Consider the following 144,179-nt stretch of genomic DNA (forward strand, 5'->3'; position numbering starts at 1 on the left):
ATTGGTAAGTCTAACCCTCCTAAAGTCTTTTCCTGCACCATCTAAGAGAAGGAATTTCCTGTTTGGCTTCCTTACAGATATTCCCACCCCCTGCGTGGCATGTATTTTAATACAAAGGTGGCGTATTAGTGACGTAATAGTGGGAATTAGGAGCCACCAACGTTAAACTGTTATGGTCTTGGTCACGACCAAAGCACCATTTTGGACCTTTGAAGAACTGTCTTGTTTTCAGAGTGCAGTCTGAGTGCAGAGGGCTGCTGGCTTCTCATAAACTGTGGAAAGACTAATGTGTCCTTGTGGGTTTGTGTGATTTGCAGGGCCGGGAGGCGAGGGAACGTTATTACAGTAAAAATAGAACAACAACGGCAGTAATAAGCTCTGTTTCTATGCATGTCTTCAAACTTGTGCCAAAAATAGAGTCAAATTTGGACTATGGCTGTATTATGTTGCAACACTGGATGTGTTACATTTTTCTGATTGGAACAACCAAATGTGTAACACGTGTATTATGTCTGTGTTAAAACAACAGCACAATCCTGTAAATGTAGCCAACACTTGACAACACTCTGTATATCCAGTCAGGTCTTTTGCACGGTAGACACACAACAGATAAAAAAAACTTATTTTAATCCTGCTCCTTTAAAAAATAATGCAAATAAAATAATGCAATAGCCTTTATCAGTTAATTATACAATACGCTGCATTACATATACTTAATGTAATACACGCATGTTAAGCCATGCTTTTCTGTCTGTGCTGTAAGAGCTTTGTTGGCATGACTGCATGTTTCACACATCCTATTAGAGGAGAGCTTACACTGTCTAACCCTGCTCAAGATTTCACTATTTTTACTTCCAAGCATTGCTGCCGAATCTATTCTTGATCCCTCATAATGCAAAAAGATAAATTGTATATTTCTACCCAAAAAATTGCTAAAATCCAGTAAAAAAAATCACCTTTTGGCAATTAATTTCTCTAATCATGCCATTTTAATGGGGTAATGCAATAAAAATGAGCATAACTGTTAGCCGGGCGGTGGCTCTTTGACTACTCTTGTACTTAGCTGCACTTGCAGGCTCACAAATTTAGCCTTAATTACATATTTCTTTCATTGCATGTCTTGGTCTTTCTCTTAAATGAGCTAAATATAAATCTGAAAACATGCATTGCCTGAATAGCATTTAATGTTTAATAATTAGTTTGAGGTGAAAACCTTTAAGGTGACTATTTCCCAGCAACATATAATTTCTTATTCATTTCCTAATAAAGTAATGAAGACATGTCGCCTTTTATAATCTATCCATTTGTTTATTCATTTTTATTTATTTCTTTGGTTTATTGTCATTTATAAAGTGTAAATCTGTATTATGGAACATAAACTGCGTAAAGGCCCACCACTCTAAAAATGCCGCCTCTCTCTCACACGCATCGACACTGTCTCTCGCTGCTGCCTTCTAAAGATGCTCACACAAATTTAGACTCCATTGCTGATTCCTCTTTGTCATCTTCCTCATGCATACTTGCGAACACACTGTTCACACTTTTTGTTATGTTTAGAAGATTACCCAAAGATTCTGCCTATATCCTCATTATGCTAATCTGTCCTCGTCAGCCCACGCAGCAGCTCTGGATGCTTCTGTGCTTCAGCCGCAGCTCAACACAATTTCTTAGTCTTATTCAAATCAGAGTTCACCCTGCACAGCTGCTCCGGAGGATTTGGTGAATTCAGGTCAAAGTAAAACAAAAATCTGCATGCTGGAAAGAGTGGGCTGAAAACATGCCCTGACACTTGCAGAGCTAATGGAATAAAGCATTAGCTCACTGTGTTGGAACATAATAACAAATATATATCATGCTGCACTTTCCTAAACGTTCCTCGTAATAGTCTCTTTAATTATACTGCAGGCCTATATAGTAGCAAAACGACTTTGGCACCATGGATAGCTTGAAATGCTGGGATATGATTCCTGCTGGCTGAGTTGTGGAGCTTTTTGATGAAAACAGCTGCCTGCTACAGCTGGAAATGAGCACTAAGACGTTCTGCAGAGCTGACGGGAAGTGCAGCATCAGGTGATAATTCTCTGCAAACCTTTTAGATGCCACATGCAATCCTTTATTATACTGCAAACGGAGATTAGAGCAATGTAGAGCATTAACAGCCGTCCAGATGTGTCTTACCTTCAACGCAACAAGTTCCATTTGCTTGCCTGAAAATGTTCCAAGGAGAAATAAATCCAAGAAGAAAAGAAGTAGAGCAGTAAAATAGTGCTTTATGTACTAAAAGAAGAGGCAGAGAGCATTTGGGCAAATTGCATTTTTATGTTGTTCACAAATGAAAAAAATAAACACCAGGGAGAGAAGGGAGCAGGACTTCTTTGCGTTCTGGTTCTGCCGCCACCCACAGCAACATCGGCTAGACACATCAAGCACTGCGTAGGTTTCCCTTTTGTGCCGTAGAAAAATGTATTTATTAAAGCATCGACTCCAGAACAAAAACAAAAGAAAACGAACAACAGCTGCAGGATTGCAGAACATATTAGGTACCATAAAATTGATAAAGCAATCACTGTACATACTACAGTGTTCTTTTTTTTAAGTCACAGCTTTTGTAATGCAGTTATGGTTGATGTAAATATTTTTTACACATATTATACATTCAATAAAACTGAAATATGTTTGAGAAAGAAATGTACATCTGAATTATAGCACTTATGATGGTGCTGTAGGAAAATAATATGGATTAAAGACGGTGACGAGCAATTTAAATTGATAAGCACTCTTTTTAACACAAAACTATAAATATATATTAATATCATTAGTGCAACAAGTTGAGTTACTTATGTTAGACATATGTTAGGTGTGTGTGTGTGAGGTCACTTGAAACACTTGATGAAGGCAGGAGAATGTGTTGTTCGGCTTACAGCTGCTGTAAGATTAGTTGCTTTTAGATGAAAGAGCAGACGGACTATCAGCTCATTTTCACTCCTAAATATTCTCCTTATGGTTCAGTGACTTTATGTGAGACAAATCTGCTGTATGTGGTTAAGATACTTTCATAATGCGAGATTTGAAGCTTTCCGTGTAAGTACAAAGCATTTTAGGTTCCAAAATTATTCAAGTTAATTTAAAATGAAGTCAGATTAGAAATCATATCTTTAATTATTAAACTTTTTATTACACTCTAAATTTCATATAAAATAGGTTGTATCAAAAACCTGCAAAGGGACTGCGCTGTTGTCTTCTTTATATCACTTAAAGGGTTTCCTTTCAAAAAGGTAAATGCTGATTTTTTAAATCTGTTATCTGTGAATCTGCTGGTGGTTGATATATTTTCATTTCTTATCAAAAGAAGAAAAAATTCTATAGTGAAACACTTTAAATAATTCAGCAGTCCACATCCCAAGGAAGGAAAAGTGAGAAGATAAAATTTGAGAGCACTGACAGATGAATCATTTCATGTTTCTGCTCCATCTTCAGCATTTCATTCGGGGGCGAAGCACATACACTGCCTCAAAGCCGCAATTTAGATTTAAGGTGATATTATTAAAGATCCAATAATGCCCGCAATTTTACCTACTGAATTACATTTTTCAGATCTGTTTTTTAATTTGCGTCATCCCCTCGAATTAAATATAGCCCTATGGAATGAAACCCTTTGAGCCAACCTCCCTCCTCACTGTGGATCCAGTTAAACGGTGTTGCTCAGAATGTGAATTGCAAAGGATTAAGTGATTGTGTATCTTTTAGATTCAAAACATCTGCTGCTTAGTTTGGCAAAGGCTCACATGCCCTCAGACTGGGATGGAAAGCAGGCAGCTGGAGGGAGTGGTGATTATTATTTGGTTGTTTGCTGTAATTTATTTTTAAGACAGTCATTGCTTCTCTGTAGGAACAGTGGTGCGGTCATCTCCATCTTCACCATGAAAAAGTAGAAGATTATAGGTTTAGTCCAAAAACCTTCTTTTCCCTAACCTGTGCTAATAAAAACAAAAATGCTGTATATTCACCCCCTTTAGGAACCATGGAAACTCTTTGGGATCGATTGCCTTACTTATTTATAACAGCTACTAAAAGTTAACAGTTTCAGTGGGGTGTGGATATGTCACAGCTTAATGCCTATGGTTGTATGTAAACATGGTCAGGTCAGGGAGAAAGAGCACAGAGAGGCATCCAGTACCGAATCCAACACTATAAATAATTTGCTGTAATACTCTAAATATTTGCATGGCCCTTTATGCCTTCCTGAATTGTGAAACTAAAGGATGCATCTGTGGGTTGTTTTTTTTATTAATGCTGTGAAGATGCACTGCCAGCACCGGGGCAGTGTAGTGTGATTCTGCTTGTTGCTTACTTTGGTTTAGTTCAGATATCTACATCTGCAGATGGACAACTTAGACATTTGGCACAGACCTACTTACAAAATGTGATCATATGAACCTCCATCTAATCCTCAGAGATAAGGCAAAAACAAAAAACAAGAGCTGCAACCCAAGGCTCGTAAAAGCTGAGCATTGTTGCAGAAATATACACTCCATGAGGAAAGAAATGTTGCAGTAAGCGAGCACATGCGATTTATCTTCATCCCTACTTCCACCAAACCTCACTGGAACAAGTTGGACATTCCTGTGAAAACTCCTTTGGGGTTCAGTGGGATCTATTCTTAGAGTTCAGATGAATGAGGGAGCGTGTAAAGCAGTGAAAGGAACACATGAAGAAGGAGGAAAATCAATATGCAGCTTCTAAGAGGAAAGGTGAGCTAATAGCAATCGTAGGTGCTTTGTTAAAACTGACAAAGATGGATGGCAAGCTAGCACTGGCTACAATTAGATAAAGAGTTACAATTAAGAATCAGAGGAATTTCCTGGGAAAGATGCTTCATTTCATAGTTTATTAAATTACTTTTAAGGTCTGTGGTGGTATTTAAACTCTGGATTTTCAACTTATTTATAATTGCTTGATTGGTTGACAGAAAATCGCAGCTGCATGAACAACACCTGAGCAGCCTCATTTCAATGAAGTCGGTGATCTATGTGTTAGCACCAGGCTTAGTTTATTAACCTAGCTTCATCGCAAGGTCCTCTATAGAAAAGCAGGGCAGTGGTGACTGAAACACTGAAAAATGACATGCCATATAAAAGCAACTACACTTCCAGTTTGGATTAGTTTAAAAATGTCTTTCATAATAATGTTGTTTATGTATTATGTGGCTAAAATAATCGTCAGAAGACATTTCTCAAGCTTTCAAATGAAATGCTTAACTGACAGCATGAAGTTTCAACAGAAACGAGTTTTTAACTGTATATTTTAATGCAGGTTGTAGCAGTGATGTGAGGGGATTTATTGCTTTCTTTGTCTTTATTCTTCTACAGAGCTGTGACTTTGAAAATGTACTGTCTCTGCAGAGGAAGAACCAAGCTTTAATCACTCCCTGCACAATGCACAGGACCTTGGAAAAATGAAACTACTATATATATTTATAAACCATGTGTTCCTAGCTATACACAGGTAGAGAGTTTGCATTCATCTTCTTACACAAAATTATCCTTTAACCTCTCTCAAGCCACTAATCCACTTACCTTCTGTCTCCTCAAAGCACTCTGTGGTTCTGACACAACCTACAGCACCTTTGGGAGCTGATCTAAGGCACAGTGTAATTCATCTTAAAACTGGAGTACATCCCAGTGGTCAATTTTCAAGCCATTGTACAGATGAGGAGAAAGGACGAGAACACATTCAAAGTAACTGTCAGAAAGATGTTGTTTTGTTTCTAAAAGCATCTGAGTGAATATGTTTTGTCACAAAAATGTTTATTGGAGGAAGAAGTGCCCTGGAGCCAGAAATAATCCTTTCTGTTAAGTAAGAGAAGCCAAACAGTGGAGGCTATTTCGTGTTAACTATGAAGCCAAATGCCACCTTTTATTGATATATTGTGAATATATTATAAATGACAACAGCATGGAAAGATATTGGGGGTGGTAACTATTTGAATCAACATTTAGCTCATTGAGCCATAATCAAACAAGTTTTGCTTTGAAGTAAAAGCAAAAACCTTACCTGATTAAAATTTGGCCTCTTCCACTAGTATGAGATTATTATCCTGAGAGCTGGCACCATTTGCATTGCTGCATTCAAAAGTCCCAACAGCAAGGCAAAGCATCCCTGTATATACTGTCTTGGGTTCATATGTTGGATTTTCATGCTGCTGTTCAGCACAAAAAAATAGACTTGTGTGAGTATTTGTTCTTAATGGCTCAACAAGGTTTCACTGCAAAATGCCAAAGGGTTGTTCAGTGACAGTGGTAATTCAATTCAAACCCCAATCACAGAGGCCTAGAGACCAGTTAACATGGGGAAAATGTATATCTGCTAATGGGTTGGCAAAGCGATGAAGGGCCCAAGACTGACAGGCACACTACAAATCAGTGAAACCTGGTATTCTCCCCCAAGATCCTTGAAGTCTGCAGACCAAATGCGCTTGGTTGTCCCAAGGTCCAGATTAATACACAGAAGAGACCGGGCCATGACTGCTCCTAAATTATGGAACACATTGCCCCTGCATATGAGGATCTTCCCAACACTGGATACTTTTAAAACCCGTCTAAAGACCCACTTTTATTCTCTGGCCTTTAAATCAAAATGTGTCTGTTACTATTGTTCTTTCTGTGATTCTATTTTCTCTTAATTTACATTCTATGTTATTTGATAAGTCTTCTGATTTGACTATTTTATTGCAGAGTACTTTGGTCAACAGTTGTTGTTTTTAAAAGTGCTATATAAATAAATAAACTTGAAATAAACTTAAACTTGAAACAGTTAATTAGTCTTTTTTTTAAATGAAAATAATGAACCTATCACCATAAAATAATGTTTACTTAACAGGTACTTTTAGCTCCTAGTTGACACTGAGCGGTACAGATGTAAGACGATGGGGTGGTTAAAATCAAAGTCTGGGTCTCAAACCAGAAAAGAGGGACAGCTGGAAATTAAACTCATAGTGAATTCAGAATTAAAGATGCTGCTTGCCTCTCCAAGTGTAACCAAGTGTTGGTTAGCGCACTTCATTTCTAAGAGACAATAATGTGTTTGTGGTTTTTGGTTTAGCCAACATGAAATCTCTGCAGGCAGACCATCTGTACATATACCGACCTGCTGACAGACCAAACACACCTGGATCAGGCCAACCCCACCTCCCCATACCCACACTCCTAACACTGAACCTACCACCCTGATATCTGAAGAAGCAGGTCGGTTCTCGCATGTCTGATTACAGGATGCCTGCTGGGAAATGTATTTTTTCCTACATACTATTTATCTTGTAATAATAATACATTATCATTATAACCCAAATAAAACCCAAATGAAAAGAGCATTTTGAAGAAGTGCGTATTGCTCTGGACAGAGAGCTATGTTAGTTGGCTATACTTTGAAAATTAATATGCAAGAGAGTATTTAAGTTATATTTGTCAATACTTTATATTATAAATCAAATGTTTAAGCACATTTACATACAAAAAGCATTTGCATGTGGTGTATCAATGTAAAATAAATAAAGAACACTATCATTAAAACTATTAATTTTTGAAACAATGGCTTCCACTTTGGGGGCACAAAGTGATATATTATTTTCCTGGGCCCTAAATCCCTGGATCCACCCCTGCTGGTAATCACTGTAAAATAAATTGCTCATGCCCCGTTCATTTAGGCTTTAAATCTGATCATTGACACCCCGTCACCTGCTGGTTGCTAGGGAAATTCATGTATTCCAAGACTGACTTGTAAGTGGTTCGTAATGTGAAAGATGGTAGTTGGAAACAGGTTGCAAATACGGATACGATACTGCACCAGAACCTCCTAGCAGTTGCTTTGGTTGCTGGCAGGTTGCTGCGGTCACCAGAGGTTCGCATGGAAGTTGTCTGCAAACAACAGCAAACTACTCATCAAGTGGTAGTGAAACATTGTAATGTGTGATGAAAACCAGAAATAGAGATTTTTCAAAGTAAAGGTTTCAGCCTTTGAAAACGGTTCGTTCCAGCAATAAGGCTTTTACTTTGAAAGCAAACCATCACCATTTCTGGTGTGTGACTCAATTTTTCAAGTTTCACTGCAGGCATACTGCAGGTATTTGCAGGCAAGTCAGCGTCTTTCATACAAACTACAAGCAAACGTGGCACTCAGTCTGCCCGCAACCAAAAGAATCACATTACGGTTTTTCCTGCACGCTGTTTGTGACCAGTTATACCTGGTGACAGGGAGGTGGTGTCTAGGTCTCTGTGACTGATGCTTTTGTCAGTAAGTTCAGTTTGAACTGATTTGTCGGAGAGCCTGGCACGCATATTTGTGGTATTTGGTCATAATAGTCAGAAATAATGTTATAATATAGTGATCAATTTGGTTGAGTTGCATCATTTAGAATTAATTAAGTCAAATGTATTTTTTATATGTCACATCCTGCGCAGGAAATGCCGTTAAGAAGATGCTGTTAGCTGTACAGACAGTTAAGTCATGTACTTCTAAAGGAGTTTTGACTTGTTTGTATCTACAGCTTCATTTTAGAGCCACATCAGGTCAGGTCGAGTTCTATAGTAGTGCAACAGTGTGATTGGACCCTAAAGTTAATAGTTTAAACCCTGAATATCGGTTGTAATTTTTTATATGACCGGTAAATCACTGTACTTGAGGTATAGTTTCTGAAATGTGCCCTATTATTTTGAGCCTGTGACTGAACTTTTTTGCCAACCCCACTGTTTTTCAGCGTTTCCACGTTTGAGGTTAAAGTCTACCAATAAAGTAGTCGCTGCTCCAACAGCACTTCTAGCTTCATAAACAACAAAAAAAGTAAAGTTTCACATAGCATTTATAGTGCAAAGTGTAGCGATGAACATCTCAGTGGTTAGATCTTAATACTGAATGTATTATGTAAGAATTGACTGTAAAAAGTCACTTTTACCCATTTTTTCCATATTGTATTTTTAGCTGCCCGGAAAGCCCGTATATGTTCTTGTTTGTGGCGACCTAACCCATCAGGAACAAAATGGCATGACCTTCTCGCTGGAAGCCGGAGGAACTTCTTTAGTGGCGTATGGAGAAAGGTGTGTGGGAGGAGAGTGACAAGAGGTTGGTCAGACCATGCTGTGAATTGTTTGTGACTCCATTTCCCAGGAGGCTTTGCAACAACAGCTCAAAAAGCCACTAGCCACTTAGCCGATGGCATGGAGAGGGCTGAGACGATTTGGCCAGAGGTCACAGGAGCTGACATGGTGGATGCGGGGGTGCAGGTGTTTGTTGATCGGATGACTCTGGTGCACAGGAGGATTGTGGGTAGATGGATATGTCAGAGAGTTGAAGCTCACCCCTTCTTGATTGTGATGCCTGTCGTAGGGAGGATGGTGATGTGTGGAAGTGGATCGAACCCTGATTTTCTTTCGTTCTTGACCCTCTCTAACACTTTGACACAACTACATCGAGCCCTCCGAGTGTTTGAATGGAAGCACATCACCAGCTTTAACTGTTGAAACTTACCTCGACTGCATTATCCAAAGTACCTTTCTCGGCACTGACTTTACAAATAAACGTGTGAGGGCTTACTCCTTAAGACTAAAGATGTTAATTTGCTTCAATGGTTTATTTTACCCATAACCATGTACAAATAAACAAAACCTTTACAGCTTTGTATGGTCACACATTTAGCATTCATTGGTCCATAAGCACTCCTCACGGCGACATGAAAACACTTAGTAGACACCGGCTGACTTCTAGCGTCGGTGTCTGAACGTTGCACTGACGTCACAAATGTACCATCCATTCTAACAGTTTCATTGCAAATAAAAATAGTCACATGCAATGACTGAAAAAAATTACATTACCTCATGTCACATAGAAAGTAAGCGAAAAGTTCCATCATTTAGAAATAAGTACTCTTCAGAGATTTGTCTCTCTTTTTTTCTTTTTTTTCCCTTTTTTTTTAAGTCCTAGACATTCTTTCAACAGCGTTGTTGGTCTCATTTGGGTTGTAAACATTAGTTACAGTGCTGAGCTCCTTTCAGCTCAAGCTCTCAAGAGAATTGGTCAATCAATACTATCAATCAACTGATGGAGAGGAATTAGTCAGTAGTCAATCAAACAAGGACTTTATCAGAGGAGGACATGATCGTCTTTGGGCTCAGTTAGGGGCAACAGGACACCAGTGAGAGACTGGAGAACAGACTAAACAGTAGATCTATATAAGACACCCTGAGAATCACAACTACATCTCTTTCATCTGTCATCCCTTCTTCCTATCCTCTCTCTTCCTCTATCTCTTCTTCTACGGAGCGATCATAGTCAGGTGGGCGTGGCCTCATCAGTTGAGAAAGATGGCTGGTTGGTAGGTTGTTTTGTTGTGGCGGAAGCCGGTTGCCATGCAACTGGCTCCTCTGTGGTTGGCATGGAGACAGGTTAAGGTGGATTCTGACCTGGTAAGGTAGTATGCAGCACGTACAGTAGTATGAACAGTAGAAATGTAATATGCAGTTCTGGGGAAAACAAACTAAATTTCATTAAATGACGCTGAAGAAATTAAACAGAACAAGTCCACCTCAGGCTGATTAACGGGTCAGTTCATCCAAGCTATCCAAGAAATAGTTTCTTACTTAGAGGTACAGTTCTTCTCAAAATCAAATTGACATTTTGGGCCATAGAGTTATTTATCCATCTCGATTTATTTGGTGTAAGCTGCCCAATTTTGGAGATACCAGCTTTTCGGTGTAATAAAACTATGCGGGACCCGGGCTGTGGTGATCAAGGAACCAAAAAACATGATTGGATGACACCACAGCAGTAACTACTGAAGCCTGTTTAAGTTGCTGATTTATTTATTTTTGTAAGGCTGGGTTATCATCTCAACATTTCAAGTTATGTACCTCAAAATTTCAATGTTATAAATCCAAATTTGTACTTGTCGAGTGCTATTTTCTTAGAGTTTGAAAAGATTACTAAAAAACAAACAAAAAATTATCTTTATTATCTTTGATGTAATTTTTATTTCGCTTCTATGGAACTATATCTGCCACTTAAAGGAAACATGTAGCTAACCATCATCACAGCTCAGCTGTCTTGTCACAGGTAGATGCACGTTTCCTTCCACAGTTAGCAGGTGTAGTTTGGCAGAGAGAAAATACTTTCTACATAAAATTATTCACAAGGAGTTTCTTATATAACAGAGAAGGGCATTGCTGTTATTTGGTAAATGTAGCCTATCTCCTTCATTATTATTTAAGAGAAATCTGACTTCTGTACAGCTAAAATCTCCCAAACTGTTCAAGTCACATTCAAATTTTTTTAGATGGTTAGACAGCACCTGTCTTTTTGACTCACGTGGTGTTTTGACTTATCAGTCCCAGAAACTACAGCAAAGCTGTTTGCAGCGAGGGCTGTGGTTTCCTCAGAAATATATGCACACAAATGTGAATTAAATTTACATATGCATTTTTAATGCTGTGAGCACCACCACGGACTTAACTCCATTCACCTCCAGCGTTTTGGAGCATAAATTATTGACAGATATTGCACTTGTTGGGAAAACATTAAATATGGGTGAACTGATCCTTTAAAAGTCAAACAACCTGAGGGACACTTGCCTTGATTTAAGGAGCGCTTAGTAATAATCTCAAAGGTGAAAACACCTCGAATGAACGAAAGCAAGCGTATTTATCCCCAGATCTGTCAGCATGTAACAGTAGATTGTGACAGTAGTATGTTATCAATGGAGAACATCACATGGGGCTGACGTGGTGTGCAGCAAAGGATGGCGCAGGGGGAAGGCGGTAGTGGTGGACAGTGATTGGTTGATTTGGTTGGTCAGGTGACTGAAGGGGTTATGGACAGTCGAGTTGAGTCAGATCACATGATGAGGGTTTGCAGCTATAACGTCAGGAGGTTCCATCAGGAAGTATGGAAGCCTGACAAGTTTTAGCTTTTGGTGGACACTGGACACAACACCCACCCCGAACCCCCCCTCACAGACCCAACAATCGCACACACACACACATCCACGCAGACGCACGCAGATTCGCACGTGTGAGCAGACAGACACGCAAGATACAAGCACATGTGCACCATATTTTGCATAGACACACAAATAAACACAGGTTCGTTAACTAACGCACATTCACGACACACGCTGCTCACACACACCCTCGCGCGCGCACCTCGATTCGCCCAAACACACATTCGGTCCCCACCCTCAGACTTGCGATGTGTTACTGTGATGATGCAGAGTGTGGTGGAAGGTGAAGAATAAGACAACGGAAGACAGGTGATGCTAAAATGAACATTTATAATGACTGCTGTTGCTGTCGCAAAATAAGAATCCTTAAAAAAAGACCTCATATATATTAGCACTAGATTGCCCACTTCACTGGTAATCCACAAGTCAAGAAACACAACTCACTAGGTTTTTTTCTCTTTACAAACACAATGCTACAATTACATTAAATATTCAGTAATCTTTAAGTCAGTTAATGAATGTTGTTAAAAGCAACCACTAAATACTAAAAATAAAAACAAAACAATTATAATATTAATTCACCTTTTTCCAGTCGTTCCCTTTTTCTCGTTGTGTTGTTATTTATTAATAGTATAATAATAGTCTGAGAAATAAATAGCTCATGTGGTGTTCTCAAGGCAATGGGGCAGGCAGCATAAATCAAGAGTGGAGCTCAGAGCAATGCAATGAAATGGTGGAGTCTAATCTCACACAGTCACTTTAATAGTTTCAACATGTCTTTGATGTGGAGGCGAAATATGGAGATATGATACAAGTTTGGTTCTGCAGGCAGCGGAGTGGTTGAGCGGCACCTGCAGAGGTTAATCATCTCTAAACTATCCTTCTATGTTATGTAAACTAGGACTGTATTGCACAAAAGTTAGCAGCTCATCTTCCTCATTTTGTAGCCCGGGAGAAGCTTAATTTCTTCTTCTTTTGTTTTTCAATTTTCCGCCTCCGCCTCCCTGTTTTTGTTTTTCTTTCTCCGACTTGGAGGAGCTGAGTCGAGCCGTCTTCCACGATGATATGTCTCTAACATGACCAAGCGTTTTCAATCACTATGGCTTGATGATTAAAAAGATACTAGTGCCACTACAACTCACTGTTAAGAAACATCAACAAATGTACAAAAGCAAGCCTACGTTGAGAATGGCTCGGACTATTTCTCAAGATTAGTATTATTATTTGATGAGCACACTTATCTAAAAAGTTGGCTAGCCGACATGAACGCTAAACAGCGAATACAGTAGGTAAATCAACACTAATAACAACAGCACAGGTTAACACAGTAGAACTAGCATAGCCGATTATACAGGCAGACCTAAGTATCGGATACAGAGGATGAAAAGTGTTACGATCGTCTACCGCGTCCACTAGTTTCTCTTTATGCTGCCCGCCCCTTTCTGCTCAACACTTCTCTCTTTACACCTCGGCAAAAAATCTGACAAAAATATTTACAATGAGAGAGAAAAAAAATTGAAATTGTGGAGAAACAATTGTTTAGTGTTTTATCCTTTTTTTGTTTGTCTGCATTTTTTAAAATATTTTTTTCTTCCTTTCATATGTTTTTTTTTGTTCTTTTTTGACTTATAGCTCCGAGAACTGTCCCCAATGGTGAGCAACAAACAAACAAACAAAAAAATCCAATCATATCAGCTAGCATTGCACAGTCTCAGAGAGGTTTTGGGGATGGAATGGAGAGTTATCGTCCAAACAGTTGGATGAACACAGAAGGGGGGTAGGAGGAGGAGGAAGAAGGTCAATAAAGTTCATGAGGGGGTGAAAGTTCAAAAAGTTCAAGAAGACAGAGGATGGCTGCGCAGCTGACGGTGCGTAAACACTCCCCACACCACTGCACTGGGGGCGGTGCATGTGTCGGCGTGCGTGGTTTGGATGTTAAACAACAACAAAAAAAATCATCATTAGAAAATGGAGGTTTTTTTTTAATCTTTCCCATCGAGAAAAATCAAATGGAGCGAGAGCGAGAGGGGTTATAGAGAGAGAGAGAGAGAGAAAGGTGGGGTGGGGGTATAGAAAGAAGGGGGAGGTGAGGAGAGTGAAAGGTGCCCCCAACACTATGGCACACAATCAATGAAGTCCCACAGGCTGAAGAAATGACAGAATTAGGAAAGCAGCTGGCATGAGCGGTAGGGCTTTTTTTTTAAGGTAGGTTGAGAGGCAGGACAGTAGGTAGGTAGCCAACCTGCAGAAGGGTTAATCCTTGTCGGGTTTAGCTCTGTGGGGGTGGTGAGGAGGAGGAGGAGGAGGAGGAGGAGGTGGTGGTGGTGGGGGGCAAGGTGCTGTTCAGTTGAGGCGTCATGAGCGACATCATGTTATGAGGGCGGAGCATGCTGGCTTCATGGGTGCTTCCAGGATGGATGTCCGACACACAAGAACAACTCAAAGAAACGCTTGGAATGGTAGTAGTAGTTGTTGTTGTTGTCTTTTTTTTTGTTTTGTTTTGCTTTTTTTCCCTCTCTGTTCTATTTTGGCACTCGAGAGAAGAGACTCGTGGGAGGCGGAGGAGGAAAGTGTGTGTATGTTTGGGCGAGGAGGAGGAGTGGGCAGTGAAAGTGCAAAAAAAGAGGGCATGGAGGATATTGTGTTTGTGTGTGTGTGTGTGTGTGTGTAGGGGGGGTGGGGGGTGGAGTAGGGTAAACAGGCTACATACAGAAAATGGCATTTTGTTAAAACTGGTTTGGGTTAGAGCATACAGTACAAATCAAAACCAGGAAAAAAATAAACAGAGAAACGAGAGAAGGAACAGAAAAACAGTGATATGACAAATGCAGTCTACCGTTGCTGGTGCTTCGATGGGGCCCGAGTTGGGGGAGGAAGAAGGGTGGAAAAGGGGGTGGGGAGCGGGGTCCCAAAAGATGTCTTAGATGTTGTTTTGAAAAGGTGGTGGGTGTGGGTGAGAGTGGGTTTGTGGAGGTAGGCGTGGCGGTGGAGGGTAGGCGGGGGGCAGAGAACAAGAGCTGGGGACTATGTCGGAGAGCCACACACCCACTGAGAAGCAATGAGGTCACCTGGCGAGCAGGTTAGAATTGAGTTTGCATTCCTCTACACGTTACAGTAAAAACAAAAGCCAACAAAAATAAGACATGAATAAAACATGGCTAGCCAGCTACGCCGCAACACAGACACCACGGAGCGGGCCTAAAGCAGACAAACTCAGAGGGCGGGAGAGAGAGAGGAGCATGCACATCTAAATACAATGCTGAATGAACACCTACAGTAAGGCTACCATCTACAGTAGTCTCGCACACTGACCCCCACCTCAGCTCGGCGTGCCGTGCACTGTAACAGCAGAAGGTTTAGTGCAAACGTGTCACTGAGGAGCAATAATGGAAATCCCGATCGTTTCCCCATCTCAGTTAGTTTTGTGAACAGCGGGCCACTTCCCATGACAACATCTGTCAGTATACGAAGCATGACCGCACTGCAAATCCGGAGAGAGACTTTGGCAAAAAAACAAAAAAATTTGACACCGAAGCCAATAGCATCTAATTAAACTGAACTGGGAAACTTAGGACAGAGAGAGACAGAGAGAGAGGGGAGGAGGGGGATCAGGATTCAAAACCCACACTGGCAATGTTCAGTGCTGTTTTTTCTCTCTCTCCCCGAGATCAGAGCCTTGGATTGCATGTTAAGGGAGTGAAAACACAATCTGTCCCAAATTCTGCAGCGAGTCACCCAAGGGAGGCAGGCGGTGCAGCACACAGCATAGTGTGTCTGTGCGTTATTTTGGATTTAAAAGTAAGGGAGGGGATCTTTCACCTCTTTCTCACACACTGTCTCTCTTTACGAGTCACTTGTGACCACGAGGGGCGGGACCAGAGATGCTCCATGTCATATTTGAGGTCAATAAGGTGCAATTCAATGACAAGACAAGCCAGAGCTCAGAGCGTGGGGGCTCAAAGGACAGACAACATATTAATACTGAGAGCCTGACAGAGTGCGTCGAGGGGTTAGTAAGGTTAGATTACAGAGACACACTAAAACACATGTAAGCCTCTACTGCACGCCAGTGGTCAGAAGAGTGATATGCAAACTTATGGAGAGGTGAGTACATTCATGGACAATCTCAGTCTATTATTTGAAAATAAATCCAGATTTTTTTTTCTTCAAAAAATTGTTCGAAAGTTAAGTAGGAACTGAGAAGCGTTTAGTCCAAGCTCGCTCAACAAGTAGCAAAATAGTCTTAGGTTTGTTCGAGAGTTTTGTTCGTATCCCTCTGAGGAAGGTTAGACAGCTTAGCGACAAAATACTCACTCGGTCGTGACATCGAAATCAAACATCGTCTTCACCTGCAGCAGGTGGACCGGGACTTGACACGACTGCATCGAAAAACAACGAACATCTGAACGCGTGTAAAACAATACCAAAATGCTCTACCCTTATCGGCATGCAAAGATTTGTCTCCGAAAAATGAACAACACACACTTCCTAAATGGTTTTTCTTTTTTTGTTTCTTTGATTTTTTTTTTTTGTCCACGCTTCACTTTGATATCATGCAATATAGACGTGCAAAAAAGATAACATCTATTTCCACAAAATACATCTTCATCGTAACTATAAAAGGCTGTGTTTAAGAATGCTATCTAGTCACATTTTTTTTTTAGCATTATTATGCTAACCTATCACTATATTGATACTCTAGCCCCAGAGTCATAGTGCTGTTGCATCCTGGGAAGAGTAGTTCCCAGAGGACAGGCTAACACTTGGCTAACATGGCGGTCCCTCGTCTTGTGGCAGGAGTGAAGAGGGATTGAACAAACTGCTATACTGAAGCGCTTTGTCTGTTAGTGTACCTAGTTCTCAAAAACTGACCCCCTATGTATTGATTTATAAATATGGTTCATTTGGCACTTTTCACATTTTCTTAATATAAAAGTATGTCTCCTCTTACCTAATGTGATTTAAATCAACACATTTACAGTTCTGTTTTGGCACAGGTTTTACTTGTTCAGGTTAAAATTATGCTCTTATTAACTTATTGTCAGCTTATAACAGAGCGTGTATTACACTGCTTGCAACTAGCCTCTCCAGCTAAAGGACAGATTTCGATATGTTTTTACCTTGTATTTTTTTCTTGTTATTATTATTAAATAGCAGCATCTTCCACAAATTGAAAAAAAAATTACTCGTGTAAACCTATCCAACATCTACGGGTAAATCCAAAAGCTCCTACGGCACACAGAGGATAAGGGACGGGACGACACAACATGTATTGCTTCTAGTACTTGTCACATTTTATCTCAATCCCCTAACGTTATGATAACTAAAGAGATTAGCTGCTGTGTAAAAGACAGTCATCCTAAGGTTTAATTAATAAGATAAAAAAGAATTAAAGTATTAAATCAAATGGCACCTATATAAGAAATTTCAGTGCAGTTTTGCCACTGTAAACATACTGTGCTGCATGCACGCTTTCCAAAGCAGGGGGAGGAAACACGGCCACATGACTTTCAATTAATTAGCATTCAAAATCTTTAAATTACCTGAGTAATTATTGTTTCCGCTAAACAACTACATGTGACAAATTGCTTGTTTTGTCTGACCAACAAACCTAAAATTATTTTCCAAAATTGCTCAATAGATATTAAGTCCATAAATGAGTCTACCTGCAGAAAAAAGGCAAATCTTACTCTAAATGAAATGGAAATCAGCCTACTGAATGCATTCAGCACAGTATATTTCCATAGCAGAGCAAAAGCACACTGGCTTCCTGTGATCTTTTATGAGGTTTTGCAATAAAATCCAGTCAAACCCTATCAAAGAGAAATTATTCCCTCGAAATATGTGTGTGTTTGTGCAATGTTTTCCAAGCTAGTAATGTATCTCGTCACTGTTATGAAGTACAAACTACAAATAAGAGTGTTTATGCACTGTGCCCTGCCAGCTATGACTTCCTCTTCGGGCGTGGTTATTTTCTGATAGTGTCGCATTTGGTGGCCCGAGCCTCAGCTGCCCGAGGAGGCAAAGAGAGAAGAGGCTCAATCTGTGGCATTTGTCGGGGCAAGCAGCAGACATGCATTGATCGTAACACCAGACATAGTCACCCATGGAGCGATGTGGTAGGAGGAGAGGGGGTGTCAGGATGGGAGTGCACTGGAAAACTGAGGACGGGTGGGAGGGTGAGGAGAGTGTGGATGGTGTTAGATGGGAGTAAAGAAGCCTCCTTACCAAGCTGTGGAGATAAACCCTCACTGGCGCTCCAACAGAGAGTGACACATTCAAAAGCACAGTGGAGGATTTTGGGTCGGATTGGTTTCAAAAGAATCAAAAGGTCTGTTTGTTTAGTCTTAGAGGTGTTCCCTCCCCTCACCAGGCTTTTAGGTCAATAAATCAAATGCACCCCCTCCTCATTTTTGGCCTTTTACATTCCGTCATACTTCAGCTACTGTTAGAATTAAATCTCTGTCCAGGGACTTGCCTGTTGGATGTGCAGTACGTGAGAAAGACACAGCTGCGATAGGATATTGAATTTAGAATTTGTTCCAGTCTCTTTGATCTACTACTGGACACCTAACACTCCCCAACATCCTGCCCCCTAATTACGAAACACTTTTCCAAGATAACAGGTAAGTAGGATCTAATTGACCTCAATTGATTGATCCTCTTCATCGACCTAGTCTCTTTCACCTCCGTCAATATTCAGATATGATGTGCATTTCCGGTGAAGTTCTTCATATGCATTCTACATATATTTCATATATGTGTGTTTTTTTCCCTGCCATACAAAAAACCATCCAGTCAACGATGCCATCTATAGCACACATCCCTGACCTCATAGGTCGAGAGAAACTCTCCCTCGCTTCACAGTGCATTAAGACAAAAAAAATTCAGTGTACTCCGATTGTTAAAAAAAACAGACAAAAATAACACGACACAAACAAAAAAAACTCAACAACAGAAGAAACAACAGCATCTTCAGCAGCCTCCTGGGTCTACAGTGGGCAGTAAATCCGTTTCCGAGGGAGACCTACAGCTTGCCAGAGGCAGAAATGAGCTCAGCTCCCAGGACATATGTTAAAAATCTCTCATCTGCCCTTCATCTCATTGGCAGTTGGACGGATGCGTGATAAGAGCAAAGGTCAGTGAGCCTATTTATCTCCATTACTGATATGCACGCTGCCGTAAAAAAGCAAATCTACTAGCGAGGCTTGCAGATTCAGCAGTGGACCCCAGATAAACGACGTTCCTTTGTCACGTTTCAGTGTTACCTCCGACTAAATGTTTGCATTTCTCAGTAGTATCTTGTTAGTCTTAATTGCTCTCACTCTATCTAGTCTGTGGTTTGGGTTAATCCGAAGGGTTCGGGTGTCCACAGGCCGAGCAGCAGTTTATCCGAGAATTAGTTTCAGTTCAACTGGATTATTCATTTTAGTTACAACTTTACAATGCAGGCAAACTGCAACAGGGCATATAAACAGCAGTGATCTTTTGCAGCATGAGCTAGGAGCTAAGCATGATAACCAGGTAGGTTAATTCAGCTGCACTGCAGCCTGTGGTACGAGAGGTTTAGAGCTTTTCTTGCTAATCTAGAAGTCTTACTGCAGTCTGCATCATAGATATGGTGATTTCCCTTTTCTAGCACCAAATATGGCATCATAATGTTCTGTTTCAGTGTGAAAACGTGTGCGTGTCTGTGTGTGTTCCCTGTTCTTTTCTTTGACTGGATATATAAGGTGATCCTTCACTGTAATGATCCTAATGCCTGGGGTGGCTTTCTTACTGGACTTAAATAAGACATATATTACACTATGTGACATTACTATTCATCTTCAATCCACTTAAATTAAAACAAAAGAATCAAATCAAAAATAGTCTCATTTACATTCATGTCAACCTGAATTCACAGATTAAAAAAAAAAACACAACTGAGCCTTATATGGGTGAACTCATTAATAAATAATGACGAAGGTAATGATTCCTATATCGACAATATAGTTAATAGAATTATCACAGCAGACTGCAAAAAATGCCATAGATCCTGTGTGTTTGCCGCAGCCTGCGCTGTATCGCTCTTGTCGTTTATGGGTTTTTCACTATGTGAGGTCATCGGCGTGCGCTTCGCCTTTCTATCTGAGACGTTAGAGCCACACGTGGGGGTGGGCGTCACATGCTGTAACACCCCTGCAGCGCTGCACTGCTTGTGGGATACATCACAGGTATGGGAAGGTGTGCAAAAGAAAAAAAAGTGCCCGGTTGATTCTCTTTCCCCGCACCTCTGCCCAATTTCACCTCACCCTTCATCTCCCAGACGAGGGGACGAGGAGGGAGGTACGATCATATGCGGGTGAAGTAATAGAAGGTGTCGGCGGTGGGGGAGGAGTCAAGGGCATTTCTTCTCTCGCACACCAGGCTGAGGTTTGCAGTCTTGTTTGTTATAAAACCCTTGTAAAAGGGAGAGGGGCGGGTCAGGGGAGCAAAAAGTGAGAGGGGCATTCAAGGGAGGTGGGGCGAGGGGTTTGGGGTAAATCTCCTAGAAGAAAAAACAAAAACCCTACTGGAGGGTGATGGGTGTGGCCTGCAGGGGGAAGGAGGGCTAAGGGTTGTTTCCGTATTGGGTTCGGGGGCGGTGGAGGGCTGAACCCTGCAAAACCCCAACCCTCCGCCTTGCCGCACCCATGCCCTTCCCTCCATCCCCCCACTTCCTGTAGCCTCTCAGGCAGTCGGCCTGTCTACATGGCATTCAGCTCTGTCCACACAATACACAAACAAACAGACAGCTTAATTTACTAAACGAAACAAAACAATAAAACAATAAACAAAACAATAAAAAATCCCAAAAGGTCAAGACGTTAAGTAATAAAACCTTATTTACATTTTGCACATTTTTTTCTTGGTTTTTCAGCGTAATAACTCGCTCCTCTCCCTCCTCGTCTTCTCAGCACATTTTTGCTTTGCGTCAAAAAAATTTTTTTTAATAGAGAATACTGAAAACACGCAGAAGAAAACGGTGCGAACGATTCCTTCCGACATTCTTGCTCTCCTCTCCTTTTTCCATTCTCACTTTTTTTATACTCCTCCCCCAAGCCCCCACTCTTTTTTTTTCCTCTTTTCCTCCTCGTTTCTCATCGGCTGTCAGGTTTAGCCCACCTTCTGTGGGTTGGTGGCGCGTACCCCCTGCTCGTAGGTGATTCGCTGGCTGATCAGGTACTGTGCAGCCTGTGTGGCGGCCTGGGAACCTGTGATGGTCACCTTCCTGTTCCGAGTTCCAGGAATGAACTCGCCCTTCTTGGAGATCTGGATCCTGGCGCCGGTCAGCTCCTGGTACTCCACTAGCGTCTTCCCTCCTTTCCCCAGAATGGCTCCCACTAGGTTTTCTGGCACAGCGATCTCAACCACTTCCTTTGCTCCTTCTGCTAGCTTCTCTGTGGCCAGTAGAGATGATGCCACAAGTGGTGAAGCAGCGCTTAAGTAACCATTGGTGGCCCCTGTAGCAGCAGCTAGGGATCCCAGAGAGAAGCCTCCAAGACTGGCTGCAGGGTGAGCAGCGCTGGTGGATGCATCGCTGGCATAGGATGCTAACAAATTAGCTGCAGCAGCTGCTGCTGGATTTGCATTAGCCGCTACTGCGGCTAGAACCCCTGAAGCAGCAGCAGGGTTGAGCCCCAGGCCCAGAGAGTTGGTGTTGTAACCATAGCTGGCCAGAGTGTTGAGGGCAGAAGTGATGGCGAGCAAGTCGTTGCCTGATAGGCTGGACATAGTGGTTGGGAAGGCTCCAACCCCAGCCAGGCCTGCCTGGCCGAGCAGAGAAGAAGCCGTAGCCGCGGCAGCGGCTGCGGCAGCTGGCATGACCTCGGTTGAGTTGGCGTACGGTGAGCCGGTGGGGTTGGAGTTGGCGACTGGCCCTGTGATGTTGGAGTAGGAGATGTTGAGGCACGAGGAGCTCTGTGGGTCCTCCTGGATCTTCTGGACAATGATCTCCACTGCTTTCCGGTTCTGTTCGGGCTCGCCGCTGATGGTGACCACACGCTCCTGCAGGTTGATACCTTCTGGCTTCTGGGATAGCTGGACCCACGCCCCAGACTGTTCCATCACTGCCTTGACTGTAGCTCCGCCTTTACCAATGATCAATCCTGCTGTACTGTTGGGGACGATCAGCTTGGCCTGGTGGGAGGTTGGGCAAAAAAAGAGATAGGTTATTACTTAGTTATCGACGTTTTAAAGTACATTTACCCAGCAGAAATATAAGTGATAGATTTGTTTCTTTATTGATCAGGCAATTAATTCCACTACAATCCCAAAGAGAAGTATAAAGTCAGTCTTTCTACACAAATGTGTTTATCAGTGTTACAGAGAGATGTTCCTGATGTTTTACACTGTTCATGTTCAGCAGAGAGGGAAACGAGGCGATGTCTCACCTGTGAAGTTACGATTACACATGCATGATAACATCTCATCTTGAATTCAGTGGAATTATAAAATGAAGACGACATTATACAACGGACGATGAAGGCTCCTGTTTGCGAGATGCAAAACAGTGGGAGCTGTCTTTAGAGGTGTCCTTATAAAGGACGGGAGACAAAGAGATCCAAAGAAGAGATGAACTGAGACTGAACGATGTCTGAATACAGAGAGGAAGAAGGAGAGTTTCTGATGCGCTGTGTTTGTGCGTGAATGTGTGTCAACAGTGTAAAGATGTCCTGAAAGGAGAAAGAGCTGACACAGCCACTGAATAAAATGGACTGTGCAGGAGCAGATAATGAGTAAAGAGTGTTTTTTTTCTTTATTACTTTGGTACACAATAGCAAAAGAAGAGAGAGACGCAATGCGAGTTGGTGAGAGAACAGGAGATGAAGAGTGGGAGGGAAGGATGGATGAGAGAGAGGGAGAGAGAGAGAGGGATTGCAAAGAGGCTACTTGTGTGGAAAAAAAATAACATTGACTCCCAGGGGTCAGCGTTGCCATGGAAACACAGCTCCAGCATTCAAAGGGTAGTGAAAGGGAGTGAGACACACATATGTACACACTCTCCTCACACCCAAACACGGCGCAGCATATTTAACTTATATGCATACAGAAATGAACAGAACAGTAATGCTCGCCAGTCGATGAATGAACTTAACGCACTTCATTTAGCCTTTCACAGTTAAAAGAGAATTGATTCACAGTGCATTTCTTAACAGCTGGAGACCATTTCAGCCAGGACCACTATAGCCAAAAGATGATTGATTATTTTCATCTGCAGTACTTCATATCTGGCATTACGGCTTTGCTCTGGGACCTCCCTGTGTGTCCACAATCATAAAAAGAGAGCCAGAGGAGGAAAAAGCAGCAGCAAACCCCTTACTCACAGGCTGGAGCAGGAGTTAGTGATGACAGACACCACACTGAAGTGGGTTTCAAAGCAGCATGCAGGGTGCAATAACTGTAGGCTAACTAAAGTAATTTAATAGCCGCCTTGCATGTGAGAGTTGCAAACTGGAAGCAAAATATCAGCTGAAGCCACCAGCTGATATGGGCCATCATTGAGATCTGTTGATCTGCTGGAATTGCATCTTCCCTCTTCTTCATGTTTTGCTGAATGAACAGATTAAAATAGTCGTAGGTGTTAATGTGAAATTTACGGGAGGCGCAGTCGTGGCAATTGCTCCACCCCTTCCACAAAAAACATTTAACTATGTGGCTGAAAGTTAGAACTGGTGGCAATTCTAACACCTATTCTTTATCTTCGTAAACATGTAGCTAATTGTATCTGATTTGGAATGGAACTTGTTCAAGTGCTCTGCTGGGAGGAGCCAGAGACGCTGAACATGTGGACAGTGCAGACTGAGCCACTAATGAAGCCGTTAATGCCTTATAGAGTTGAACAGCTGTAATAGGAGTCTAGCTTGCTGGGAGAAATCTGTTTTTAAATGTTATTTTGAGACAAAAGCAACACATTCTTTTTTTTAAGTTTCTATCTGCTGATTCGCTGCATAGTTTTTTTTTCTAGCTTTTTTATGCCGCTCTCTTGATATTACAGGTATGACCTTTTAAGTTGGACATAGAGATTTAGTCTTGTAAACCTAAAATAACTCTCTTATGGTGTTACAGAGAAGCTTGCCAAGTAGTCAGACTAAAAGTGAACACATTTCACTGAATTTGCCCTCTGTGATTTCTCTGGGTTTGCTCTAAGGTTAAATTCTGTTTATGGCAAGGACATTATGCAGTTAGCTATAAAGTTTGCCGTTTCCACTTTTCAGGGACAGGTGATTGAAGTGATTCATGTTCATTTTGTAAAACAAGCTTACTTGTTCTGCTTTATATACACTGTTGGTTGTTCATATCGGTGGTAAGTGCAAAATGACATTAACCCTCAAAAAGATAAAATTATCAATTTGTTTTTGCCCTCAGTTTACTGGTGGATAATCTACAATAACCCTTTTGTATGAAAAGGTTTACACGAGGGCTGTCTGCCACAAACAGATCTGATGTCTGCAGGGAGCTAAAGTCTGAATGAACTGCGTATATGAAGGGTTCACTGCTGCTCCACTGACGCAGGCAGTGAGTGACGCATCCCACTCTGCCGCAGCGCTGACCTCCGTGCACAATAAAAGCGTCACTTTGCTGACTGAGAACAGACCAGAGGAAAGTGTGAGACTCGTGCCAGCATTCAACAGCAATAATGGAAAAAGCCCTCTGCTGCAACTTGTTGCAATATGTGATCCTTTTCTCTTTTTGTGCACACAAGACAACAGAAATAGAAACAAACAACCTGCAGCAGATGTTGTGGACTTCTGCTGCACATCAGCCACCTAGCAAATAAATGAATGCCCTGCCTGGACTGCTATCTGTGGTCTGTCTGAGTGAGAAAAATGCTTATTAAGTGCAGAAAGAGAGACGTTAGGTCGGAGAAATGGGAGGACAGCGAGCGGAAAACATCACTGAGTTGGCATTGATGAAGACAGGGGAGTAAAATAGGAGAAAGAGATGGTGGAAGGGGATTATTGATTCAACAATCTGAGATAAAACATGAGCAGAGCCACAATTTTTTTGTTTTCTGGCTTTCCATGTAGAGCACGATGGGAAAAAAAGAGCAGGAAGACAAGGTAAAGAAGAATGTAAAGGCCATTTCATTATTTTCCCTGTCTGACACTTCTCCTTTAACCCCCAGCCCCCATTTGCTGCAGTTTTAAGCCGTGCAACATTGTGTGGAGGCAGCCTCGATTACAGAGGCTTGCTGCCACGCCGAATCCCGTGTGCTCTGCACTGCAGCTTTCTGTCAGGCGGGAGATGAATTTACATAGAAATAGAAAATTAGTGAGAAGCATGAAGGAGGGAGCGGATAACAAGAGCAAATTCAAACCTGCAGACGGCGTCACATTTTTGCTTCTCACTGCTTCAATTTGAATATTAGCAAATTATCTTTTGCCTGACCGTGTTTGTTTGTGAGACGTTTCTTTGGGATTAACAGGTTTTTTTTTTTCTTTTGTCGGTTCGTCATTCCTCTCAGACAGAATGGAAATTTGTAGCTAGTTTCTATTGATTAGCAAGCTGTTACGGCGAGGCACAACACAGCGATGCTCCTTCAACATGTCTCTTAGCGTCCTGCTGCTAACGGAGGCTTCGCTACAATCTGCCGTCCTGTGTAGATTCAGGAGAAGAGCAAAGTGCTAACAAAGTGTGAACACTGCTGAGGCAGAGCGATTTTAAGGATTCCTTCCTAACACAATATAGTTTTAATACTATAAAGCACTGAAAGAGAATGGGGGTGAAATCATTCATGAAATATTTTCCTTTATTGATTTGAATAATATTACAGTGAAGTCACAATAAATGTGCTGTGCTAACATAGCGTTTTATGTGCTTTATGTTGTTGTTGCATCATCCACCCACTCACACCCACATCACTGGTGACTGAGCTGCAATATAAGGTGCTGGCCTGCCATTTGGAGCGTCAGCGTCTTCCCTGTGGACACTTCAACATGTGGCGCGTCTGGGGACAGAACTGCCACATTTAGTAGAAAACCTGCTCTACCACCTGAGCCACAGCAGCCCGTGATATAAAATAATCAACCTGATCTGTAGTACAGCGCACCCAACTGTTCTACATTTAATAACTCACGCACCTCATTCATTTGGAGAGAAGTTAAGTGCTTTGGTTATGTCACAACAGATAATCTACAAACTCTCAGAGGTCACACAAATGTGTGCAATTTTCAGTATTTGTTATTTTTTAATGACTGAAAGTGTTTTGAAATTATAATGTGTCATAATTCAGTCCAGATGTGTGTGTGATGGGAAATGATGAAAGTTTGAAAATCATTAGAAAGACTAAACATGCAGGGATACTGTGCACAACTCATGAAGACCTCACAAATCTTGAACATGAATTTGAATCTTTTTTTGTTTTGTTTTTGTTTACCAATAACTGATTGTAATTGACTATCAAGGCCTTTCTAAATGTCTCTTAAATGAGCCCTTGGGCAATCTTTTCACATGCGTTTAGACATTATGTTTAACAGTATTTACTTGGCTGCCGTTTGGTCAAACTGTTTATGGTAACCTTGATTTAAAATGTTCCTTTAGTCTAATCCAGGGATGTCAAACTCATTTTAGTTCATTAACCACATCCGGCCCAATTTGATATAAAAGGGAGCTCGACAAAATGCAAACCATAACATAATAAGCTATTGCAAGTACATTCTGAGCATGAAAGAAATAAGTTTAAGGAATCACCCATTTACGAAACTGATGATTCACAGCCTGCAAAATCTTGAGAAAAACAAGCACAATTTTAACAATATGCCTAAGTTTTTCCACACTGACTCAGTTCACTGTCATTACACAGAAATGCTACTGTTGTAAATCAAAGAAGCACCCTGGCGCTGCGCCTTGGCTACGCCATCCTCCTTCGGTGTGGTGTGGCAGGCCGTGGGTAATGTCTTTTTCAGTAAGACGGCTGTTAGAGATGATTCTGCAGCCTCTGGTTAGGGTGAGATTAGCAAACGCACTCGTGATCTGATCCTTTCTTAACACGATGCAGGAAAAATCTTCATGGTGTAAAATACTGTCAAAACTCTGCAAACACTCATTCTAATCTGAACAGATGATTATGCTAATATCTACTGCTAATAAGTTAAGTAACAGTCAAATTTTGGATGTAAACATTTGTACAGATATCCTCTAAGCTGCCAGATTTGTGAAAAATTTGAAAAAATAAAATAAGATACCACTATTTGGCACTGCCTTAGATTTCATACAGCGGTCTAACCGTACATCCAAAATTCTGTTCAGGGGCAACGTTCTCCGGATGGTTGCTTTGCAGTGAGCAGATGAACCGGGTGGGGGTGAAAGTAAAGATGAGGGATAAAATAATGAAGCGACAACCAGCAGGAGAACTGCAGAGAGGAAGGAGCTGAAAAGATTTTACTCATGAGCCTTTTCATCCTCTGCACTCTGCACTGTAACATTCACACACACATCCACAGAGTGTCGGTGTAGAAGTGGGAGGATAAACAGTGGTGTACAGTGATGTCTGCATCCCTCCTGGTGCTACCGATCACATCTACCATCTTTATAGCCGACTGATTCTCTGCTAATGAGGTTCTAGATTTGTCTCCGCTCCTCCTCCGCTTGCTTCACTTTCTTTTCTCGCATTTATTTCTTTCCATATTGTTGATGCTTTTTCCTTTTTAAGGTTTCATAAACGTTAAAACATCTGTCAGTCCCTTAAAGCTGTGTAGCTGTGTACTCTTTGCGTCTTTCCTTATGCTGTGCTGTACTGTTGTAATTTTCCACTGTTCATTTCTTTCAATTTTCTGTGTTCAGTAAAGCAAAGCTCTTCTTGCAAGGTCAAACACAACTCACTCCCACTCCCACACACACACAAACACACACAGTTTTAATATGAAATCATCAACTTCATCCTGCTTTTATTTAGCTGACGCTGTTGCTTTGACTCGCTCCAATGACCGACTCAGCCAGGCAGCTCCTACCTACCCACAATCCCATGCTCCCAGCACCTTTCTGCAGAGCTGCCACAAAGAAGATTATGTGACAGTTGGCAGCACGCAGGCAATCTCTCCTACAGTGACAACTCTTTCATTATTCCCCCCCGTTAGCTGCTCAGGTTTAAAGCTTTTTGTTAAGGTTTCAGTTTTTTCTACGTTTTCTGATCTCAGGTGTCTCCTGTTTTCATTTGATTTTTTTCCCCTTCTCTTTGAAGAGTTTTATATCTGCTGGGAGAAACTTTCTTCCACAGAGCAGAGGAAGGTCTGGCTTCTATCCAGCTGCTGACAAGAACGCCCTACGGCTGCAGCTGCTGGGCTGAGGTCAAAGGTCAAAACCAATCTCCTGCTCGTGAATACACTCATGCAAATAGTTTGAAGGAGCAGGGATGTGAAGTGTTGACTTCAGCAGGGATGCCAGCTTAACAGATAAGTCCAAATCGATATTGGGATGATTGGATTCAGGAACAACTTGGAGCGTGTTCAGGGTCTGACTGTTGGGACTCTCAAATAAAAAGTTCAATTACCACAGTTCAAAACAACAACACGTGAGATGTTTGGGTATTTTTCTGGAACTGATTAGTTTGTCACACTGGGTCAAATCCTAACTCGACAAGTCATAGACATTAATTTCTCTCATTAATCTCCTTCCACCAGTTCATGCTTTTAAGCAATAAACTCCAATAAACCTTATACATTACTCACTGGATGTTCAATGGATATCTGTTACAGGAAATAAGTCTCCAACCTAATGTACAAATAACCAAATAACTGTACAATTAAAAATAAATTATAAAGTAGAAGACATAGAAGAAAACACTAAACTGAATCCTTCAGTATTTTGTATCTGCTGATGGTGCTGCAGAAAACATCAGCGGTGAATGACACTGAATGAAGAGCTCGCAAACATTTGCCATTTAATATATGGACAAATAATTACTAAGATCTGTCATAAAACATATTATATTACTGTGATCCAGAAGGAACCTTTGTAGCTACTAGGTGCTTTAATAAATTTGTTAAAATGTAGAAGATTAATGAAACGTTGACAGACTATAATTAAACGCCCTAAAAAGATGTTCTTGCTTGCTGCGATATGGTCCACTTGTCTCCACGTCCTTGTGTTTAAGCAGGCAGGCTGAAGGAGACAAACGCTTTGCTCTGCTTCATCAATCAAAACGTGTCACTTCACTTTGTGTATCAACAAATGTGTGTACGTATTTGTTTTTTGTCTCGCATAGACAAGTCAAAGTGATAAGCTAACAGGGGTGCCGGGATCACCGAAGCGTAACGATCCAAGAGAGCGATGCTTCATTTCACGAGCAACCTTAACGACTAGCGCAGACACATGTACGCTCACAGACACTGCACGTTGCAGTAGCTTGTTAGGGCTTGACCTTGATGTGCAGACATATTAACACGCAGCTTTTACGGCCAGCTGCCTTTCTCGAGTCATTCCCTCCTGTGTGTGTTCAAATTTCATGAAACACCAAATCTGCAAAATGGTTTCTCTGGAATCTCCTGAGGTGTAAGAGGCTCCTGTTCCCATTCTGATTAGCCGAAAACAAAGTCTGTGCAAGTTTATTTAGAAAAATCAGGGTTGTATTGTTTATTTGAGACTTTTACTTGAGCACCAACACAACTCGGGGAACAAAAAAATCAACTGAGGATTAAGAAACATCTAATAGCACGCCTGCTTTTCACATGTACATTTATCCAAATCCCTGCAAGAATTCACTTGCATTTATCCTTTCTGTTTACTTCTGACTGAAAATATCCAAATGGCATTTATGAATGCAACACAACCTCTACCTGATTTTAGCACGCTGTTCCTTATTAAAATTTAGGATTGTCATGATGTAATGATGACATTGTGTTACAAACGTTGTGTTGCAATCCATCCAGGTCACAAGGCCATTTGTCAGTGTCATCAGTGGATGCTAACATGAACACACACACACACACGGCTGCTCACACACATCATCATGCACCGATTCACAGTTTCATCCATATCCATGTGAGAAAAACAAGGACAGGCAAGCACACACAAACAAAACAAAACACGCATGTTCTCGGCGATCTCCCATGAGCGCACGCGCACAAACATGCAATGTGAGCGGACGGCGAACAACTGTTGAGGCTGCTGCAGTTTGAACTTTGAAGTCTTAAGCAGGGGACTTTAGTTTAATCTGCCTCCTACTGATCCACAGGCTTAGTCACCTCTCTCTCCCTGTGTCATCCCTCTTTTTCCACCGCTCTCACCGGCTTTCTTCTTTCATTCTCTGGCTCGCCCAAAAGCACAGAAACCCCCTTAGAGGTTAAAAATACCAGAATGACAGAAGAGCTGGGCTACAATGACCAACAGCAAGAGAACATGATGTTAACTTGGACGCATATACAGAACAGACTCCTATACATACCCACGCACATGAATTTATAGCTCGTATACCACATCATCTAACTTTCAAAGACCTCAGGTCTTGTTCTTGGTCCATGATGAGGGTTTCTCTCCCGAGAAACTGCCGTCACAAGTGCAAGCGCAGAGGGAATATGTGCGCAACGTAAAATTACATTACATTTCCTTGCTTTTAGAAAAATAAAGCTGCTTCAAGGACATTAAGCGTTTTTGGGGGTTAGTTTTAAGCATCATTTTTTCTTTATTCGCCTAAACCCCCTGCATGTTAGGTCACCAAATTGAAAATATTTCCATTTGCTTACATTTAAATGCAACGCGTTAAAAAACGTAGATACAAAATGTACAGATGTGGTCTTTTTAATTTGTTTTTAAGCTTTTCGGGTGGGTGTCATGACAAGGGAGCTTTTGACTTATTTCAGGGGATTTAAAGGGAGTGTCTGAGCAGCAGGAGGATTATTCCTGGCTGTCATCCTGTCCTTCAAAACAGGTATAATGCAGAATTACTGATGTGCAGTTTTTCATATATTTCAAAATGTTTTATTTAATTCTAGCACATGAGTTTGCAATATGCTCTCCACCTGTGTTATTTTTTCCAAGAGTATGATATTTCTAAAGTTCATGTTGGAGAATTAAAGCCTCTTGTTTACATTTTGCATGCGTCTTGATCACAGATGAACAATAAAAACACCAACCTGATCATAATAAAGATTTGGCAGCAGTCATCTATCGCTGAACAGAAAGTGAGCTAAACCTAACTGAACAGAATCTGAATAAGATGGTGTTATGCATTCAGGAATCATTAGACATGAGGAATGGTAAGTTTGCAAATATTCATTAAATCCCCCTCAGAAGCATTACAAGACCATACCCAGAGATAGGTTTTTTCTTCCTCCACACCAGCTTCAGTCTGCTGTTATATGAACCGCTTCTTGGCTGGGGGAATATTAACTCAGAAGCATATACACTCAGAGACGCCGTTAGCTTGCTACACTGGAGATGAAGACGAAGGATTAACTGCAACTACTTACAGATAATGTAGAAAATTAAAAACATTGTTTTAAATGGGGAGAAACCATAAGTCTGTTTGTGTGCGGACCAATCAGATGGCAAAACATGAGACGGGGAGATCAAACTCATTACGAAGCCTCCTTCTCTTCTTTTCTCCATGTGTGAGATATTTCCTTTGCAAGCACATCACACCTATTAAAAAGCTTCATCTTTCTTTTTTTAATCAATTCACACACATATGTCTGAGGAATGAATGAGATCACACCCTAACTTGATAATTCTCTGCGTGTGTGCGTGGTCTACACCCTGAAGTACAATGTGAATTTCGGGCTGAGATAATAAAACGCAGACAATCATCTGTCTTTGGAGCAGATAAGCGAGACAGAAAAATAGAGAGTGCGCCTGTAATCGCACTGACTCGGCAACGAGGCAGACGTTGCAGATTACAGGACTGACGGGAGAAAAAAAATGGATAAAATGTTATGTAAGAAAGCAAATCGCAGAGTGTAAAATCCTGCGTAAAACATCTGCACCTTGAATTTTGACTGAATTTAGCCCTAAACTAAAGCAATGACAGATATTTTTTATATATTAACAGCTTACATGAATACATCGACTGCCTCTTATCTGGAACACCTACATCGATCCCGATCTTACTGCAGTGGAGGGTTTTGGGAGCCTGGATTTAAACATCTCTGAAATGAAACCTAGGAACCAACTCACCTCGCCAAGTGGTTTGTTCCTGACATCTGAAGTAACCGATGAAAAAGTCTGTTTAACACGAGCAACTTTTAACCATAAATCTTGAATTTGCTTCTCTTTGTTTTCTCTTTTTGTCTTTGTTTAAGCACAAAGTCATAGTTTGGTTAAAAATAGAACCTTTTACAATGTTAAACACATCTAAATGTAATGGAAGCAGCACATATTTATATGCACTTATTCACACAGCCACTACAGGCTGCTTAACTTTGAAATGCACCTATAAACAGTAACAGCAGCTTGCACAAATTATTTTCAGGGGTGGGGCAGTTACTGATAACCATGAGGAAAAGGCTGATGACGTAAATCACGTCCTCCAAGGTACAAAATACTGGGTTGGGTTCCACCAACTGGTCGAGTTGAGCTAAACAATTCCTGTAGAAGTACACAAAAAGGAAACCATTTGGTTTGTTACCAGAGGAATTAACAATAGATTCAGGCAAAACCTTAAGGGCTAAAAATGAATCTTATAAAAAGTTAATTGATAAAATAAGAATGTGATCTTGTGGAGCAGGAGTCTGTTTACACCACTTTATGATCACAATGCTTTTGTCATTCATGGTAGCCAACAGAGGTCAGCTTTTTGTGATGAAATGATCAGCCGATCCTATAATGCCAAAATCCCGGGTGCATTCATTCACTGATCAGCAGCAACAACACAGAACTTTTCCTAACTGTTGGTGTGTTTGACTCATCGTTTGGCTGAAGCTGACTTATTCCTTTCTTGCCAACTAAGCTGCGAGTCTTACACTCCACCTCTATCATCTGACTCAAAGTGAGCCAGGGGCCTTCCATGTTTTCCTCGCATTCACGGCACACTTCCTGTGCAGGCCTGCAATAACAGGAAGTAGGAAACAGGTGTTTGCAAAGGAGGTGAGAGATCACAGGAAATGACCAAACAAAGTGGCTGCTTGGAAATACTGGAGCTGATACGAGTAGAGGCATGTGCGTGTGTGTCTGTTCACTCTTTAGCGCTGCTGTTATTACAGCATAACAATGTTAAAAGGCTACTGCTGTTTTCAGTCTGAATAAAGGCCAGCTTGGTCTGAAAATAGCCCCAGAAAAATACCACAACAAAACCACAGACCATTTGCAGATGATCTCACAGGGGACACAGCTCCGAAACGGCTGCTTATATCTAAACAGCATAATGCAACAGTAACAGGGGAGAGGGCATGCTTTACTGGCCATATGAAGTAGGTGGTGCTTTACTACATCGCCCACAAACGCAGTCTGGGGAGTCTCCAGGGTGCTTTGCCTTTAAACAATCACTGATGTTTACATTCGTCTGCATAGGAAGGCTTTTGTGTGAAGAGTGAATCAATAATGCACATAAAAAGAGGAGGTAACTGCTGGTAATCTAAAACGTCATCTCCCACAAGTTATAATTTTAGCAAAACGACAGAATGTGAGAGACTGTTAGAACCACATAGTGAGAGGAGCAAATAGCACAAAAACACCCGAGCTGTGTTGCCACCTTCACAAATCTACCTGCCTAAAAGTGACCAACATGTGTAAATGGGGATGGCAATAGTGATTCTTTTAAATGGGTCATAAATAAAGTATTTATCATGGCTTGCTTCAACTCTTAACTGGATATGTGATTAAGAAAATGGATGGATGGGTGGGTGGATGGGTAAAGTCTAATCCCTTGCAGACTCCACAGACCTGTAGTTGTTATGATATTACTTTCTACTCTGCTTGGAGGGCACATTACATAAATGCTCAGTGGATCTCAGCGTTTATATAATGCTTGGATCGTATTTTCCTTCTGGGCAATATCCCTCCACAGATTATCACACACTGTCCTTATGATCTTTCACAGATGAACTGTCCTTGTAGCAGCGAGAGGACACATGCATATGGCCTTTCATTTAGATCACTGTGATCTAAGCCCATCCATCTTACAGCTGTAAGTCTAACACTAAAGTTACAGTTGCATAAAACAGAAGATTATGCATTTCGATACAAAAGAATGATTAAATTAATCAAGTGGATAAATTAAGCTACCTAACCAGTACTGTGTCTCAGTTCAGATACTTCAATTAATACTCTTCCATGTGGTAGACTATATACAATATACCTACTTGGTAGTGTGGTGGGTGAATTTTGACAGAGTAATGATGTTTTAAATCTAAGACAGTAAACTGTGTTTACTAGTAATGACCACTGCAGCATTCGACTGTAGCTGTGATGCTAGCTAGCTACTTTAGTTTCACAACATGACAACTTGTCGAGCGTCTGAGCAATTCATCTTCATTCAAAATATAAACATGAACACCAAACAGTCCTTCAACACTCTTACAGTAGATTTAATCCCTGATGTAATTCTGCCATCGTCACCAACGCGTGTCTAGCAGTGACAGAATGCTAGCTAAAAGCGTGGCTTCCTCCTACTAGCTTAAAAACTGATTGATGCTAACCCCCTTTGCACAGAAACCACACAGGGTGAGAAGTGTATAATTCACAAACACTTAACTGTTTGGGAATTATGTGCACACACATCTGGATGCACTTCATGTAGCTATACTTTTCACAGTTAGTGCACTTTATGCAATGAAAATAGCAAGTGGAAGTGTGGAAGTGTGATTGGAGATACAGCACATTAAGGCAGAGGAGCTAATCTCCTAACTGTGTTGTACTGGGAGGAAATAGTTGCTTATAACTTAAACTTTTGCTTTTAAAATAGGAGAAACTTCCTTTATTTTACTTAATGGATCAACGTAATCTATGTAATCTATGAAACTCCAACTTTATCTAATGAGATACATTTTCTAATGTAGGTTAAAGTTAAAGAAAAAAAAACTTGTTTAATATTTGTGCATCAACATATATGAGTGAATTTTGAGAGCACTCACAATCTATGACTATTTAAAGATGGATCAACACTGTCCATCGTAACATTAGCACGTGCCACAGTGTGAAGAGGGGCATGGTGGTGTTTTACAAGAGTGCAGTTGGAGGTGTAAACAAAGGCAAGCAATGAATAATAAAGGTAATGAAATCCTTCAATAAATTCTCTTCATCTGTACATCACTTCAGACCTCATTAAAAGAATTCACCCAGCTCATAAATCACTTCCTCCCCGGTCTGTCGTCCCGTTATGCGGCCTTGAAGTGCGGCGTGCTGTCTGTCGGTGTTCTTGTTGCTGTTTTTCTTTCTATCAGCAGCTGCTTATTCCACTGAAGCTCTCTGCCACTCTGCAGCTGTCGGCTAACAAGAGTTCAGATCTGCTTCCAGCTTTCAGTCACCCACTCGGCCAGTCAGGCTAGCACTTTTGGCTCTGTTTGTCTTCTCCCTTTCTCGATCTATCTTTATGTCATCTCCTTTCACACTTTTTTGTTTTCCCTCTTTGACCCAGTCTTTTGTTCCGACATTTTTCCTCCTTTCCTCCCACAGACACCCTTCGGATATCTCAAATTCTCACGCTGCTCCCCTCTTTTTTCTGTGCCAGCTAGTCCTATGGGGTCAAACACTAAATGCCAACAGCAAATGCTACAACAGCCGCGGCCTCGACAAGAAGAAGGAGGAGAGGACATTTTATCCAAAACCAGAATAGTCGACACAATCGGCAGCCGCACTACACGGGGCGCCAAGTCATCCTTCAGAGGCACATGTGTATGAGTGTGTTTGTAAATGAGATCCATTCAGCAGGTCAAAGTGAGTTTGTCTACAATGGGTCGGACAAGCGTTTGCACAATGACAGCCACGCTTTTAAAATGCTGTGAGGATCTACCAAGAGTTCTCATCTTACTAAGGACAACATTGCATTTGTGTGTATTTATGTATGGCTGTGTATTGTAGTGTGTTTGGTTACTCATCGCTGACAAACTATCTTCCATGTTACATTTATGAGTATTTTTCTTTGATTTTTTCAGTTTTAAAGACAGAAACTAAGATACACTGTTCAACTTTTGTTTGATGATTTTTACACCACATGTAATCCTCCCAATTATCTGGACTTAAGTGATACTACACTAGCTTGTGATCGTACCTGGAAGTCACGAAGTAGAACAAGAAACCTTTTGCTTGTTAGACAAATGTTTTTACGCTTACATTATAGAAACACATAATGTTTTAGATGACCTTGTGTGTCCTCTTCATTTTTATTATAGTGTTATAGGATAGCAACAAAAACATACCAGATATCCCTGAGGGGTTAATGTGAAAAATGTGCAAAATTACAATAGCGTAGGAGTTAGCGTGTTTGCCTAACACACAAAAGATCTCCAGTTTGCAGACAGGAGGAAACACAAACCCCAACATTGTGCCGTGGGGATCACAAGCTAGTGTAATCCCACTGCTGCTGCCAATCCTGGGTAAATGGGAGATTTGTGTCAGGAAGAGAGTCTGGTGAAAAAGGACTGTGCCAAAACAAAAGTTTTATTAACCTCACAGAAATATTGTAATTAGTTGAACAAGAAAATTGTAATTACCAGAACTAAATCGTAGTGCAAACAAAAGCAAAAGTTGAGAAAACTGAAACAGCCAATCAACCAAGTTGCTTACAAGTTATGAGTTTTCTCAACTTTTTCTTTATTTACAGTGAGTATCCGGCATGGCCGAAGAGGCTATTTTAGTGAGGGTGTTCTCCTTCTATGTGTGAGAACATGTCTTTTATCTGTGCATTGTCAAATGCTGCCCAAGTCCATTTGACTGCCTCTCTAACATGGTATAAATAGCCTAAAGAGCAACAGGGGATTCATCATCTATTATAAGTATCTAAATATCAACAGCTATTAGCCTGCCTGTCTCCCTTTGGCTGCTCGTATCATCCAAAATAGCATTATCCAGCTGTCGGTCAGCCTCCGGCTCAGGCTCATGATGCACAAGCGGCAAATTGGACATATACACTAACTGTATACGGAGGGAAAGAAGGACACTTGAGTTAAATAAATAATTCAGATTGGAAACTGGAAACAGCTAACCTTGGTCAGTCCAATAGTAACAAAACCGCCTACAATCTGTGCAAAAACTGAAGTGGAGAAATTATAATTTGCCATTTCTCACCCAATAACTTCCCTGGAGCCTGCAATGGTTGCCTGGCCACGGAAACCTGAGTTTGGTGTGGAAAAACTTAACAGGCCGTAAGACCATCTGTCAGTTTCCTGAACTGCTGCACCGACTACAAGCCAAGTCTTATCGGCCAGCTTCAGTGGCTCACTCACTTATGCTCTCTTAACTGAATGGGATGGAAGGAGATAGGTACCATGACCCATGGGTGTCGCATACTTTTCGACATATAATATGCCTTTCCAGTACTACATATATTAAAATGATGAAATTAACTTTTCAGACACAGGGAAACAAAACACCAGATGTGCTAATGCGCTTCAGCATCGTTATCTGCATGCAGCAGCTTTTAAAACGCAGCAGCCTTTTTGAACAATTTGCCCGTTTGAGTTCAACTCTGCTGGGTATGTGTGGGCTCGAGAATTCTCTGTATGAGTGTGTGTGTACCCAGAATTGATTAATTATGCATAAAACTCTCTTTATAACGGCACCTCAGAATTGTGCACTCTGCGAAAACACCGTCTCTGAGGGCTTTGTTGTGTGTCTGTGTGTATAAAAGTCTGATAACTGTAATTATTCAAAACTATAAAGGCGTAGCGCTCCTTCCCCTCCCCAGCCCCCAAATTCTGCTCATGACAGAGGATGAGAAATCGCAAACAACGAGGGAAAATGTACGCAACTCTAATGCAACACCCGGACTGAGAGCAGAAGAAGAAAAATAGAAAATTCTGGCATAAAAATAGTTTTTCACTCTGCAGCACACATAATACATTTAGATTATTTTTTTAAATGTGTGGTTGCTTTAACAGCCTTTTAAGTATAGTTTACACTTTTTAGTGTCTAGTGCATTGTGTGTGTGTGTGTGTGTGTGTGTGTGAGTGCCAACAGGCATGGCTGAATGCACTGACTGGCAAGCCTGAAGAGTCAATAGATGGAAACAATGCCAGACTTGACTAATCAATGAGACCAATCATGAAGAGAGAATGATGATAATCACTTAAACAGATTGGGATCATAATCAATGTGGCCACCCTAATTGTCCTCCATTACACAGCTGGTATTGGCACTCACATTTAGTTGTGCGATCAGCAGTGGACTGAGTCTGTGCGAAGCACTGAACTCAGAGTTTCTGGGCAAACAACAACTTAGTGAAATGGTGACACTTGTGCTGCTTCTGACTTTTGAGTGCTGCTCCAGACAATATAGTGTGGGGCGATAACAGCGGTGTATGTGCTAAAACCACAGTCCTGCTTTTAATGCACTAACCTAATAATCAGCCGCAATGTGTTTGATGAACACTGATGCACTGTGATCAAAAGTTATATTAGAAATGTCTTCTCATATCTGGATCTCGGTGGATGGACAGTTTCTTCCTAATGTCACAAATTAAGTTAAAGCCTTTGATGCATTCCTGTACCACCGAATGCAATATTTCTACCACTACCAAAGTCCAGGGGTTTAAAATCTGTATGGACAGAAACAGTGAGCTACCTACGCATTACACCTAGAGAAGCTGCTTGGTCATGGAAACCCACGAAGCTCCTGGCGCACAGTTTTTGTGCTGATGTTAATGCCAGAGGAGATTTGGAGCTCTGAGGTTGCAGATTCAGCAGAGCGCTGGTGACGTTTCTGCACTTGGTCAATCCACTCTGTAACCTTAAGTGGTTTACCGAGTTGCTGTGGCTCATATATGCTTCCACTTTGCAGTAACACCACATACAATAATCACAGAATATTTAGGTGGGAAGGAATTTCACACTGATTTCACACTGATTGCTTCAAGGTGGCTTCCTTTTAAATTGCCTGTTGTAAATTCAGTGAGCTCATTAGAATGACCCATTCTTTCACACATGTTCCTAAATGTAGAATGCATAGCTAGGTGCTTGGTTGTATATACCTGTGTCAAACTGGGAACATCTAGATTTAAAGATTGCACCCACTACTTTTTTTTCTTTTGCCAATTAATATTATGAAAATATAACAACACACACAGTTAGAGATAAGAACCCGAAATAACTCAGTAAGATTAGCTATAAGTCATGCCCACACTGTGTGTGTGTGTGTGTGTGTGTGTGTGTGTGTGTGTGTGTGTGTGTGTGTGTGTGTGTGCGTGTGAGTGAGAGAGAGAGAGAGAGAGAGAGAGAGAGAGAGAGAGAGAGAGAGAGAGAGAGAGAGTGATCTGGACACTTGCTCACACTTCCTCCCTTAGTGGGAAGTCATTTCCTGTTGGGATGATTATTTAGGGATTTGGCACAGTCAGCATGTGTGTGTGTGTGTGTGTGTGTGTGTGTGTGCGTGGTGGGCAGGCCTGCAGTTGATGTCACGTGTTCGTGTTCATGTCCCATAAACTGCAGCCTGTTTTATGTTCACATATTACAACGAATCTCATCTAATTCACTCTCTTTTTGATCTTTCCACCTTTTTATAAATATTTCCTTCTAATATTACTTTCTCTACTCCCTCGCTCTCTCTCGTCCTCCCTTGTGTGTGTACATATCTGTTTTGCCATCATTGTTTTCCCTCATGTTGTGCCTCATTCAACTTTACTCAGGCAGAAAATCATAGCCCATACACAGAAACAAGCACACACACAGTTCGCCATTCCAGAGAAAACCAAGGAAACCAGTTCGTCTCCTCCCTACCTTACACACCCAGCCGCCTCTCACACAAACACAGCTAATAAACAGTTATTTAAAAGAAAACAAGAATTCATGAACATTAGTATTTTATTGGCTTTCCTTGCATCCTATAATGAGACTGACCTGTTTGACTCGGTCCGGGTTGACGGTGGTCTGCGGCTGCAGGATGCTCACCGGCTCTGTCTTCTGGGTGCTCTGAGGCATCTCCCTCACCTTCTCAGCGATGAAGTCATGGACACCATTCAGTGCCTCCACAGTCCCCTGGATCAGACACACACGCTCTGTTGTGCCTACACAAACACACACAAACACACACACGGATGGGTCAGTGTGTGAGCTTAAACTGGTGGCTAGTGGTATCGTGATCATCATTTCAAGCAAAGATAAATAATAATCATCACTTGTCACGATATGAAACCATTCAGATGAGTACTTTTAATCTCTTGAGTACTTTTATGAATCAGCGTGCTGTGCAAGCCTGTAAAGCAGGGTGGCAGCAGCACACCACAGCTGAGCGCTACTGCAAGAAACATGCAGAAGAAGACGGCAATCCTTATAATTTAGTCAGCAGTTATTTCTATCAATGTGATTCCTATATTTACAAGATCTTTTTGAAATTATGACTGACTGTATCCCAGCTTTTTTCTCAGCATTTCAGAGAGGTTTCTGCAGCTTGGTGGGAAAGCACAGAGAGCAGGGAGAGGTTTGATGTAACGCAGCTCTCTCAGTTTAACTTGAACGTTCAGAATTTTCTGTTTTCATCTTCTTTATGCTGCTGAATAGAAATAAAACCAGCCATGGCACATGCTTCTATTCAAAAAATAACAACTGTGAGATAAGTAAAGATCGCAGGAAACTGTAATGATCCCCACTGGGAAATAACACTGCAGCAGCGGGAAATAGCAACAAAGAGAGAGAGGGGGTGAAAACACCAACTATCAAGAAATAGAACAAAAGATCGAAGTGGAGAAAAATGAACTTTGTATAGGTGCTGTTAAAAAACACAACAGAAAACCTAATTACAAACTTGTAATTACACAAATAACAAATGAAAGTATTGATTTAATACATCGTGCGTTTGTATATTTTCCAGGGAGAGAGAAAGCTGTTCGGAGTCAAAGCTAATTAGCCGCAGTGTCCACGAAAGCTAGTAAAACATGATATTCTTCACCTCACAGAAAGCATCAGGGTTCATATTTCCTCTCTCCTTCTTCTGAACATATCGGCATCGCTCAGTTTATGTCTGTTTCCAGGATTTCGTCCAATCAGGAAATTAATCCCCAGGGCACAAGAAAAAAAATCAAACATGCTGTAATAATTTCCAAGCTTCTGCTTCAGTGTGTACACCACATGTGTGTGTGTGCATTAAAACTGAGCATCGGCTCCAAATAAGCTGGACAAAGTACATCACGCAGAGCTGTGGATGCACGGGGGATTCGCCCTCCACTACTTCAGCAGGAGAAGAAAATCAAAATGCAGCTTTTAGCTTCAGTTTAATGACGTTTGCATCTGCTAAAGATTAGCTGCAGAAATTGTAATAATATACAAAAAAACCCACTTATATGGCTTTTGACAGAATCGCAAAGCACATCAGTTCAGGATTAATGTCATGGACATTATTACCGTAATGCAATTTTAAAGTGTAAATTAAATTGAAAAGCCTGTACTGAATTACCTCTTCACTGTATTGTTTCTTGATGTAATAAAAGAGGAGTCAATGCGTAAGATTATGATGATTAATAAGACCGGACAAAAAACACAAATTCTATATGACTTTTTCTTCTTTTTTGTAATGAAATCTGATAAAATAATGCAAGCAAAAACTTTTATTAAACTGGAACTCAAGCTCCACGGGGCACAAGATGACCTCATAGCAATGTGCTGGAGGAGCAGAACAATGAAAATCAGATAGGTTTCTGCCTAATGAAAATGCATACAATTGCTATAATACACGCTGTATGCAGAGAGAAGGGCAGACAGACACAGAGGAGAATCTAGGCCAATGCAAAGCCTCTCAGACCGGCTGCACTTTAACAACGCACTGAAACTAAATCTCTTTCTTTCTATCATTTACTATCACTCTCTCCTCTTTTTTCTACTTTTTTTGTCCTCACACACACTTTCTTCCTCACTCTCTTCCTCCATCCCTCACTATATCTCCCTTTCTCTATCCCTATTTCTTCACCCTCTCTCATCTCTCTCTTTCCCCCTCCCCCTTGAGTCCAGTACTTAGTAGGATCTGCTCTTATCTCGGCCCAGCAGCGTGTCATTTAGCTCTTCCTGTCCCTTGCCTCTCCCTGCATTGTTGGACCGTCTCGGTTTGGCCCAGCTTGGCCCTGTGTGGCAGCACTGGAGAGGAGGGATTGTGGGTTTTAAACTGCTATATTTGTGCAAGGGTGTTGGGAACTGATGACATATTGCAGAAGCCGAACAAGAGCTTCTTTAGCCAAGAGAGACTGTTTCAGTGCTTTTAGGATTTTGTTTGTAAAATTCTGCACAAGGAAACATTTCTAAAGGGTGAATATGTTAATTAGTGGACAGCCCTCAGATGAAGAGCTGCACATGCAGAATGAAGAGGTTGTGACAACTGACACTAAAAATAAAACACACAGCACATTACGCATTTGCAGAATTTGGCTACCTGGCCTTGCCGAACCTTTGCAATGCCTGTTAGCTTTACAGCGGTATTACTTCCCATTCCTATTTTTACAGTTTGGTGACAGCAGTGACAAACAGCCTCTGATGACAGCAGCTGAACGCTTCAGTTTGAGCGTGACGACAGGCCAACAAATCAAGCTAAACATTGGCAGTTCTCAGTTGTAGCCTCGCGCTACCGTTGTGTTGGTGAACATTTCTTTCTGCTTTTTAGTGAGTATCAGTGAGCGGAGCGGCATGACCATCGGAGTGTGTGTCTGTGTGTGTACGTGTGTGACGATACTGAGGAAACTGGGCCTCGTCTCTCCCTGACAGCTGGTGCCCTCTGGGTAATCTGGACCCGTCCAATCAGAAGCAAGGATTAGCAGGCCATTGTCTTGGCATGAGTGTGCGAGTGTGGGTTTGTCTTTATGTGTAGATTGTAAATATGGGTACATGCATGTGTGTGTGTGCGAGACTGTAGCAGAAAAGGCCATTCTGTCACTGGAGATCATATTGAAGCTGCCGTACAGCTGTGCTGCACCAACAAAGACCTGCTTAGTCCCATTACAAAAATATTCACACAGAGATCAGTGAATATGCATTTAATAAAAAACACATTGTGCTTTTCATTGCAGGCCAAGCGGATCCCAAAGCACTGCTATAATTTCTTGCACACCTTTTTTTCCCAGACTGGAATCAAGAAATAGTCCCCGAGTCATTTTTGTGTTAGCAAAATAAACTTTTTGGTTTTTGTGAGTAATTTCACATAATCAAGTGTGGCACTCTAATGTGTAACAGCACTCTAATCACCATCTTTGCCTAAACATTTTCTGGAAATGAAACTCACATTGATTTTCTTTCCTCACTTTCTAGCATATTGGATTTTAAGAAAAGGATATACGGATTTTTGACTTTTGAAGCAGTGAATCGAGCTGTGAAGCAAACAGGAAGTAGGCTCATATCTCAGCAACTGTTTCACGCATTGACATTAAACTTGGTGCATAATTTGAAGTAATGGGGTTCATTATCACTGTGACACATTACCACTCATGTAAAGTTATTAAATGTATGCATCCAACAGATATGGAAAAATTAGAGCATCCATTTGGAGTTGTGTTATTTGAACAGTTTTTAGTTTTCTTTCTCTTTGGTCTTCAGCTCCTGAGATAAATTTATGTCTTTGTCTTCTGGTTGTTCCACGTTCTTCTCCCAGCCAGTTAATAAATTAGACTGTCAGCAGGTAGTTTGTCTGATGAAAGACTGAGGAGAAACCAAAAGCCGTTCCCACACACTGCTACAGCCCTGAACCACTCTAGACATCACCAAGCAGACGCACATGAAGAAAGCGTACGTCCGACTCGATCAGATCAGAAATGAACCTGCCAGCTCCCTGCTACAAAGTCTGTATGCTATCCGATTAAGCGTGTGTGAGAATCAGCAGGTAATTGTCTGGTGAATTCACAGTGAGGGAACAGGCATCCTGCGTCCTGGCTCCAGCATGCGCTGCTCGGGCAGCTCCCTCGCCTAAACCAAATTGAGTATCTCCAATAGTGACAGTGTGTGAGAAGTGAACTGGCTCTCGCCTGCTGTGTGCTACATATGAACAAAGAACAAACATAAGAACAGAAAAGATGATAGAAAGATGATATCCTGACCTTATTTCTCCCAACATTAACCAAAGTTCATGTGCAGACTTTGTGTAATCTAAACTTATGGAGCTTTAAACTTTAAACTGTACACACAGATTTTACCATCTTATCTGGAAGTTGTTATCTCACAAAGCAGGAAGACTGAAAAAAATATATATATATTTAAAAAAATTTAATTTAGCTGCTAAATGAAGAGACACACGAAAAGGCTGCTGATTATGTTCATGTTTTAAGGGGCCGTTTGTGTTTTAATTATCATGCTCATTCTCGTGTCTCAATGTCTTATTTCCCTGCAGGAAAAGCGTAGACAGTGAGCAACATACAAATGCCAAAACAGCACCAACATAATAGAATTTATGCATCCCTCAGAGAGCGAGCTCTGTTGGCAGTCAGTTCTACGCCGGTGCAAAAACATCACTATGTGTTTGTGTGTGTGTCTTTGTATATGACTTGAGCATTTCCCCTTGTAAAACGAACTTCATCATTTGACATTTTAACGGCTGGAAGCTTTTTCCAGACTTGACATGCTGCAGCTGCTGAAGTAATATCTGTTCAATGTTGTTAAACCTTCTGTGTTTACATAATGTTTTAAGGGCATTTCTTAGACACAGAACACAGGGCAGGAAGAAAGACAATAAAGTCCTTATTTATAGCATTGCTATTCACGAGTGTGGACATAGTGAAGTTGTGCTTTCTTACTATGGTTTAAAAACTGCAGGTGCTTTCATGCGGTGTTGTCAGGCCTTGCTGGTAACGTTTTTCACATTGCTGCACGGATAATTGAAACAAGAGCAGTAAAAAGAAACACCAGTTACACTTACAGCAACAACAGCTAGGCAGCACCACTGAAATGCATTTCATAATGAGATAATGTCCCCAAGTTTTGGAAAACGTGAGTGCAAAGATGACAAAAATCAAACATTTATGATTTATGAACAGAGCACAAATAAATAGACTGGAGCAAACCACAAAGGAGCAAGCATTACAGCCTACGAAACACATCAGAGACACAAAGAACTAAGCTCCAAAGTTTCAGGTCAGGAGGTTGGTCAGTTCCTATCATGAAACACATGCAACAGTGCCAGCAACAGCTGAATGATGCCACCGAGTTCGAAATAGCAATGAAATCTATCCACTCGTGCTGCTGTGGGGCATTTCTATTAACTAACTGGCAATTGTTTTTCTGGATGCAATTTACTGCACAGGTTGCAGCTACTAGTCTGGTGTCGCACAGCACAAACCGGCAGCCATAAAACACAAAACCCCGACAAGGGTCATCCCCCGGAGCATTAACTTCTGGAAGAGGGTGACGGTGATTGGAAATGAAAAGTAAGAGGCTGTGAAATTCATAACAGACGTGAACTTCAGCTCGCAATTTCCACAGTGACCAAGTGACCCAACAGCATTTCGTTCAACACCAGAACACTCATCATCATCATCATCATCATCATGATCCAGGCTGTGGACTCTGGCAGTTGTTTTTATTAAAGTCTAACTAACATGACTCACTCCTTCCTCCACTGCTCTCTTCCTCCTCCTCCACCTCCTCCTCCTCCTCTCCCTGATGACCAGAGCGGCACCGTAGGAAGCAGACTGAAAGCACAGAGAGCTGCTTCTCCTCTGATTTCTGACTCACAGCAACATATGTATGCTCAGTATGGTGATGCATACTAAACTGTAAGATGACTGACACAAGAATGTCCCTCTGTGCTAAAAAAAAGAGAACAATAACAGCCACATTAACACGACAGAGATCAAAGAAACTATCCTGCAGTGGGAGGGGACACGCATGTCCTCTGCTACTGGAATACTGAAAACGGAAGAAGGAAGACGCTTAACGTTTGCTTTGTTTACAGTGAGAATACTTTGAACGAGGGTAATGAATATGAGATGAGGATAACCGTGCAGTAAGTATTGTGGGCTTGCACTGAGTACACTGATGTATTTGCAGTGCGTCTACTTAACAAAGATGTCTCTCTGTCTGTTAATTGAAACAGAGCGGTCAACCTACAACCGGCAGCCATGATTCATTCTGTCCACTCTTGTCCAGCTGGGGGTGGAGACACGGCCACTTTGGGGCTGCTGTAGCTGAAAGCACTTTGCACGGTGACTGAAATGTCACACTTGCTCCTGTGGCTTTAAAAGTCAAAGATGTTGAAAATGTGCTACCTCGGTAACATTAAAGCGAGAAAAATGACATTATCCTCTCTCCGATCCTATTAACTTGCATTCTCAGAAATGAGCTAATTTGATCTTAACGATGTAGTAAAGGCTGGGGTAGTTTTGCTATTTTTATTGTTTTGTAAAATGCCTCCTGCAAACTTCCAAATGTACAAAAACAGTAAAAATCTGGAGGCCAAGCAATTCATTTGCTCATTTTGGTGAATTTTCATTTTTTTTTTAGTATTTTTAGTATTTATTTATTTATTGTCATTGTCAAGAACAATGAAATTGCGTTTGGGGCTTCCATACAACCCCAAAAAAAGAAGAAAATAATAAATACCCCTTAAAACCCAAGTGTACATATTTAACCCAGTGTGACTCCAATGCAATAAGACAATCCTTAGCAATAATGTTCGTAGAAATTCAGACAAAGACCTGAGAAACATGACAAAATACAACAATGCAACCCATTCAATATTATTGTACTGTGAGATATGATATCAGATATGATAGTTATCTATTTAAGAAAGAGGGGGGGGGGGGGCAGGAGGGGGAAGAGAATAAAGATATGATGCACCAATGCAGACCAGTTCATTGCTATTAAGAAGTTGGATATGGTTATTGTCCGTGAGAGGGGGGCAGAGAGTTCAGGAGCCTCACAGCCTGTGGATACAGGCTGTTGGCCAGTCTGGATGTTCTGGCCTGTATAGACCTGTACCTTCTCCCTGAGGGCAGCAGATGGAAAAGGTGGCGCGCAGGGTGATGTTGGTCCCGCAGGATACTGTGCACCCTCCTCAGACAGCGAGTGGGGAAGATATTACTGATCTCTGGCAGACTTGTTCCAATAATTCTGCCAGCTTCTTTCACCACCCGCTGGAGTGCTTGCTGATCGGCTTTGGTGCAGCTGGGGAACCACACTAGAAATCCATACGTCAGAACGCTGCTGATGGCACAGTTGTAGAAGTTCAACATCAGAGATCTGGGAATGTGTGCGCTCCGCAGTCTCCTCAGGTAGTAGAGGCGCTGTTGGGCCTTCCGTGCAACTGAGGTGATATGGTTGCCCCAGGACAGGTCCTCGGTCACAGTTACCCCCAAGAATTTAAAACTGCTCACCCTCTCCACCGCCTCACTGCCAATGAAGAGAGGCAGATGGTTGTTATGACCCCTCTTCCGGAAATCTACAATGATCTCCTTGGTCTTTTTGGTGTTTAAGACCAAGTTATTGTCGTGGCACCATGACTCTAGTTGTTGCACCTCTGTCCTATAGTTTGTCTCATCATTGTTGGATATAATTCATATACAAATGTGTGGCTTTGTCTGCAACATTTTAATGTGGAGATGGTTTTATATAAACCAAAGTGCTAAAGTCAGGCACCCACTGGCAATTTAAACTATAATGGAACATAATGCAAGTCTTTCAAGCAATCTGCATTACGTTTGAATATTTGTTCCTCTAGTAGATCGATTTTTGTCATTTAACATTCCTCCTGCGTTGGCATGAAAACCGACATCCTTTCCTCTTTGTTTGGTAAAGTAAGCTCTTTAAATGTGCAGCTGTTCACTTCATCAATAAATATGTTCAGTTTCTAACAGTGGCCTTCAATTTATTTTTCAGTTAATTTATAACTCTTGACTGTATCAGTTCATTTCATTTTCAACAAATAACAAAAGTAGGCATTAAGTTAGCCAACTTGTAAACAAGAACAAGTCTTATGAGCAGGACCTATGCCCTGCATTTCCCTCAAAATCTAGGCCTATACAATTTAACTATAATTCTGTTCTGAATCTCTAATGAATAAAACAACAAATTAATAAATGATAAATGATAAGCAAAGCCTTAGTAAATCCGTATGAACTCAGTCAGTCCTCAGTGGATAAAATGTCCTGATCTAGTGAAGCAAATGTTAAATTAAGGCAGAGATTGGAGGAAGGTTTGACAAGATGAAGCTGCAAACTGTGTCTCTCAGGAATACTTTCTGTTAATAAATGTACAGATCATAATGTGAAAATTCTCCTTAAAAAGTGAGACAGCTGCCATGACCTGAAAAAACGTATTTCTTCTTGGTTTATTAATGTTGTTTTCCAGCTCTAGCAACCACTAAAGGCGTAAACAGTCTGGTTTCCACCACAGCTCGGCTGAAAACCGGCAGCAAGTGCGGTGAACGTGCGAAACAACTTGTCAAATATATTCTGGTAATTTCCTGCAAAGTGACTCATTTGAAAAAAAAAATCCCCCGAGAGCTCTCTAGATCCCCGAAGTTCCCTGTTTGGAGAAAGTTTTCAAACTTAAAAAAAAAAATAAAAAAAAAATATTTGGGAAACATCAGAAAGGAATAACAGAGACGAGATGTGACAGAAACGCCAGAGGTCCTGTGTTCACAGGTACACGATGTTCATCGCCTGCTGTGCCAAGATGTACAGCTTCTTTACTTCCAGCACCCCTCTGATGGAAAAAACATCAGTGGCAGAGAGAACGACAAATGATAGAAAGAGATACAGAGGTTCACACGACTTCTGTCACATCTAAAAAACATCAAGCGAAGAGGAGGGAGACGCAAAGGCAGAGAAATGGACAGAAACGCAGAGAGGGGGAGGCAGATCAGCACAGAGTCACGATGCCGATGTCAAAATGGAGTGACAACAGAGAAAGAGGGGGACAAACAGAGACGAGGAGGGAGAGAGACAGCCTGGGATGCAGAGAGGGAAACCTTTGTGAGACCTGTCATAACAAAGTAATGTCAGAAAAACAGAGACAAGGAGAGACCAAAGAAGCAGAGATTCTGCAAGATGTGCAGAGAAATGTTGGCTTTTGCTTTGAGCGTGACCTACATACGATTTATAATTTACCTGAACATCACTCGTTAAGTTTGTATTATCAGTTGATTAATAAAAAAACAAATATCTCTTGTGGTTACTTATTTGCCTTTTCTCTCCTTTTGTCTTTTCTTATTTTGTTGCTGATTTCTTTCATTCCTCTACAAAGACAAATTCACGCCACAAGCTAAAACTGAGAGGGAGACAGTTAGAGAGACACAGACAGGTGCAAAATGACCGAAAGCAGGTATAAAGAGACAAAAACTGAGGCGAGAAGACGGCCACAGTCTGAGCGGGAGAGAGAAAGTGAGTCTCCATCTCTTAATATAAATAACCTCTAAGGCTTCATTGGAGCCGATTGGAAGCACAGTGAGACGTGGCGCTGGTTTAATGTAAGCTCATTAAACGGATCTCCTTAGGCTGCGGATAAGCTCAGGTTAACTGGCTACCTTTGATCAGATCTGCTGGATTAGCCGTCTGTTAGGGGTGCAGTTTAACACCTTGTTGTTTTAAGGGTTTAAAGAGTATATAAAGTAGCTTAGGAAACTACAGTAGCCAATATAGAACAGCAGACAGGGAGAAGTTTGATGGGAAAAAGAATAAAGTTAAAGACATGAAGGTCACAAATTTAAAATTGAAGTTTGGTGCAGGAGGTGGTATCTGACCTCTAACTGGCCTCCTGGATTCAATCTTTCATCGAAGCTACTCTGACATTAAAAGTGAATATCTGACCAAGTCTCATTCAAATGCGGTTATTACATTTCTTTAGCACACCTTATTATGTGCCTGCTATTATTAAATCAATATCAGTCCATTATTAAAATCCAAAGATTCAAAGCAGCAGGAGTTTGGTGAGATACGTTTCAACTCTGTGAGCTTTGTTAACGTTTCAGCGCTCAGTGCTCATGTTTAGTCGTGCATATTGTCACATGTGTCTTAAAAGTATTGCTTTAAACTTTTAAACTTTGCAAACATACAGCTGAAGAGGCAGGCACTGGATTTTTCAGTAATTTACAACATTTTTCAGTTTTGATTAGTACAAATTCGGCATTTCTTCTAGCAATACAATTAAACTCCTTATCTTTATGATTTATTCAACATTTTACCCATTGATCTGTTTTTTAATAGTCAATCTTTCCAGTGTTATAAAGCAATAGAGTAACAGAGTAGCCTTCTTAATGTTGCCCAACAAGCCTGTTAACTGACTCTAATAGTTTTTCTTAAAATTAATGAACTGATAATTTATGTATGTATGTCTAATTTCCTCCTGTCCCACAGTAAGACCAGCACTTTGAAGGGATAAAAGGGCTGAAGCTGACCAGTAGGCCTCTGTCACAAGAGATGGATGGATTCATTGACTGAAACCTTAATAAGCCAATAGAAACGACTGCACTGACTTCCATATTGAGTTACAAAAGGTGTATGGGCCAAACAGCTGTTCCAGCTGTGGGGGCAAAAGCAGAGGCGTGGGACCATGCAGAGGAATAGAGGGATGGAGCGAGATAGAAGACTAGAAACTGTTGCAAAGTGTTGCATAACTCCTCGAAGTTTTGTTCGAGTTGGTCTTCACTGTTTGACTGATCCTGCTCTGTTACCTAGGCAACTAACAGTATCACCCCTCTGACCGTGCACACACAGAAACGCACACTGTTGTGCACATACACCAAACACACACTCTTTTATGCAGCTGGGCAGCTGCTGGTGATGTCATGAGTTGTTTTTCCAAAAAGAGTGTGTGTGTGTGTGTGTGTGTGTGTGTGTGTGTGTGTGTGTGTGTGTGTGTGTGTGTGTGTGTGTGTGTGTGTGTGAGTGAGTGAGAGAGAGAGAGACAGAGAGAGAGAGAGCATGACTGCATGTGCTGATGTAATCAGGGGCAGTAAGGAAACTTGGACCTGTTCTCTGCTGCAGCCAACCAAGTCTTCATTAAAATGAAGAGAGGACAGAAAGACAAGAAGAAGAGAGAGAAGAAAATGGAAGGAAGGAAGGAAGGAATTATGTAAAGAAGGAAAAAAGGAAAGAAGAGCTGACATATGGAATAAGAAAAGACAAGGAGAAGAAACCAAAGAGAAGGAAAAAGGTTCAAGGGGGAGTCGCAGAAAGAAAGCAAAAGAAATCAAAGATGAAAGGAAACCAGAAAAACAAAAAGTTCTAGAGAAACATTAAAGAAAAGACAAACATGAAAAGTGCATCCCAGCACTGTAGCTTACGTGGATGAAAATGTGATGGTTGCTTTGTAACAAGCTGGCACAGAATCATCTGGTCTCCCCGAGTGCCCACGGGCCTGTAACACACACTCTCCCAACAGCCCCCGCATTATTTACACCAGACAAAATCATGGTCAATTAGGAAAAACATATTAAATCCCGGAGTTACCGTGGACAACTAGCCTGGGGGCAAAGCTTCACTGGTCTTTATTGAGTTTTACTGGCTTTAAAACAGCAAAACAGGAAAAACTAAAGTTTTCATCAGGCTGAGGTGTGAATAGTCTCGACATAAAATGTTCTCTTTCCAGATTACGGCGTCCACTCGACCTGAATGCTAGTTTTTAATAATAAAATCCTTTTGTTCTCAGGCGTGCTCGCTGTGAATACTACCAATCAGCACTAACAAGCACCCAGCAGAACAAAGCACGACTAGAGGTACCACCTTAAGTACAATATCCAAAAACACACACAATAAGAGCAATCCAACAAGAATCTGAAGAGGTATTGTACAAAATCATTTAGAACCGAGAAAGACAGGATCATAAAAAACTATAAAAGCATCAGATGCTGCAGAGGAGAGAATGCAAGCAAATGAATCCATAAAAGGCCAACTTACACAATGATCTCAGTTTTATAAGTAGTTACTCAAATTATTGCACCTAATAATTATTCAGCATTACTATTTTTTTCATAATAAACTCTGGCTTGTGCAGCTCTCTTCTTTGTTGGAGGACCTACTCAGAGAGTTGTGCCGATCCTTTCATCCACGTTCTTTGTTTTTAAAGCAGCCCAAGGTACTGTAAAAACATGGTTTCCTGTCATCCTCTCTCCCCTTCTCTCCCTCACTGTTTCTGCTCACTCATTCTCCCCCATCTCCTTCCTCCCCCATCACCTCCGCCCTCCCCCCATCTTTTATCTGTCTAGAGGTCCGGCAGTGACAGAGCACTCGGCGAGAAGACTAAGGCAACTCTTTCTAAAGAGTAACAAAAGAAGCTGGAAGAAAAGGCAGGAATTCCTCTGCTCTGATGTAAGGCTTTTCACTTGGAGAGACCTGCTGCTCTCCGTCCAATCTCCACCTCCGTGTCCTTCACGCCTCCAGTCCACAAAGTCCCTTTCCGGTTATCTGCTGACTTCACGAACACTTCTTCCATCCATATTTTCAAGCAGCACAGCTCAGAGCTCTTTGAAAACATGGCTTTTAAAGTATTTCTAAAAATCTGTGATAAATGGGCAGCGGTACATTACTAACAGTAAGATAAATGAGGTTGCCACTGCTTGTTAAAAAATCCTTTAATAATAGAAAACCTTCAAAAGTTGTGATAACAGGAGCAGCCAGATGTTCGCTGCAGCAGGAATTTGAACTTTTGTGACCTTTATTTTTGCAGGAAACACTGTCACATTGCTCCAGCCTTTCTGTGCATATGCAGGCACCATTTACAACATAACTATAAGTTTAACTTAATTACAGGTAAAAACATGTTTTGTAGATTTTCAAATGGTTAATACTTACATTAACTAAATAAGTCTGTACATTTCTCAAGTTTCTTTTACTTATATTCACTTCTCTTTCATTTCTTTACTGTATTCTTATCACTCTCTTTTAAACCACAAAGTTTACACTGTTCTTGAATGAACCTTCATTAGCTCAAATCAAGACTTTTATTTTGAAGGCATCCTCCTCTCAGAACTGTCTGATATACTTCTGGTCTGTGAACCTTCCTCTTTATTTATTCTCAAGTTGATCAAATTCTAGCTCCTAAATCCTAAAACATCTGAATCATTGATGCTGTGCAGGATTCTTTTTTCCCCCAACTCATTAAATCAAAGCGGGAACGTTCAGTTTGTTCTCACAAAAACAGAAACAGCTTTTGCTCACAATTTGTTTTCAGCATCCACCCTTTCTACCTCTCCTCCCATTTCCAGTCATCCTACCCTCCTTTCCTCTCTCCCTCTCTTCTCTTGTCTTCCTTTCTTTGGCAGCGGTATCGGTGTTGCCCAAGTGACCCAGGCCAGGCCAAGCAAACAGCTGTAAACATGCCATGACTGCCTCCCTTCCCAAATTTTTCTCTCTTTTCTTTTTCCTCCTTTCGACCCGCTTTGCTTTTCTTTAGCCTTCGGCTATTCGCCCTTTTCTTTTTCCTCTACTCCTTTTCATTGCTGCCTCTTTCTATCCCCACTTTTGCTCCTCTCTCTCTGTCTCTCCATCACTTTGTTGTACCTGCTGTCACATTCATCTAAGAGCTGCCAGCGTGCTCTGAGCAACAAGTAGAAAACAGAGAGGAAAACACTGTTCGAATTAAACTGTGGTCTTCCAGGGAGGAGAGGTCTCTCTTCATGTACCAGTGTATGGGTTGGGCATAGCAAACATACAAAGTACAAACAGCAAATGTGTCCTTTTATTAAAATTTCTTTCACCTGTCTGACAGAGAAGAGAAGAGACAGTGTCTCTTTTAGTTGTCACCAAATATTACAAGGAAAAATAAATAAGATCTCCTTGAGATTTACGCCCGTTTCTTGTTTTGTTGCAAAAAGTGTTTTGCAACTACTTTCACTGGACAAAAATCAATCTCTGTGTCACACATCCTTCAGCCTATTACAAAAACATGTACTGTATCTGAAATAACGGGGAAACCTGCTTCACTACATGATAACACAGAAAAGCAGGGTTTCATTAATGACAGAAATTAGAAGACAGAGAGTATGAACTCAATTGGATCAGCAGGAGGTGCAATCGTGCAGTTAACACTACATGGACCAGTTGATGAAAATGTGATTACACCCAGGTGAACAGGTCTGAAAAGTGAAGCCTGTGTGCAAGTGCATTGGCACAGAAATGTAATGGCCAGCAGAGGGTGACTCCTCTGGCTGCAGAAAGAGCTGCAGCTGACTCTTGGTTTCCATGATGTCTTACCTTGGGACTTCATTTTTCAGGTTAAGGTCACCATTAGAGTCGAAAAGTAGCACACGAGCACTGTTTCTCGGCCAGATCAGCTCCTTGCTTGTCACATCTGGATACATTAATCTAAGATTTTGATGGTCAAAACTTCCAGGCAAGACTTCACTAACTAACGTGTGATTTCATGAAATGAACACCACCATTATTACACCTTTGTCACTTAATAATTTAACGTGACATTTTCGCAGCAGGGACGTGTCAGCATGAAAGTCTAGCGGCTGTTCACTGACATAAAGACGATCCTGAAGAAAGATTAAAAAAGCGAATGCATTACATGATAAACTTTACGGAGGATACAGGGATACTTGATCTGAGGACACAAAAATAATGTGGACTGATGTTGTAAAGTAGGGAGAAAAGGTAGTCAGGCACGCCCACTAAGGTTCATGTGACTCAGGAAAATTCCTTTGCTGTTTGGTGGAGATGTAAGAAAATAAAACTGCATCACGTAGCTGTTTTCTGGCTGTATGGTCAGCGATTTGCCTCCAACGGGTGAATGTAGAAATTCTATTAATGTCTTTCGATGAGCAGGTGAAACTAAATATCAAACAGGATACAGATCACACAGGAAGTGATGGCACTGGCATCGACGCAAGCAGCGGGACAGCTGTAGAAATGTGTTCCACTGGGTCTTCCCCATAGACCAAACAGACTCACGTATTCTTGTCCCTTGTCATTAAATAGTGACATTGCAGGAACCCTTCCGCACACTTACACACTTGTGGAAAGAACGCAGATACACACACACACTATATACAGTTAGCTCAGCTATCCAGCTCTCTAGAAAGTCACACCTCTCACTATGTAACCACAGACAACTATATATACACACCTAATCACTCGCATACTCATCTGTCTTTCACACACACACAGCTCGTTTGTGTCCTCGGAGGGCCTGCGCGGTAACTGGACCTCGTGTGAATTCTTGGTCCACCCAAACGAGTTCAACACTGTTCTGATTTTACTCACACCTCACACACACATGCACACACACACAGATGCAGACGCATAAGCAGAAATGCAGACATCTTTCTCAAACACACACACTAAGTGACCGTTGTTATAATGAAGTGTCATAACGAGAGAGCGAGAGGAGATTTTCCTTTCTCTCATTCTGAGCCTTTCGCTCTGAGTCAGTACGTTTTCTTTCTCTTGTCCTCTTCTTCTTTCATTCTTTGAGTCTGCTTTCTTCCTCTGTGTTGACCACATCAGGAGCTTAAACCTTTTGGGGTTTTTTTTTACCACATTTGCACCACAGATCCATTTTTGACATGTGAAAACACGTCACTCGCTGTGTTGATATCTTATCTGATCTGCTGTAACTAAATGACTTACCAAATCAAGTTGCTGAGAATGGAACAGTAGACATAAATGCAAAGTTCACGAGTTCCTAAAGATTTTTGATTTTTGATGACAATTCTCAGTAAAAAGAATATATGAATTTTTAAAAATCAACCTGCAATCAAGCTGATGCCTTGCTCATCAGCATGGATTTGTGTCGGCGTGAGTGGAGACGAAATCATTGCTCACCAGTTAACACACTGACCCTATGCACAGCTTGATGTTCATGTTTGCCCCTTTTTCTGGCATCATATTCATGATCTCTCTCTGCCTCTCTTTCCTCTCAAGCACACAGAGAGTTACACAGATGCACACTTCGCCTCTCTTTCTCCAACTTGTTGAGTGTTATCTCCACTGTTGGTATCTGGTGTCGCACAACTGCCTTGATAGAGCCACACCTGTCTCCCTTCCCAAAACACACACCCACACCCTCCTTCCACTCTTTTACCCATGCTGCCTTGTGTCCCAAGACCTCAAAGTTAACTAAACAGTCGACTGTAGCCTCTGTTCAAGTGTGCACGTGCTGGTGTGGCTGTTTGTTGTGTGTATGTGCACAGTGCATGTGTGTTTTCTTAATGTTTGGAGCCAGGCAGCATGCTCATTTTTTACTGTCATTATTTTGAGTGTGTGTGTGTGCATCTATCTGTGATGTGGACAGTGTCAGCTGGCCTAAGCCTCCTTGTCCCCACCCTTTTATAGCCTCAAATCCCCCCAAATCCATCTCTACTCCCCATGTGACTACAACTGCCCCATTACTTCGTCAGCTGCCCCAACTCTGCTGTCAACCTCTTTTTCTCCCTCTCTTTCTCACACACACACCCACACACACACACACACACACACACACACACACACACACACACACTAAAAACACTATCTCTCTCTCTGAGACCTCTCGCACACTAGAAGGATGATTTACAGATTCAACTATAGATCCTAAAAGCATTCCTCAGAGGCAAAATGAAACATGCTGGCAACGTTCTTAGTGCATACTGTACTAATTTCAAAAGTACTTTGAGCATTACCTTTGAAAAAAACCTGGAAGATCTTAAAGTCACAGCTTAAAAACAGAAGTAGACTGGTGATCCCATATCACCCCTTATCTCCTCTTCACTGCACTATATTTACTGTCCCTTTTACTTGAGTGTCCCAATCCTTGGAGGGTAAACTTAAACATAATGTGGTCAGAAAAGCTCTTATTGGAAGAAAAAAAAACAGAAGTCTATGACGTGTAATAATCTCACGATGCACTAACATAATATTTTATGAAATATCTAAAAATATTTTTCTCATCATGCCTTCATTCAGTCATTTGTTATCTTTAAAGACACAGCAGTAACTCAAAGTGAAACACAACCACTTTTTGATGTATATTTTTTACAGCTCTTGCTATATGAATCCAGCATATATACACTGTATTCCTCTCTCCTTTTCCCCTACATTCCTAATACTTCCTCTCATTTCCTTCCACTCTCTCTCAGTTGAACACACCCTTTGTCTTCTGACTCATGCTCCTTGGAAACACACACACATATGCACAGATAAAGTAGATGTCACTCAGAGTATCTTTGGAGCCAAGCTGAGACAAGCATTATGAGAATACTTGTCTCACTTTATCAGCATTTTCACAACTTTGCAGAGAATCAGGTGTTTGAATTCGAGCCTTCATACAATCCGCTCTCTCTTTAGCACCAAAGACCGATGTCTTGACATCACATTTGCCACGCAGTCAGCTAATGTAGCTCTGTAATGTTAGTGCCCTGCTCTGCTTATTAAGTTTTACCAAACGTTATAGTAATACTGAAAGAAAACCTTTTACTCTGGTGGCTAGACCTAAGAAACAAAATGATGAGTGGCACAATTTCCATACTTTATAAACACTATAATGCAGTTTTAGTCTTTAAGATATACCAAAAAGGTTTTAAGTATCTAAAAGGATCAATAAGTGAAAGACAGTGGATTTAACAAAAGCACATTGTTTTGTAGCAACAGCGCAAATTTGTAACAGTCTGATATGTTTCACCTTACATGACATGATGGCCACAAAAACATATTCGTCAAAAGATGGAATTTGGTTTGTGGACTCACATTTTTAGACTCACACAGATCCCTGATAATTAGTGCCATATAACTTAATATAGAATTTCAATGACCAAAACAGAACCGGAGCCTTTTTGACCTCTGTTTAGTACAATTAACCTCATAGCAAACCATTATTCTTCAGGTAACAGCATTAAAAATTCTTTAAAAAAAACACAAACATGGTTGAGAAGTTCATATAAGTGACTCAAGTTAGCTGAGATTGTGGTAGTACAGTCCTAGAGCTACTCCCTGCCCGATTTCTCTTAATGCAAACTTTGGAATTTAAAAAAACTCAGTTGCCTTATAAACAAAATGAATCTTTGTACAGTTACTGTGAAGGAGTACAAACAAAATTAACAAGACCAAAGCTGTTTTTTAACAAGGTTGTAAAAATTTTTATTTTTTGTGTAAAGGCCTATGAGTTTTACTAAAGGTTGCCTCAAGTGGCCATTTGAGGAACTGCAGTTTTGGCACTCAGGTATTGGCTTCATTTCTCAGCCCTGGAGGCTGCTGCTCGAGCCCATCATGAAAAGAGCAGAGGAAAGTTTTTTTGTTCAGAAGTGAAAAACACAAATCAAACGAGCTTCATTACGTAATCATCTTTGTGAAACATAAACAAGCATTAGCAAACACGAAATGAACAAATAGGTACAGTGAAGTAAACCTATTCTGTCAACCCACACATGCATGTTTCTGATTGACTGCAGCACCACATGATGAATCCTACAGGGAAACGACGAGAGCCGTTTAATAGCTCATGGCACGTGGACCAGGGTTTGACCCCCCCCCCCCCCCCCCCACACACACACACACACACACACTGAACATTTACTCAACAAAGCTCGTCAACCATGGAGACCAGCATGCCTGGTCTTTTACATCATCATCGTCATACACAATCTGGTCCCCATTTGTTACAGCTGGGACTTCAGGGTGTGAGAGCATGCGTGCATGCTTCTAAGTATGTCTTTGTGCGTCTGACATCATGTATGCCCGTGCATGAGTGTTTGTGAATGTGCGAGCTGGGACTTGGCTCTACACTGTGGACACGTAGCCTGAGAAAGTGAAAACTGTGCAAAAGTCTCACACACTAAAACATCCTCAACTATGCTTGAACTCTCTGCTCCAGCTCGTCCCTGCATGCACTGCTACTCAAACTGACGAGATTTTGCACTCAAATGCACGCTCCCCTTCCAACATGACATAAATCCACATTGGAAAAACAAATAAAACTCTCTGGCTCGGGAGGAGGGCTCGTACTGTAACTCTAACCCAGCTTTTACGCTTTGAGAAATTTGATCAACGTCTGAGCAGAAGTCAGGTTGCTTCCTTTGAGTGAGCAGAAGAAACGGAGCCAAAGTGTGGACCATCAGTGAGAGCGCTGGCCAAGAAAAATTGTTTCTTGACTTCTATCCCATGTCATCTCATATCACCAAGAATAGTGTTGATTGGCAAAAACACAATGGACTCCAGCCACTGAAAGCTCCTGCTAATTTAAGCTCCTTTCAATTTCAGTTTCTTCTGGTTTAATGAGGAGAAATAGAGAATAATAAGCGCTGTCACCTTTTCACAATGTCTGTCCAAAACAGTTATTGAGAACAGTTGGGAATAAGATTTTATTATGTCAGTAAGAGGAATTTTGCCTCATGTAGGGCAAACCATAAGGTTTTAGGCTGATGCAGATATGTAACACACGTAATATGTGATTATATGAACACTGGTTCAAATCTCCACTGGTCTGTACTGGTGCTTATTCATGTAGATGGCTTAAGAGAGATCTTCTGTAAAAATGTCACCCTTCTCTCAATTAAACTACACATTACCCATGATCCATAAGCAAAATCTATAATGTGAATACATACCAAACTTAGCACCACATGCTGTAAAGACAGATGTGTCATCAGTGGTTAGTATGACAAATGACATCTGGAGTCCTGACGCGTGTCAAGCTAATGTATTATTAGCATCTTAGTTGATTGTTGGAAGAAAAAGATGGAATAAGACTGGAACTGGTATCGGCAGACACACAGTATCAGTATCAGACATGGAAAAAGTGCTACAGAGCCATCCCTGTTGGACAGAGTTACAGTTAACCATAAACTTTTATGGGAATTAATGAGGTGAATAATTCTGAAACCTTGTTTCAGCTAAAAGTTTCAACTTAAAAGAAGAGGAGAGAAACGAGGGCGTACTCGATGAAGATAGGATGGACACGAGCAATTAGAAGTAAATGAACAAGTTTCTGATAGTAGCAGAAGTAAAAAAAAAACATCCCTCTGCTTCCTCTCTCTTCTTCTCCTTCACCGCGTTGTTCGTAAGTAGGCGGAAGAAAGTGGCAATTAGCAATCAGCTAAAACACTAATTAACTCCCTCTCTCCAGCTTTATAGGCCACCCTCTCTGCAGAGTATCGATGTGGCTGCGAGTGGCTGCGCACCCGTGAGCGTGCGCGCGAGTGTAACGAAATGTTGTTTGAGCTTCAGTGTGTGTGTGAGCGTGGAGGGTGAGGTCTGACTGGAAGTGTGACCTCATCTTTATTAATGACAACCATATGGAACACGGTTGTATGATTTACAACAACAGACGGCTAGAGGCTGGAGGCAGATGAAAGTAGGAGTTTTATAGAACGCAGCTCAAGTTTATTGATGAGAGGACACACGTGAAAGATTTGATAATTGCTGGGAAACACCGAGGCTGCGAATAAATACCATGATTGAAGGTAACAATTGTGCAGAAAAGAGGTCAAATTATTCTCTTTTGTTGCGCTCTTGTCATCAGTTGTGTTAAAATAATAAGCAACTGCTTGCCAAAGTACAGTTTGTTGTGCAATTGTTTTATCTTTTTTTCATTAACTGTCGAAAGAAACAAAGGTTGCATTCGAAGCAGCTTATTAGTTGACATTCATGTCAAAAAAGATGGCGAATTAAAAGGCAGAAACAAAAAAACAAAACAGAAAATATGTAAGAGACCATCAGATGGTGGACGGGGTAAACATCAACCTGTCGTCACTGCTGGGTCAAAGTTCATCAACCCCATCAACCAGTCACGTGCACACCACTGAACCCTGGTTGGTACGCGCTGGTTACTGGAGAGGCCTCATGTACCCGCACCATAATCAGGCTCAGGGGTTCGTAATTAAAGTGAGAGTCCAGCCAGTGTGTCAGAGAGACGATATGACAGCTGACGACTTTGTGAGACCTCAGAATGGGAGAGAGGGGTGGGGGGCTGTCGTGCGGGGCGAAGAGGGTGACGGTGGTGATGGGGGGTGTATGTGTGTCGTGTGAAAGCGAGGGGGTGGGGCTCGGGCGTTGGGAAAGGGGAAGAAATTGGGGGAGCTTTCACTGGGGGATTAAAAATAATGGAAGTGGGGAGGGATGGGGGACTCGAGGCAGCTGTGGAGCCAGCTCTTTTGTGAAGGAGAGGTGTGTGTGTGTGTGTGTGTGTGTGTGTGAGGGGTTAAGGGGTCCCAGAGGGCTACCTTTGTCCCTCTGCCAGAGATTGTAGGTCTGTAAAGAAAAAAAAAGCGATTTCACAACTGGTTCACTCTCTTACTCTCTCTGTCATCAATGAGGCTCTTTGTTTGCCACGCTCACCTTCCTCCTCCTTAAAGAAAATGCCACTCCTACACAAAACAACACTATAGTGAAGGAACCTGCTCCTTTAAGTGCACACACACACACACACACACATCTATGCACAGACACACACACATCTGTGTTGGTGAGAGTGCATGCGAGAGGTACTCAGAGACATTAGCAGATTTAGACCTTTTAGATCTGACCCCTTTGTGCAACTAGAGGGATGTTGCTATGGCTACCACCAACGCTAAGTGTCATTGTTGTGAAGAGCCAATCAGGAGAGAGAGAATTTGTCGCTGCGTGTTTTGTGAATATGTTTGATCTGCACGGCCTTTGAAATATTTCACTTACCGAATCAAAATGACATTTTTGGCGACTTTTTTTGTTTTCACCGTACGATCTCCGGATTGTCTCGTAGTTCTCTTAAATAAAAACATCTCACGAGGCCCCGTGAGCAGGTCGTCCAGAAAAGCTTTAGTCAATGTTCCGCCGCATACACAATTTATGATGTTATTAAAAGCTGACACACAAATTACACCCTGAACTTCCTACCGGCGAGCGCTGCTTATTTCAGCGACTCTCAAGGACAGAAGGCGAGAGGATCTGGAAGGCGACCAAGACGGGAAGAAAGACATCTCTCTGTCTCTCTCACTCTTACACCTGCTGGAGGAGCAGAGAGGGAGCGCGTGAAGGAGGGGTGCAGGAGGAGGAGGGGGTACTCCTCCTCTAGGAGAGCTGTCACTTTGATTCTCATCACCAAGGCAACGGGTGTGCAGACCCACAATCCTCTGCTTTGTCCAATGGGGGTGGGGGTGGGAGTGTGCGTGTGTGTGTGTGTGTGTGTGTGGTAGCTGGTGTGCTGCACCTCTGCAAACCTGCATCAAACAGACACACACCGAGGCCTGGTGCTATGCGTACAAACAGCGAAACACCATGGTGACACAGAGACAAATCTAGCTATGTCTGCTATTTATGGGGATAGAGAGAGTGAAAGAGGAGGCAATATTCTGCAGCCAAACGAGCTGAAATTGCAACGTGTTTGTGTGCATGCTGTCTCCCCACATGATAAAGATGTTTTATGAAGAGGCCCAAGTCATGTTGCTGAGCCAAGCTCCTCACACAGAAGGGTTTTTTCATAAGAACTGACAGACATGAGAAGCTGGGTGACAGGAAAGAGAAACACAGAGACATCCATCAGTTGAAGTCTGCTGACTTAAACTCAGCCGGAGGCTTTGTTTTTCAAAGTCTGGGTCACAAACCCACCAGAGGGTCATGGAATATTCTGAAGGGTTGTTATGGGTCACGTTAAAACCACTTAAACAACATCTGCCTGTCTTCCTTTCGGTTAAAAGAAAACAATTTCCCTCATGTAGCTTGAAAAGATAAGCGCAGCTGCTATTTTATTACAAGTCGTCATGGTATAATGCAGTAAAATAGTAATGACACTGTACTGTTAATCACAGTTAAAAACATATTTATGGAGTTATGCTGCAAATATGATGAGAAAAAGTCACAGTTTCTTACTGGAAAAATATACAACTAGTTTCCATCGTACTGTCATTTTAGTGTTCCTACAGTAATGTCCGTAAACAGTTTACTACTGTTAATTATAACAGCATGGGCTCACCCTGAATACAAGTTCCTCTTTTTTATTTTTTAACTATGACAAGACATCAACTTCTTTCATATTTTCCCTGCTCATTGCACCACAGAGTTCTGGGAATGCTGCTGTATTCATCATTTTACCCTGAAGACGAATGCTCTGCACTGGTTACACAAGCTCCAGAAACCACATCACAGATTCACAAGAATCAACGTCTAAATTTGAACTGTTTATCCAGTGTGGGGTCGCACAAAGGCTGGAGTATATCTCAACTGAGCATGTGCAAGCAGCTTTCATTAAATAAATAACTTAAAATTCAATATTTACATTCCTATGTTTATATGTCCATGCTAAAAAGAAAACGAAAAAAATACTGCATTAATCTGTAAAAACGTATAGCACAACAAAACTCAAGCTGACACTTCGTCTGTAACGTAGATGCATTCGCTTTCTGAAACACTGAAATGCAGAGAAGTGCCCAAAGACATGAAGAGAAATATGTAAATGCGCTACTCAAGCATACGCAGTTTTGTCCACACAGCGCAGAGTACAGATGTACACACTCTCTCCTCTGAGACAGATGGGGACACCCTCCCTCCTCCTCCTCACACTGTCGTCCACCCCCCCTGCGAGCTTGACCGGGGTCAAAGAGCCTATTGTCATACAGAGCGCCTTGCCTCCAACTATTGTCTGCGACAGTTGGAAACCCTCAGAGCTCATACAAACCTCTGCACACTGAACTGTTCCTCCTCCTTCTGCCCTCTCCTTTCTCTTTTTTAATTTCACTCTCTCTTTTGCCTCCACACCCCCTCTCACAGCCCCTTTCTCTTTGTGCGCTGACTGGGCTCTACAGTGTGTTGCACACACTGACACAGCTGGACCAGTGCAGACACACACGGGAAGGAAAGGAAAAATAAAAAAAACTACATAAGAAGTAGTGCTTCACATTCTTTCCCAAACAGATGCACATTTCTTACTGACGCCGCGTTCATTTAGTCTGATCATTAGATCGGATCACATCAATCATTGTTGTGAAATAAGAATTAGCCATTAAAGATAAGCTAGAAAAAGCTGCTCATGTTAAACCAAGTATGAAGATATTTATAAACAGGCTGAACTTAAATTTTTCACAAATATTTATTGTTTTCATTTAAACTATAGTCTGTCTATAATCAAATAAAATAGCAGTGATAATCTACAACAACAAGGAAATCCCTGTAAGAAACCTTTTATGACCTAAATATTTAGCTGTAATCAGATTATAGTTATTCTGATTATTAAACAACTGTAAGTAATTGCAATTTTACTGGTAAAAGTCCCTGCTAAACCAGATTAAGATTGACCTGCTGAAACAATATGTATGGAAAAATCTCTTTGAACTAGCTGTCAGGAGCCACTTTCTCCACATCTTAAACATACCTGGATGCGGATCAAGTGCATCACTGTAAAATGAATTTAACAGCTTCGACCAGAAGTCCTGCTGTCTACGGCCTCAGTGGAGCCTCAGAGCGGCGGTGGCTCCCTCACCCGGAGAGATGCACCTCAGCTGGGCACGACAGAAGCAGGAAGAGCCTTGAACAATGACGCTGCAGTTTGAGCGGCTGCAGGGCGCCATGATGCCGTGAGTAGCAGGTGGAATCGCTTTAACTCGTGCACATGCGCACAATGCTCAAGTCTCACTTCAGCCCTGCACAGGATATCTTCACATCCCCTCCCATTCCTCATCCTCCTCCTCCTCTCCATTTCATAAGCAAAAAAAAGTCATTTTACACTCCAAATTGCTGCACATCAGATCGTCGTCATATCACTTCAAGGTGTCTCCAGAACACAATCCCTGATGTTTCAGGCATTAGCATTCATGCCAAGCATTCCGAACAACACAAATCTAACAAACATTGTAATAATAATATCAGAAAAACTGATATTGTTTTGCTTGCAAAACTGGTGATTTGGGAATTCTTCATTTATTGTAAGTGAGGCCGTGAACAGCTGCCAAATACGAAAACAAACAAACAAACCCTTTAGTCCAGTGAAGTGTGAGCTTTTTTTGTCACATGAGGACAAAATAAAATTAGTTCCCCATTTTATTTAGGATTGTCTTGAAGAAAATAAATAATTGTTACTGTTTGGTTGCGAGCATGTGCCCTGAAGGTAGCCCAGAGCCCGTCTCTGTGTATCTAATATTAAAGTATGAGGCTTATAAATGTGAATCCAAGTGAATCCCATTCATCACAATGGCTCTCAAACAGAGGAGGGTGGGGGTGGGTGGGGGGTGGACTATGATTTATGGAGCGAGATGAAGAAATAGAGCCAATAAATTTGCTGGGTTTAATACAGCTAGAAGGAAAATACAATAAAAACATTTTAGAGTATAATTTGTAAGAAAAATTAACTATTTAGTAGCAGGACAAGTGCAACTGTTTTTCTAATAGTGCTCTGTTTGCCTGAAGAAGCTTTTGTAGCACGTGCCAGCACGGCAAATATCTTTAGCTTTTCAGATGCTTAAATCTGATTTCCTGCAGGTGGAAACTTGTCAATAACCATCTCAGCCCAACCTCCGCTTCTCATGAATTTCATCTCTTTATTCCAAATAAAATGGAGCTACAAAACTGTTACATCTAACTATGGATTAAACGTTTAAAAGTTATCATGACTGAGAAGGTAACTTTGCAAACCCTTTAAGTAGGGCTGTTCGATATAACAATATATATCGGATGACGATATAAAAACGTCTATGTTTCATTTTCGTGGTGTCGCAAAATAAACTGTTTACGGCAATATTTTTTCATCGTTCTGATGGTCACTGTAGTGGCTATATTAATTTCTTAAAGTTCTCTCTTTCTCTTATATTTAGTATAACCACACTACAGACAGACAAGCACCTGTTTTATGCATTGTGGTTAGCAACAACGACGGTAACAGCATCGCGTGTCCGCTTGTTTATGTTCCACATAAACCTTTCACAATAAAGCTCAAGATCCTGTTGAGACTTTTCAAAATAAACTGAATCACGTGAAAGAGCAGATTATTTACGGATGAGAATTAAAAAAAGAGCCGCCAGGTGCTAAAAAAAATAAACCTTAGACTCAAATGTTAGAACAGGCTTTTCCCCACAGCACGCCGTGTAATAAACACTCACAAAGAAAACAGCGGCTGTTACAACTTATGTCTAAAAATGTATAGTTTCATGCATCGGTTAAAACACTCGACTCCAGCTACATGACGCGCAGCTGGAAACACTTCACGCAAGTCGAGCTGCCCGAGATTCACAGAATTTACAGAAAATGTTGCATTTTTGTGATTTATATCGTTATCGGGACGATAAAATTCTTATATCGGGATATGAGATTTTGTTCATATCGCACAGCCCTACCTTTAAGAGAATTTTGGTTAGCTGATACTCAAGGCATGTCTCTGCACTGACCGTGTAAAGATAAATGAAATGAGATTCAGGCAAGTAAACACACACACACACACACACACACACACAGATCTGCAGTGGTGATCAATGGTGATTATCCCAAAGGCGGGTGTGTGCTTGTGAGTGTGTGTTCACTGTGCAGTGAAGTGAGGCATTGAAAGTGTTTGAGGGGGTTTACGACAGTCATATTTCACTGACAGAATGCATTATCCCATCGCTTCCCAAGGACGCACGCTCTCTCACTCCTCGTCACGCACGCACCGGTTGAAGAGCAGTCCCCACACTTACAGACAGTGTTGAGAGCTGAGAATCGTGCAGATACACATGCAAACACATGCACTCCCACTGCAGCATTGATCTGCGGGTAAAGCCGGCCATATTCCTGCTGTTCTATTTACAGTTGGCCTCGCTGGGACCCTCAACACTCCCTTATTAAAAGTCTAAACACAAAGACAGCAAATGGAGAGACGGAGAAAGCGCCGAGGTGAGGAAAAACCAATATCGATCAGCAGCTTCTTCATTTCTAATGATCAGTCACACTGATTTGAATCCTGCGAGCTATCACAGGCGGAGACAGAAATACAGAAAAGATAGGAAAGGAAAGGGAAAACAAATCTGAGAACAAAACAGGTCCACTGCAGGTGAGTTTACTCCGACACCCTGCCTCAGCCCTGTATGTGGCTGATGTGGTGCGCAGATTGATTAGCCATGCCTGTCTGCAGGCAGCAGTGTACTGACTGATGTGACTGCAGAGCTGCAGAGGTGCAGAGTCATTGGGTGAAGGAGGAGGGCTGTCAGTATGATTCAGGGTAACCGTACTCCATGTGACAATCACTCTACATGCTACAGTACGCCTGTCCTGTCTCATCTGTGTGTTACTGGGTCACATGTAAACATTTCAGGTCTCCTATCCATGACATTAGATTTACTCCCCGAAAGTCAAAGTCACGGGAAACGGGAAGAGAAACCTTCACCTTGAAAAATTATTATTAATGCTTCCTTCCTTTCTGGTTAATCACCAAGCCGCGTTGGACATAACATACGAAACAAGCGACATATGGAGGCGAAAACGCGGCCGCTGGCTTGATGTGGCTGACAGAGTGAGGTATTAGCGCCGCTCAGGTTTGACAGGTCGCATTCTGCATGACTTCATGTTCATTCTGCCAGAGTTCAGGGTTCAGCTCCCAGCAGAGCCTCCGAACACAGAAACACACTCAGAAAGGCACTTTGGAGGAGAGCAACAAGCTCCCACCACTTTTAATTTGACCCTTTCAACTGCGCAGCGTCTCAACTCCAAAGTATAGTAGAGAAATGGAATTCATCGAAATTCATTCATATTTCTAAAATGTAGCAGATAATCAAAAAATATACATAAATAGTTACTTAAAGGTTTTAGTGACATGCAGCAAGGTCAAAATTGACTCTACAAATCATTTCTCATTCATAAAAGTAAAAAATTAAATTAAGTTGCATGACGTGCAAAAAAGGAACAGACTGTAACTGTAAAAGATCATAAGACTAACATTATAGTAAGCTGATGGTTCAGTCACTGCATTTAAAGCAGATTATTATCTTGTTTTTTTACCTTCAAACATGCCTAAATAAGAAGTTAGTACCTACACTAAACTTAAATATCTCTGCCACTTATGGAAGTCAAACTTTCTGCGAGTTCTCCAATATGATCACGTGTCCGTCTGCCTGCACGGCACTGACTGGTACAGAAGCGTTACTCAGCCTGTGTGCCAGCTGACTGACGTCACGCACAAACAAACATGAAAAAAAAAAAAAGAAACGGTGCCGTCAGCTTTTTTACTTCATTCAATTCTTTATCACTATCCTCAGCTACAACTGAGCAGGATTCTTAATTATTTTTATTGCTTTGTCATGTTCTGCACCAACAAATTACTGTAAATATGTATTTATTCATATCTATTTATTGACATTTACAGATTAATACAATATGCAATACAATTCTGCAGGACTCATATTTTTTGAGTACTTGCTACTTTTCTACTTTGCACTTTTTTGAAAAGAAGTGGAAACTTTCAGCACGTGGCATCAGGGAGCTCTTCAAACTAAACCATAATTAAATTAAACAGAATACTGAACCAATACAAGCAGCCTGTAGCAATAACTCATTTAGCTAATGGTGAGATTATCTCCAATAACTGGTGTGATTATGATGTAAAAGTGCCAGTTCTTTTCTCCCAAATGGGTAGTTTTTGTCTGCAGTCGCTAGGTCTAGGATGTAAGTCCAGAAAGTAAAAAGCTGCTGTTATTTCTGAATGAAGACAGAACACAGACAGGTTTAAATTTAGGGCTGATTGGCTGCGAAGCTCGAGCTCAGACAGCCTGCAGACGCTTTAACTGGCGTCAATTTTCCTCAGTAATTTGACAAATTCTGATGGAACCAAAGTAGGAATCTAATTTGGTGGAAATCATCTCGTTATAACTGATAAGCAGAAGACATTTCTAATGAATAAGTCGCTTAATTAAGAAGGGAAATAGCCGACAAACAGGAAAATCAGTCATGTGCGTGTGTGTTTGTGTGTGTGATTTGTAATATTGCAGTTTTCCATCTCTCAGTCTGAGAGCTTAGAGCTGCATAAGAGGCTTTGAGTGCTGAAATCAGTAATGTTGATAAAGGCTGGATGCACCGTGTGTGTCAGTGTGTGTCTGTGTTAGGTGTTGTGTTAGCTCGTGTGGCCTTTTGCGACAGATGTGCGCCGGTTTTGTGTGAGTGTGCATGTTTGAGAGGGATATTAAATGCTGAAAATCACAATCTTACTGTGGGATTAAAGACGGCACTCTAAAATGGTGGCACGCTGAGGCAGAGGACAGACAGAGGAGACAGACAGTGGCAGAGACAGACTGCAGGGGGCAAAGGACCGAGAGAAAATGAGCAAGAAGGGCCACCGAGTTCGATGGATTGACAGTGACTGAAGACAAGTTTGAGATAAATCCAGATTTAGACATAAATCCAATTATTTGTTATGCTTTCCATTCTCACTCTGACAGAATATTCTGGAGTGTCAACATACTTGTGGCCGTAGCGTATAATCAGCTGGGGATCAGGGTCTATTCATTTTTACATGTGACATAATGTCGCTGCAGTGTTGTCTCAGCGCCTAATGAGAAACTAATCGGCTCGGTCGTCTCCTCTGCAGTTGTGTGAACGTGAGTCAAATCTAAACATGTGGTCCCCGTCCTTCGGGGCGTCTCATTAACAATCAGATTCGGTTTAGATCAGGCTCATTGAAGTGGGTTATACGTGGTAATGAAGTCACCACAGCAGGAATGTGTTCTGCTGTGGGAGGGGTACCACGCAAACAGATACGCAGTCAACAAACACACACAAACAGAAAAAAGGTCCACTTCCCTCTTGAAGTGGAAGTGTGTTTACACTCTCGAAGTCGCATTTCTCTGGTATAAATCAAAACTTTTGAAGCGTTTCTGTATCTGTTCTGATTAAATAGGTTCATGTTTCTAGTAAGACGTGAAATCTGAAAAGACAAATGAGCTCAGAACGGACACGTTTACTGGATGCTTTGGTGGTTTGTCATACACTGAGGTCAGCGACTTTGGCAGTCGAATCGTAAAACAAATGTGGTTCCAGTTCCCTTTAGCTCGGAAAGAACTGCATTAATAAGGCTCAGTCCTCTGTAGAAAAATCAAATCAAATTTGTTTAAAGTTAGTTTCATGTGCATGCAAAAAATATATTATCAATATTACTGAATCTTTTAAAACAAGCCTTGACGAACGGTTTGGCTCGCTTGAAAAAGGTTATTTATTGGTTAACTGTTCCAGATCATGTTCTCATTTTTTACCCTTCCAGCTCAGGCCAGTTCTGCAAGACACACAAACGTTGCAGAATATGATGCTCCAAAAATCATTAAAAAAACCTCTGGTTAATGTTCACATCGTGACTTCATCCTGTTGTAACACTGCGAGATGCTCAGACTGAAGGCTGTAAAACTGAACTACAGCACTAACACCGCAAAAGGACACAGGGATGCTTTGGATGCATCAATACTAACTCATTTCAACCTTTAAGTTTGTCTTCATAGCTTTGTCTCTGCGTCTGACCAGTCAATAGCTCAGTGCAGAGCAGAGAAGAAGGAACGAAGCGGGTCGATTCTAATTATAAAACAGGTGTTGTGAATGAATATTTTATGTAAAGCGGCCGCAGCTTTGTTTGTTCTCTGGACAAACCGATCCACCAACCAGCGGATGCTGCTGATGAACAAGTTTTATCTAAGGACCGACAGCACTTAGCAGTAGCAATGAAAGTTCCTCGTGCATCCACAACGCTGATATGTAACTAAACGATTATTAATGGGCTCGGTAACCCATCGTACAGTCTGCCAACATAACCACTGGTGTAGAAGACAGGGACCAAGATTCCCATTCCTATCTGCCAGTAACTGTTAACTAACACAGGAAAAAGTTCCTGCTCTACAACTGCTCCAGCTCTGGTATCAAAAGTCTTGTCTCTTTCCTACAGAATCTACAGCATATGAATCCACTTTTTTCTAAATGTTGAAAGCTGCTGCATATCATCTCTGTGAAATAAATTTCATCCTAGTTTCATGAAAGTCATTTTGAGTCCTCGTATAGATTTAAAGGTCTAGTAGAAGCACAAAGTCTTACTAAAACATATGTAAATGGAAAGAGCTGTTTTAAATCGCTCTCTTGCCGATTGCACTTGTGCAGATGCACAGTTAAATATTAAACAGTGTTGTGTCCTTCCGTTTTCAGTTAACTCAGGAAATAGAAAGAGAGAGAGGGTAACAAATAAAAAGAGCGAGCAAGACTGAGAGGAGCTATATTTGGAAGCGGCACTGCCTTGTACTGTATGGGTATGTAATAAATCTGTTGTGCCATCATAGTGAATGGTGTGTCGCATAGAGCTGTGTGTGTGTGTGTGTGCGGGCGTGTGTGCGAGGATGAATGGTGGCCTGTCTCGTCCTCCGGTACTGCTACTCCTCGCTAATTGGTCGTCGGCTTAAGTGCTGCTGCTGCATTATTCTCCAGATGGGATGAAGGGAGGGACGGAGGGAAGGAAGGGAAGAGGAAGGAGGGAGAGGAAGCAAAGAAAGCGAGATAGAGGGGAAGGGAGAAATGACTGATGGGTGAGATAAAGCTGGATCGAAGGATGCATGAATCAAAAGGGGGAATGGAGGGAGAGAAGGAGCTGGAGGACAGAAGGTGTAGGAATGTAGGCTGAGGAAAGGAGAGCAGAGTAAGATAAGGTCATGTGTTTGAGAACAGTTTTCTAATCTGAATGTTCTTAAGAAAATATACTTGAAGGAAGCTACATGTGCTTCAGTGCTTCCCCTAATTTGACCCACCTTTAATATAATTAAATAATATTGGAGTCACTCAGTTTTCTGCTTGCTTCATAAAAAGGCACACTATGGAGTGAAGAGGCAATCTGTGCAAAGTCTAACAACTACTTGTTTACTTCCTGTTAGGTTGATTTTTATTGTCACTGCTCATCGTGAGGTTTTCTATTTTTAGCCCAGTGCTGTTTTTTTCTTTTGAGTCTCAGTGCTGCATCTTCTCTTGTCACATTAGCTTTGGTGCCACAAATTCTGAATTTACCCCAAGGGGCAAATACGGCGTTTATTTAAAAAAAATGTACCCATTTACTGTGAAAATCTAATTTAGTTTTAAAGTTTTTATCTTAACTGCATCTTTCAGCAGTTCTAATCTGCACGGCCCTGCTTGAGATGTCTCCCAGTGCTCTCTGTAGTGCACAGGCTGCCAAACACTGTTATGGCTTTGCGATAAAAAAAAAAAAGAGCCTGAGGTAATTTATTTTAGTTCAAATTGATGATTTCATTTGGGAAAGAAACTCACATTTGTTTGTGTCTGCAGTTTTCTCGTTTCTGGATCAAATCTTGTTCTGCAGCTTTTATTCCTATAGAGACCCGGGCAGAATTCTTAACATTACTTTAACTGTGCTGTTATTATTTTCTTTTACTGTCAGTGCACATGGATACACCCAGGAATAGCTTTTATTTTGAAAATATTACAAATGTTAAAATTTGGGTGGCACAAGAAAGTTTAAACTTGTCTGTGTGGCTCTTTCATTGTTTTTCCAGGACAATGAGATGAAGTTCCCCAGTGACCCCTAACAGGTTTTCCATGCGGGACGTACTATATGAGTGTGCATATGTGGGGGGGAGGAGAGCTGCTAATGTCTTCTGAAGAGTGAGAAGAGAGGAATGAGATGCTTTGGCCAAGACACAGCAGTAACTCTCAACTCTGTTCATTAGACAGGCTGCGTTATTCCCAACACACACACACACACACACACACACACACACACACACACACACACACACACACACACACACACACACAGACGGGCCCTTGCAGCAGGTGGGCCTTTTGATTTGTCACCCAGGAAGAACTGTGTCTCATTTGCATACAGATGCCCCCTTCAGAGCAGAGGAAGGGTGTGTGCGCGTGCACACATCCACACATGTCCTCCTCTCCTCCCCTTCTGACCAAAGCTCATACAACCCTCTCTTTCTTTCTTTTTCTGTCTTTCACTTGTCTCCCTTCCTCCCCTCTTTCTATCCCGTTCTTGTTGGCTTTCTCCCAGGAGATTAGAAGGCATGTCTGTGTGTATATCTGCGAGTGTGTGCATGGCTATAAATATTTTTCTCGATTTTTCATGCACATCCTGTGTACAAGGGTGCAAATATTCTTAGGATTTATCTACTCATTTTTTTTACAGCATGCCAAGCGCATGCATTGTGTATTAGTGCATGTGAATTCACGCGTGTGCATCTGCGTGTGTGCATAAATCTCGGAGACTCCTGCACCTTGCATCTGTTCGAGCTGGCAGAGCTTTCAGGAGTCTCGTGTGCCGATGTCAAACAACGGTGGCTTGTTTGCAGACCCCTGAAACACTGAACTGATACACACATTCAAACACTCCTAAACGCACACATCAAGACAACAAGAATGAGAGCTGAATTTCAAACCAAATAAATACTTGGAGACCACAGTGGAGCTTAAAGAGTGGGGGGAAAAAAACGAGCGTTAATGCAGCTGGGCTGGACAGAGCACAGGATGATGTGAAATTAAGCTTTACAAGGACAACTATTCACGGCGTAGATGACTGTTATTTCCATAATGCATCACACTGAAAGCCACAGTCAAAAACCTTTTCATTTATTTCAAAGTAAAAAACAAGGCTCCACAGCTTCATTTAAGCTTTTATTTGTTTTCTTCTGTTGTTAATCAGCGTTTTCAAGAATGAAAAACCAATGAAAGCTTAGAACATGAAATTTTTGTTTGGGAATTTATATTTTTATTTTAAGCTTTATTGATTTGAAAACGTTCTTTTCTCTAAATTAAAGAGAGTCCTGGTCAAAACCGCCGCGCAGAACACACACCACTAAAAAAAGTAAAGAAAGTTGTGCATCTGGTGCCTTCTTTGTACAAATGTTTACTTCATATTCTTTCTTAAATGGTTATTTTCTTTGCAGCAGACAGTTTAAATACCACTTCCCATTGAAACCAACAGGAATATTACAGTGGAGCTCTGAAAAGCACTCAAATGCAACATATTGTGCGCCCGACAAGTCTGAAGAGAAACTTCATGCTGTGATTGGCTTTCGGTTAGAGATTACATCAGAAACTCCACGGGTGCAACCACAACACTGGGAGGTTGCTGGGAGTGTTTAGTGTCACTGCTAATGCCTTGCTTGAGTGTACGGACATTTTATCATTAGTTGTAATTTTACTTCTTCCAGGATCCCAGACTGTTAATATTATTTTAGGCAGATAAATATACATTGTCGTAATAAATCTGGGTCATAAAAATATATTTCATCCGTTCTTATACCTGCGAACCTGCCACTGGGTACTCAAAACTCAAACGGACACATATGAAAGCACTTAAATTTTGACCCAGCACTGTTTTTCCACGTGCTCTGAGGTTATGCAAAGCGGAGGCAGCAAAGGAGTGAAACCACAGAAAGACACATGCATGTTATATTTCACTGAATATTCATCATCATCAGCTAAATGTATGTTGAAAATGTGCAACTTGTAAACCTCTAACTGTCACTTAATGTCATTTAATGTTTTTCACCAATGCAATCTTGCAACTAAAGCACAAGTAATGTTTTATGATTGGATTTCGGCTGCTCTGACGACTTGTTTGGGGTTATAGAACGTTTGTGGCCTTGGCTGAGTAATTTAGAGCATTAGATGGGACGCCCTGGATTTTTCTGTGTTTAACTGAGCCAACATTTTCCCCGAAAACGCAGCCAAAGTTCTAGTAGCATAACTCTTAATCATCTCGTACATTCTTCTTATTACTTCTGTGTAATACAATAATTTTGTGTCCCAGTTCAAGTATTTAGTATGGAGAACATGAATGCTGCAATCCACTTTGTGATTTCACCAGCTCAAAACAACAACAACACCTCACAGCGGGCAGACACACAAACATATAGACACGCACACATGCGCACACAGATCGCAGCGTCCTCCCCCTCCTCCTCACTGCTCGGGCCACATGTCACGTCAGGGCAGCATTAAGAGTTTAGACAAATACAATTTCACCCCTGATCCTGTAATCCTGATCTCTGGTGGGTTGTGTGCGCGTTTGCGTGCGTTTGTGCATGTGCGTTGTGTGTGTTGTTGATGGGGGATGCAAAGTAAACCCAGTCAAGGCCCCACTGTCCCTGAGGACTTAAAAACACAGACAAGATCTGTTAACACATGAGGGAGAATGACATTTTTTATGAATTATCTATTTCACAACATTGAGACTGTCAGTTTCAATGGCTCAGATGTCACAAAGCAAAAAGACTCAGCTTTAAATATCGTGTATGTGTTTAAACATGATGAAAACATTAAAGATAATAAAATGGTTTCTTAATGGTTCACAACACTTTCTACTGATGCATCTAAATAGATACAAATTTCTTTTGTCACATACACAGTATAGTGAAACGCGTGTGTCTGCGCTGCAGGCGTAGCCACGCCATTCCAGGGCTTGGTTTTAGAACAGCCCTTACTGGATAACGGGAGGGAATCAAACCTGCAACTCCCCCTCCAAAGGTGTGTAGCCTTACCACTACACTATCCAGCTATTCTGTCAGACACACTTCATTTCTAAATGGATGAGTAAATAGATCCATCCATTCATCCATGTTTCATTTTCTGGTTTACATGCCTCCATTTCTGTATCATTAATCAATCGCTTCTCAAGCATAACACCACACACTTGTAATGCTTAACCAACCAGTAGAATTCAAGAAAAAATAGCTACGAAACATACTAAACATAAACATTTGAATACATTTTAACCATGATCTTTTCTTTTTCTTTTTCTTTTTATATCTATATATATGTATCTTTATCTATCTACCTTTAAAATATATATATATATATATATATATATATATATATCTATATATATGTATCTTTATCTATCTACCTTTAAAATATATATATATATATATATATATATATATATATATATATATATATAGTAGGGTTGCAACGATACACAAAATTCACGGTTCGGTTCGGTTCAATACTTTGGTGTCAAACGTACAGTTTTTAAATTTAATGTTCCTGAAACAACAAAATAATAACAAATAAATAAATCTATCTGATCGAGGAATCACTCATTATTGGAAAAGAGAGTTTATTACAGAGAAATGACTCTTTCCAAAATAAAAGCTATACTATACGCTTCTTCTGGGCTATATTCTCAGCAGCATATTAAACATATCAGGTCCCCATAAGGAGAATCCTGTGCTAACGGCTGTCTAAATGACTCGGCTAAAGTTTGTAGCATGCGTGCTTGTTGTTTTTGTCTGCTTCCACTTGTCTTTGCACTAGGATGATGTCGGCGTAAATGTGCAGTCATATTCGTTGTGTTCCCACTAGTGCTGTCAGCGTTAATCTGAAATGACGTTAACGCCACAACACGGCAAATCTCCATTAACGAGCTACCGCGGATCGTCCCGTGCATGGGGCTGGACGGCGTCAACACGTTAACGAGCTAACTGCGCTAACGCAGTAGTTCCCACCCATGTAATTGAGCATTGCGTGGCACATCCGACATACTGTTTTACTTTTGTCCATGACGCGCTTACCTTCAGGGTCATAATTCACATGAAAACCAAAATAGTTCCAAAGGCCAGATCTGAATGAGGGTGGGGGAGGTTCAATTTGCCATGTTGCAACGAGCTTAGCTTCTGTCTTGCTAGCTTGCGCTGCGCTCAGTGGATCTGCGCTCGACAGTGCAGCCTAGGCGGAGTAGTCGAACGCAGATCCACTGAGCTCTCAACACAGACAGCATCGTCAGAAGAAAAGTTAATAAAATAAATTTAAAATTTTGTATTGTTCGATACATATGCGTACCGAACCGAAAGCACTGTATCGAACGGTTCAATATCGATACGAGAATCGTTGCACCCCTAATATATATATATATATATATATATATATATACATACATATTTATTCATTGACCAGCATATTAACAAAGGGTTTTTTTTCTCTGAGTTATATCTCAGTGAACTGCACTGAAAATAAATACGATACTTTAAACAGAAAAATAAAATGTAAGCTGTAAACGAATGCTTGTCTGCCGGTTTAAAAATAAACTTAAGGTAAGTCCCCTCAAAAGTTCATTTCAGACAATCCTGCAAACAGTGGTATATTTTGTGTCATTATTTCAGATGATTTACTTTGAAGTTTTCCCATCATGTAAATTCTTATTGATGACATTTTCCTTTATTTTCCTCCATCATTCATCCGTATATAGCAGAGGTCGTGGTGTCTTACCGGGGTAGAAGTCTTTGGATTTGGACAGTTTGATGGTGGCGCCAGTTTCTTTCTGGAGCTGGACGATGGTCTGACCTCCCTTCCCGATGATTGAACCCGCCGCATAGCTGGGAATCAAAACCTTCAGGAAGTACTCGCCTTCCTCTGCAGCAGGAAACAGGAAACAGGAAAGAAAAGTCAGAGACAGCTACTGCAGCTCATGTTGTTTTAATACAAAGCTGTAAAAGAAGAACATTACAAAAAGCTACAGTATGCATTTAGCCTTTTTAAACCTTTGCCCTCATGCGTGCCTTTTGATTGTATATTTTTCTTGCAGGCCAAATCGTTACTTCAGACATCGTTATGTGCCCAGGATTTCACAATCAGTGCATCACTTGTGTAAACTGTGAAGTGGAAGGAAAGTGTTTGTCAGTAATCACAGTCTGACAGAACAGATGCGAGCTGGTGCCGCATCGCTACGCCAAAGCAGAATTCTTTGTCTTTCATCTTTCCTCCTCAGCTCCTTCCTAAGCGACCATCCAAGGCTCCCAAAGCTGCATAAATCCACCCAATCACATCAAATGATGACTGTTATCCATGACAACTAATTATTTCTATAATCTGATGAGTCCGTGCCAGTGTTATCTCTCCCCATTCTCTGTTTGTCCGATTGCACGAGCCTCTAAACACTCTCCCCAGATTGGTCTGATCTAATTTCAGCGTTGGGCCCGAGGAATCTGGTCCTCGTCACCCTCTTGGCACGAGGAGAGGGGAGAGCCGTGGAATACGCTGCACGTCGGTTTTGTTATTCAAGCTAAACAGATTCAAACGATGGGCAGCCCTGTGGATGCATAGCACCACATGGCTGCCATGACAGTCACACAAATGCGCTGATTAACATGTGCAAATAAGCTCACGTAAACAAACACAAAGCGGGCCAGCGCAGATCGAGATATTTTATTATTTATAAATTTTCCCCTGCTTACACTGAGCTGCACCTGCTTCAAGGGATACAGTGTAAACCGTGGATATGAAAAGAAGATGTCGTCTCTTTCATCTTTATTTTCTTCACTGATTAATGGAAATAATCATTCATAAACTGTTAGAGTTCTACACATAGTTATTCCTAGTTTTAATATCTTTGCCTTGGCTCCTCCCCCCGTGTTTTTATATTTGACATGTAATTTATTTAAAAACATCGGCATGTTGATCTAACCTTCTGTAAGCCGAATGGCTGCCTCTAACACTTAACATCTGGCTAAATGTGCCAATAATGATGATAAATGATTGTTTCTTGAGAGGCACTGTTTCCTTTTAACAGATCAAATCTGCAGAGCAACTCTGAGAAACAGCATCCACTAATAATTTCTGGCTCTTTAATAAATATTTGATAAGCACCATCATTAGTCAAGAGTGCAACTGGATTTTAACATCTAGGTGAGCATACACGAACACGTTCGGCTCTGTGCAATTTATTGAAAGAAAGCGAGGCACAAAACCAAAATGTACTTCACCCAAAGCCTCCACAGTGGCGGTCTGTTGTCACAGAAATGTTATATTTGCATGTGAATCGAAAACAACCTCAGCTCCAGGTGTGTTGAATTGACTTAATAAGGTCTGACATTTTCAAGTTAATGTTTTGGGTTTGTGAAAAATCACAAAGTAAGGGAGAAAGGGAATAAACCAAAAGGTCAAAGCACACCTTAATCGATTTGTGTTCATTCAGAGCAGGGATACGTTCACTGACACGTTGACCTGAACCTTCAACCTTTTCCATGCAGCCTGCAGCTTCTTTGACAATGAAATGAGAGAGAAAAAGCAAGAGCAAGCCATTGCTCCTCTGCGAAACACGGGCCTTTGCTTTTCAGTAGTATCTACATGCTGTAGGTCAACTAAAGAGTAGCACTACCTCACACTTGATTCTTTATTGCTTTGTGTAGAGACAAGAGATTTGTGTTAAATAGCAGAAAATATTAGCCCTCAAAAGAATTAAGATCCAGCAAAATTCTTAAATCACAATTTGTCTTTTTAAATATATTTTTCAACATTTTGGGCAGCAAAAACAGATTTATATATATAAAAAATAATACTGTCATATAAATTATCTTTAATAGCTACTTAATGAAGATACGTCATATTAAAGAGCTGCAGATCACAGCATATTCTCATACTTGTTTCCTTATTCTTTCCTGTTAGGACATTAATGTCATTTTTGTACAGTAACACTGAACATGCTTCCAAAAACATATATAAACAAATATAATTAAACGCATCTTTCTGAGTCATGTCTCAGAGTGTGAGAACTTGCTCAGGGACATCAGTTGGCTTAGAGGTTAGGAAACATACCACATGGGTATGAATAGCATCAGCAGGGAGTCCCTGGCTTCTTTCTTAACTGGATACAAACCAAATGTCATTCCCCAGCTTTCTTTTTGGTCTCTCCGTACTATCTGCACTGTGCCTATTTAATAAAAGCTGAATGCAACACAGTTATTCTGTGAAGAGAACCTCTTTGTTCCCTTTGGTTTTGTACATTTTTACACAGTAATGTTTCCTAGTTCTAAAATATAAAAGTGCTAATCTAAACTGTTCAGAGAGTTTTTGGAAGCTTTTAGAAAACAAATAAATTTATATTCGCATGTTTGTTATTGGAGTACCATCAATCATCTCAAAGCTCGTCCCAGCTGCCTCCAGTAGGAATAAAGGTATTTTTGGTTTCATGTGACATGTCAAACCAACTCAATAAAACAATGACTCTTAGGAATAACTGTCAGTAATTATAAACTGATTGTATCACCAAAATAAATAAAATTGCCGATGATTTAAGCCAAGAGTTCTAGATTTAGGAGCAATACACTCACCAGATTATATAATCCTATTTTTTCAGTCTTTAATATCGATTTTATGAGACTGCGAATCCATAGCAACTGTTCTATCATCTCTCTCTTTAAATTACCTCATTCAGTGTGTCTGTGCTCCCTCCCTAGCAGCATTCTTCATATTTGGTAATCCAGGACAGATATCCTCCAGAGACAGATTAAAATAGGATTACTGTTAGGGGCGCACTTTCTCACAAGGGCACGGCACCTTGTAACTGCACTTTACTTTGTCTTTCATCCACAAGTGGAGACGCCGAAGTACAAACACGGACATGCATATAAAACATTACAATGCCTGCTCTGACTATGAGGCATAAAGATGAGAGCTATCTGGACGGAAGATTTATTCCATGCAGTCACGCTGACTCAAATGAAGTGCCTTTTAATAGTTCTAATTCCTACGAAATCCCTGTAACACAAAACAGCAGTGGAAAGGAGGCGTTTGCGACACCTAACTATAAATAAATGTAATTAGTAAAGTGCCCTGCAGACCCCCACAGGTGTTTGCAGTTTATATGGCTGATCAGGTCCCTGCTCAGTTTGATTAAGTGCGGTCGTTGAGGAGAAACACACTGCAAGTTTGCTGAGGTTTCAAGAGTCTGCACAGCAAAAACAGCAAAGAAGTTTCCGTTCTCTAAACAGGTGCAATAAAAATCACATCAAGAAAGCGATAGGAATACTAATCGCACCAGATGGATTCTGGTTTTGACTCAAACTTTCCTTTAAGATTTCAGGTGAGGTTATATAATCTCAAACTAATGATTTTAACACCCATTTAACATCCACACGTGTTTTCACTTACTTTGGACAATTACATTAGACTTCTCCTCTCAACTGTGCTGGATGCACAAGCTGGACACACTTAGGTCAAACAGCAGGGGTGGAAATATTCACAACTCTGAGCGGCTGGGCCCGGCTCAGTGACATTTAAAAAGACAGATAAATTGGTCTAATTATAACAAACGACTGACTTTTTCAGGCACTCTGTGTTAGTAAGTCTCAAGTCAGAAATAATTCAGAAAAGAATTATGATTTATATGTTGGCTTTGGCATAATGGTAATTACTATAACTCGATACTACATAAATGTGGAATAAATGCAGCTCTGATCCATTTGCAGACTACTCTGTAATTTAATTCTTCACTGTAAAGACAGCAAATTTGACTATGTGTTAACACTGATGTAGTCAAAAAACATACACTGTGAATGAGGTGAAGCTGAGATCAGGAGTGAGAAAATTCCCTGTCAAGTTAATTAATAAAAGTGTGCTTACTCTAACAACGAAGAATGGTTTCTTACTATAAGAAAATACAGTACAGCGCTGTATAGAATACAAGCTGACAGCATACTGTTATTTTAGTGTTTAGTAATCTCTGAGTGATATATTATTCTAGGATGCATCTGCATATCGTCTCCATGAACGCAGTTTCTCATGAGTTATGATGAAACATCAGCTTTGCTGCCGTCCTCCTTCCACACACACGGTTATGGAAACGCAGCATTCAACATTTTAACAGCGTTCTGTGTTGTGCTGTATCCACCACAATGTCACAATACTTTAAGATGCTTTACTGAATTTTTATGTAAATCTGTCACATCATACATTCGTTAATTTTAATTACCAGAAATTTCTAAGAGCCTGATTTACAATTAATCCTTTGCTGTTTTTGTTAAACAGTGAGAAACGATTACCGTATTTCCCGGACTACAAAGCGCACCTGAATATTAGCCGCACAAGCTAAAATCAGGGGAAAATCCTGTTTTGTACATACATTAGCCGCACCTGACTAAAAGCCGCAGGTGTTTCAATGTTGACTTATCATATGTAAGAGAATATGCACAAAGGGAATTGTCAGGAAAGAGATGGCTGTTTGGAGACACACCCCTTTTATTAATATTTTGAAAAACAAGTTATGGGTACATATTTGCACATGTAGTACATAACAGTAACCTACAGCACACCAGGAAAATAGATTCGGACTACCTTTTAGGCTCAGGTGCAGTGACACGGCTTTAACAAGAAGAAAAGTCAGTCATTCACCATCTTTCTCTTCTTCCTGCGCTCTAAAACCACCAAAGTCCTCTTCTCCAATGTCGGAAACGAACAGGCTCAGGATGGCTTCGTCATCCACTCTCCGCTTCTCTCCTTCGTTGTCACTTTCAAAACCAAAGAAATCCTCGTTGTCAGTGTCAGAGTCGAACACCCTCAGAAGGGCCGTGGCGGTGTCCTCCTCTCCATCATGCAGCAGTCCAGCCCTTCAAAATCCGTTGGTGATCGTGGATGTTTTCGCACTTTTCCACGCTGTCAGAATCCACCGGTGGAGTTGGGCATAACTTGCTTTTCGCAAGTTTATCGCCGCTCGTCATCCACGCCTCCCGCTGAATGCGTAGCGCTACTTTGAAGTTTGTTTTTCGCGCTACTTCGTACGGCACTATGTTGCCTGGCGGACGGACATGTGACTAACATACCACTCTTGAACCCCGATCCTTCCGCCAGGCAACGTAGTGCCGTACAACAGCAGAACAAACAAAACAAATCGTCAGAGGTGGGACCAAGTCATTGTTTTGCAAGTCTCAAGTAAGTCTCAAGTCTTTATCCTCAAGTCTCAAGTCAAGTCTCAAGTAATGTCAGGCAAGTCAGAGTCGAGTCTCAAGTCACTGGTGTAAAAGTCCGAGTCAAGTCACAAGTCTGAAACTTTGAATTTCAAGTCCTTTCGAGTCTTTAAAAAAAAAAAACGAAAAAATAATGTTGCAGTTATGCTAAATGTAAATATTAGACCATGTAATTTTAAAATCTGTGTTTTTCTCAACACATGACAAAATAGTGAACTTAGAAAATATACACAAATTGTGAAATTGCACCTCTTTAAAATGCAGCTCAATTAAACTTAGCTCCAAGAATAATTTTCACCGACAGTTCTGAGATAAGCTGCATGTTATTCTTGGATGCGGTTGTAGGACCGGCTTTAAAATCGCATGACAAAAATATCATACACATTAAAAAAAAACTGTATCACCAACGTAGCCTGGAAAACATTTGCTAGTTAGATGAAGTCAGCTATCTCATCTTAGCATATTTATATGCATATTTATAATCATACGGTTCTTGGAGTGAGTGCATACACTCGTGAAGTTTAGTAACTTCAGGTCACTGCAACAAGCCCAGGTACAGTTTACCGACGGATGGGTGCAGGACCTTGAAATGCACCGTGTAGAACGAAAGACCATCGTACGTATCATAAGTTTACCAGTCTCACAAATCGTCGTCATAAATACACATTCATTAACCGTTTATTAATAGGACCTTTGAGCTCAACGGTAATTAATTAGTAGTGGAAATAATTTCTGGTAGCATCACAGAAATGTAGCAGTGACAACAATACTGTATGCTGTAATCGTACTGGGCAATTAGTGATACAAAAACCCTGTTTTATCCTGTGAATAAAAGTATATGTTTTTGTCAATGTACCATAATAACAGAAGCGAAACGCAATATTGTGTCAGGACAATTCACTATTTATGCACAATAAACAAAGGAGCATAGCGCGACAATTTCTGTTCAGCGCCAGACTTGCTTGTAACCTATATCACCAATTATGTTATGAAAATGACGTATTAACTACTAAAAAACACTGACCTTCGTGTAAATGCTTGGAGCAGACTAACCTGTGAGCTGGAGTGTTCTGGGACGTTATATTTGGTCTTTGAATGGCTGCAATCCAGTCGCGTCTTTGTTACTTCAGAAACATGGCTGAACAATTTCTCTTCAACGACGTAATCCAATAACAACCGATCTCTTTACCCGTCGGCTTCCCGTGGCTGTCATGCGACCGGCTATTGCAGTTAATAATACAACAGCTTCTTGTGTTTCTTTTTATCGCTGTATAACTGATTTTAATTGAAAGCCTGCGTGCGCTAGTACCGCTTGCCACGAGTTCCCAGAATCCTTTGCGGTTCTACCCGTGAATGACGTCACATTTTCAATCTCTATATAATATGCATGTTAAATTTTATATTTGGGGTAAAATATCAAGTCTTTTCAAGTAAACCGGTTCAAGTCCAATTCAAGTCCCAAGTCATTGGTGTAAAAGTCCAAGTCAAGTCACAAGTCTTACAACATTTTTTCAAGTCAAGTCTAAAGTCATAAAATTAATGACTCGAGTCTGACTCGAGTCCAAGTCATGTGACTCGAGTCCACACCTCTGCAAATCGTCTTACGATATCACAAAAATCATGGAAAATCCATAGAAAAGCCGCACCTGACTAAAAGCCGCAGGGTTCAAAGCTTGTGCAAAAAGTAGCGGCTTATAGCCCGACAATTACGGTACTTGACACCCTAAAGTTCCCCTAAAGTTTTGCAGCTACTATTTTTTCCAGAGTGGGTGTTCTTTCTTTGATACTAAAAATGTTATCTCTTTGTTTGGTTTTGGTTTTTTCAATCATTTGTCCTGTGCTTCAACCCATGTGAGTTTGCAAAATGATTGTAGTGTTACTGGGTGGGCTCTGTTCTCATCTCTGAGTGTTCAGCCAAGTCAAAGCATGAGCACACAGACAGGAAACCTGAAACTCCCCTGCCCTTCCTCAGCTCTGCTGGTGATGAAATACAAACTGCAGACAGCTCACACATGGATCCAGAGGAGAGCAAAACCAACCTTACCTCAGTTTACCCACTTTTGGGTTTGGTTACTAACAACCAAATAAATAAGATGAATGAGGTTTCACCTCTTCATTTGAAATCCTGTGCCATCTGAATTCCATGTTGTGCATTAGCAAGGCAACATTTTTGGTGTTTATTAAAGGATCTTCTACTCAGAACCACTGGTTACTAAAGTCCAACACGAAGACACCTGCTAGTAATGGTCTACCTATCTCTCACTAATCATCCTCACTTCTATATCAGTCTCTTTAGCTTGTACTGTCCTACTTTACATTTATCTGTATATAATCTGCTTGTACCATCTCTCCTTTACGTTCTTGCATCTCCTAAGCTCTTAAAGTTTTAGAAATATTTATTAGAAGCAGAGCTACCTCACACAAAATTACCTGATCAGTTATAAATCTAAATAGGTCAGGTTTAACACGGCAAACAAACCAAAAAAAGTGGGTCTGGCTATAGTTTAGTACTGTTTGGTTGAAAGGTCAGACCCGAACCAGCTAATGAAACAGTAATAATTAATCTCCGTAACACTAACTTCTTCTGCAACCTTCTGATTTCTGCACATTAACTGAACAGAGTCATACTGTAGTTGTACATTTAAGGAGTTTTAGAAAAACATGCTTGCGGTAATTTATGTTCAGCATCTTCTGCCAGTGAAAGTGGCTTTATTACTGCAGCACTCATTGCACTGTCTGCAGCACATGTGGAACAGAAGCATTTTCGCTGATCAGAGTCAAATGTTGCATTCATGGTGGCATATGTAGATTATATGTTCATATATCCATAAAAAAATATTTATTTTTTAAATATTAATACATTAAAATAATCTACGTGCTTCACCACAGGATTCTTACAACAGAAAGATGTTTCATAACACAAATTTCAAACATGAGCTTGTTGCATAACTTTGTCTTGTCTGTCTTAATATTTTCCTTTTAGTAACAACCGTATCTTGAGAATCTCATGCAAGCTGCGTATCAGTAATTAGCTGCAAATAGCAACAACAATGATGTAACATTTATTCTCGCCATCTTCAGCTCGAGAAAATGTCACATGGTCGTGTCCTAAAACTGTCTTTCGGTTCCTCCTCTTCGCTTTTTTGTTTATCCCTCCTCCCCTCCAGTGATCTTTTCTTTTCCTTCTTCCCCTCATCATTTCCTTCCTCCTGTATCTTCTCAGCTTGCCTCTTTCACAATCCCAGTCCTCCCCTCTCCTCTCCGTGCTGCAGTGACCCACTTTGACTACGAAGCCTTGAACTGACCTGCTTTAGATAGAGCCTGGCTAATTATAACCAGCTCGTATTAATAAGGCAGGGGAATTGGTAAATACACACACACACACACACACACGCACACACAACGCCTTACACACACAAACAACAAAGGATCACAAAGCAGACAGAAGCACACACTCAGAATCACCTCCTCCGCAAACAGATCGTTTCCGACGTCCCATAAACAAGCCTACACACCTTGGCAACGTGACTCATCACGTATAAGAGGACGTAATAAGAGTGACTCACGTTCATCATTTGTATCTGTTGCAGGTAACACTTGTACCTGTTACCATGGCAAGAGTTAGAAAAAAATTATTTATATATGCATAGAACAAGATCGCCAACAAAAATATAAAAATTAGACTGTCATCATCATTTATTATCACACAGATATGTTTTATATCTACTAAATGGCAGCTTTCCACACTAGCAATCTGTTTTTAAAAAATATAAACCCAATGCACATGTTTACAAAACCTGCCCACTAAGTTGATGACATATTGTTGAACTCAGCTGTATCATTAAAAGAACTGCAGAGCTGGTGTTGATTGGTAAACAGGGTTATATAACACGGATTGGATCGCACTTCTGGAAAAATCTTTTATCAGGTTTGACAACTGCTGTTACTCAATTTTCAAAAATATGAACTTCTAGACATGAAAAAAGAAGCTTGAAATCTGTGCAGAGCTACCTGCCTCCTCCTCCCACGCTGCACCACAGTTTACAGGAAAAGTTTTAGGAACATTCCTCAAGTTTTACCTGCTTTTTTAAAGCACATAAACATCGACAAAAACTTGAGAAGCTGTGCATCTTTCGCTGTCTTTCTTTCAGCCTTTCAAAGCCGTAGCTCTTAATGCACGGCATAAAGAGAACCTTCCACATCCGAGACACATTAGTCTCTAAACTCTGCTCTGTACTTAAGGATGTGATGTTTTGACTCAGTACGCACTTACGAAGCTCTTTCATACGAGACTTCACAAAATCGTTTTGACAGTTTAAATATAATTCCCTGGTAAAAACTAAAAGCAAACCACAAATGCACGATAACCCTGATTCAAAACAAATCACACTATTTATTTAGTTATCTCATGGTACTGGTGTTTTCCCCACCATTGCGTGACCCTGCCCACAGAGATCAGTTTGGTTATAGTCTTAGTACAGTACAACAGTACAACACTGGCTTCAGTGTCACTCTGCATCCCAAAGATACAGGTGAAAATCCTGTGTACTCATCTACTCAACCATAACAAGCAGCTGGAGGCTCTCCTGGCCATATCTGACCTACCGGTGTCGACCTCATACTCCAGCAGAGGTAACGCAATGCTCACCCACGCGTTACAACCTCTCAAAGCTCAGTGAATTAAAAAGCGGTGGTAAAACACTACTAGTGGGTGTTTTGTTTATTCGCCGGAAAAAAAGGTAACAGAAATGCTAAAAGAAAAATGTTTGGTTTTCTAGAAATCACTAAAAGCTCACTGGGTTTGCTGATGATGCTAAAGGAGCGTTACATGGCAGAGTCAGGCCAAAAAACACGCCAATCAAACCAGAGTCACCTGCTGAGGTTAATGGCGACTCACGGCAGCGTCGGGATGCTTTAAAAACCCGATGTCTCGGCATGATGTCAGACTCATTGTTCTCTGCTACTATTTTGTGCAATTTTTGAAATAAAGAATCATCAGAGATACAGAGTCCCGGCCCCCTTCATGTGCAGCGCCTCTTTCATGCTGACAACATAATGAGCATGTAAACTTTCAGTCCAAATAAGAACAAGATAAACACCGTAATTACAGCAGTGGTGATTGTTACTGATTAGTTCTTACTGTTTTATCTATCAGAAAGTACGGCGGGGGGTGTTCTGTGGCGTTCCTAAAAGGCTGCACTTCAGGATACCGTAACGACCTTAATGTCATCGAGGGAGAGCTGCAAGCGATTAAACAAGACGTTTATAAGTTTAAACTTTATTTGAACACAGCTTGAGTTTGGCAGTCAAACAGCAGTGTTATGCGGCAGCTGCCCAGGTGTGCAGAGGTCTGAATTTGGGGAAGGTGAACATTTCACTCAGTGCTCCTGTTTCTCATTTGTCAACAACAATCATGAGCAAGACAGCGAATAGGAGCGTGAGTCAAGAACTTGTTCTGGTTGAGAATCAGCTCCAGGTTGCAAAACTCCATCAAAACCGTATGTCTCAGTACTCGTCAATTCAATTCATCAACTTACTCTGTTACACATTACGCAACAATGACTTCAAAGTCATGGCAGTGACGCTTTGGCACCAGAACCACATGCAAGTATTTTTATTACACTTTTTCTTTACCTGCAGTTCAGTTAATAATACAGCTTTAAATCTGAAAATAAATTCTATCAATCTTTCTTTTTTTTTTCATAACAAAAATGTTCAGTGGTCACAAAGGGAATTAGTAACAAATTGGGACTTTGAGCAGAATCCTTTTCGGTATAGGTATCAATAAAATCCCTCGTAATGTATGCCTTAATTTCCATTTCTACAATTTAGTGAGTCATTATTTAATGCTTACTCTTACAGGATATCTTGTATGCTTTTCTTATGATAAAAGTATGTTGGTGGTTCACATAAAACATGACCAAATGCTCAGTTTCACACAGTTCTTTTCACTCTTGGATTTTCATGACGTAAATAAGACACAATCCCTGATATTTCAATTGAATTTAATTCAATTTTATTTATATTGCACCAAATCACAACATCAGTCACCTCAAGGAGCTTCATAGTGTAAGATCAAGACCATAAAATAATGCACAGAGAATCCCAACATTAGACGCCGCTCTGTGAGCAAGCACTTGGCGACAGTGGGAAGGAAAAACTTCCTTTTGACAAGAAGAAATCTCCAGGTGAACCAGGGAGGGGCAATCATCTGCCATGATGGGGGGTTGTGGGTAAGAAATAGTCATCTCAGGCTACGTCTACACTAATCCAGATAAATTTGAAATTAGCATTTTCGTCTAAAAACGCTCCATGTCCACACTATCTTTTTCAATCATTTTCTTCCCCATTGAAAACGCTACGTTCCTGTGCTGTGCATGCGTGAAACGTAAGATGATTTGACTTGCATCATTTCCGTCTGCCGTTTATTTACTTTCCGGCTCCTTGAAATGTCGCGGCAAAATGTCTTCTATCTGGAGCTATCTGGAGCATTTACAAACTAATATTAATCTTTAATAAGGCTGTCAAAATTGAGAGCAAAGAAAACAACTGCTGTACAATGCCGTCGGCCATCTTAGTTGAATTGGTCACATGACTGCATCATATGACTAAAATGCGTCATTGTTTTCAAAGCCTCCGTTTTCGCATTCCACACTGCGACGTTAAAAGATCCATCTTCCTTGACCAAAAACTAGCGACACAGCTATGTTAGCATAACTTTAGCACAGTGAAGCTGGAGGATGAACGTCAACTTTTTTTCCACTCGATAAAAGTGAACGTGAGGGATTCTGGTGGTCAGGGACAAATGCAATCGCATAGCAGGATGCTATACACGGGCCAAACTTCAGTCAGGAGAACAACTGAGATTATTCATCCACAATACGAGGTTAGTTATTAATATACTGCAACAACATGGGAATAGAGCAGCTGCGAGAGAATTCAGCATTAATGAATCAATGTTACGGAAGCGCAGTTTTTGGCTTTCCCCAAAAGTGCTTCATCTCTTTGCTATGACTGTCGGCATAATTTGCAGATGATGATCGGTTGCAGCTGCTGCGATGCTTTCAACCAAAACAGGCGCAGCTTGATGACATCATCAACATGCGCTATCGCCGTAGAGCGGTATAGTCAAAATCTCTATCGTTGGCCAAATTTATATCGTTCCTATCGTATATCGTTTATATCGCCCACCCCTAGTCTCCACCATTTTTATGGTGTTCTAAGTGGACTGTCATTAAGTCACATGACATTTTAGTTAGAGTTGACTTATTAACTGATACAAGTAGCCACAGTTTGACTGAACAGAGCAGTTTGTATAAATGAGCACATGCTCAGTTGGTGCTCAGTTGCTGCTCAGTTTGCTTACTTACAATCCAGCATTTCTATAATGGGCTGATATGGCAAATACTGGCCGCGGAAGATTAAATATCTACCAGTCATGCTTCCTTTACAGAGATATACAATCAAAACAGGAGAGCGTCATTTCAGCTTTAGACAGAGTAAGCCATTTAAAACAATTTCTTTTCCCCCCCACAGATACCTCTAACCCCACAGCCGCAGAGATCCACTTAGTTTATGTAAGGCTACGAAGACCTTAAAGTTATTTTTACAAAAGTGTAAACTCTCATGTGCGTATTTTTCCTCCGATGCCCTGATTCACACTGATAACTCATTCCCGTTCAGCTGTTGTGTTATGCAAACTGTACATAACACAACAGCTGAATAGGAAGGAGTTAAAAACACGCCTTAAAATGGCAGCTAATAATCCGTTTAATCTTTTGTATTATTAGTTTAGTATTTCTGCTTTATTGTGTACTTAGTTTTTTTCCCCCCAGATGATGTAAACTTGCAAGCTTCCAGTGCTCATGAACCCACAGGATTCCCTCAACACAAACCACAAACCACAAACACACACAGTTTTAAAAAGGAAATTAAATCATTTGGGCTAGAAAATGGAGGGATTAAAACTTTAAACCACTGGCTACTAAAGAACAAAGTAGGTAATGGTGAGTGTGTGTCTGTGTGTGTGTGTTTGTGTAGATGTGCAGCTGAGTAACTACAGGGTTCCCTACTGGTTGCTGTGATGAGGGTCTTTGTTTTCACTCTGCAGTTTAGTTACAACACACACAGGAAGTACACACACTTTCTTTTACGAGCCAAAAGGATTTTTTGATGAAAGACTTGCATCTTTTTTCTGTGTGACTGTGTGATATAATAAAAATGTGGATAACCCACGACACCCCTAAAGTTTGTCATCATTAAAGGAACCAGCAGGCCTGACACTAAGGTTACATGTGGCCGAACTACACGGCTGTACTCCAGTGTCCATTTCTATAATAGTACCATGTTTTTTGTTTTTTTAAAAAGATATGTTTAGGCACGAGCGGCCACAGAAAAACTAGGGCTGATTAAATTGTGCAAAATCTCTGCATATGCTCTGCAGGTCAAGAAAGGCCAATCTCAACATGTATAAATAATAAATCCTTCATCACCATGGCATATCTGGATGAGTAAACAGTCCAATCTGTTGCTAAGGCCCCTGCAGACCCGCCAGGCCCAGAATAGGCTCTCCATGCTGGGGGATTGGGGGCTCAAATCCCAGGATCTGGTGTCCACAGGCCTGCACAGGCAGGGTAGGAAGGTTGAAGATCACAAAGCCTTTCTCGTATTCTGTTACTTTTCCTCAAACGCTTCACTCAAACAAGCACACTTAAAGTCACCACTTAACTGAAGTTTTAGTTTGTAAATTACATGTCCAGTCATTTCATTATTTTGTAAGTGTTTGGTAGCTCTTTTCTTCTGGCACTTGTGCTCTACTCCCCTGATACTTGGTCATATTCTGCTATGAATATTATGCAAAAACCTGATTTTTTGGAAGTATGTAGAGAGCTCCTGACCAAAGGCTTTGGAAATTCAGAAAATGCACACTAGTGCCTGTTATGATTCAGAATTAAGAGGTTTGTTGTTACAGAAATGACATGATTGGAGTATACTCTATCTGAAGAATCACAGTTATGAATGTTACACTGCTGAATGACATTTGTCAGTAAAATGTCTCTTAAGCGAGGTTTTCTGATATAACCAACACGAAAACAATAGAAAGATTTCAAGTATATAGATATATCTGTTATAGTCTTCAACTGTAGGATCAATGTTCATTTATTTAAAAGAAAAATATTTTCTCTCAATCTTTTTCAACACGTTTTGATGTTTTTGCTTTGCTGTAATTCAGTTTCAGAAACCTGAATTTCTATTTATCAGTATTAGTAGATTTTAAAAAGTAAATTGAAAATGTTAATTCCTTAACCAATTCTTGGATTTAAACATTAAAAAGATCAAATGTAAATTAGATTATTTAAGTGTGTCATATTTCATACATTAGTTTTTGTGAGTTTTTGACATTTCTGCGTCATCAGTTTGATTTTTTCCTCCCTAAAAAAAATAAATAAATCACACAACATTTGTAATGGAATAAACTGAATGTTGCAAATTTGATACAAATTAAAAGTCACATTTATTTTGTTTTTAATTTCATCTGGAGGTTCACTAAACACTCACTTAAAAAAAAAAGCATTTTCTGGCACTTATTTCAATGGTTAAAATATGTCTATAATTTAGGAGCCACAACTTTTTGATATACCTTTATGTGAAGGGTTTAATCAGAATTAAGTCAAGCATAAAAATAGGGGTTAATCTGGATTCCAGCAACTAATTTTCCAGTACAACAATGGCCTCAATCCCCCTTTAGATATTTTTTCCACTCTGACGAGATTAAATATCTAGGGGAACTTCTGAAAATCCAACGATAATGACAGATATCAGTACCAAATACCCCAATCTGTCTTTAGAAAATAATATGGGTCAAATGTAAATATGAAACCCACATGAGGGGGAAACATCTTAAGTGTAGCAGTGTGAACACAGCCTTGGATGAGGGAAAGGGGGGCTCTGGTATGGAGGTTCACAGCTCTGGGGACTTGGAAAATATTCATCTCCTCTAAGCAGGGACAGTTAAGGGGGGCAGGCTTTGTCTAACACAACCCCTCCAGTCCTCTTCTCTTTTGTTGGAAAGAAGCATTCACACACACACACACAGACAGACACACACACACACACAGAGACGTAAAGCACTCCAGCAGTGAGGCTCTGACCAGCTGTCTTCATTCTGAGAGATAGCCATCGTCGCTCATAAACACAGAGAACTCACAGAGGAAGGCGAGCAGGAGGAAATGTCTCTGCTTCACCTTTTCTTTAATTTCACTCCAGCATCTGCGTCCTTCATTTTAGCTGACACCTCCGCAGCACAGAAGGAGCGTTCATTTTTTTAATTGCTTGCTTTAGAACATATTAATGTCTCATAAAGTTTTTACATCTAAAGTTTGAAGTCAATATCCAAAAAATCGCACACGAACATCCCTAAAGGCATCGAGACGATTCAAACGCCAGCAGCATGCAGATACTCTCATTTGTTTTTGTGCCAGCAACCGCGTAGAAGTTTGCAGAGAAGCAACATCTCAATTTAAAAATGATGCCGGAGGGGCTCGGGTTACATGCAAACAATTTCGCAACAAAAATGAGAATAAATTACAAAATTATAAAACTTAAAAGACGCCTGCGTTAGAGCAACACCTGCAGGAGGCAAATAATTATAGAAAGAGAATGGGTTCCTCCACCGATTTATCACGTGCCTGAAAGAGCTTATCTGAGATAAGACAAACATCGTGCGGCAGAATTTCAGTTTGAATAGCGATTTGGGGAGAACCAATCAAATGCCTGCATACTGCCTCCATATGTGCTGTGATCAGGGCGTCTGCGTAGAAATCGAAGCAGACACGGCGGCGACGCTAACAAAGATAGCCGAAGCCGCCTGCTTTCTCTCTCTTCAGAGTGTGTGTGAAAAGTGGTGTGTATTGTTCATAGACCGAGGCTATTTCAGAGCAGGGGGGCCCTTCCAGTTGTCCTCCTTACATCGGCCCTTTCATCGCTCCCTCATCCATATTTATCGCCGCTCAGCTCTCCTCACCTATCAGCGACCAGCTAGCTGTGACCGATGTCTCGCTAAACCAATCACATGCTTCCCTTTGTGGGAACATTAGCACCTCTCAGTGCCTTCACCCCACCCTGTACAATGGCTTCTTTGCTTTTTTTTTTTTTGACGCAGTGGCTTAAAAAAAAGAAGAAGAAGAAGAAGAAGAAGAGGAGAGAATAGAGGAGAAGGAGAACTGCAGCTACCGGTGGCAGATTCAAGTCGATGGCGGCTCCAAATCGATTGACAGCCTCGGAAACAGTTGCCGAGTGAGCGTCGTCAATAGCAGCCAGCAATTGATGAGCGGGTGGGGGATGAAATGATGGGAGGACGAGGGTGAAGGAGGACAGGAGGAGGAGGAGAGTGGAGTCATGATGGTCTGAATAGAGCATGATTAGTATGGATGAAGAGGAGAGGAAGATAGAACGAATGAACCTAGGAGAGAGGAAAGGGAGCGGGCGAGGAACGCTTACGAGTGAACAAAACAGGCGTGTCGCAGAGGAGAACGCTGTGTTCTGATTCTCGCGCTAAAGGACGAGCGGGAGCGCTATCAGTCGTTATATTTACCAAAAATATCAGCTTGAGTTTAACGGCAGGAAAAAATACAACCGTGCATATTTTGTAAGATAGCATCAACAGTTGTAACGTGTTGATATTTAATTTAAGATATGAGCTTATTTTCTTCAATCTGGCTCAGACTGAAGCAGTTTTAGCTGAATTTAAGAGTGAAACTCGGTCCGGGTGGTGACGGGGTTTCTTCCTCCTCAACCAGACGGACGATCAATGTGAGGAAGACTGTCCTCCTTTGTATGGATGGCCCAAAAAAGGATGCACAGCTCAGCTCCAGGAGCAACAGAAAACACTCAGATCAATACCATCAAAGGCCTTGTCTCACATAGTCAAGGCTCGAGTCACAGTCTGACTCTGGGTCTGCTACTGTAAGTGTGTGCATGCAGCGCCACATATCATTTACACACCACCTCATCTTTTTCGTTAAACTTCATCTTTGCTTTTTGTACCCGAAGTTGAACATATAACACACACACACACGGAAAGCTTTGAGTGTACTGCTAGTCTAGTCCCCTAATGTCACTTGGCAAGGGCATTTCAAGCCCCTCCTTCTTCTTCCCAGCACTTGCTTGCCAGTCCATCCATTTACTAAATGAATGTATTATATCTTAAAGGCAGCAGAGAAGACAAGGAGGGAAAAAAGAGGGGAAAGAAGAAAAAAAAACATTAAAGGCTTATAATTAAAGAACTGAGAATCTCTGTACACCAAGGTCAGCAAACTTATCCAAGCTGATAAACCTGCACACCTCCCACACAGTCACATGTTGGTTTCCTGATCACCTACATGAAAATCAAAAAAACAAAACAAAAAAACCCACTCCAGTTTATTTGGTTGGTGCTTACGTAAGGCTTCTTAATGGCTTATACAAGCAGGTTTTTCCCCTGAAAGCTGCATTTGTTTTCAGTGGACTGAATCACAGTAATTTCTTTTAGACTGAAAGGCTGTTTCTGGGTATTTGTATGTACTGGTTCTTTGCATTTGCCCAAACAAATCAATCCGGTGCTTTAACCTATGGTGCTGGATGCTACATCTTACTTGGATTAAAGTGAATGAAAAACATGGAACTTCCAGGACGCTTTGATAAAATATTATAATGCAAAAAACATTCTCTACATGAAGCACTGGAAAATATTTCATGTTATAAAAAGCTTTTTAGTGAGTTATGGATCTATTTTCAAGTGGCTACAGTTCACTGCACATAACACAAATACTTCAAATTAATAACAGTATACTTCTTTTAAAGCTAAGCTGAAAAAATTAAATGTAAAGCTGTACATCACACATAGCTATGTATATATATATATATATATATATATATACAATTAAATGATAGGAAAAGACCAAAGCACATTAACACATTAAAATATTGAACCCTGAGTGGCACCAAATGTATAAATCATGAAACTACTGGAGGATATTTATCCTTTGAATTCATCATGATCAAGCCCGTCTTTGTAAATAATCTATTTAAACATAGGAAACCGGATTAAGCATGAATGAGCTCATTAAACGTCTCTGATCATATATGTACACGATAAAAGGGAACTCTGAGATTCTTTAATATCTAGAAGAACCCTGCTGGACGCAGTGAGGGGAGCGGGAGGCGCAGAGATAAGAATGGGCTCGGGCTGGTGGATTAAAGCCGTGGTGGGGGTGGGAGCTTGTGAACAGCAGCGACTGCAGGTCCTCATTGATCTTTCCGTCTTTAAGACCTTCAGCTTTTTTATAAGGCATAGCTGTGATTTATGACCTGCAGGGCTATAGCTGTCCCATGTTGTCCTATCTACAGTCTGACAGCAGACCAGCTCCTTCTTCCTGTCGCTTGCCTTTTTCTTCACTCCCTCTCACACACAAACACGCACACACAGATATTTGGATAAACCCTGGACACTGGAAAAATCCAGGTCCATCTTTTCTCATCATTTTTGACCCGAACGCATTCTCTCGCTTCTAATGAACGCAGCAGATCTGATTGATACGAATGGAAATGCCCTGGCATTAAAATCTGCATCTGGACATATTTATAAGTTGCAGCTGTTGGAGGAAAAAAAGGACTTCAAAATATTTTAAAACTCTGATAAAGATAAATTTCTTTGATTTAAAAAGTTTTTTTCCTTCTTTTTTAGGTCTACTCAATAAAGCTTCAGTCTTCCTGTTATGCATCTCTTACCCAGCAGCAGCTGCACGGTGCACGCTGCAGCACAATTTAACCACAGTGAACAGTGAATGAACATTTCAACAATACATCAGCGGTCGTAAACCCAAATGCTTTGATGGCATGGCTAGCATGAGGTCAAAGGTCATCATCTGAGCAGCAATGTTGAGTATCATGACAAAAGAAACACTGGATTTGTATAAAAAGCATGACAATGAATGTTATGGAACTGGTAACATACAATATAAAAAACATCAGCATGCATTATCCTGAATCATGAGCAGGATATGAGGGTGTTAAATGTTGCTTTAAATCCTATTTAAATATCAGGCCCTGCAGCAGTCAGATCACCTCATTAAAGGCCCTATATCTTTTCTTTACTCCAGGATTTTGCAAATTAAGTCTGTGTTGTGAATCAGAATTTCACAGTAAAGATTATAAAACAGGTAGAAGATCAAAATCAAAGTCTCTCTTACCATGAGTCTCAGTTTCTTGGTGAGGGAATACAATGCCTTCAGTTTCAAATAGGGGCTGCAGGAAGGCCACTACAGAGAGAGGAAGCACAGGGGTGGGGAGTGTGTGGTGTAAACTAATCATACATAAAAACAACCATTATTATGATCTCTTAGCACCACTTTGATTTCTAAATTTACAACTGCAGCGTGGGTGCAGCTTAAAAATATCAAATACAAAAGCATGTTCTCTGTGAAAAAATATAGCTTCTGCTTGGCTAAAATCAGCCGTTACATGGTGAATGTTTTCTCTCCATCAAGAGTCAGGCATACAAACACTTTGCGTATCTCAATCCAAGTAAAAATCTAGGTTAGGCTCAACGCTGTTATCCAGAGAATTCTAGCTTTAAATCACCAAGACCAAATACTCTGATTAAAATTCAAACAAAAATGCATTTTCAGAACAGAGTAGAGTTTACTGTCAGTGCAAAATTTGTCACAATAGACCCACAACCAAGCTCTGATTCCTCTTTGTTGCTGTAGTTTTGCATGTGTGTGTGTGTGTGTGTGTGTGTGTGTGTGTGTGTGTAGGAGCTACTTGTTCATTTTCAACCAAATGCTATCGGATCATCGGCCTGATGTTGCTGGCTGACCTGGCAGCACTGCAGCCGTCCCCTCTGCCTGAGTCTGTTTAGCTGTCTCATCATCATCATCATCATCATCGTTCCAACCTTTTCATTTGTCTAAATAGACAAGCGGCCTGAGTGTTACGCAGGCAGGAAGAAAGTCCCCAGAGGGGCCGCCTGGGCTTTTTACATACAGTGAGGAGGAGCCTTTAGTGCTCTGAGTGCTGCATCGATCTGGAGTTAAACACTGCTGGCGAACCTGCAGCTCACACCTCCTCAGTCGGACTCTCCTCGCTCGCTGTCTAATTATTACTCCTGAGGATGGCTGTCATGTTTCCTGGTGGGACCTGAAGAATCTGTTATAAATGGCCGTCCTGATTTTTTTTTCACCGGGGCCAAGTCATGCAAAAATCTACCAGAACATGAATTTCAGTAATCCAGAGGAGTCTGTCGCTTAGCTCGCACTAAACACAAGTTTGTTTTCAAATTTCACATTATGCCACCTGTCATTGTCATCCAAAAGGAACAGGGCACTTAAGCCCTATGGATCTGCGAGAGTTTATGTTTAGATCGTATTACAGCAGCCATAACAGTTGCACTAACTGAGCGAAGCCAAATCTTCTGACCATTTCAAATCAAGACTGAGAAATTAGGCCAACAATCACAGCTCAGTCATGCTCACCCTCTCTAATACGATGGAGGTTCCTCTTTAATATACGGGCAGAATTACCTGCAATGAAAATTACATTCCCTGGGGCGTTTTTTTGTTTTGTTCTGTTTGTTCAGGGAATTCAGTTTAACACTGAAGACATTTCAGAGTTTAAAGCTAAAATTTTAAATGCTGTTTTGCAATCTTTAAGGCCCTGGTGAGAATTACAGTTGGGACTAAACTCTAACAAACTCCACATTAGAGAACACGTTAGGTATCTTAACCTTAAGCATATAACTATAGTCTTCAAATCAGTTTAACTGGCATTACAAATATTCAGTCTTCACAATCATAGTCAGATTGAACTCTCTGCACTAAAAGATCAGGTCCCATTAAAACCTATAGAATCTAACTATTTAAGCACACTCCCAGAATCTCCAGCAGCATTTTAAAAAGTCTCCTAAACCTTTATGATCTTTTTGCTGAGTATAAATAGCACATTTAAAGGTGTATTGTATGTCCAAATGTCCATGATAGGGTGCATGGCCAGGATAGGCTACTGATGGTTGTAATGATGGGAATGCTTGGCGCATGACAGCATGTAAACAAAAAACCAAATATGGTGATTACCATGGTGACATATCCATATTTCATCAAACCAGAGAATAATGAAGAAATCATTGATCGAAGAAATTAGTGGAAAAGAAATCAGCTTTCCCTTCCAGCCGCAGAATATTAAAATCAGGACAACAATGAATGATAAAAATATCCTCTCCCTGACACACTGCATTAACACAGACTGTCGCATTCTAAACTGCTCTGGATTCCCCCTGTTTTCCCTAGCTCGCCACAGGGCTGCTGTTAATATGAGTCCGCTTGTTTATCCGCTTGTGTAATTGTACACAAAGCGGCGATGGTGGCTGATGTGTGAGATTATCACAAGGTCATCCGTCGACGGGATGAGACCCTGCGATCACGCACTAGTCTGATCTGGCTTTCACTTGTTTACATCCTCATTTTGGCTCCAGCATGGCCGCTGTGGCTGCGCGTAAATCTTAAGACGCAATAAAAACACCCAATTCGGCTGATGTAAAGAGGCTAAATCATCCAGGATGTGCAAGAGGGGAAGCGACGGCTTCCCTCCAAATAACACCCCCCACCCCCAAGTCCCTCTCATTGTTTCCTTTCCATCAAATGCGGCGACCCGTGATTATTTTAATACTGATGGAAAATGACTGTCGCTTATGACGAAGCGAATAATAAAAAAAAGACGGTCTCCCTAAAATTTGCCCTGTATCATTTTATTTTATTTCCCTAAATGTGTGAATTTGCCCTTCCACCACGCCATAGTGCACATCAAGAATCAGATCAACCTGCTCTCCTTTCTCTCTGCCTGCCTCAAGACGAAGCAACATTCACCGAAACCCGAACAGCTCCCGCATCCCCGCTCTTACCTCCCGTGTTTGTACGTTTGGTGCTGCTGGCTTCCGTTGGGGTCTCCAGGGGTCTTTTACGTGAGTCCGGGGGATCGGACTCCATGTGTGGTTGTTGATTGTGATGGTGAGGATTTGAGAAAATGCCGTTTTGTTGTACTGCTCCGCCGGCCATCATTTTCGAGCTTGCTCTTGGATGCTTAGGCTGCGTTTGCGTTTAAATCCCCCCTTTCCGTTTTTTTACGCAGCGTAGCCGTGCAGATGAGTCCTTGGAGAGGGTAAAAGCGATTTAGGAATTGCAAAATACGCCTGTTTCCTACGAACGGGGTAGGTTAGCTGCGCGTTTCTCCGTGGTGCGCCGTGCGTACAGAGAGATGCTGCGCAGGGGCAGAAAGAAAGAAACGCTGGAGCGGCTCAGAGAGGGAGAAAACGGGAGACCTCTGCAGATGGAGCGACTTCTAGGCTACTAAAAACGTGCCAGTGGAGCGTCACAGTTCCATCAACCTTCAGATAAGCGGGCTAGGATATGTGTATCATTCCGCTGCAACCAGTACTCATGTCAGGCGGTACAGGATGGTGGCGCTCCTCTGCAATAACCAGCGAAACGGAACAATAACCAAAACAAAACAAAAACACAACGCAAAGCGCAAAGAGGCGAAATCAGCCGAAGAGAGAAGAAAGGAAAGGGTGATCGGTGAAGCAATTATAACAATAATAGAAAAAAAATCCGATTCTTAGGCTATTAGAATTTCGTTCTTCTTATCCTTTCCTGGCTCCAGTCGCGAAGACACCCAGGGGTGAGAAGGGTCCGGAGATTCGGAGCTGGAGGAAGACAGAGAAAGAGACGTTTTTTCCTGCTCGTTCTCTCGGTGAAGATGCTGCAGTCTTGCGTTCAGAGCATCCCTTCGCTGACTGGCTGCTGGAGGAAGCGCAGGGGAGCGGCTGACGTCACAGGGCCTCGTGATACCTTTCTCGTTTTCTGCACCCTCGGATTTCCGACGTTTTACCAAAAATAATTGTTGCTTTTTACTTTGTTCAGTTCCCCATTTCACTGGACAAATGTCTCACTTTGCAAAATCTGCACGTTATTTAAAAAAAACAAACCTTTTTATATTAATTATGAATAATCAGCCGCGCTGTGTTACAACACTTTTCACCATCTCGTGATCCAAGACTCAAATTTAGTTGCACCGAATGAGGTTAAATGAAATACAGCAAGCAAACGCTTTAGCCGAAGCTAAACAGGCCAAAGAGAAACGATGCGTAATGCGCTCAAGCAACCCGACAAAATTGAGTGCGCGCGAAGCTCAGAATCACTGATTTTCGACAGAAACTGAAAGCATCACGAAAGAAAGCGAAAAACTGAGAGAGGGAGTGAGAGAGGGGGAGAGAGAGACGCCTCCGCCGAGACGCGATTGGCCGAAGCTGGAGGCTGCGTTAGTCCAGAAAAACGGAAAGGACTCGGATATGTTCTGCCGGCGGAGTCACGTGACGGAGAGCGAAGGATGCGGCGGCGGCGGGTTTTTACTCCGTTACAGCGGCAAATGCAATTATGGCTGAACGGGAGCTTGAAGGTCCCGCTGCGGCTGTTTGAAGGTCTGTAAAGGCCGAGGCAGGCCGCCTCGGACACACGTGGAAACCTGCAGCTGATTTCTGCCTTAAATTTCAATCAGCGAGTGGAATTCAACTGGCAAGAGCATGAAGGGTGTTGTTTTTCTACTTAAGAAGGAATGACATGAATAAGAAGGGTTTTTATAAAAACTGTTTTGTTCATATTTGTTATTGTTTGCCAGATTTTTGTGTCCAGAGAGCTTGGACCAATCCAGATGACCCTGGCCAGACTGTAGGCCTGTTCAGCCTACTTGTATTAAAAAAAAAAAAGAAGAAGTCTCCTCCCCCCTTATTTTCACATTTTTGTCAGTCTTGCAACAATTTTATGCAATAATAATAATTAAAAACATGGCTGACAGCATAGGAATTACATAACCTGAGCTAGGCCCACCTGTCCCCTCAGCTGCTCTGTATGACCCACCTGTGTGTGCTGCGCCTGACATCTCTGCGTCGCTGTGCCTGGGTCTGAAGAGGGATCCTCCAGCACTGTGAGCTGTGTGAGAGAGCTATACCCGCCTCACTGTTTCTCCCTCTCTCACGCACACACACACTCACACGTTTGGCAAATTCTCACACACACACTCAGAGAGACACGTAAATATCTTCAACCCCCGCTCTCCTTCTCCGTCCAGAGCTCTACAGATGCCGATCGTCCTCGGTGCCTCCTGTAGATTGTAGTCAAGGTGACATTGTCCTGCTTGTTCACACGCACGAGCATACGCGCACAGAGCAGCCACTCACACTATTTCACATCAACGTGAGAAGCACACCGGTGAGCCAGACTCCTGCTCTGGAAATACGTGGCAAATCCAAGGCAGATGGATCCCAAGCTGCAGTCTGAAACAGATTCCGCACCACAAATAGCAGGAACTGCTCAGAGGTACAAAAGGCCTGGATGCTGCAGGCACCTAACTGTATGAGCTGCAGCAAGCATCTGAACTGTAGCACAGTTTCAGCTCGACACGGACATTTATATATTTGGAGCAGAGGCAACATTCGCTGGAAGCAGAATTTTGAGGGTCCTGCACAGCCAGATCGCCCATGTTGCTGCTGCTGCATATGGAAAAAGTGAAGTAACCCCATAAGCAATAAAGCACACAGACTAACAGCATTCTTGAGTTTTTATTAGGTTAGGTCTATGAGCAGATGTTAAGGAAACGGTTTTTAGAGATTTGGTTCTGCAAACTCCTCTACAGCTTTGGGTACTGACCAAACACTTCAAGCAGTTGCCACAAACTTTCCCGAGCAACACATGCAATGTGGAAGGACAAGATTCCTGCAATATCCCAGATTTCCCTCTGCGTCCTAATCTAAATGCAAAAGCTTCATTTTAGCCAACAACAAATCTTATTTGGACTCCCACATGCAGTTTTCTTATGGAAAAAGTTACCACTAAGATTTTTTTCTTCATTTTGGAACCAAAGCCTGGAATTCCCTGTTGTCCAAGATGTTATGTAGTCACTTAAGGACAAGAGGCAAGAACAGCTCAGACACAAGTCAGCTGAATAGTCCACTAAGAATGTTTAAAAGGTCTTAAATTTGATATAAATATTTAATCCTGTAATTCTATAATCAGTCTCCTAATTTAAAAAGCCTGTTTTTCCTCTGTCACTTGAAATAGACACAGTTTTCTTTTCTTTTTTTTTTAAAGAGTAAATCATTCAAAGCAGGTGTTGCTGGCGCACACCTGCTTTCCATGCAGGGTCTGGTAGTGTACATACAGTAGGCTGTTCTGGCTCTTACTCTAACACTGGTTAAAAGGTTGACTGCAGCTAAATGGATCATCAGGCTGTAAAAAGCCGCTCTGGTGCCTCAAGTGGCGGAACATTGGTGCCACCTTATGGTAGCATGACGAAGAGCAGGAGTGTTGCCGCTCCTCAGTAAACATGTTCTCGTGGATTTCATAGATTCCACAGACTATTTCTTATGCGTGCGTTTTTGGCCCTGTTAGTCGTACATGGGTTAATAAAACACTGAGTGGCAAAGTGTCCTAACTAGTGGTTTATTTTTGCATGTACATAATGATAATAAGCATAATTTAACATGTGCTTGCTATGGCTCATAAACACAGTAAACTATGTATTTGTACAATGGATTTTTGCACTTTTTTTGGAAAGTTTAAAATATAGTGTACATTCAAAAATTCATAATAATGAATTTTAAAGAGCATAGTTCATTTAATGTTGACAGTTTCTTTCTTTCTTTCTTTCTTTCTTTCTTTCTTTCTTTCTTTCTTTCTTTCTTTCTTTCTTTCTTTCTTTCTTTCTTCGATTAAGGAAAGATAAGTTTAACATCACTTGGGATGAAATGGCCTGTATGAAGAGGAAAGCCAGCCAATTAACTCTTGACACTATGTATATATGTCATTTTATATTTAGTTTTATGGTGAACTAAAAGTATAACGTGAATCATAACTGTTAAGAACAAATCTAATATTTAATCATCTTAAATCTCATTGTCAGGCTTCAGCTTCAAAAATTAAAGCTGGAATTTAACCATCACCATCCGATTGAAGTGTTAACTTCTAAAACCTTTAAAAAGACCTCCTAGAAGAAGTCGTCCTATGCAGAGTTCTGCAAACCCAGTAGCACTAAGAGTGTATGTGTAAGACTTCTTCCGAAAGCTCAGTCAGTCTCCTCCCACTCCCACTTATGCATAATTGTCCTCCCACCCGGTATTCATTCAATTTCATCGCAAAAATCAATAGGACAGTCGATGCAGAGCAGGAGGCTCAACCACTCTGTGAGATTGAAAGGAGACAGATGTGATGTGTTCCTCTTTATTTTTCTAGTGGCTGCCCTGACTCATGCCATCATACTGAAGATTTATGAGTGAAACTAACACGACCTGAGTGCATCAGAGGAAAGTGAATTGTAGTGATATGTTTAAAGACTTAATTACTCTTTCAAATCAGTGCCTGTTTATTTTTAGAAGCTGCAGCATGGAAGCACAGTGCCAGCGTTACTAATTTTTTTACTTCAGATATTTTCAAATGAGGGTGGAAACTCATGATTGTTCATGATTCAACTTCTCAATAGGAGAAATTGCTCATTTTATAATGGCCAGTTTATCTAAAATACAATGCAATAAAAATGAGTAAAGTGGTTAATAAAAAATCTCTTTTTTTTACTGATCCCTGGACTGAACTGCATACAAAAAAAGAAATAAAGAGAAAAACATCCAAACAGGGAGCCTGGAAGGAGAGATTGCAGTTTAAATCTGAAGGTGCGTGCTTTCTGGTAATTCCTGACAGATGGTGGGGGGTCGGCTGGGTGCACACCCATCATTTCACCACGTCTGGAGGAGGTTTATGAGCTTCTATATAAATCTACATTATTCTCTGCACGCTGTGCTTAAACTGCTGCTATGTGTGGTGTGTGTGTGTGTGTGTGTGTGTGTGTGTGTGTGTGTGTGTGTGTGTGTGTGTGTGTGTGTGTGTGTGTGTGTGTGTGGCTGCACATATTTGAGAGGGGCGTTCTCCACTTTGTGTTTTTCTGCCACGATCATTCTTGAGATTCCAGATTTGTACATTATCCTCTGACCTTCAAACTGCTAATGTGTTCATAATCACTCATGTGATGCTCACTGCTGCTGTTTTGTTGCACATGCATTGCATTTCCACGTGCTGCCACTTTGGATAATTTTCTGCTAGTTCACTGAAACAATGTTGCACCGCTTAAGTTTGTGCTAGAAAATAAGAGAGAGCAAAGCGAGTCAGTAAAAGAGGGAGAACGAGAATAAATCATCGTCGCCTTCTTTGAGATTTGAACCTCCGAAAATGAATTACCTTCTCATTGTGTCCAGTTATTACAAATGAAAATATAGAGAGCAGTGAACTGTGACAAGTATTTGGGCTGTTTCACATGATTAATTATTATAGGAAGTCAAGAGGCAAGCGAAACAGCCATTATTTCACAATGAGACTGGAAAAATAGAACACATTTCCATATTGAAAAAATATGTCTTTTCACCTTCTCGGTGATGGAAAAGGGAGAATTCAATGGCAAGCCGCCATTACGGTTATTGTTCTGCTGCAGACTGATGAGCGCGCACACATCTGGTCAACTGGGAATTTTTTTCCCCTCTTTCTAATATTATTTTCCTTTGTGTGGTGAAACTAACATCAGGTTTGCTCCATTAGACATCAATATCAGGGCTGATTTCAGCAATTTTGATAGAAGCCTCTTTATAGTTACATCACAAATCTCTCAGATCATACAGCTGTCTATTATCTTGGAAAATCCATTTGGGGATTGGCTATGGACAATTCAGAGTCAATCCCATATATATGTGGCTGAAATGGCAAAAAGATGTTTGATTGAGATGGAAAATGACAGATTTACAGTATGGAGCTTTTGTTTTTGTTTTTTTTGCATTAGCAGCAGTAACTACTGCCAAGAATATACAGCATGTCCTGCATGTGCTTCATACTGATAATAGGTGTGAAAGTACTATAATACAAAAACTGTAATCTTTCATTGTTATTAGCTAATCCCATCTACTGTACTGTGTTATAAAATATTTCTAATTAAGATTTAACTAGAAACCTCGAATGGGGTTTAAAGAGGCAACACTTTAAATCAGTACAGATTCATACCGACATACAGTGTATAGTAATATCTCTAGATTTGTATGTTATTAATTTTTTTATTTAAATTTAGCTGGTCAGCTTCAAGGGGAACCGCAGCATTTTGAAGCACTATACCCTTTAAAATCTAAAGTGCACATGATTACAGAATTTTAATTATTGTTACATAAACCATTACTACTGTCACTACTGCCACTGTGGTACCATCGCAAAACAACTGCTGATACTTCTGCCACAACCACAGTCTCAAATACATCTGGAGTGACTGTTCTGTGGAAGTTTTAATCAAAGTCAAGTGGTCATTTTGCTTTGCACACACTAGATGGCGTATTTGTATTGGTATAAAAATACTAAACAGACCAGAGTTCAGCATGCATGAATTAAAATTGAGGGATTATTGATTTAGCAGGCAATCATTAAGCTCCTAATAAACGTCCTTTTGGTGTAATGTAAACTTAGCAAATGTAAAAGCATGATGATGATGATGATTATTATTATTGAATAGAAAGTCTTCCTTCGGCCAGATCCACTGTATTACAAGCATATTTTCCATATTCTCTGTCAATAGAGTTTATATTTCATTCCGACAGTGCTATATTTATAGATACTTTGATGGGGATACTGTTATGTTAAGCAGTATAGAAAACAAAAACTGTTAAAGAAAATAAATAAATGGAAAATTATCCACAAAATACAATAAGCATAATCAATATAATCGGTCAATTTGTCGGTATTTAAAATAATGCACACACTTGTTTATTTGTTTTGGCAATTTTGGGGTTCATTTTTAAACAGTTTAAAATTAAATAAATATAATTGTATTAAACCTGCAGGCCTTGAATAAAGTCTTGCTAATTGTCAGGTGACTCGTCTCACGTCTGAGGATAAAGGGTGCAACTTGCCCATTGCTCGGGGCGAGATCCCTGAGGTAGTTTAACAAGTCCTTGATGGCAGGGGCGCTGGGGTGGATGACAATCCCTGGAGCTCCTGAATGGCTCTGGGGCTGTTTAGGTTGACACACCCCTGAAACATTGCTTGGATGCCTGTGAATTGGCAGATTAGGGTGATGGGGACAGGAGTAGTGTGTTTCAGGTTGAGAGGAGGGTCCATCTGCTGGTTAAACATCCGATTCAGGAGGAACTAAGCGTGTGCAGGAGTCTCCCCGACAGGTCAATATGTGTTTTGTGGACTGGTATGCCTTAAGATGTCGTGTTGGGGGTGCTTTGAGAGGGTATTGGGCCCATTGTTACAAGCTATTTGGTTTCCATTCATGTTTCATATGACACATAAATTAATAACAATGATGATTAATTTCAATCTTAACTTAAAGGCCACAAAACAGTCAGGAAATGCAATGATCTGAGGATTTCCTGGACATCCTGCATGTTCATATCCTTACATTGTAAACAACAAAAATAACTATAGCTTCTTAATTTGCATCAACTTAAAAAAAGCTATACTGCAATGCCATTTTCATCTTATAAATAACAGTAAATAATTTTAGAAAGGGAAAAAGGCTGAATCACTAATGCCCATTCTCACTCAGGCTAACAGGAAGTGTGGGACTGAGCTTCTCAGAATAAGAGAACGAGGAAGACAAATGTACCCCTGTAAATATCCCATTGCCAGAAACAGCCTTCCCATTCAGAAACATCAGACTTTAAAGCATCAGAAGCCAAATAAATATAATTATCTCACTTGCTGAAAAAACGGCTGGTTATTGATTTAGCGATTAGATCATTCTGCACTGAAAACAAACCAAAGCTAATTCAACGGTCTGCAAATAGCTGGAGCCAGGCTGAACAGAAATAGGAGGAGAAAAGGGAAATTTTGTTTGTAAATAGTGAACTGGAGAAGCTTTTTGCCCAGCTCACTTACAGATGATATAAGCTGTTTGTTTTCTGAAGCTGAGGCTGTTTACTTTGGACGTTCTCCTCTGTGCCTACTGCTTTACATTGTTTCAGTCTGAGGATATCCCTGATGAACCCTGTGCTCCCAGGCAAAGATTGGAGTTCTGCAGAGGTAATAAAATTAAGACTCTTAAGCCCTGAAAATAGAAAGTGCTGCACAGATCAAGGTATAATTCTCCAAAGATTTGCTTTCCCCCCCCCAACACTCGCTCTTTAAGCTTATCACTTTAAATGCCCATTGACTCCTGATTGGCTGGCTCTAGCCTTGTTTGAGAACCAGAGACACATTCAATCACAGAACAGCATGCATTGTTTTTTTGTATTGAACAGCGTGTTTCCTGGTTGCTCTGCAGGGCTCTGCAGCACCTCTCATTTGCTGGGTGTGTCAGAAGTGTTACCCATTCAACAGCAACAAGTACATAAACATCAGTGCATTAAAAAAGTAGAGCACACAATGACAGAGTGACCTTAGGGCCAATACCTAACATACCAGGGAGTTCAATGCACCACTGTTTCAATTTAAAGAAAAAAGCTTTTTAAAAAGGGAGAATTTTAAAGCAATTCTTAAACACTGTCATCTTGTAGTACAGGCTTAGCCGGAAACCTAGCTTCAGCTGCATTCTGTTAACAGTTCCTCTGGCAAGAACCAATACTTGGCTTTAAAGTCCATTGTTTCGAAAGAATAAAAAGCATCTAATGCTGTCTCGTGTTGCCTTTCCTGGAAAATCTAAACATAACCCTTGTTCCATTTGTATAGACACAATTTTTATGATTAACCTCTGAAAATTTCAAGAGAACTGCTAAGTAGAAGTTGGAAACCCTTTCTGAGAGGGTTGGGGAGGGTGGGATGGTGTGCTCAGTGTCCATGTAAGGCCATGTAAGAAATCCCTGCACAGTGATTTTAACCAGGCCAAAAGCACAACAAATATTTGAAATTCAGAGATATTCAGAGTTGGTTGAAGCTTAAGCCTGTACCTCATGTATGTTGTTTCAATAAGCACTAACTGTATCGCTGTGACAGATTTTATATGATAACATAAAATATGAAAACACATTATATTGTAACTTTAAATAAATAAATTAATCTTCTTATAGAAAAATACCAAAAACAGTCTGAGTGGTCTGAAACTCTGGCAAGGTAACTGCATTTAACCCCCCCATTTAAATCTTCTGTTCTGAATGAATCACATCCAGAATCCAGCTCCACAATTAATGCAAAGAAGTGATTTACAGGACAAGTTTGTTTTTCCAACTCTGACACAGAACAGTGCACAATTTGGCTGTCCTGTTTGAGTGGCGCTAGCCAAATAAGGTGGAACCACTTGGTGCTAGTGGACAGTATATCCTTGGTTTTAACATGAAACTCTGTCTTGCAGCCAGGAGCAGCACAAACATGATCCTCTTAAACCGATTTTTAGTTTTAGTGCCATTACGTTCTATGTCGCTAGTTAGCTAACCAACTAATGTAAGTCTTTAATGTAAGTCTTTAATGTAAGTCTTTAAGTCATTAGCAGTTTCTGGGTCCAAACACGTCTTCTGGTCCCAAGGTCAATCGAACACTGCGGCATCACTGAGAGTTACAAACTGTCTAAATTCTTTAATGTTTAATAAAATAATCGGTGTTGCTGCTCTGGTGTAACAATTAAGTTTAACATCCAGGTATCCACCAAAACAGTATTTATGAAGTTTAACGGAGTTCAAAGTTAGCAGGGAGTTAGCTCGCTAGTTTCCATCTAAAGATGACAGACGATGTTCTGACGGAGGGATTCCTGAAATATTAAAACACTAACACACAAATTAGTTTTCTGTCTTCATTTCCGACACAAATGAAGACAGAAAACTAAACAGTATACGTTTGTAGGGTTACTGAAGTTAGCATGTATATAATGATGTGCTACGTGGTGGCTAGCTACACAGCTATGGTTAGCATGATATAAAGACATTAGCACAGTGAAGCTGGATGATGAACGTTAAACTTTTTTCCACTCGAAAGTTAATGCGAGGGTTCCCGACAAATGCAATTGCATGGCAGGATGCTGTAAACGGACCAAACTTCAGTCAGGAGAACAACTGAGATAATCCATCCACAAGGTGAGGTTAATCATTAACATACAGCTGCATGGGCTGGGCTGAAGTTACATTGTAAGGTTTTAAAAACTGAGCTTTGAAATGTGCTGCTGAGGAATAGGCCTACCGGTAATAAAAGCTCCACTTTTTTGGATTAAATAGAACAAGATACAAAACATTAAAACATGTAACAGCCTTAATAAACACAGTTTGGACCCGGAAGCAGGTTTTATACGTCATCACTTAACAATTGGATTAGCCGCTGCAACCAACCAACCAACCAACCACAAGACGCCATGCTCCGTACTGACAGAAGACGGCACTAAACATGTTTTTAAAACTTTAAGCAATTCTTTCTTAAATCCAGCTTCACAGACAGTTATATCAATGTCAGATTTTGAGAGCAGGGCCCAATGCTGTCAATTAGCCTTTATATTTGTAGTGTTTCATGTCCCCTTCAATTAGTTATCATACATTTTAAAAAGCAGTACTTGATTTTTCAATTTTAGCATTCGGCTTTGGACAGATGACCAGACTGCTCTGCCATGTTCGGAGGGAATTCCAACGTCTGAGTTTAGGAGCCTGCAACAAAGCTAATCCTTAATTTCCAGGATTTTAAAACTGTCTTAAAAAAATCAGGAAAGCTGTCATAAACAGCTGCCAGAATTGTAAAAGCCATCAGTCACTTTTTGCCTGTCGTTGAGTCTCTGCTGTAGCTGCTGCACCAACAGCCATGGCCTCTCACCCAAGAATGAACTCTAAGCTCTCAGAGTAGGATGTAATACCTGATATTGATGTCAAAAATCAGATGTGTTGAAACAATGATAAGAGTCTAATGTTATCACTGGCAAAGTGTACCTTTGAATAGTGACACATTCATTTATTGTTTGTGTTTATTAATCTCACACTAGACTTCTGTTCCCTCTTTGCTCATTTCTGATCCTGTGCTGAAATCTTCAGTCCCAAATCTACATCCAATCTTAGTTCACTTGCCTCAGAGCGGGTCCCCAGTGTATAGTCCTTCATGTCCCAGTCTTTAATCTTATCCTTGCTTTCCCAAAATTCACAGACCCTACGGTAACACAGCTGGACTGAAACTCTGTCATCACCTTGGGGACTCTCTGTCAACAGGAAGTACATAGACTTTATACTTCAGGTCTCATTTTCGTATTTCCTCCTCAGAGCAGGATTCACATACAGAAGCAGACTGCCAGCTCATCAGACCTTCAGGAAACATCTGCAAGGGTTAGTAAGGATGTGGGACACATTTTAAAACCCAGATAAGTGAAGCTGCTGGGTCAACATCATGACCACACCCAGTGATACCAGCGAACCTTTAAAAATTGCATACTACACTGAACTGTATAACATAATTAAAGCTTTTGATAAAATGTCAATATAACCAAAAATATATATATATATTACTGCTTTATATAACATAGGGCATTGATAATTATTTGTTGCAATTGTGGCAGATCACACAGTGTATAAAAAAGGATGTGGATTTTGGTAGGTGTGGGAAACAAACGTAGCTATCAAAATATAAATATATAAATATAAGCATAATCTAGGTCACCAAAAAAAAAAGCTTTATTGTACATTAATCAACTCAGAGTTGGTTGAGTTGTACAGAAGCTTGGCAGAATGCATCCTTGCAATTTCAAACAAAAGGATATAGATGGACAGCCCAAGTTTTATTTGCTAATCCACCCCTCCACAAAGTTCAGCCTGGTAATGTGAGAGGCAAGGTACACCCTCAGCAGGTCAGGGCTAACACAGCCATAAAACCAAACACCTACAGCCAGTTTAGAAACATCAAGTAACCTAACAAGCACATCTTTGGACTGCGGGAAGAAACCGGATTACCCAGAGGAAATTCACAGGCACTGAGGGAACATGCAACGGCCACACAGAAAGACACACCCAGTCAGTCAATGAGGCACTGTCCCTTCATCCTACACTAAGAGGAGTTGGTGAAGCGAAGTAAGAATAAAAACACGCTGCTTAAAGTTCTTTATCTTTGCTCTGTTGTTTCTTTTAATTAAGACTGATCCATTGCAGCATAATAAGCCCTTGTGTTAAACTAACATCGTCTAAGTCAGTTATCCTCCTTCTCATATGAAACAAAGAGAAGGTGGTGTGTAAAATCATGTGATGTTAAAATATGCTGTGTAGGTCACAAGATAATCACACTGGTTTGATTTCCATGAGAATGAAAACAAATATTTCCAGCATGAAGCAGCATGATGTGAAAACCTTACATAAAGTGCTTCCAAGCGCCTTTATTTGGTTTATTTGCACGCAATTAGTAGATATTGGATTTAAAACATGATTTAAATAGTTTTAGGTAAAAAATATATATACTTGGGTATATACTGTATACCTAAATATGTATATGTATGTGTATAAAGTATATACAGCCACCATTGAAGAGGTTACACTGTAGTTTCAACCCCCCTGTCTGAGGTTTGAGTAATCGTCTGTCAGTATTAATTTTAAGTACAAAATGGCCTGTATTTGTGTAGCGCTTTACACATCCACACACTGGTGATGGCAAGCTACATTGTAGCCACAGCCACCCTGGGGCGCACTGACAGAGGCGAGTATAGCGGTAAAAAGAAAAGAGAACAATCATGTAAAAAAAACAAAACAAAGTAGAATATATATATATATATATATATATATATATATATATATATTTTTTTTTTTTTAGTGCTGTCAGCGTTACTGTATTTGGTGTCAACACCATAACCGTATTAACGCGGCAAATCTCCGTTAGCGAGTCAACACGGATCACACCGTACGTGGGGCTGGATGGCGCTAACGCATTAAAGAGCTAACCGCGCTAATGCGTTGATGCCGTGCAACCCCATGCACCGGGCGATACGTGTTAACTCGCTAACGAAGATTTTCTGTGTTAATGCAGTTATGGCGTTAACGTCATTTTAACAAGATTAACGATGACGCGCAATTTTTTTTGTTATATAGCAAAATAAATCATGCCTGTACCAGATGTACCGGTATAAAGTACAGTAGCTTTGCATTATTAAACAGAGCAATGGCTGTCTTGTCTGTCACACCCTCCTCAACTTTTTTGTGACAGTTTCATCAGATATAGTTTCCACTTTTAGAGTTAAATGAGAAACAGAAAAAACTTTCCATCTGATGATTCAAACACAGTTCAGCGTATGTGCTGTGCATCATGTTTCTGGCCCAGATTGTGTAACTGTGCACTGAAGTTGGGGTGAGGCGGTGGACTAGATGATGATTGAGCTTCAATGCCGCATGTGAGTCAGAGTTATGAGCATTATGACTCCATGAAGCTGAAGCACAAGCAGCCATTGTTTCATTTCCCATTCCCTCTTTCCTTATCAAATGACACATCGCACACAATAAACTGCCCAGACACGTAAGCATGCACAAGGGTGTATGCAATCTGTGTAGTGGCAGGATCTCAAACAGACACAGATGCGTTTGAAGTCCTGGGCCCTCAGTCCAGTCAGAAAATGGTATTTTTAAACCCTAACCTTACGATTACAATTTGCCATGGGCGTAACTTTGTGCTGAACATTGGGGGGGGTCAAGATCTCTGTCTAAATAAAGAAATAAATCTGGGTAATTCCCAGATGATTAAACATGCAACTATTTTGCTGGTAATATCTGAAATGAGTAAAGAAAATCAACAGCCTATTTATGCAAGATAATTTTATTGGTTGGGTCATTTTCAGTCCTTGTAAAAACAATAGCACCCAGAGAACTGATGCCACCGCGTACGATTCTTTAGAATTGGGCTCAATACTCAGAGGGCAAACTATAAATCACTGAATCTATCAAGGCTTTAGACTAAAGCTGCTAAAGTGTCTCATTAAATATAGCGCTGCCTTTTCTGCAGATACAGGACTGTTCTGATGCTTGCATTGTCTGATGCTGCAGATATTTGCTCTTTGGTCCTTGCTTGTTTGCGATGTTGCTCTAATGGACCGCATTAAATGCAAAACTAATGCATCCTAAAAATAACAGCTGTTGTTAACACACGAATACTGGCTTAATAAATTATTTTGTCCCGACGTATGGATACAAATCTGGCAGTCTGGCAGCCAAACAATTGTGTTTGTTTTTCTAACTCAAATCTAAAATCTTGCCCACATTGATTAAAAAGGCGGCCAGTAGCTAATCTACATCTACTGAGGGGTCTTGCTTTTTGTGGTACGTGGTCAGTGAGCCGTGGAGGGCGCCAGCTGTTTCCTGGGTTTTGTTTTGGTTCAATTGCTTTAGTCTTTCCTTAAAAACAACTGTGTTTTACAGCTGAGACTTACGAAATCATTAAAATACAGTAAAACAGGCTGACTGAGAAAAAGGTTGCTCACAATAAAGACTTAAGAGGGTAACTGTAACAGGATGGAGAATCTATAAGCTGCTAAACTTTAACCAAGAGGGAGCAGGATTTTAGCTAAAAGTTGTAGTTGTAGCTTGTGATCCCTGTGTTATGAAAAAGCATCTAACATGTTATGAGTTCAACATCACACTCAGCATCATCACTCATTTCTAGAGACCAGTTTTTAGCGTATTCCCCAACCGATTGTGAGCGGTTACTGGAGGTTGCTGACGGTCACTGTGAAACCATTTGCTAAAGCCCCGGTCACGCAGATTTGCACGTGACACCATGTGCACATTTCTTAAGACCATATTGGACGTAGCCAATATGTCCAATCACTCATACATGCTTTACATAGAAATTCACTAGCTAGGCCCACGTCCTCATTTGAGGTTTGACAGCATTTAGTAGATAAAGGTGAATGGCTCGGACATGAATTGAGCTGCGGGTTGGGGAAGGCCTCGAAGGGGACTGGCAGTGGCTCCCCGGCCTGGCAGATCCCCACGTACTAAATAGAAGTAAAGAAGGTAAAGAATTGAAAAGGAGAGGAAGGGTGGGGCATGTAAATGAGAACGAACAGCTTGTAGAACTGGCAGAACATATACAGATGAGAACCGGAAAGAGTGTGTTTGGAGGCGTGGTCCCGCTCCTGAAATTCAGATACTTTATCTTCAATCATCATTACTTTTTTGCCCTCACAATGACAATATTCATCATCAAGGACAGGTTTTTACATCACTTTTCTGTTGTTTCAGATAGAAGAGTACAAAAAACAAACAAAAACAATTAGCGATACAGGAATCAGATAAATAGTATATCAGTATAACAATTATAAGTTACTTGACTTTTTAAAATCATCAGTATCTGTTTCAAACAATATTTAACAATTTAACATTTTTACATTTATATTTTCATCTTCATCTCTATTTCTCATCTCCTTCATCTGCCTCCCGCAGCACTACTCTTGCCTTCTCATCTCCATCTCATCCTCTTCCTCCCTAATTAGTTATTGTTAGCAGATCAAACATGCAACCCTCTCGTGTCTGGACATCTGACCAAAGATGGCTAAGCAACAACATAACATTACAAGCTAACTGTTTTGATGCATGCTCAATCATCCAGGTTAGGAAGTTCCAAAACATTTCGTCACTCATCCAAGTGACTTCTTCAGTCTCAGCTGACTGCAGCTTTCCCCAACCTTATAAACAGTACCGTCACACAACCACTCTCTAGGACTGTGACTGAGGCTTTGCCCCTGTGTTTTTTTAAATTTCTCTTCTTTGCAAATGAGCATGTTTTTACTTGTTTTGGAAGTTAATGCTGCTCATGAACATAGTGGCTTTCCAGGAGCTTCAGCCACTGTTAGCTGTCCCACTAGAAATCCTTTTATTTCACATTGGCATTGGTGCTTCCTCATCCTCTCCATTGGTATCATATCCTCTGCTGCTTGACTCTGAGCAGACAAGACACTACACTGATTCATCGTGGAATAAAGTATTATTACACAAAACTTTAGTTGGCACGTCTTCAACACAATATAGAGCCACAGCTGTTACTACAAAAAGAATTTATAATAAAACCTTTAAATTCTACTGGAAAAGGGTCGTAGCTCAGCTAGCTAATTTCTAAATAAACACACAAACACAAATGTTAATGTAGCCTATTTAGGGCACTTGCCTGTAGATTCCCACATTCATGGAAATGTCTTGACCTTAAAAGTTGAGACGAACAACCAGGTCTGGGAGCACATGAATTATGGATGGTCATTTGCAATTCTCTCTTTGACCTCTTTCAACTTACCATGAATCCAAATCCCAAAGCTAAAGGCTGTGCGTGATTCACTCTCCATGAATTTGTGTTTCGAATGAGAAATAGTTCTGGATATGAATAATAAGGCTTTGGATTATTTGAATAAATAGAGTCTCAGTTATTGAGGGGCTGGGGGATAACTTTTAAGAGTCTAGATGGCCTCACCTTATTCAAATTAGATAAACCAATATGTGTGCTAATATACACTGTTATGAGCTATGGATAAAATTGGAAATGCCATTCACACTGCAACAATAACCTTAACAATGACAAGCCTTTACCTGCTCACAAATTTCAGATTTTTTTAAATGAGTGCATTTGGCATAGATCCCTTTTTTATATCCATTTTAACAATATCAATTTTACATGCTAAAAAATGAAAGTAAACTAAAGCATCATGTAAAATGTTACGGTATATTATATTTTTAAATGCAAAGCAGTTCGATCGTCTTTGCTTCAGCAAAGCAGCAAAAATATGAAAATTACAAACATCATTGGCTACAGTGTAGACAGAACACAAACATAAGTAAACACATAAATACCTACAACAATAAGAAGAGGGTGATCATGTGATCACAAGCACGGGCGTCTTTATTTAAACATGTAAGCATAAGTACTGAAGGTTAACATGGTCTTTTATAGATAAAAGGATTTTCATAAGCCCACGAGACCCTGAATGCATCACCAAACATGCAATAACCTTTGAAAAATGCATTTTTTGTCAGTCTGAAATTGGGGTCATTGTATTAGGCTCATAATACATGGTCAGCATCTATGTGCAGTGGGAGTTTTAGCTGTTTTTTGTTTTTTTTTAACTGTTCTGTATATTTGTCCAGGCTCTTTGTCCTCTGCCAGGATGGAAGTACGGAGCCCCTCTGATGACATGGTCCAAAAATAAATAAATTGTGGCCACAAAATATTACTTCGTGGACACGAAATAGGTATAACGTGCGCACGAAATGCTAATTTGTGGGCACGAAACACTTCACCAATAACCGTGATCCTTCCCAGGCCCTTGCAGTTGGCTGACAATAAAATATATCCCAGCGTCCGGGTCGTACTTACGTCTGCAAAGCAACTGGGCTCTCAATATCCTGTTTAAAATTTTCTCCGTAATAATGGTTCCTTTCAGTGCCAGGCTTTTCAAAATGCATTTGTAGCTCATTCCCAGCCTAAAATTGTCAGGGATCTGAGTCTGAGTGACCTAGGGTCCCTGAACAGTTGTGGACTTATTATATTATGTGTGTGTGTTCTTCCATGTTTGTGTATTGGCAAGTGTGTGTGTGTGGGTGCGGTCGTGACAGGCACCTTCAGGCCTGGTGGGTGTGGCCCTGCCAGCTGACCGGTCACACCCAAGGATCCTCACACACACCTGGCGCCGATCAAGCCTCGTCGGAGCAGCTGCAAAGCAGTGTGGCTGAGAGCTCCTCGACGCTGGATTGTTGAGTGACCCGTCAGTGTTCCCAGCAAAATTAGTGAGTGCGAGTCTGTCGCTTTGTAGTTGTGTGTTAACGGCTTCCTCTGTGGATTTTCCAGCAGGAGTGCAGGAACGGGAGAGCAGCGAGCACAACTTTCACGGGAGCGGAGACACGAGCACGGGCACGAGCACTGAGGAGGAGACACGAGTTGGAAACGCACGGGGATTTATTATTGTGTATTGTTTATTTCACTGTAAATAAACGCACTGCATTAATTGCACAGGGTTCCGCATTTTGAGTCCTCCTTCCCCACACACCCACGGTCTGCCACGCAGACCATGACAAAAAATAAAACTCAATCATACTGTCTCTGGCCATGGTGTATAGGTTTAGCCTACTCTTATGCTCATGTCTCTACGCAACTGTCCAGGAATTGTATCAATATGATGTGCGCACGTTATCTATTTCGTTGCCACAAATGCGTAATTCGTTGCCACGTTATACCCAATTCGTGCCCACAAATTAGCATTTCGTGCGCACGTTATACCTATTTCGTGCCCTCAAAATAGTATTTCATGGCCACAAATAAGTATTTTGAGGGCACGAAGTAGTATTTTGTGGCCACAATTTATTTATTTTTTGGACCATATGTCATCAGAGGGGCTCCATAGGATACAACTGAATGGGTTAATGAGATTATAACAAGGATCTTAAAAGGATGCTGGGTCACATTAGATACAGTTGTAAGAGGATTATATGTGTGCAGCACAATTTTATTATTGCTTAAGGGCAAGGTACCTAAATGCATACTTTTTTGTGAGTGTTGTGATTTTACCTTTTATTATAGACAGGATCTATTGCACTGACCCTCTGCTGCACTGACCTTTATTATTGTTTTACCATGTAAAGTTTGAATATGTTACATTCACTCCCATTTGTTTTGAGGGATTTTTTTAAGTGTTGTTAGATGCTAAAGAACAGAAGACTACAAGTTTGCTGTCTTTTGGGTATCTGTGGATATATCTGTATAATCCTGTGAACTACTGAAGCTGGAAAAACTTTTTTCAATAATATAAAACAATAAATAAATAATTTAAAAACTCAATATCTATAGTAAGCTTCAAGAGGTAATATACACCTGCCAGGCAGTTTTAGTTACAGCTTGCTAGTTTGGGGTTGGAGCCCTTTTGCTTTCAGCACTACCTTAGTCCTTAGATTTGATTAGATGCTGGATACATTTTGGTCTGTATTGACATGATATCATCACACAGGTGCTGCAGATGTGTTGGCTGCACATCCATGACGCAAATCATTTCAACATATCCTAAAGGTGCGCTGCTGGACTGAGATCTAGTGAATGTGGAGGCTGTTTGAGCACAATGAACTTATTGCTACGACTTCACTGAGATGTTGAAGAAACCAGTTTGACATGATTTGAGCTTTGTGACGTGGTGTGTGAGAAGATGGCTGGATGGTCATGGTCAGCAACAATACCTGGGTAGTCTCTGGAGTTTAAACAATGTTCAAATGGTACTAAGAGGGCAAAAAGTGTGCCAAGATTGTATCCCCCACATCATGACATCACCCCCACCAGCCTGAACTGTCACTACAAGGTAGAATGGATTCATGCTTTCATGTTATCCATGCCAAATTCCAACCCTTCCATCTGAATGCCACACCAGAAATCGAGACTCTTGAGATCAGGTAATGTTTTTACAGTTGAACTGGAGCCTCACTTTCCTGTTCTGAGCTGGCAGGAGTGGCACCTGGCAAGATGTTCTACTGCTGTAGCCCATCTGCTGCAAAGTTGTTACTCAGAATTGCTCTATATTAGTATATATATCAATATCTATATCAGCTTAAAAGAGAATATCTTAATGTTGTGTTATACTGCTCATCCTGTCCTTGTGTGCCTAAAACTTCCACAGAATTGTTTGTTTAACAAAAGGTTTCATCTCTCCAGCTGTTTTGAAGCTCTTTTACATATTATCTGCCTATAGAAATAGATATTGAATGCAAAAAGCCTGCACAACTGTTCTTTATGTCCCAGCGGAGTTTCTTATCGGATAATAAATCACTCTCATCATCAGGTGAGCTGCTGGTAATGACAGCGTGACCTCTGGTGAGCTTCTATATATAAATCTTTAGTAGGGGAACTTAGTGACGCATAGAGGACAAGAGACAATGTTCCCTCAGAGAGAGAGTCTGTCCTTTCTCTCCTCTTAAGAACATAAAGGAATGTGCGACCGCTCGGTTTCCTTTTGCTTAATGCTGTAAAACACCAATGAAAAGTAAACACACACACACACACACACACACACACACACACACACACACACGGAAGCATGCAGATAGACAGATAGATATATGTATGTGCATTTTGTATGTCACACAAATACATCTGCCTTTTTTCCCCACTTCTCATACTTCCTTGTTTAGACTGGCCTGTTTTGTATAGGACATTATGAATGTGTCCATCCTTATGAGGACAGGCTGTAAGTATAGGGTTGCATCTAAAGCATCACAGTAGGAAGGACGCATCTCACGGTGTCAGAAATTTTAAAAAAAAAGCAAGCACACGCAGGACACTCATTGAAATGCATGCAGACACACACACACACACACACACACACACACACACACACACACACACACACACACACACACACACACACACACACACACACACAGAGGTTGTACAGCATGACCTTGATGTTGTTCATTAGCTTTACAGGAAGGTTGGAACAAGACAATGTGAAGAGTGAAGAAGGTGACTTTGTGTTGGCAGGATCCCAGACTTGCTCTGTCTGCTGCTCTGTGATCTGTTACCTGCATTTGCAGGGTTCTGTGTACTGCAGACGTTTTGCTTATCTCGGCAAATAATTTTGACCTGGATTTTTTAAAGGTCTGCTGGGTAGAGCTGTCTCCTTTAACGCTGCCAAGTTATGGTCGAAATCTCATTAAAAAAAAATCCCTAAAACACACAGGAATGACTTGCCAGAACTTCGCATTTATTTTGAGGGTTCAGTAGGACTGTATAACAATTTCACACTATTAAGCATTAGTAGGGTTTGGAATTATTTATTTATATATCATTACTCCTCCTTTTTATGCCATTTATAAATGCAGATATGTTTATCCCACTGTTACTGTTACACATGTACAGCTATCACCCTGAGTCATGTAGAGTGACTCTCACAGACCCTCAGGTATCCTCGAAGAGTTAAAGAGTTGTGTGTTCGCTGGACAAAAACACATTGTTCCTCCTGAAACTGAGGTTTGACTCTCTTCTCCAGTACCTTAGCAATTCACAGAGCACAGCAGAAGCAGTTGTGTGAAGTCTTTCTAAATTACAGTTTTTTACAGACGCTAGGACACATTTCTCAATACTTAGGTCACTTTTGCAAAACTCTTCACACAATTCTCCTAACTGACCTTCAGCTTGGCAAAGCAGTTCATTTCACATTCAAAATGCACTACAACTACCAAAACACTTTATTCAGGTCTCAAATAAACTTATTCTTCCAGAACACTAGCAAAGGTTGACAGCCAACAAACACACTTTGTCACCCACAAAACAATGACCCAAAAAACACTAACAACATGTAGCATTACAGTGTTTTCTTGTGTAAAACAAGGACACATCTCTGTTTATAATTTCAATATATGTTACTGGAATGAATCAGACATCATGCAGAATTCGTTAATATTTGTTTATGTATTTTTATTTTTTTGCACTAAGTAATCCCAAAATACAAGAATTTGTATACACACTGTGATATTATTCTGTTATTATATGTTACCTTATATAAGTGCATCCACTGATACACATACAATAGTAATGCTAATCTACTTGGTCTTCTCCATTTGGCCACAGGTTCCCATCCACATCAAATCTTATGTCATCTAGGGCAATACACCTAGGAAAGAATCGTCTGGCATGCCAGAATTGAAGGAGTTGAAAAATTGAAGGAGTAACACCTGTGTAGATGTTCATCTACAATGAGAATCAGCTGTGGCTGGTTAAACTGCATTTTTAGATTTACAGTTTTTTCTGAATGCTTAAACCCTAACTGTGATTCCTGTAGCACAATCTCTAAAACTATTCAGACTTATAGCAAAACCACTCACTGAGTTTGCAAAACTAAAAGCACAAAAACTGCTTTGCACTCAGTTTGCAATTTTGTAACACACACTTTGCAAAACTGTAGGCACAATTCACTGCACAACACTCAATTACCAAATTTCCAACACACTCCTAGCAAAAGTATACACATGTATGGCTATCATTAACACTAATTTGCCAACTGTCTGGCACACTTTCACATGTGAAAACTTTTTTAGATAATCAGTTCACTTTGCAATCAGCCTAAGCACTATAATACAGGTAAGCTGTGTGTGCGGAGTACAATGGAGGGAGCAGAAAGAGTGAGAAGTAGAGGAGGCCGAGGAAGAGGACGTGGAGGTGAAGAAGTAGGATGAAGAGGACGACAAGGACAAGGAGGAGCAAGAGGAAGACGAGGAAGGGGGAGAGGAAGATGAGGAGGGGGGAGAGGAAGGGTAGGAAGAGTAAGAAATAGAATTGCTGATGACATCAGAGCTACAATAGTGGACCATGTAATCAACCGTGGAATGACCCTGAGGGTAGCTGGCCAACGGGTCCAGCCTAACTCGAGCCGCTACACTGTAGCAAGTACCATAAGGACATCTTGAAATGAGAATCGGTTAGTACAGTCACTTCGCACAAAGATTTGTAGCACTGCCATATGCCAATGAGAAACACACCAATACCATTGATGTAAAAATACTGAAATTGTTACTTTACAGAATTGCTAGATGACCAGATGCTGGGGCAGAGGAAGCATGTTCACTGCAGACCAAGTAACCCATATAGTCATTATGGTGATTGCAAATAATCCTATACTTGGAAATAAACACTTGTGTTTGTTTTGATGTGTTTGAATAAACACCAGTACTTGAAGTTTGGATCCCTCTATGCTTATGGATCTATGACAGAAGTATGAGCTCAAACTGACATAGCCTACCTTGTGCACAGAGAAAGCAAAGGCCAGATGTGTTTTGTATTCATACCATCAGTGTGCAGTTGGCGCATTGTGTGCTTAGTAGATGATGGCTTGTGTGTACTGTTTGATACGGAAACACCATTTTTATGAAGGTGTGAAGAGTTAATCCAGCTGTGTTTGCTTTTGCAAGAGAACTACAATGTTTTGATTATTGGGTGATAGGTTTTCTTATTTGTGTGAAGAGTTTTGCAAAATTAGCCAATAGTTACAAAAAATGTGCTTAAGCAATCAGAAAAAACTGTAAAATATGTTTCAATAAAATATTGCTGTTGAATTTTGCTGTCTTTTTAAGTTTTGCATTGTGTTATTGTTTTGGCCATAAGTTTAACAGTTTTGAAAACAGTATGTAAGCACATGCAAAATGTCCTGTACGTACAAAGATTTTTGGCAGTTGTTGTGTCTGAGTGAGAAGATAATTCATGAAATTTGAGAGATGTAGTCATTGAATGTATTTTGTGCCAAAACAATGATAACTGATCCTCAGTTTGGCCCACATAGACTGTTGTGCTCACTGTGTGAGGAGTTTTGCAAAAGTGACCTAAGTATTGAGAAATGTGTCCTAGCGTCTGTAAAAAACTGTAAATACAATAGTCAGACTATACACTTTATTTGTATCTCATGACATCAATCCTTCTGTGTAGGTTTGTCTACAGTAAATAGTGTTAAAAGAAAAGTGAAGTGAGAGGTTGTAGTGTCTCAACTGGGTATTTACTTTTGAGTAGTAATTTTACCTTTTAGCCACTTCCTTTGGGCCTCAATGCTTGACCTTTCTTTACCAATTGTATCACAATGTCAACAGTTTAATTCTTGTGATAAAACAGGAGGAAAAAAAGACATTAAAAGAGAAGAAAGAAAAGATTAGAATATGCTGATAAGCATAGACTTGTTTCCCTTAAATAATTTCCATTTCAAAAGCCACCAGCACGAGAAAGCTGCTTCAGCTTTAGCTTGCAAGTGCAAAACAAATGCACGCTGGAAGATGCAGTTTTTTATATGCATAATTTATTTCTCACTGACACTGTTATTGAACAAATACACATTTTGAAGCCTGGCACCTCCTGCTTTGGACTGACACATAGATACATTAAAACCAGTGGCACATAGGACAACACTTAGGGCAACATTAACAAGCTGAACTTGTCCAGATACTTTACATTATTCCACTGAATTTAGCAATGATTTCATGCCAGCACAACATAAACATGTTTTCCGAAATATGTCCCATACTGCATGTGGAACAGCAACATGATACCTGAATCCACAAAATAATTTGATTGCACTGGAATAATCTGAGCCGCAATACCGCACGTCAGAAAATTCACATTGCTTTGTCTCTAAACATCCAGCAGGGCATCGTATGATGTAAACAAATCCAAACTGAAATAAAATTTATAGATCAGTCTGACAACTGAAGTGAACTTTTTTCCTAAACACGTAGATTGGCGTGATCTTTTAAAGTCGGGATTGAACCAACATCCATCCTAATACGGGGCTTGTGCATCACTGGTTTCAGTAGCAATTACTTTATATGACCAAGCTTATCATTAAAAAAATTTAAGAAATTGTCAGCCATATTTACATTTAAAACAATCAGCGTCAAGTATATATATTTTTAATATTTTAATTTTAAATAAATCATCAATAACAGTCAATTTCCTATTTAAATTCAACCTTAACCTGCTACTGGTTCTTCTGAAAGTGGTTTAATAGTTATAGCTACTGAAGGATTTCCTTATCAAGCCTTTCAAAATAAAAAAAATAAAAAATCTATGAATCTGTTTCACTAATATAACAAAGGTTATTAGCAGCCAGGGATGTCACTTCAATCAAAGCCGAATGCACATTTTCTTTCCATTTTAGGGAAGCTGAGGATTAATTATGAGTGCTGTGCAGTGGTGCACATGCAAATGGAGGAAAAACTCATCTGAAAGTTTGTACTACATATAAATTAGATTAGTCTGGATAGTTTAAGCCAGAAGGCCTGTCTGTAACTGCAATGTAAACGTTATCACTGTTGGTCAACTGTGTGCACTCTTTAGCCCAAGCGTGCAGCTTGAATTCATTGATTATTTTTTAAGCAATACATTTTTCATTTAGCGGTATGTATGCTCACATATTCCAGTAGCTACTGTTAATTGCATACACATACATTTGTCTGAAGTATGACACTGATCTTCAGCTCCACAACATAAAATAATGGAAAATAATAAACTTTCAAACTTATCTGAAGGCTTTTAAGATTTCTTTTTGATATCCCGCTGGAGGGAGGTTTATTTGCTGTGTGTTGTAAAAAATAAAATAGAAAACATGGCTCATGGTATACAACAACTCTACTGTAAGCCTTCTTGCCATCACAGTTTACAAGCTGAGGTACTTCATAAGGCTTTTTAAAAATTCCTTTAAAAATTGAACACCATAATAAAGACATTTTCAAGAGACCATTAATCCTCTGTCCTTTTAATCGCCATCCTGCTTCTTCTATATATCCCAAAGTGGGGATATATTCTTAAGTGCATTTGAGTTTCGACCACTAATAGGACTCAGCCATGCAGAGCGTGGTCTGTTCGAGGATTTCTCAAAAATATTCAACGGTATCTTTGTGAATGATTCCTGGCACGCTGGAAAAATTGTCCAAAAATCCAAGTCATCAAATTTTGTTGATAAAATCCTTATTAGCCACACCGCCCACAGACATCAGATTTGTCAGCTTGTGTTTCTTGCACTTTGGTTCAGACTGAAGACAAAAACGATTTGCTGGCCAGATTGGCCAATGCAAAAGTCTGCTGTGGCTGAATCCTGCAGATGCTTGAGATCCCCTGACTCAGCAGCCCAAAGTTTCTTCTGATCAGACACTTCACATTATCATGATGATACTTCATGATGACCATAGCCAGATTGCTAGGGCAGAATAGGACATTAGCATGCTAACATCTGCATGCACTGTAGCTGTGTGGAGGCTGTTAAACTGCAGCTCTAAATACAAAACATTCAATCCATGAGACAGAACTGAGCTTTGCGACCTTTCTGTCTGAGCCTGATGTGTTAACGGGTTTTTTATGTAATGTCCAAAGGGTTTTTGTTAGCAGACAAAATTGACAGCATGATCTGTCCTCAGGTTTCACTCTCAGACTACACTTTACTTTTTGCATCACCAGTGGTGAGAATCTAACCAGTGGTTTGACTATCTTTCATTCACCTAACAATTTTGTGTTTTGCTGCGTAAGCATTTCATCCTCCCACATGTCTGTTCACATGACCACAGACCCTGTGTTTTGTTATTTCATTTATCCCATCCTTATTCTGCCGTTTTGATATGTCACCTACTGACTGAACCCTGTGCATCCGCAGCCACTGGTTGCATCTGATTTCAGCCCGTTAGGCCATCAGAAATGAGACCCTGGAACTGTTAGGAGCTGCCGGCCTCTCACTGAGCTGATCAGTTTGGACCTGCTACTACTTGTTCCAACTAGTTAAGTTATTTCCTGAGGATGGTCATCTGTAGACACTCCTCCTTCAGAGCCACCAGTTCCGTCTTGTAGTTGTTGGTCTTGCCTGGATCCGCATACACACAAGGCTGCTTCTTTGTTGACAGCGGTGTGTCCATGGTTACTGAACCAGCATTGAGAATGTCAGCATGTGAAGGCGAAGAAGAGGGCCGCCTGTTGCAGGCCACTGACAGTAAAGCCGACAGGGCTCGGCCGACATCATTCCTAGCTCCCTCGTTAACGAAACAGTACAAAATAGGGTCAGCTACGCAGTTCAGGCTGGTCAATGCCAACGATACATGGTATGCTGCAAACAAGGTTTCCTCTGAGCTGCAGTCACATGGCTTCTGTAAAAACATGACACTCCGCACCAGGAGGAGGATATGATATGGTCCAAAGCAGAACAAAACAATGAGAATCAAACTCAAAGCTAACCGCTGAATTTTGGCCTTTTCCTGGCGCTCTGTTGAGACATTGCAACGCACTGCTGCAAGGATCCCTCGGTAGGCGACCAGCATTGCCGTCCACGGAGCAAGGAAGCCAAGAAATGACCTGTAGAGGTTCATGCCTGCTACCCAGTCCTGCATTGGATATTTCTCAAAGCAGAAGGTGTGATTGAACCGGTCCTGGAAGAGCTCATCATGGAAGAGAGGAGCAGAGTTTGCTACAATCTCAATGATCCACACAATGGTGCTGACGAGGATAGCTGCAGGAAGCAGAGGAGAGGAAAGACAAAGAGAGCAAACATTAAATACCTTGATAACTTCCATTTCTATATCTCATGTACATTTTGGTCACTCTGTGGACGTCCAATTCCCTTATTTATTGAATTTGAGCATTGCAATATGTGCTGGATCTTGTCCATTTCTTGAATGTAATTCTTGTAACACAGACAAATTATAGGAACGCATAAAACCTCAGTGTGTATAGTGTATGAACCACTGATTGTTCTCCCTCAAACACCACAAGCCATTACAGTAAGTCTGAGCCATCTATCCATCTATCCATCCATTTAGTCTATCCCCACTCTCACAGGGCGAGAAGCACACCACACCCTGGACATTTCAGCAGTTTACCGCAGGGCTGACAGAAAAGCAGACAACCATTCACACTCATATATACATGCATACAGCCAGTTTGGATCATGGGGACAAATTAATTGTCACAAACACATGAGAGAGGCATCCTTGGAGTGATCTAAAAACAGCTGGAAGTGGTCCAGAGGTGAATGGGAAGATGACTTGATTGGACTTAAAATGAAAAACTTGCAGAACACGTGTAAAGAGGTCCAAGTTTTCTTAGTGCAACATGTTTTTAGATTCTTCCCTTCACAGGGATCAAGTTTATGTTGCATACAAACCTGTTTTGATTCGTCGAACTTTCACAAAGCGCAGAGGGTATGCCACAGCCAGGTACCTGTCCAGTGATATGCAGCACAGGAACGCGATGCTGACATAGATATTAGTATAGAAGATGAAGCCAAATAGCTTGCAGCTCTCCTGACCGTGGATCCAGTTATCGTGATGAAGGAAATAGTCGATCCAAAGAGGAAGAGTGGCAATGTAGAGGAGGTCAGCCACCGACAGGTTAATCAGGTAGATGCCAAGCTCATTGCGTTGGCGTACCTGGTGCAAAGGGGAGAAGGTGAAGATTCAAATCTGAACAAGACTAACATGTTTGCTTAAAATTGGTGAGCCAGCTATCCGTTGCATGCAATCTCTCCAACAGATCAGAGAATGCAAACAAGGTGCGATGCATATTTGCCTCAGCTGCAAATGATTTGGATTCCTGGAAGTCAAAACACAGGAGATTTGAAAGGCTGATTGTGTTTGGTCTGAATATTTGCCCTTTGTTACCTTTAGTGTTGTGCAATGAACGTCTGGCTCACACATGCCTTAGAAAATGTTTTTGGCTGAACACTGAATTACTGCATATACAAAGTATTTAGGTATAACTGGTATTCAGTTTGAGTACTATCATTATTGAAGCCGGTGATCTGGTTAATGCTGCAAAGCGTGGTAGCAACAATGACCATAATGCACCTGACCCAGCACTCCTATGGTCATCTGAACCGTAAAAATGTGCCCTGATGCTGACATGAAAGACAAATAATGTAACATGAAATGTTGCTTACTTTAATGATGGCTCTTTCTGAAAAACACGAGTTGCTGAGCTTTATGAATAAAAGTCATTAACAATCCTTCCTCTTGCTGCCAAAGCAAACTGACAGTCTGTGGGAAACGCAGTACAAGTTTGATGCTGGTGAGAAAATATCCCAAAGGCTCTTTTGACCGTATCTGGCAGGCAACGTTGAACATGCGACGTAATTGACAAGCGTCATTAACCACAATTGTGTGTTACCCTTAGTTACACTCAGTGCTGTGTTGCTTTTTGTGAACTGTTTTGTTTTTAGTGCAGTCATAGGAATGTTTCTGGATTTCTACAAAGGGAACCCCAGAAACCACCAGAGTTTGATTTTGTGATGATTCTTCTTACTGGATTTGTCATAATCCAAGAACTATGGCTAGAAAAAAAAAAGATATTTGAATGACTTATACGTATGCCAGACATCTAAAGTGGATGAACACTTGGATTGTTTTACTATGCACTTTGGGAATAAACAGAAAGATTAGCAGGGAGATTTCCTTGGAAGACAAAAAAGACCCAAAATAAGACCTATTTGTTCCCAAAATGTCTCGTGAAATCAAAGTGGCAGGTTCTAACCCCAATTTGGAAACCACTGTCTGATAGTCTGATACATTTGAGGCCATTGGAGGTGGAAAACTGTGGGTATGTGTCTCTCACCTGCATGTAGGCGGCCCACAGGGCCATGCAGTTAGTCGGCAGCCCAAGAACGATGACTATGATGTAGAGTGTGGGCTGAAAGAACTGGTCCACCTTACTATCCACATTACAGAAGGTGATGTTGCACATTGTCATGTATCAGACTATCTGCAGGTGTGCGAAGTGTGTTCAGCTACTCTCAGCTTTGCATTTTCCCCTTCTGTAGTTTCACTATGTTCCAGCTCCAGCAGTTTGACAGTGACATGATGACTCTGACGTCCTGCTCAGCAGTCCCACACGAGGCAATGGAGGAAAACATACGTGTTATTTCCAGGGAATCTCTCCTATTCTTAAACCACTGTCCTCTTGACTTGACATGTTATAATCCTCTTTCACGCTTCCAGGCCGGCCTTTGTCCTCCAGTATAAGAGGTGAAGAAGGGAAGGAGTGAGCTATATGATGTGGTGAAATGAAAGCTGCCTTATCAGTGCCATGCCAGGCTTCCTGAGCCTGGAGAAGACCTCATCAATCTTTTAGAGATTAGAGGTCTGCCAGGTCTACCGTGAGAGCGATGAGCCTGAGCATCACTTTGTGTGTGCCGTTGTGTCTCAAGGTCCTGATGAGACACAAAACCCCTCAGAGATGCTGCCAGTGAGGCAGGAATGACTTTACACAGCTTCGGTGGACTGGATCTGTTTATTCGCAAGTTCTGAAAATCTGCAAGAAAGAGAAAGAGAGAGCAATAAGTTAAGATAATTTGTAATTAGAAAATGTTTTTTTTAATTTGTTTTTGCATAATAATATAAATACTGAAACAGAACTATATAAAAAAAACTTATAGGGGTCTATTTATCCAACATTTATCCAAGGCCATTTAAACAAGTGGTACATCTTACAGTACTGTCTTATCTTTTGGACCATTATATCTATTTTGATGACAGTTTTGGTATTTGGGGGATTTTGGGAAAGCATGAATTTGGAATAACTGTGACTAAAACTTAAAATATTTAAAATAATTTTGCAGAAATTTACATTCCCCAGAGTTGTACTGGTCAAAAGACAGTTTATTCTGTCTTGTCTTGCATCTATTTGCCTTTTACATAGATTTTTAATGTGCAATAACTGAAAACTCCAACAAGCATTTTCAGGTATTTGCTTTGGATATTTGAACTGAATGGGATCCTTCTCCTGGTGAAAACAGACCACTCAAAACTGCGTGGAATGAACACACCCTTCATATAACACAACAAGCACTTGTCTACTAATATATTGAATTTTGCTGCTCCAAACATTCAGAAAAGTGTGTGCAAGAAAAGACAAAGCATGTGAAACAGTCAATCTCTACTACCCAGCACAATAACACAGCACATGCTGACAAACCGTAAATCACAAAGCTTTTGCATAACATGCAAACATAAAGTCAGAGAGAGACAGAATTTTCACCCAAACACATACAATGACAGAAGGAGCAGGACGAGAAGCTGATTACCTCTTTAATTTCTATATTTCACGTATTGGATAACTTTGATGTATTTTTTTAATCAAATATATTTTTGAACATTATGAACCACACTGCTCCAAAGGATCCAAAGGATGCAAATTCAATGTTTGGTGCAAAACTCTTACTTGGGGAAATACGCAGAAAATTTTATGGAAATCTATTAGTCAGTACTGAAAGAGACCAGACCGCAGAACTTCAGCTGAAAAATCCCTCAACATTACTGAGGTAGCAGTGTTGAAAAATGATGCCATACTTCATAATTAGGGGAGACTGCAACTGGCAGACATGCTGAACAAGTGAGCTTACTTCCCGGTTGCAAATCCAGGAAGAGGCCTCAGAGATGCCAGTTCAGTGATCAATGATTCTGGACTGAGCTGACAGCTACTGTCATATATACAAACACAGGAGAGTGCTATGCTAGGACATTTCCACAGTGACACGATTAAAAAAAGCTATGTTTAGGAAACATTGATTTTGATAAGGTGACCACAACTGGGCCACAGCTCTGCCCTAATCTGTTGTCAAACACACACGTTCGTTGCAGAGATAATTACTCATCACTCTTGTGGTAAATTGTCATTTTTTATGTTCTAAAATGTCAAAGGTGTGTCAGCTGATAGATGAATGTTTCATGTTTCTGCTCGTTTTTAATATTTTCTGCTATTTTTGTTAATTCCATAAGAGAGAAACTAACCCCTGTAACCCCGGTGAAAGACAAAGCTTGGCATTTTAAGGAAATGAGCTATAGGTGATACAGGAAGAGGAGATGATGTGCCAGTTATGCAACACATTTTTTGGTTCATTCCTCAGTAGCTGTGAGCACACCCACTGTACTTTGAGCATTTGCATTAGCTAAATGTGTGACCTTTTGTGGCCTCCGTAGGTAATTCCGTTTTTACGTTCTTTGGCAAATTGCACCATTTGGTCAGAAGCTGCTGGTGTCACGGAAATATGTACAAGGTGATGTGATGGTACTATTCCAGAAAGCAAACACTCGAGTGACATACGGAGGCAGGAAAGGTGGAAGTGGCATAAATTACCAGACTGTCAACTAGAAGAACATCCTGTTTGAGAGCCTCCCTTTGTTCTGTTAGTTTGACTTTTAATTGCTGTTTCCTTTCACCTTCTTAGCTAGTGATAGGAAAATATATTGCACTTTATAAACTGTTGAGATTTCCCGGTGTGTTAAAATCTAACCTCAAAGGGTCTCGATGAAACACTATGACACTTCTCCTACAGCAACAGTGCCGAAGGGCATCTTGTGCATATCTGTGAGATACAGTATCTGTGACAAAATGGCAATATTTGACACCCTGGGAATAGGAATGGACACCTGTATTGGATAATTATTAAAATTCTATTGTGTCAGGCTTACAATAGAAGAGCAAAGCCCTGCAGTGATTATATTAGATGTCTAATTATAAATAAAGAATCTCTAAGACTCTCCTGTCCAGCTGGGAGGGTTTTTTTTTTATTTTCAATAAATGGAAAGAAACATGAGGAGGAAAGAAGCAAGACGAGAAAGGAAGGAAATACAAACGAAGAGGTTTGGGGGGTGCAAAAAAGAAAAGAAAAAAGTCAAGAAGAAATGCAAAAGTGTAAATGAAGAAGAAAGAAAACATCAACACTAAAAGACTTTTTACCTTGCATTCCTGAAGATGAATATTTATAATATGAAAGACAGTTTAGATGCGATCCCACTGAGCCGTTGTCTTGAAGACTCTCTTTCACAGCACTCGACAATCAAAGGACTGTGATCACATCTGTCCCCACTGAGCACAGATGAAAGACTTCACTTCCTCATTAGAAAACAGCAGAGCCACATGTCAGTGACAAAACCTTCACGTCTTAAACTCCCATCACAGAGCGCAGGGTTAGTACTCAAATCAAACTATGGAATCAAAGGGTAAGAAACTAAGTTAATGTAACATAAAGACTGTCCAGCAGCCACAGTGGAGTAACTGGAGGATCAAGTCTTGCTCACGGACATGCTGTCAGTCCTTATTTACAGAAGTAAAATAAACCAGAGTGACATGGGCTTATTTTCCAGCACGTCTCCGTTCTGTTATCTTTCTCCACTCAGTCACCACAACTATGGTTTGTAATATCAGCTGCAGATATTTATCATGCTTCATTTCCATGTGAGTGATGCACATGCATGTGCTTTCTGAGAAATGTATGCACACATTTAAGCCACCTGTCAGCAGTCAGAAGTTCTTCTTTCTGATGCAAAGTCAACACTCATCTCCAGTCACTGTGAACATGTTGCATTAACCAACAGAGCGTATTGACAAACACTGTTTTATTCTTTTAGATTTAAGATTTTGAACTAGTTAATTGTCCTATTGCTGCTGCTCATGTCATAATTTACAGTGTCAACATAAATGTTCGAATAGGTCCTGAACGTTAATAGTGCGTGGATGGTTTTAATGAGCGAGTCCCTCTTTGTTTGCAATGTTCACAAAATGTGGGATGCATGATTCAACTTTCACAGTGTTTCACTAATACACATTTGGTGATAACATTTAAAAACCTTGCACAATCAGCGACCAATGTGATTAAAAAACTGATAGCATGCAAGCGTGGAGGCAACACAGTGGTGCAATGGTTGCCCAGCAAACGCAGTTGAAACAGTGGCGTTATCTCCTTGCTCAAAGCTGATTGCAGTATGAGGGCAGAAGCCGGACTATGTAAAAGGGCAACGCTGACGTTGTTCCCAAGTACAATAGAGGTCCGATGAGATGGTCTCTTACAACACAAGAAATATATTCCATGTTGTTGCAATGAAGAAAGGGGATGCGTACATCTAACATCTTCTTTCACAGTACCCCTAGCAACTTCTACATGTCCTCCTTCATTACATCCATGAACCTCTGTGAGGTCTTCCTGTTTTCCACCTTCTCAGTTCCATCTTCAACATCCTTCCTTCAGTATATCCACTATCCCTCCCTCCATTTCAACCTCGAATCTCTAACTTTGTCTCCAAGCCACTCAACCCGAGCACTCCTTCTGATCCTTCTGTCACAAATCACCCCTGACACTTATCTCCACCCTGCCTACACTCTTTTCTTCACTCGTCTTGTGCAATGGATGCAACAAATTGTGAGCAATGAATTGCACAAAAATCCCATTGAAGATGGCATGGTTGCCAGTGTCAGACAGGGTTCAGAAAATGCTGATCTACTGGGATTTGCCACTGGGATCATCTGTAGGATTTACAGAGATTGGCCTGAAAAGGGGGAAAATATTCAGTGAGCGGTGGTTTTCTGGGCAAGAATGCTGTGTTGATGCCAGAGGTCAGAAAATAATGGTCAGAAAATAACTGCTCTGCGCTGATAGTTAAGCAACAATAACTCGAATAGGAGTTAAGTGTAAAGGCTGAGCTCCCAGTTTACATGGGCTTGTTTAACTTAAACAAAAGCCTTCCAAGTGTGGCGCTGTCGCTTTTATAAACATCCAAACTTGGATTCCTATTAAAATGTAAATCTGCAGATTAGGAAGAAGCTTCACCTCACTGTGTCTGTTTATCTGTTCAGTGCACATTTAAATAGATATGATAAGTGCTGGCAAATATAGAAACTGAAAAAAATACCTCTCAGACAAATTCTTTGATGTCATTACCAGAGGGAGGGTGAGTTGTTTGTAGCTTCTGTTAATGTAGAGATAAATAAATAATAAAACAAACAAAAGTTTTTTGTAGTTTTAATAAATTCTCATTTCAGTTTTACACATGGTCTAGAAATACAGCTTTCTTTCATCCAGATAGCATCTTTATTTTCCCTTTCTTTCTTTTTCTTCCCTGCTGTTAGGCTCTCTGTGCAGTCCCAGTTGTATTAAAAAAAAACTTATTTTTAAAAACGCCTAACATTCCTATGAAAAAATATTGCATAAGGTACAGTTATGCAGAGATGTTATGTGAAAGAAGATTTGAGGCCACAGGCTCAACAGGTTTATTAGTAATAAGGAATTAGAAATGTGTGTGCATGTATGAACAATGAAGGCCTCTTTCGACCTGTTTGGGGCAGTAGAGTAAAACACAGCAGTGTCTGATCTGCTGCCAGAGGAGATTAGGTCAAGGCAGCACTGGCAGCAGCACAATTACAATGTCGTGTTCCCAAGACTTACAAGGACATTACTGTGATTTTCAATCATTTCAAGGATACTAACTCCAAACCTTCGCCTTAATTAGTCATTGCCTAAACTAATTTTCCCTCCAAATGTAACCTCAGTCTAACCTCAGCATGTCTACAGCTTAAATATTATTGTTTCTCTTTATGAGGATTTGCTTTTTATCCCCATAAAGGAGAAAAGTCCCCATAATGTGCCTTAGTAAACAGATTTAAGTCCCCACGACACATCCCCACATGCTGCAACGAATCAAAGTGCCTCTCATTGTGCACCTGTGTTGTAGCCACCTCTGGCGTTTGTGGTTTTTCTCTAGGTAACCAACTCTTAATATGTCACAAAGCAACATTCAGCAGGATAACATGAAATGTAACATACTTTATTTTCATACTTTAGCGCACCCATACAAGTCAAAGCTTTTTACATCATTATAAAGTCAGTAGCAGCGAGTTGAAGTCATGTGATCAGTGTACTTTGTCACCACTTAATAAGATAATATATTAATATGTTCCTACTGCTTATGTAGGATGTTCTATGTTAGAAGACTACATAGTGAGCTCATCAGCAAAACTTGTAGTACGCTACTTTTGTTATAAGATATTCTGAGTGCATTAGATATGATACAGTAATATTGATTATACATTCAGATGTACAAAATAGCAAATTCTCTTTATAATCCTCAATATCCGTTTCAGTCTAATTTCATTTTCTATGATGTTTATACAGTTGTTCAGTGTTTATAATCTCATATTACAGTAGCTATTTTACTGGTAAGGTGTATGTATGTATTTCTTAACACTGATATTTATGTGACCATTGGTTGTTCTGTATTTTGGTTTGTAAACATATTAAAGAAAGAATATGGCCACAAAGTCATTTTTTCAGAAAATCTTTAAAACACTTTCATCTTTGCATAACAGAACCCCCCCCCCCCCCCCCCCCCCCCATTAATCTCAGCCTAAACAGGAAACTTAAAAAAGTTGGTTATAAATGTGTATTTGTGCTCCAAAGCATGAAGTGTGGTGAGCAAAACATGCCTTTAAGATAAGTCTAGGTTAGTTAATAGTTCATCTATCCATCCATTCTCTTCCAATTCAGGGATGCGTGGGGGTTGGAGCATTTCCCAGCTACCACAGGGCGAGAGGCAGTGTACAGCCTGGACAGGTCGCCAGTCTGTCACAGGGACAACACATAGAGACAGACATCTATTCACACTCACATTCACACCTCCGGGCAGCTTAGATTCCAATTAACCTAACCCCACTAACTGCATGTCTTTGGACTGTGGGAGGAAGCCAGAGTGCTCGGAGAGAATCGACCCAAACACGGGGAGAACAGTGGCTTATAAATAAGTCAGATAGAAGAATTGAACTCGGGTCCTTCTTGCTGTGAGGCAATCGTCCTAACCACTGTTCCACCATGGTTAGCAGCAGTAATATAACGCTTTATTTATTCTTTCTTTAGTCTAGTGTCTGCGCCGTAATACGAGACAGTGGAGCATCTAGACACAAGATCCTGACCTGTGTCTGAGAAAAGGTCGGAGTCACGTGTGTGTGACTTTGTCTGAACTGTAAATCTAACCTTGAGAACAAAGATGATTTTGGAATGTGAGCTCCGCTTCTCACTTGTAAAAGTGCTGTTAAGAATAGATCTGAGATCTGGAAACAAGTTGAAAATGTTAAAACAAAGCCTCATTGCCAAGTGTATCATAACCGGTGGTAACAAAATATCATTATCCTGCTATGCAAAAGAAATCTGGATGCATACAATTGTTTCCACAATGAACTGCAATTATACAGGTTTTTGCTTTAAGCATGCAAAGTAGATCTGAGTTTTGGATAGTGTTAGATTAGGAGGAATGTAAAAGATGAATGTAAAGTGTGTGTGTGTGGGTCAGTACTGAGGCACTAGGTGGCTGTTTGCCAAACATTCCTGTTGACAGTCAAACAGCGGAAACAGGAAGACAGTAACGCAACACTATCAGCCGTGCTGAAACACCTTGCACACTTCACAAAACAACTTGGCCTCTTCCAGGACACAAGCATGCACGCATATGCATACACAAACGCTCATAAAAAAATCATCTAAACCACACAATGGCAATCTTCCGCAGGTACAAGCAGTTTTCCTGTGAGGCCTGTTCATTTTGTTAAAAACCGAGCACCCTGAGTTCACAGGGGAGGCTAAATTTGTGTTACACCAGCTTATTAGCACAGTTCATATGAATAATACTTTAAAGCTGTGTTTTATTTTCAGCTTCTTCACAAACCCTCATCAGTATCGGTGATATGTGAAGGTCAGCATCAGCGTGCTGTCACACCTTCTTTGTTTTCTTGTTCTTAAACCAGAGTGAAAAATGCCGTCTTTACTGTACACACTGTCGGGTTATAAATACATCCGATTACGATACGAGTTGCCAGGAGTCACAGCTAACTTGTTCAGTGGAAGTGCAGCCTTGTTATGTGCCAAATTGCAGTTCTGGCAATAAAATGAAATAAAACAAAGTCAGATGGTTCATCATCATTACTGGACACGCTGAACGTGTCAGTGATGATCTCAACAGTCTAGTTTAGCTGAGGAAAGAAGGAAGCCATGATAAAGTCTTTAAATATAAAAACAAACTTAAAGAATACTGAATAACATTTAGGTGAACACTTACACTCAGTTTACTGGTTATTAAAAACAAAACAGGTAGAATCCACAGCTCCCTTTGTATTATTTTGGAGACGTGTTATGTAGTGGAAATGGAGAGAGAAGTAGGAAATTAACCACTAGACATCCCAGAGCATCTTAGTGAACAACAGAGTCAGAACTGCTGAGAAACGCGTGCACTCAGGATAATCACAGTCAATATTTCTAATGGCTTACTGCTTAATTATTTCTCAAGCGAACTTTACATGAAAGACTCAGACATAAGCTGCAGTTGTTACTGTTAACAAACTGACAGCACAGCTACAATCTATGATAATGAAGTTAACTGTTTGGTGAAATTGGATTTACCACCCTCTAAAATTCTTATTTCACGGTGCATTTGCCAAATACTTTCACTCACCCTGGCTTTTCAAAAACTCGAGCTCAATGACAAATAATAAGGACAAGAAAAGAACTTGGGCTGCAGCCAAGTGGTGACAGAGAACCGGACACCTGATGACAGCAGAGTCACCGTGGCCCCTTGTTCTCGGTTTAGGCCCACCCATGTTCCCATGTTTCTGACATCAACTTCCCAACATTTATAACATTTTTGATAGTTTTAGAAGAGCTAGAGTTCAGCAAGTTCAATATCGTCACTCTTATTTTAGACATTCTTACACTGTTGTGTGGGCAGCTTGTTGATGGTGTGTCTGCACGCTGCTCTGTGGGACACAGATGATGTTAAACTGTATTTATTAGTATTTCCCATTAACTGCGAGTAAAATGCTCACTGTATTATCACTTCAACGTGATAACGCCACGAAAGATGAGCTCAACTGTTTATGGAACTGGTAGAATTTAACAAAAACAATGAGATAATTCTGTAAATATTAGAGACGACTCTCATTCCTTGTAGATTTTTAGCGTCCAGGATTATGAAATTTCAAGAAATTACAGTTCCTGAATCAAACGAGAGGACACAGACCCCAACCCCACCACCAACTATTATAACATGTACAGTACAGACATTTTTTATATTTATTTTTTACATTTTATATTTATAATTATCTGTTATGTTTAAATTATCATTTGAAAAAAAATGAAGGTTGTCACTTGTCACATACAAGTGTCCCCGGACCATCTAAATCACATCATAAGTAGGCACAATGCCCATTCTCCTTCTGGCTTCCTCACTCATCCCTTGTAATATATTTTAAATATGTTGAATTGTATTATTCTCACTTACATCATTTGGGGTTCTCTTCCATTTTTTGTCAGGTCCTGTCAATTCAAACAACCGCTAAGCTTACCTGACATTTATCTCGTACAAAGATACTGAAACAGCTTACCTGCTATGGCAGTATTCCTACACGAGCAGGGAAGACTTATCATTGAAAATGTTATTCCACTGGTACTCAGACAGGAAGTTCATTCTTCTCAGGCATTTTTTTAAAGGATAAAAGAACAAGATCTTGGGAACATTTGAGGGGGACTTTAAAGGTCTAGTGGGAACTGCAAGAAGCTTTGTACAAAAACAAAGACTAGATTGTATGAGCCACTCCTAAAGCATCACATTTCCATCCTACGGAGAAACCTTTACTCTATATAGTATTGTAACGCAGTGACAGCAGTGGTACGTAAGATTTTGACAAAGTTTGTGTTCTCCATTCTTTAAGCACCCCCATATGGAAAAGAAATAGTAAAAACTTATATGTGATTACTCATGAAAGTGGCCACTTTCTCATTACTTTCATACATTGTTTTAGTAAGTATCCAAAACATACAAGTTTCATTATATAATTTTTCAAGGGATCTTATATCTGTTTTCACTCTTATATGCTTTTCATACAAGTTTCACACAAGACAGATACAAACTTTATAAGATTTATATATATCTTTTCCATATGGGACAATTCGAGCACCGTTTCAAAAGTACCGGTTTGGCACTGGTATCAAACCTAAACGATACCCATCCCTAGTCCTGAGCAGACACATTTTGCACATTTTTTACATTTTGGAGTGAATATTGACAGTCTGACTGGCCCACATCCTTTTTTCTTTATGCTCATTCCAAATATGTCTACACACACATTATTAACAATCATATTAGTGATATTACAGTTTTTCTCGATTGCTTAAACACTATAACCAGGCTTTTAAACTAAAATTTCAAAACCGTAACGCTATTTTTCAAAAAGCTCACCCATTTCCCTGAACTATAAACACTATTCCCTGCTTTGACACATGAGTCAAATTTGGTGAACTGTTACTGCAAAACTCTACACACAAATCCCTACATTTTTCAGTGCTTACACCATGTAGTCATTTAGAAAGCACTAGCATTCAATAATGTTAACTTAAGTCAGCATAGCTTGAGCTCAATTAGCACACAATTAACCAGGTGGAAACACTAGGAGTCAAAATTTATCACACACCAATCAGAACCTTCGATGGATAGATAAAAGGGCCAAAGTCAGCTCATTCAGGTTTGAAACAATGGATCCAAAGAGATGCAAAGGAAGAGGACGTGGTGGAGAAAGAGGACGTGGTGAAGGAGGAGGACGTGGTGGAGGAAGAGGACATGGTGAAAGAGGAGGACGTGGTGAAAGAGGAGGAGGAGGTGGAGGAAGAGGACGTGGTGAAAGAGGAGGAGGAGGTGGTCTAGGACAACAGGAAGGTGGTGGTGAAGGAGGTGGAGGTGGAGAACGACGGCGACAAGGAAGGGGAAGAGCAAGGGCAAGAAGACAGTCAGTCTCGGATGAAATTCGAGCCACTTTAGTTGACCATGTCCTTGTCCATGAGGGAGGCTGGGCAACGAGTACAACCAAATTTGAGTCGCTTCACTGTTGCCTCCATCATCAGAACCTTCAGGGAGGAAAACAGGTAGGTGTACTTGCAGTAAGACTGCTTTGTACAGTAACTTTTAAGTTACTGAACTTATGTTTCTTGAGTTTCAGTATGTTTCCATTATTTTCCTGTAAAAAGAATGTGTGACAGTTACAGTAATGAGTGCTTCTATTTTTGTAGGACACAGAGACGACCACCTGGTGGAGGCAGGTTAAGGCTTTTGTCGGAGGAGCAAGAGAGGGAACTTGTAAACATGGTAATTGCAAATAATGTAATCCGCCTGCAAGAGATTCAAAGGAGAGTGATTGAGGATGATCATCTTTTTCGAGGCATAAATGCCATCAGCCTCTCCACAATTGACCGCATCCTCCGAAAGAATCAATTCCGGATGAAACAGGCATACCGAGTCCCTTTCGAACGAAACTCTGACAGAGTGAAAAACCAACGTGTGGAATATGTTCAGGTATGAGTTTTGATACTGTATAAAGTATTGTGTACCATCACAGCATGGCAGTTTATGCTGCCATTTCAGCACTCTTGAACTGTGGTTCAGGGTACCGATTGACTCTACTGTGTTATGTGTTTTGCAGAGAATCTTTGAGATTGAAGGACGGCCTGTTCCCCATGAAATAATCTTTGTGGATGAGGCAGGTTTTAACCTGACCAAAAGAAGGAAAAGGGGGAGGAACATAATTGGCCATCGGGCTATTGTAAATGTCCCTGGTCAGCGTGGAGGGAATGTCACTATGTGCGCAGCCATCAGCCAACGAGGGGTACTCCACCGCCATGCCGTACTAGGACCCTATAACACTATGCTTCTCCTTGCTTTTCTTGATGGTTTAAGACAACATATGTTCCAGCTGGACTACAGGGAACCAGCACAGCCAGAGCAGCCTCACTACGTTGTTGTGTGGGATAACGTCAGCTTCCATCGCGCTGCTCTGGTTCGTGACTGGTTTACCAATAACCCAAAGTTTTCTAATATCTTTCTGCCTGCATACTCTCCCTTTCTAAACCCGATAGAGGAGTTATTTTCGGCATGGCGGTGGAAAGTGTATGACCGAGAACCTTATGTCCGTGTTCACCTCCTTCAGGCCATGGAAGAAGCCTGCCTAGACATATCAGTAGATGCATGCCAGGGGTGGATCAGGCATGCAAGAGGATTTTACCCCCGCTGCCTGGCTAGGGCCAATATAGCCTGTGATGTGGATGAGATTCTCTGGCCTGACCCAGACCAAAGACAAGATGCTGAGGTGGAATAATGTTTTTTGGTGTGTGTTGTACTGTATAGTACATGAATAAAAATGTGCCACTGTACATACATTGGTTGCGTCTTTTGTGTTTATCATGTGAAAAGGTTTTTGAAGGGGAGAACCATAAGCAACCTAATTGTTTTGGAACTATTGTTTTGAATTAATTGTACCAGTGTGCAAAACTCTGTTGTAGTGTGTGTGTTTTGAGGGCTTGTGTTTGATGTCTGAGGGCAAAGTTTGGTTTTTCAGCAAGAGTGAATAGTTTTGAGTGTAGAGCTTCATTTTGACCTGGAAATAGGATGTTTGGGAAATTGAGTGAGATGTTATGGATTTGTGTTTACTGTTGTGAGAATATGAGGCATAGTTTCAAGAAATGTGTTTTAGCAATCGAGAAAAACTGTAATAAAGCTTTTCTATGTGTTTTTCCCTTCATCCCCCTCATCATCCCCCTCCTCATGTGCTAAGCTCACCCTTGGGATAAAGTAACAAAGCACAATAGGAGACTAGCAGAACAAGTTCTAAGGACCTGATCCTCACTTAATTCGGTCTCATGTACACTTGTTTTAACTTGTGTTAAACTTGAGGAAGGCTGGTACCCATTTGAATTCCCAAATACATTAAAACCCATATTTTTATTCTGAACTGTGAAGATTGAAATAAAGCCCCTCCTTCCCAAACTTTAAACCACCTCTTTACCGAGTGACAGTTTTGTAATGACTATTAGCAGGGCAACATTAACTTATCTTACTTAGCTTACCATGAACTGAAAGGCTGGGTGTAATTAGGCTCATGTAAGGAAAGAATACTGAGTTTATATTTTTTCCACAAAACATATTTAAACATCCTGTCTATCATGTAGTGACATATATCCTACAGCGTCTACTTCTAATACTAAATTATGTGTGTCTTACACTTGTAGCTTTATTGATTTTAATTTGCATTAATTAAAACACGCACACACCAAAAAACGAAACAAAACACCAAACCACATCCGAGAGCATAGCAGTGACCAGCTCTGGTGTAAACAATGCTGGCGTCCTGCAGCTGCTGCTATTGTATTGGCTACACAGCCAGTGTTTATAGACATGGAGTAAGTCCGGACAATATCTATTACATTACTGGCAGGATGCCTCACTGATTGTATCAGTCCGTCCAATGAAATTTGAGCAGAGTCTATCACCAGTAATTGGAGTTTTATCTGCTGCTATTTTTATTCAGTTAATCATATGAGTTAAATAAGTAATGATTGATGTTAAATTGCACTTACAACATAAACAGACTGAGTCAGGGTGTTTCAGTCAGTATAGCTCCAGGTATGTCCAGGTATGTCACATGGTGACACACAAGCACACAAAGACATACACGGCCACACAATTCAATTCCATTCTTTTATATTTTTAAATTTTTAAACTACGTTAACAGTCACCTCGAGGCACTTTCTATTTTAAGATAAAGACCCGACAGTGACAGAGACAATCTAATGGCCCCCTTTGAGCGAGCACTTTGTAACAGTAGGAAGGAAAAACTCCCTTTTAACAGGAAGAAACCTCTTGCAGAACCAGGGAGGGGCACCAATCTACTGCAACTGGTTGGTGGTGAGGGGGCGGAAGATGGGACAAAAGACACAATGTGGAAGAGAGCCAGAGATCCTCGCACACACGCACTCACATACCTACACACACACACACACACACACACCCTCCTGGAATTGCCACATCTATCACAACTGCTGTCTTCGGCTCCTTGTCAACAACCAGTTTATCTGGTTGGTAGAACAACAACCGCTTGTCTGTCTGGAATTTAAAGTCCCACAGGACCTTTGTCCTGTTTTTCTTAATGGTGAGAGAGACAGACAGACAGACAGACAGACAGATGGGCCTTCCTCGCTTACAGCCTTGACTGTGTGGCTGCAGTGAACATATCATTGAGATCCTTTACATACAAAGCCAAAGGTTTAAAACACTGCCTGAAGCATTGTAGTAAATGGGCACTCTGCACTCAGCTGCAACTGGGAGTCAGAATTGTGTTGCAATGGATCCAACAATCCTTGTTGATTGTTACGTCCCCGTTCAGGGAGATATTCATGCTTCATTGAAACTGTTTAAAGAAGGAGATTTGTCCAGTTCTATGGTTAATCTAAGATTCTGTTGAATTGCATTGTGTTACACTAATGGTGTTCACAACACAAATATAGTCATAGTTTATGTAGAAGAACATTACTTTGAATTTTTTCCACAATTTGTATAATTGTAGAATTCCAGGTGAACCTCTGCACTTCTTTTTAAGCCCAATCATGTTGCTGATCCGCCAAATTAGTTGCAAATGTTTTTGAATCTTTCTTTTTGGGACAGCTTACTTTTCCAGTCTTTTGCTTCCTCCATGCCAACTTTTTTGTAAAGTCCTGCTTTTGTTGAATTCAAAATGAGCTAATATTTTTCTTATAATGGTGCAATTTCTCAGTTCAGACATGTGAAAAAAGGTCTATATTCTATTATATATAACATATGGATTCACAATATTTGCAAATCATTGCATTCTATTTTAATTTACAGAAACTTTGCTTTTACAGGATTATTACCAAAAATGATGCAAATAAACTTGCTAAGAGCTGATTGGATATAGTCTGAAGATTATAACTCCAGAAACATTTGCTAGTATATAAAATAACTCTATTACTTGTTCCATCGCATTTCAGCTTGCTGCCTTCATGGCATTTTTCATAAATCACATTACCTATATTTTAAACAGCAGAGACAAATAGAAGGAACAAAAATACAAAAACAACCAGCTTGATGCATCTATATACATACTCGTCAATGGAGCCCCCAATGAAGGTGGTCATTTAGCTTAAAGCCTGGCGTTCTTTACCAGGGATCAAGGACATGTAGGTTTACGTCTAGCTCTGCTGAAAACGCTGCGAGGGCAGCATGAAAATCAATAGCATCATTTTTTTCAAGCTTTGCATTTCTTCCAATTTATTAAAAGCTATTTACTGAGTAGTTCCTATCTTAGAAAATAGCCTGTCATCTTCTGCCTCTGTCCTTTTTGATATGTGTGATTATCTCTGTGGCTTTTGATGGAAGTAGCTCCAGGCAACAGAACACAATAAACTGGCTTGACATTAAAATGTATGGAGCTGCCAATCAAATTTGTTTACTTGCAGGAACACTTTTCTGTATATTTCCTCTTTGATCTTGCAAACCTACCTGACTTCCATGTTGGCATTT

General features: G+C 40.7%; 3 protein-coding genes and 1 long non-coding RNA gene across 5 annotated transcripts; 2 read left to right on the forward strand and 2 right to left on the reverse strand.

Annotated features, from left to right (window-relative positions):
- Nucleotides 1–5,365: 5,365 nt before the first annotated feature.
- Nucleotides 5,366–6,311, forward strand: LOC145419979 (uncharacterized). Its single transcript, XR_013901253.1, has 2 exons — nucleotides 5,366–5,505; nucleotides 5,594–6,311. It is a non-coding gene; the product is annotated as an uncharacterized LOC145419979 (long non-coding RNA).
- A 14,440-nt stretch (nucleotides 6,312–20,751) lies between these two features.
- Nucleotides 20,752–100,814, reverse strand: nova2 (NOVA alternative splicing regulator 2). 2 transcript variants are annotated; one of them, XM_026193129.2, is made up of 5 exons: nucleotides 99,486–100,814; nucleotides 96,781–96,849; nucleotides 77,082–77,225; nucleotides 39,928–40,094; nucleotides 20,752–22,144 (listed from the first exon to the last, which is right to left on the reverse strand). In XM_026193129.2, exons 1-5 carry the CDS (start codon nucleotides 99,640–99,642, stop codon nucleotides 21,122–21,124), a joined length of 1,560 nt encoding a protein of 519 aa, XP_026048914.1. In that variant the 5' UTR covers nucleotides 99,643–100,814; the 3' UTR covers nucleotides 20,752–21,121. The 2 variants fall into 2 exon arrangements, with proteins under 2 accessions (XP_026048914.1, XP_026048915.1); XM_026193130.2 differs by lacking the exon at nucleotides 96,781–96,849.
- Nucleotides 100,815–125,584: 24,770 nt separating this feature from the next.
- On the reverse strand, nucleotides 125,585–128,893 carry gpr4 (G protein-coupled receptor 4). Its single transcript, XM_026192352.2, has 3 exons — nucleotides 128,617–128,893; nucleotides 127,172–127,436; nucleotides 125,585–126,517 (listed from the first exon to the last, which is right to left on the reverse strand). The coding sequence occupies exons 1-3, from the start codon at nucleotides 128,749–128,751 to the stop codon at nucleotides 125,802–125,804; spliced, it is 1,116 nt and encodes a 371-aa protein (XP_026048137.1). The 5' UTR covers nucleotides 128,752–128,893; the 3' UTR covers nucleotides 125,585–125,801.
- Nucleotides 128,894–138,974: 10,081 nt separating this feature from the next.
- Nucleotides 138,975–141,016, forward strand: LOC145420115 (uncharacterized). Its single transcript, XM_080288888.1, has 3 exons — nucleotides 138,975–139,735; nucleotides 139,880–140,162; nucleotides 140,290–141,016. The coding sequence occupies exons 1-3, from the start codon at nucleotides 139,638–139,640 to the stop codon at nucleotides 140,959–140,961; spliced, it is 1,053 nt and encodes a 350-aa protein (XP_080145014.1). The 5' UTR covers nucleotides 138,975–139,637; the 3' UTR covers nucleotides 140,962–141,016.
- Nucleotides 141,017–144,179: the final 3,163 nt, after the last annotated feature.

This window comes from Astatotilapia calliptera, chromosome 14, assembly GCF_964374335.1.
Source record: "Astatotilapia calliptera chromosome 14, fAstCal68.1, whole genome shotgun sequence".
NCBI classification, from domain to species: domain Eukaryota; kingdom Metazoa; phylum Chordata; class Actinopteri; order Cichliformes; family Cichlidae; genus Astatotilapia; species Astatotilapia calliptera.

Coding starts and splice junctions, on each gene's coding strand:
- nova2 (XM_026193129.2), bottom strand. CDS start 99,642: ATGATGGCCGGCGGAGCAGTACAACAAAACGGCATTTTCTCAAATCCT. Junction 96,850..99,485: donor CAAACGTACAAACACGGGAG/GTAAGAGCGGGG, acceptor CTCTCTCTGTAG/TGGCCTTCCTGCAGCCCCTA. Junction 77,226..96,780: donor CCAAGAAACTGAGACTCATG/GTAAGAGAGACT, acceptor TTCCTGCTGCAG/AGGAAGGCGAGTACTTCCTG.
- gpr4 (XM_026192352.2), bottom strand. CDS start 128,751: ATGACAATGTGCAACATCACCTTCTGTAATGTGGATAGTAAGGTGGAC. Junction 127,437..128,616: donor TGTGGGCCGCCTACATGCAG/GTGAGAGACACA, acceptor CCTTTGCACCAG/GTACGCCAACGCAATGAGCT. Junction 126,518..127,171: donor AGTTCGACGAATCAAAACAG/GTTTGTATGCAA, acceptor TGCTTCCTGCAG/CTATCCTCGTCAGCACCATT.
- LOC145420115 (XM_080288888.1), top strand. CDS start 139,638: ATGTCCTTGTCCATGAGGGAGGCTGGGCAACGAGTACAACCAAATTTG. Junction 139,736..139,879: donor ACCTTCAGGGAGGAAAACAG/GTAGGTGTACTT, acceptor CTATTTTTGTAG/GACACAGAGACGACCACCTG. Junction 140,163..140,289: donor AACGTGTGGAATATGTTCAG/GTATGAGTTTTG, acceptor TGTGTTTTGCAG/AGAATCTTTGAGATTGAAGG.